Below are 144,179 nucleotides of genomic sequence, written 5' to 3'. Positions count from 1 at the left end.
AAACCAAGAAATAACTTATACCATGAATTCATTACGCCATGAAATGACTTATACATCTATTCATTTCTCGGATACACAGGGTAACACTAGGCTTACTCACTGGGCCAACAAGAGAGGCAATAATTGTTCTCGATTTTCTTACATAGATTTCATATGAATCCAGTTTCTATATACAAAATTGAAATCAATGAATCTCCGTTATTGCTTAGTACGTAGTTTACAATTTATGACTTAACTTGTATATTAGTTTGTAACTAATTTCCAACACATTTTTACGGTTCCGAAATTAAAAGACAGAAGATCCATTAATATTGATTTTCTAGATCTTGGTAACCAGGGTATGATCTAAGAGTACTTTCAGGGAGTTGCATTTCTGTCCCATATTAAGCAACAGGTCCAGCTGGTAGTAACTGGATTTAGACCCCTAGCTCAGGGTACAAGCATCTGTTGCTTCGTAGGTTGACACCTCTTCAGATACATGCAAAATTCACAGATGAAAACTGTGACCTCGGGCAGGATGAGAACCAGAAATCATTGGCAGGTGGATGGCGCATGGGGTTCAGGAGTTGAATGCTTTGTTTCCTCATCTTCAACTCTGGATGCCTGGCGGATGACCTTGGTTAAATCCAATAGGCAAAGGCCAGTGTAATTGGCCTTGTGGTGAGGTTGTCTTTTAGTGTATTTGGCCAATGAATCCTTCAAGGATTCTGCCACTTTTATGAGGAGGACAAGGAAAACAAGAAATCGAAACTTAAGAACCCCAAATCAAGTTGGAAATATGCAGAAAAGGCAATCAAGGTATATGGACTGGACATTTAGTGGTTTGTGAGTCACGGTGCAAAATAATAGGAAAACATAGATTGGATGGGGGTAACTGTATCTATTTGGGAACTGGTAAGGAAGTAGTCATGATCTTAATCAAATGCAGAATAGGTACTGACTGACTGGAAAGCAGTAAGTAGTAAATTACTGCTAGCAGGACTGAAATCGAAACAGTGTAGTATTAGTGTTATAATGTGCTTGTGAGGTCAAAGAAGAGAGAACTGGGTACTGATTGATTTATTACCTGGGCAAAGGTATACATAGCAGCATGCTGACGGAAACGAGATGCCCGACCCCCGGTCACCATGACCTGCACGCTGAGTGAGAGCAATTTTTGTTTGTTAACAGTCAATCAAATAAAAATAACAAGAGACATAATGTACATACAGTGATAAAATATATATTGGCAAAAAGGCCAGGAAATTCTACATACAAATATAGACTGCTGACTCGTCTGGCAGTTTTGCCGGGTGGATGACATCCTTAGCGCAGCCCTGGGACATCCTCGACTTCATTTCAGGATGCCGATCACTTCATCCGCGGTCTTGTTTTGTGGAGGGATTCTGGGACATCTGCCGGTTTCCTCCCGGGTTCCGCTGTCCATTAGGAAGGCTGGCTTTAACCTGTCGACAGATATCCAGTCTTCCCGCCCATGGATGTTGACAAGGTAGGCCTTGGATGTTCTACTGACGACTCAGTATGGTCCTCTGTATGGTCTGGTCAAGGGTGGGTGGTGGGCATCACTCCTCATGAAGACACGTGTACAATTTCTCTTAGCCTTGGAAGGGGCGTATCTGGGTCATCCGGCTCTGTGGGGAAGAATTCTCCAGGTACGGCCAGTGCTTTGCCGTAGACTTTCTCTGTGGGAGATTCCTCGCCGTTTACCCTTGGTGCAGTGCGGAGACCCAGCAGGACCCAGGGCAGCTGAGCCTTCCAATTTTCGTCAGTACAACGTGCCATCAGAGGTGCTTTCAATGAATGGTGGGTTCATTCCACCATACCGTTGACTGCAGGGTTGTATGCTGTCGTACTGTGGAGCGTTGTCCCCATCAGGCGTGCCAAGGAGACCCAGAGTTCCGATAAGAATGCCGGGCCCCTGTCAGTAGTTATATCGTCCGGTACACCAATATGACTCATCCAACTTGATAGTAGGGCTTCCACACAGGTGCTTGTTGATGCTTCTACCACTGGGGTTGCTTCCGGCCATCTTGTAAAACAGTCTATGATTGTCAGGAGGTATCTGGCACGCCCTGCTTGCAGCAGAGGTCCTACGACGTCTACATGTATGTGCCCGAAATGCTGACGTGGTTGAGGGAAATCTCCGATGCCTGATTCCGTGTGCTGGGTGATCTTACTTGTCTGGCATGGTATGCAGTTCTTTGCCCATTCTCGTACGTCCTCCCTGATCCCATGCCACACGAATTTCTCTGCCATCAGGCGTGCTGTTGTTCATCCTGATGGATGGGACAGCCCATGGATGATGTCGAACGCCTGCGGGTATCAGGGGGCGTGGGTGGCCTGTGCTGGTGTTGCAGAGAAGTGTTGATCCAGATTCACCCATTGGCACGTCTTCCCACTTCATTGCGGTAAGTGCTGTGCGGTAAACTGCCGTTTCTGGGTCTGCAGCCTGTTTCTTCACCAGGTGTATGCCCAGGTGGACTGAATTTATTTCAATTCTTGATAAGGTGTCAGCTACTGGGTTCTTCTTGCCGGAGACGTAACTGATGGTGCATCCGAATTCGGAGATAGCAGCCAGGTGCCATTGCTGTCTTGCCGACCATGTGTCTCCCGCCTTCGTGAACGCATGTACCAACGGCTTGTGGTCTGTCAGGATGGTGAAAGGGCTGCCGTCCAAGAGGTACTTGAAGTGCCGCACAGCTTGGTAGATTGCCAGCAGTTCCCTGTCGAATGCACTGTAGTGGGTCTCCAGTGGCTTTAACTTGTGGCTAACAAAAAGCAAGTGGGTGGGGGGGAACCATCTACTATCTGCTCCAGCACGGCTCCGCAAGCGATGTTGCTGGCATCGGTGGTGAGTCTCAGGGGAGCAGCGGGGTCTTGATACGTTAAGGTGGTGGCTTTGACGAGGGCTCCCTTCGTCTGTTCGAACGCCTTTTGCTGTGGGGCTTCCCAAGTCAGTGCTTTCGGCTTTCCCTTCAGCACTCTGATTAGGGGATACATGATGCAGGTGATGTCCGGCACGAACCGTCAGTAGTAGTTGACCATGCCGGGGAACTCCTGCAGGGACTTGATCATTTTTGGTGCTGGAAAATCCTTCACTGCATCCACCTTGGAGGCCATGGGGCAGACACCTATCAGAGAGACCTAGTGTCCAAGGAAGTCTACTTTCTCCACTCCAAAGGTGCATTTGTCGAATTTGACGACCAATCCATTCTCCTGAAGGCGTTTCAGCACAGCCCGGACGTGACCCAGGTGCTCCTCTGGGGACCTGGAGAAGATCAGGATGTCGTCCACATAGCAGACGCAGAAAGGTAGGTCCCCCAAGATGCTGTCCATAAGGCGCTGGAATGTGGCCCCAGCGTTCCCGAGGCCGAAGGTGGAGTAGGAGAAGGTATATGTCCCAAACGGTGTGATGTTGGCTGTCTTCAGAACGTCGTCAGGATGTACTGGTACCTGAAAATAGTACTTGAGCAAATCCATTTTTGTGAATATCTTGGCCCCGTGCAGGGCTCCTGTTAGATCCTGCATGTTTGGCAGGGGATAGTGGTCCGGTGTTGTCACTAGGTTCAGCCGACGATAGTCCCCACAGAAGGGACGCCCATGGACTCGATGCCTTTTTGCAGATACCCATCCTTTCCATCTTGGCGAACACTCGTTGAGCATCCTGGAGTTTCTTGGATGGCAGGCGGTGGAACTTGGCACGTGTCAGTGGGCCTGTGGTGGTGATGTGGTGATGGATGCCGTGCTTGGCCTGGGTACCTGGCATCTGATGCAGTTCTGGCTTGAAGACATCTGGGAATTCGTGCAGGAGGGCACTGTATTTGTTTGATGAGATGGGGCATACAGCGGGCATTCCCGGTCCGGTGGAGAGCGGTCGAGAGCAGCAGGTTCTGGTATCCAGCAGGTGTTTTCAGCCGATGTCTACCAGCAATCCGTGATGTGTGAGGAAATCGGCACCCAGTAAGGGAAACTTGACATCCATGATGATGAAGGGCCATTCATATTTATGGCCCAGGATGGATATTCTGCGGGTCCGAGTTCCGTAGCAGCAGATGGGGCTCCAATTTGTGGCCACTAGTGCAGCTGCGGCGCTGGACGTGCGGTCGCGGTCCTCCCTCGACGGCGGAAATACCGACTGCATAGCCCCTGTGTCTATCAGCATCCGTCGTCCCGATATGGCGTCATGGATGAAGAATCCTACTGGCTGGGGTTCTCTAAGGTTTGCGGCCACTGCTGTTATGGATGGTCACCTTTCTAGCTATTTGTGAAAGAACAGGGGGCTCTAGAGTTCTTGGCGTCCTTTCTGAACCTCTGATGGAAGTAACACCAGGCTGGATTTGTTCTCGTCTTCTGCTGCTGCGATGGCGCCTTCTTCCTGTATACCATGTTCGTGTCCCCCTCTTCGGCTTCTTCTGCTACCAGGCTGCAGGCCTTGGTGGCCTCGTGGAGTTTGAGTGCAACGCTCACCAATTCGTCCATTGAGAGCCCTAACCTCCTGCAGAAGGCACTGCAGGAAAATTTCCCATAACAAGTTGATCTCCTTCCTCCTCTGTCCATCTGAGTCAAAGCCCGGCAGAATCAGGAGACCTCGTAGTTCGTCCCAGGCGTCCCTGGGTGTTGCATCTCCCAGGGGCTGGTTCATCAGGTCAAGGGTGTGTTGGGCTCTCTCTGGGACAGGCATGGAGTATGTGTCAATGAGTTTCTTTCGTAGGTCCTCGTACTTGACTTTGCCTGGCTGCGAGTCCAACCATGGGGTGATTTTGTTGAAGACCTCCTCCGGCAGCGTTGTTATGGTGACGTCTGCTTTGGTTTCCTTGTCCGTGATTGTAGCTACCCGGAAATGGACGTCTGCCCGCAGGAACCAGGATGCTGTATTTTGCCACGAGAATGGTGGCAGTTTCATCGCCTAGCTTATTGCTGCCTTCGAAGGTGAGAGGGGGATGCAGAGGATGTGTTTCCTTGGAACGACTTTCTACCTCAGTGTCTGACATTTTGCCTCACACCAAAACGTGAAATAAGCACCGTGTTTAGTCCGTTAAAAGTGTTTGGGGCTCATCAGACGTCAAAACTATACACCATGTGGTTGCGTTAATGGCTTCTGAATATGGTCAACGTGAATCGTAAATGGCAGGGGGCCAAACCGTTCGAGAACGCCAGAACGTACCTGGAGAAAGTATGCCGTAATTAGTCGGTTAGTGGCGTGGGTGTTCTCTGAGGAAGGAGCTTTCAGAGGTCTAGACTTTGTCGCCGTATGGTTCCGTTAAAGGCTCTCTGAAGGTAAAGTGGTCGTAGTGAGTCCGTTAATGGCGAAGCCAAAACCGCTGTGTTTACCGTCACTCCTCAGGTCACCAGTTGTGAGGTCAAAGAAGACAGAATTGGGTACTGATTGATTTATTACCTGGGCAAATGTATACATAGCAGCGTGCGGACGGAAACGAGGTGCCCGACCCCCGGTCGCTGTGACCCGCACGCTGAGTGAGAGCAATTTGTGTTTGTTAACAGTCAATTAAATAACAATAACAAGAGACATAATGTACATACAGTGATAAAATATATAGTGGCGAAAAGGCCAGGAAATTCTACGTACAAATATATACATGAGATTCTCGCTGCGATGATAGATGCAATACATGATCATAATTAATGGGTAAAGAAGACGTCTTTACATGCTATTCACCAGTGAATAATTAACTTTACAATGAATGGTAGAATGTTACAGAATAGAAATGTCAGAAAGAAATGTGAGAATTTTTGTTAATATGAACGCAAAAGTTGGTGCTGCAATTAATCTTGCGATTAGAAAACAACACTGAAGAATGTTAGGAGCCACAGAGGAGCAGATGGCAGCAGTGATCACCATCTTGTTATCACCATTTCTATGGCAAAAATAAAAGCACCAACAAAAAAATAAGTACTAGGATATGGGGTTAACAAAAGAGAAACCTTGGATATTAGATGAGATCAGGTTTATAATTCAAACAGACCAAAGCAAAAGGCACATGTAGACATATTTCTGGGAGGAGATGAAAACCACAAAGTGGCCTGTGTTAACAGTGCTAATACTCAAAGTCTTGGTGATGATAAAGCCATTTACTCAGGTAGTGTCATGGTCAATAATAATGCCAGAAGAAGAAAAAAGACAATATTGTGAGGGACTTTTTAACGAAATCATGAACAAGAGGTATGGGGGGGGGTTATATTTAGACTTATATACCAGCAGCAGCGTGAATTTATGGGTTTTGAAGTGGAATCACCACTTAAGAAAAGTACCATGCTGTGGTGAATTCACTGCAGAGATAGTATTTGATGAAAATGAAACTATTCACGAACACTTGACAGGCAGTTTTGCAATTACAGTGGACCATCTGGAGAAGGCTTTCTGGTGAGGCAGTTTTCTTGCTCATAACTGGCACAAACTGATTGTCCTCCAGTTTCCACCCCTAAGCATGTCACTTTCGTTTCCAGTCCACACCATGATCTGGTATTATGCTCTAAAGCTATGATATTTTTTTAAGGATTTGGTGGGTGAGAGGCATTCTGGAGTAACAAATGGCTTGACAGAGACAATTTATTTCATCAAAACATTGTAACGCAAAGATGAAAGTGAATCAGTACTCTTGCCAGTTATGAGTAAGAAAACTGCTGCACCAGAAAGCCTCCTTCAGATGGTTCACTGTAATGGCAAAACTGCCTGTCAAACGCGTTGCAGTTGCAAAGGCTATGAACTACATGTACACCTGCTTGTGGACCATGTCAAGTTGAGAACTGTGTGAAGCCACACAATCAAGCTTTACAGGAAGAAGAAAGCAACATTGAATATTTGTAATCCTGGCTTTTCAGAAATTTACAATATAGGAATTATGATAACATTTTACCAGCAATCACTAAACTAAGCTTGGTGGTCTTATTGGTCCCCCCTTCTTAGATGTTGAAAAATCTAATTACTTCAATGTACTGTTATTCAGATAAGGTGGTTGGATTTCCAGATTCCCAAAAAGGGATTTAGACACCAAATTTACGTGAGTAAAGTAAATTGAAATGAATAATGGGGATTTTCATAATCTGGCAGCTATTTTCCTCCTCCATCATTGATTTTGTGTTTATACATATAATCACTTCAGTTTACTGTAAGTCAGATAGGCTAATTGGATTGTGATATCCCCAAAACACAGGTTTAGACAAGTTTACTTCTGTAATATGAGTTGAAATGAATAATGGTGATTTTTTGTAGTTTGGCAGCCATATTGATCTTCCATCTTAGATTTTATAAATATGTAATCATTGTAATATACTATGATTTACATCAATTTACTGGTTTCCTGGATTCCCAAAGCAGGGGTTTAGGCAGTAAATTTACCTGTGTAAAATGAGTTAAAATAAGTAATTATCTTTTTTTGTTTGGCAGCATACTGATCCTCCATATTAAATTTTGTATATATGTAATTAAACCTACTTCAATATACTGTAATTCAGATATGCTCTTTGGATTCCAAAATCACCAGAACAGGTGTTTAGACACTAAATTTACTTGTATAAAATAAATTAGAATGAATAATGGAGATTTTCAAAGTATGGCGGCCATATTGGTCCGCCATCTTGGATTTTGTGAGTATATAATCACTTCAATATAATGCAGATATGCTAATTGGGCTTCCAGATCCCCAAAATAAGATGTTTGGCACCAGCATTGCTTATCTAGTTTCAAAAATTATGAGTAACAGGTATTTTAAGGAATTAGGGGCTATTTAAGACGCCATCTTGGAAATCAGACCTTTTGCATGGTCAGACTGTGGTAGACTTTTGATATGGTATTAAGCAAATCTGGTACTACGATAAACACTTGAGAAACCTTTGGTAGCAATTTTTGGGGGGTAAGGTGCTTTTTTTTCATAAATGCAGCCGACTACATGAATTTCTGAGGTAACCTCTTAAAATCAATAGCTGAACGTTTGACAAGAGTCAGGAATCATGAATGATCACTGTCAGTCGTTTTCAGTAAAGGAGAGCACCCGTCAGCATGTCCCTGATTGGTCCCAGTTCCTTGTTGATCAGTAGGTAAAAGATTAGGGTCCATTGCAAAATGCTCAACACCTCAGGATCACGAATAGCTACTGTTAGTCATTTTCAATGGTGGGTACACAACACCAGCTGCACTAACATGTCCCATCCCCAAAATGATCGTTATGAATCCATGCCATAACCAAAATTGCAAAAATTTCAATATGACATCAAGATTCATGAACAAAATCCAATAATGCTTAGGAAGTTTGTTTAAGTTGCACTGAGAAAATTTGTAATAAGCAAGCTCTGTAATAAAATTAAACCCATTGCCTCTCTTCAAAAAAATATACCGCATAATAAAGAATTATTTACATTGATTAAAGTCTCAGTGAGACTTTATTTGTTCTTTTTTATATATGTGTTACAAATAAATACTAAAACTATGATAGTTCTTCATTAATTTCAAACATTTCTATTCTATTTTCCATCTCTATTTCCCATGTTTCTTTTTTATTAGTCTTTCATAATTTCACGCCTTAAAGAGACTATTCTGGAAGTGCATTAAACTAAATTTCATTAACGAATGGACAAAATTTGTAATAACCCTAACTGTCTGAGGCGAGATTTTACGAAAAGAATTTTTAGAAGCTTTTTTTGACATATTGATAAATCGCTGTTGTGGAAGAGGGACTTCACATTCATAATTACTCAGAAAATTATCATATGAGTGAAGTATGCTGACACTTTGTGTTTTCTTACCTTAGCAGATAGGCAAACAAGTAAGTTATAGCGCGGCGAATAGTACAGCAAATGTCGTTTTGTGTAACCTTGGCTGAATCCAGGACTCTTGTATTTTTGACAGACCTGTTGAACTCTTTCTAATCTCTTAGCAAATCGACCTTCTATTGCTTTATAGCTCTCAATATCCTGGGTTATCTGTGTGCTAGATATCTCGTCTTTCGGCTTTCCGTAAACGATTTGCGATTGTTCCTTCGCTGGCGTCACAAATGAAACTCCGGAATCTTTTCCGACATCTTCATAATCGGAGATTAAATTATTTAAATCATCGTCACCAGGAATTTCATCAGTGATATAGTCACTATGTTCATCCCATTCTTCATTGTCGTAAGAATTACCGATGAGGCTAAGACGAGGCTCATCCTTGAGCTCGATCTCAACATCGACAGACTCAAGATGACTGATGTTCCCTTCTACAGATGGATCAGGGAAACGAGAGGAGGAAAAATTCAGGTCATTTTCTGGATCTAAACTGTCCCTCAAATTCTGACTGAAGGGAATTTCATAAGGCTTTAGGGAAAAAAGCTCAAAGTAGTGATCCCATGTGATATCCAATATATCAAAGTAAATTAAAAAAAGAAAAGCGAATACAAAAATGAGGATCTGTCGTTTTCTTGTTCGTAGAATCATTTCGACGCTATTTTCGTAATTATTTCGCACGTGATGATCGCTGGTTTAAGCTTGTTCCTGGAATTTGTTTCTCAGAACTGATATTTATGCTTGCACTTACAGTAACTTCAAGGGAGACTGAAAGTACTGAACACATTATACTGCCTCAAGACTTCTCAGAACAGCCTCGGCGCCGTCCACAACTCCCATACAATCAACGTCACAATGAAGCTCTCAAACTCGAATGAACTGCAAAGATGGTTATAAGCTAACTGAGGATAGTTGGGTTGGTGGAACAGTTTACCAGGATTGGTTAATATGCTAATTCCACCATAATTACCAACAGATGTTGATTACCACTTGTACAGTTGTACTCGCTTAAAAGTGATAAGCACATGTGACATTAGAAACTTAAATATGGTCTCGCTCAAAATTTCAAATCAAATGCAATATGCTCACACATCAGAAACATGCCTACACACAAACATTCATGCTCGCGCGCACACACACATACATTATATATACACATACATACATACATACCGTGTATATATATATATATATCACACATTACCACAGGTGAAAAATAAGAAACGGGGTGTAGGTCCTGACCGGTTTCGACTTTATTTCAAGCCATTGACGAGGGACTGATACAGGGTGTGAGAAGTCACAAATATATATACTACAAGAACAGTACTAACGAACATACACAACCGTTAGAGGCTCCATATCCCCACTCTGGCCGGTGTCGAGGTAGGAGTGGCCTTTAAAACTCATTTGGCTAAAAATCACAATAGACTCTCAGGGGACTTTGCTGATAAAACAGACCATACCCACCTCAGATCCACACCTGACAGGTGTCATGGAGGCGGAGTTTGGAAACTCATTAACCTTACTACCCTCGTACTGTGTTTACAAATATGATAATCCTATTTTCATATATCTCTACTGCCTACCTTAAAGTTTAAACAATTTACAAATTTCTTTTGATATTAAAGGATCAAAGTTTATACATCCCTTGACTGATATTCATATTATGGTTGTAACTTTCTTTTATGAAGCTAGATTCAATGATGTTCCTTTCCAGTGCATTATTAGAATATACAATCCTTTTTGCCCTTCCCCAGTTGATAGCATGATTGTTCTCACTAACATGTACAAATATACCACTGTTCCCTTGTGCATATCTCACACATTTCTTATGTTGTTCAATTCTTTTTCCAGTGCTTTCCCAGTTTGGCCAATATAAAAAGTTGTCACAAGACTTATTGAAATTTTATATACACCCTTTTAATATTGTCTGGGGAGTTCTTGATAAGTACATTTTTCATTGTTGTATTGTTCTTAAATGCGACATTAACACCAAAATTCTTAAGTAGATGAGGATATCTTTCATACTATTATTATAAGGCAGAACAAGCAAATTTTTGTGTTGTAAGGTTCTTTCTGGTTTTGATACAAAGTCTTTTTGCCACTTCATATGCACTGTTTAATACACTATCAGGATATTTCAATTTTTTGCCTGGTTCCTAATCTTATCTATTTCATCATCAATATATTCAGGGCTGATATACCCTAATGCTCTTAAAAACATAGATGAAAACAGGCTTGACTTTTTGATTGTTTGTCCAGAATATTCACAAAGGAAGAAGATGATCTGATGGGTTTTTATCTGAATTGTTAAAGAACACTATTTCTTCTGGACATCCATTTTCTAAAAGTATTTTCCATTGAACTGATTAAATTATGTGTAAAATTGATTGTAAATTTGAAAAAAGTTTTTAATCTTGGTTCCTTTACATATACAAAAATTATGTCGGCAACAAACCTAATCCAGTGTTAAGTAACTTATTATGGAATTTTTGAAAAGAAGATATTAAAAACATAATCCCAATGTAATGTAACATGGTTTAGGTTTCCCATTGACGACAAAATTTTGTGTAAAATTTACCATTAAATTCAACCAAGATGTAAAAACTTAATTTTTAAAAGTTAAATCAAATTAGTACCATCAATTAAATTCACGATAAAATGGAAAATGATGGGTGGCTTACCTTTGTTTCTGATGTCCTCATACGAAGAAATAGTAGTGGGTTTAAATCTCTAAGTGTGTATTAAAACCCACAACATTTCTTCCTATGTGCATTTCTATTCTGGACAAAGCAATAAGGTTAAAAAGTCAGTGTTTTTGATCTATGTTTTTAAGAGCACATACGGTATGTAGCCCTGAATATATTGATGATGAAATAGATAAGATTAGGAATGCAGGCAAAAATTTGAAATATCCTGATAGTGTATTAAACAGTGCATATGAAGGGCAAAAAGACTTTGTATCAAAACCAGAAAGAACCTACAACACAAAAAATTTGCTTGTTCTGCCTTATAATAATAGTATGAAAGATATCCCTCATCTACTTAAGAATTTTGGTGTTAATGTCGCATTTAAGAACAATACAACAATGAAAAAATGTACTTATCAAGAACTCCCAGACAATATTAAAGGGTGTGTATATAAAATTCCGTGTAAGTCTTGTGACAACTTTTATATTGGCCAAACCGGGAAAGCACTGGAAAAAAAAAGAATTGAACAACATAAGAAATGTGTGAGATATGCACAAGGAACAGTGGTATATTTGTACACATGTTAGTGAGAACAATCATGCTATCAACTGGGAAGGGGCAAAAGGGATTGTATATTCTAATAATGCACTGGAAAGGAACATCATTGAATCTAGCTTCATAAAAGAAAGTTACAACCATAATATGAATATCAGTCAAGGGATGTATAAACTTGATCCTTTAATATCAAAAGAAATTTGTAAATTGTTTAAACTTTAAGGTAGGCAGTAGAGATATATGAAAATAGGATTATCATATTTGTAAACACAGTACGAGGGTAGTAAGGTTAATGAGTTTCCAAACCTCCCCGATATAAAGTCCATGACACCTGTCAGGTGTGGATCTGAGGTGGGTATGGTCTGTTTATCAGCAAAGTCCCCTGAGAGTCTATTGTGATTTTTAGCCAAATGAGTTTTAAAGGCCACTCCTACCTCGACACACGGCCAGAGTGGGGATATGGAGCCTCTAACGGTTGTGTATGTTCGTTAGTACTGTTCTTTGTAGTATATATATTTGTGACTTCTCACACCCTGTATCAGTCCTTCGTCAATGGCTTGAAATAAAGTCGAAACCGGTCAGACCTACACCCTGTTTCTTATTTTTCACCTGTGGTAATGTGATTATATATATATATATATATATATATAATATATATATATATATATATATATATATATATATATATATATATACAGTATATACTTGAGGTGCTTAGGGGCAGAAAAAATGTGGTGGCTACTAACTTAATGACAGAGGAATTGAAAAAGAGTGGATCTTCGTGAGCACAATAGAAGTAAAGACAACTGAACGTATTCTCATTTATATAGGCAAGAGTTCGTATAAATCCAAGAAGTCGCAGGTTGGGGCTGTACATATTTATCTTCCAAATTATGGTGTTTCGTCAGAGAAATTACGATGAACATGTAGTTGTATATACAGTATTTAATAAACGTGTTTAAGCTGTTCATATGTTCTGCTTTTAACAGTATGCAATCATAACAAAACTTGATTATGCATTTTTTTTATACCTGTAAGTATTTTCAGAAATAATGGCAAACTTTGTTTCTGTATTCTTGTTCTATATTGGAGTGAGTGTAGGAGCATCAACTTGATAGGAAATGCAGTGGCCTCTAGACACACCGCTGGGGATATACTGTTTCTCATAAATGTTTCCTATTAGGTTAAAAATGGTTTTGCCTATTTTCAAAGATCGTAAAATGTTCTGGGTCTCATTCTCATGTAATTTCCAAAGTTTGAGTCTTACCCATCTTGCTGTTCACGTAAAACTGTTACATGGCTTCTTGCACTTCTAAGTAACCATTCCTTGTAGGCTACCATTCCCGTGTTTGCACTTCCTTGTTCTGGCAAAGTGTAGCAATATAATGCCACAGAGTGCTATTTCTTTACTTTCACTTTAATTTTGCTGTGTGCCATGGTAGTGAATTCGTACTGGACTCTGGAAGCAACGAACTTACTCCTGACGCCATATTTCGATTGAGTCAAGCGCCCGTGTACACAAGAGGTCAACTTTGCCCACCAGTGTTTGCCCGGTGAACGAGTACAAAAACTATGGGGCTGAGTTAGATCTGGTAGCACTGTTTGTTGCCAGATCCATGCACGTGGTTTTTGGGCTTCTGACATCATCGACGCTCATTCCCACTCCCAAGCATGATCTGGTAGCAACGTTTGCCAGACAGGCACTATCTGATCATATGGGTGCACCTGATAGGCAAAAGATAGGCAGCTCAGGATTCATTTGCTTTGATACTTGCCTTTGTATAATCATTTAAGTAAGTGCGTTTTATTATTTGGGCTGAATCTGCCAACAGTTTGTCAGAAATAGTCTTTGTGCACTGCAACAAGACTAAAATATACACTGTAAAATAAAAAAATACTGGTTGGCTGCATCAATGACATTCTTATACCCAGGAGCCCAGAACCAGTAGGTTTTTACGTCTGCGACACCATCTCCGGCAGGATGATGCTGATCGTCACTGGGGCCGTACGATCAGTGTTCCCGCCATCCAGAGAGGACCGCAAGCGCCCGTCGGACCCGACTCCCTCCCTGACGGCCACCAACGGGTCCCCCATCCTCTCCTACGGCACCAAGCCCTTGTCGGTCTCCATCCTTGGCCGGAGGTACAACTGGAATTTCATAGTCGTGGACGTGAGGACCCCACTCCGGGGCGCGGACTTCCTTGTCCACTTCGGCTTGGCAGTCGACGTTGGTCGCAAGCGCCTGATGGATACCGACTCCTGCCAGTCCCTCCCTCTGGCAACGGGGCCCAGCGCGCCCGCCATCTGCTCCGTCGCCCCACACCAGTACGCCCAGCTGCTGAAGGAGTTCCCCGACGTCTTCAAGCCCAAACTGCATCAGGTGCCCGGGGCCCCTGCCAAAGCATGGAATCTACCACCACATTAAATCAAAGGGCCCCCCAACGCACGCAAAGTATCAGAGGCTCCCCCCTCGGCGACTTCAGTAGGCCAAGGACGCTTTCGGCGCATATGGGTATATGCAAGAAGGCCTCCAGCCCATGGACCTCCCCCTCCACATGGTGCAGAAACCGGACGACTCCTGGAGACCCTGCGGCGACTACAGGCAGCTCAACCTCGCAACGGAACCAGATCACTACCCCCTTCCAAACATGCAAGATCTCATGGCCTCTTTTCACAGGGCCAAAATATTTTCTAAACTAGATCTATTGAAGTCCTACTTTCAGGTACCAGTAGCTCCAGAGGACATCCCCAAAACCGCCATCATCATGCCCTTCGGATCCTACATCTTCGCCTTCTCCAGCTTCGGCCTGAGAAACACAGGGGCAACCTTCCAAAGACTGATGGACAGCATTCTGGGGGACCTGAACTTCTGCGTCTGTTATGTAGATGACAATTTTGATATTTTCCAGATCCCACAAAGAACACCTGCGACACATCTGAAGGTCCTGCAGCGCCTGCAGGAGAATGGCCTAGTCATCAGGTTCGATAAATGCACCTTCGGCGTTGAAAGAGTCGACTTCCTGGGCCACAAGATATCCTTGGGAGGCGTCCATCCACTCGCATAAAAGGTCGCAGCCGTTGCCAGGTTCCTCACCCCTACCTCTGTCAAGGCCATACAGGAATTCCTCGGGATGGTCAACTACTACAGGAGGTTCATCCCTGGGGTTGTGCACACAATGGCTCCCCTGACAGAGATCCTGAAGGGCCACCTGAAAACCTTAGCGTGGGGCCCCGACCAACAGCGGGCCTTCTCCCTGATGAAGGCTGCCCTCGCCGAAGCAACTGCCTTGGCCCACCAGGACCCCAACACCCCCCTCAAGCTGACGACGGACGCCAGCAAAGTCATCTGTGGGGCCGTCCTGGAGCAGGTCGTCACTGGAGCCCCCCAGCCTATCGCCTTCTTCAGCAGGAAGTTCAGCCCCACAGAATCCCGCTACAGCACCTTCGACAGGGAACTCTGCGCAGTGTATCAGGCGGTACATCACTTCCAGTTCCTCCTGGACGGACCACCAGCCGCTGGTCCATGCCTTCACAAAGCAGGGGGATGCATGGTCTTCCAGGCAGCAGCGGCATCTCGTGGCCATCGCTGAGTTCACCTGCACAATCAAGTACCTCCCCGGCAGGAAGAACCCTGTAACAGACGCCCTCTTGAGGATTGAGCTCAATGCGGTGCAGCTCGTGATCGACTACTAGGACCTTGCCCGGAAGCAGACCACCAACCCAGAGGTTCCAGCCTACTGCACCGCCATCACGTCGCTCAGGTGGAAGGACGTGCCCCTCGCCCCTGGGGGCCAACACTGCTGAGCGACATAAGCACTGGCCACCCCCCCCACTGGTACCCGCCTCCCGCCGCTGTCTGGTGTTCGACGTCATCCACGGGTTGTCCCACTCCTCCGGCAGGATGACGGCCAAGCTGCTGGCAGAAAAGTTCGTCTGGCATGGTATGCGGAAGGACGCGACGGCCTGGGCAAGGCAGTGCATCCGGTACCAGACCAGCAAAGTAGGGCGACCCACCGAGTCGGGGGAAGGCGAGTTTCCCCGGCTGGGGAGGAGATTCGGACACATCCATGTCGACGTGGTAGGCCCCCTCCCCCCATCAGGTGGGGCCAGGTATCTCCTAACGATCGTCGGCCGCTCTACCAGGTGGCCCGAAGCGACGCCCATGCAAGAAGCCACCGCCAGCGCGTGTGCCGAGGCCCTCCTCTCCAGCTGGATCAGTCGGTTCAGTGTCCAGGACCACGTAACAACCGACAGGGGTCCAGCCTTCCTGTCCAAGCTGTGGACTGCCCTGGCACACCTGCTGGGAACCTCTCACCACAGCACCACTGCCTACAACCCTGCGGCCAACGGACTGGCGGAAAGATTCCACAGGTCCCTGAAGGCGTCCCTCATGGCCCGCTGCACTGCCGAGGATTGGATGTACCAGCTGCAGTGGGTCCTCCTCGGGCTGAGGACCACCCCCAGAGCCAACGGCGACCCGTCCACAGCAGAAAAACTCTACGGGGAGCCCCTCATAGTCCGAGGTGGGCTCATCATGGGGGATCACCACAACCTGACAGCCCTGAGGCTTTGTGACACGGTCGGAAAGTTCGCCCCCTGCCAGCGGACGTATACCGGCAGGACATCGCCTTTCACGCCTCCCGGCCTGTCCTCCACCACCCACTTCTTCGTCAGGAACGATGCCATCCTCCCTCCCTTAACCAGGCCCTACAGGGGGCCCTTCCGCGTGCTGGAGAGGAACAGTAAAGCATTCCGGTTGGCAATCCATGAAAAGGACGACTGGGTGTCTATAGACCGCCTCAAGCCCGCCCTGTTGGAGGAGGGCGTCGACGATACCACACAGCTCCCTCCGCTGGAACCATCGCCCCCGCAGCCAGCCCAGCCCAAAAGAAAGTCACGCGGCTGCCCCTGGACCCGGACAGCGCCACAGCTAGCCGCTCCCGCTCACACCGCACCCCCCAGCTAACATCGTGGAGCTGCGGCACTCTCCAGCCCCAGCAGATACTTACTTTAATCAGACCTTACCTACGTCTTGGGGGGGGAATTGTAAAGTCGCCGCTCAACGGGTTTTCTATAGTGAACCTCCCGTTTTCTACAGTGCCTTTCCCAATGAACTTAGGTCATGCTAAATAGCCATATTTTATCTATGTACAATTGTATTTGTTACTTATTCATTTGTGCCTGTTTACGTTGTACATGTGTCAGAACATTATTGTGTCCATTCTTGTAATTTTATTTTTACATGTTATTTGTATTTACCTGTCCTGTTTCACATTAAGAACAACTGACCTCGGGTCACCTGTATCCTATTGTATGACGTCTGCACGCCGCTTTATAAGCAGTCTGCTCTCTCAATAAAGAGCCCGTGCTGGCACAAGACCAGCTAAATCTAAAGCAACAAGATCAATAAAGTAGCAGTACATGTGTAAGAGCCCGACGCTGCCTCTTCCAAACACGTGTGTGTTCGTGTGCTTGTCAATCGTCATCATCGAAGTGGACAGGACAAAACAGGAGCGTCTCATTTTCTTTCTCTACAGGAACGCGATTTCAACCATACAATATTTCCGTCTGTTTCTCCCTAAGCATTGTTGTCTTAATGTATGTACAATCACCACTACTTGCATTGCCATGCAAGCATTCTAATCAGGTACTCATAATGTTCCAACGAATCTTCTGTATCAAACTGTATGTGTGTTTCTGTTTGTGAAGACGCCAAATGTCTCTCCATTTCACATATATTGTGCTACTGCATTGTATCCATTAATCTGTCTTGAATCTCAAGCAATTGGCCATAAGTAGAATTTCCTGGCCTTTCCTCTGATGTATGTTTCATCACTGTATGTTAATCATGTCTCTTGATATCGCCATCTGTTTGTCTGCCGACAAACACAGATGTCTGAACCTGTTTTACCTGTCTGTGTGTAGACGCTACATTACCGCCCATACCCAGCGTCAATAACATCTTCAAAGATTCTGTACATTTATCTCAGTAAGGAACAACCAATAAACCAGTTAACACCCAGCCAGTATGTCACTCATACCCCAGTCCTTACATTTCTGACCCCGGAGTGACCCGAAGGACCTGGCCGACCCAAGATGACGACCCACGCGCCCACAGACACTTCGCCGCCTCGCTGCTTCCTGCCGTTCCTGAGTTCTCAGTAGAAGTCCGACCCTCCGAGATGACCTACCCCACCACCGGAGCCCTGGACGCCTCCTCCAGGAAACCTGAAGCCGCCCCGCACTCGTACTGGACGAGCTGACCAACGAAGGACCAGCCACGTCATCCTTCAGCCTGCTGCCCCTCTCGAGCTGGCTACCAAGGATCAGCCACCATCATCCTTCAGCCCTCGAGCCGGCCACCGAAGGATCATCCGACATCACCCTTCAACCCGCTCCCGTCCTCCTCGAGCTCCTGCTTGCCGGTGCCACCCTTCAGCCTCCTACCCGCCCCTAGCCCAGGCCCTTCGAGCCAACTACAATTGTCTGCAAGACAATTTCCGCATCGATGCCTCGTTTGTGGGGGGAACATGCTCACCAGTGTAAGGACTGGGGTATGAGTGACATACTGGCTGGGTGTTAACTGGTTTATTGGTTGTTCCTTACTGAGATAAATGTACATGTTGTTGTTGTTTTAGATTTAGCTGGCCTTGTGCCAGCATAGGCTCTTGCTCCTAGAGCAGCCCATAATAAATGTACAGAATCTTCGAAGATGTTATTGACGCGTGCGAGCGGTAATGTAGCGTCTACACACAGACAGGTAAAACAGGTTCAGACATCTGTGTTTGTCGGCAGACAAACAGATGGCCATATCAAGAGACATGATTAACATACAGTGACGAAACATACATCAGTGGAAAGGCCAGGAAATTCTACTTATGGCCAATTGCTTGAGATTCAAGACAGATTAATGGATACAATGCAGTATCATAATATATGTGAAATGGAGAGACATTTGGCGTCTTCACATATAGAAACACACATACAGTTTGATACAGAAGATTCGTTGGAACATTATGAGTACATGATTAGAATGCTTGCATGGCAATGCAAGTAGTGGTGATTGTACATACATTAAGACAACAATGCTTAGGAGAAACAGATTGAAATATTGTATGGTTGAAATCACGTTCCTGTAGAGAAAGAAAACGAGACGCTCCTGTTTTGTCCTGTCCACTTCGATGATGATGATTGACGAACACACACGTGTTTGGAAGAGGCAGCATCGGGCTCTTACAAGTACTCTCCCAAAGACGTGTGTAACATCTGATTGTTTGGAAGAGATGGCGTCGGGGCTGACGGGCTCTTACACATGTCCACCTGCTCTCTTTTTTGGCACCTCTCACAATCTCAGCGCCTCCCGCCTAGCCATCTGGCCATCGTTAGAAGCATCTGTATAGGATATGGATTGGGTGGATGGTGCAAGCAAAGTGATGGCGTAAAAAAAAAGAAAATAATAATGTTAACAGCAAATAATAGTGAAATTGATAGATTAAAACCAAAAAGAAAAAAACAAAAGAAATCTGAATGACCTCAGATTACCCTAGACTTCCCACATTTTTTCTTTACCCCAAGAGAGGTCTCATTACTCTTGTAAAGTCACCACATCGACGTCAGCGGAATGCTTCACAGGCGTCATTAATTAAGTCTCCGCTGAGAAAGTTTTCTTTGGTGACTTCACATTTTCTTCACACAATTAGTCACGCCTAAGCGTAACAGGTCACGCATTTTCTACCATTTCAACTTCATACGTATTTGTACAACTGTCATAAATTATGTATCGCATGTTTCTTTATTCGCAGGCATCAAGACTGTATCCATATTGTCACGATATCAAGTACCTGGTTATTACACAACTAATCTCAAGATTCAAAAATATACCTCACTTCAGCCAGATACCTGAACTCTCATAACATTAATTGTTACAACTGAGTACTCTAAAGGTAACAGTGATCCCTTAAGAAAAACTTATTTATCAATCACTTGAAAAATCAAACTAAGTCATCAGAATATGTGTGAGGTATCAAAAATTAAACTAGAAATATTCTAGAGTAGAAGGGCATCACTCCATCAAAAAACTCTAACTGTCTCCCTGGTCTTAATTCACTTTAGCAAAACTAAAAGAACAAAACATGTTTATCACTTTGCCTTATGCACACACAATCAATCCTATTCACTGATGGTCAATAAATGAAACACTGTTTTTCTAACAATGTTAAATACAAAAATTTATTTTCAGATTCAAAGTTTATAATTAAAATTCACAATTATTTAGAATTCACAATCTGAAAAATTTACTATTAGTTGAAAATAACACAAAACTCAATGAATTCTTGAATTAAATTATGAAACAAAACTAATTCACAAAAACTTTATCAGGAATTTAAATTAATCAAGCAAAATTTAAACTATCAAGAATTACTCAAGATTTAAAAAGAAAATCTCAATAAATGAAATCAAGTATGCAATGTTAAATTAAGTAAATGCAATATTAAATTACCAAGAAATATTTACAATGCTATGTAAATAAATGTTACATCACAAACATAAAAAATGTGAAAATATAAAGAAATTGTAAATAGAAAAACACACAAAAATACACATAAGATTTATCAATAATGATTTCACTTGTTCAAAATTTCCTAACTTATCATACCATGGTATCAATAAGTAAAATTTCACGTTACCTTACACAACTTGTGAAAACCTCTGTAAATCACTTGCTGCAGCTGCGTTACTCAAAACACACTTTTTTACCAGGCGCCGTTACGAACTAAATAACTTTGCTAAATTCAGATCTCAAAAGTTAATGTTAAAAGTGACCACAAAAAATTACGTTAAAAGTAATCTCTTCCTAATTAGGAATGAGAGAGAGAGAGAGAGAGGTAACCAAATCGACTGGTCTCAGAAATCAGAATGAAACAAATTTTAGGATTCCAGTAATACGTGAAACAATTACATGATGTCATTAAAGTATTTTGGGTACGAGATACAAAAGTTCTAGAAGCAGGAGGTGACGTCACTAAAGCGTTTTAAAAGTGCGAGACAATGGAGAAGCTTCTAGAAGAAAGTTACGTCATCCCAGCAAAACGTTTTGAACGCATCTTACAAAACATGACGTAATTGATCAGGACACGTATTCTTTCTCTCAAAGTGGCGTACGTGACTCAAACAATGCATGTAACAACAACATGAAATCACTCGTCTTGAGCCCGTATGGGACGAATCGGCGTTTGTTTTCGCAAATCTGTCATCACTAACCCCAAAACAAAGCGCCGCTCTTATCTGAACTGATGACAATTGAAATGAAACAAGTCCTGGTGGACACACACACGTGTTCACTTACTACGCTTTTACCAAGAAAGATATTCGTTCTAAATTACGTTACTATTAAAATTGTATTAACAATTCTAAATTACGCTAACAAGTTATCATTAGTACTTTTGAGATCTGATGCAAAACTAAATATGATACTTCAACAATCATTATCATTGAACAAATCATTATCATTGAACATAACACATGAAAAAAGTAAATATGTCAAAATTATAGGAGGATATACGTATTACAAGGCAACATCATGAAATTCCTCCCGAGAAGATTACTTATCCCGGTTTGAATCCAACGATTCACAACGGGATAAATAATCTGCTATGACATTATCTTTTCCTGAAATGTGTTTAACACTTACATTATACGGTTGCAGGCATAAAGACCACCTGGTCAGTCTCATATTATTATTTTTCATCTTATTGATGAATGAGATTGGGTTGTGATCCGACAACACTAAAATTTCTTCATTCCTAGGTCGGTTCACATACACTTCAAACTTTTTCAATGCTGTGATTAATGCTAATGTTTCTTTTTCAATTGTTGAGTAAGTTTTCTGGTGCTTTTTCAACTTTGAAGACATGAAACATACTGGATGGAAGATTTTGTTGTCATCTTCTTGAAGTAGAACAGCTCCAATTCCACAGTCGGATGCATCAACTTGTATCACAAACGTTTATTGAAGTCTGGAGCTTGAAGCACTGGTCTTGAAGTTAATATGGCTTTAACCTTCTCAAATGATTCTTGACATTCTGGAGTCCAATCAAACTTTCTTTTAGGACTGGTTAAGTCAGTTAAGGGAGCTACTACGGCTGAGAAATTTGGACAGAATCGGCGATAAAATCCAGCCATGCCCAAAAATCTTTGTAGCTGTTTCCTCAGTAGCAGGAGGGGTAGCCTTACGGATACCTTCTACATTAGCATCAATAGGAGCGAGAAGGCCTTTTCCAACTTCAAATCCTAGATACTGTACAGTTGCCTTTCCAAACTCACTTTTTTTGTAAGTTGATTGTTAGTCCTGCTTCCCGAAGTTTCTTGAACACTTTCCTTAATATCTTCAGATGTTCTTCCCATGTATTAGAATAAATCACAATGTCATCAAGGTATACACCTACTCCTTCTATTGATCCTAGTAGTTGATCCATCACTCGCTGGAATGTTGCAGGTGCATTCATCAGACCAAACGGCAAAACAGTGTATTGATACAGTCCAAAAGGAGTAATGAAAGCTGATAGCAACTTAGCATTCTCATCTAAGGGAATTTGATAATATCCTTTCAACAAATTTGGCTTGCCCAATGTTATCAAGTAATTGATCAATAAGAGGCAAGGGATAATTGTCAGCCACACTGATGGAATTCAGTTTCCTATAATCAGTACACATCCTAAATGAGCCATCTGGTTTCTTCACTAACACACAAGGAGAACTATAATGACTTGAACTGGGTTCTGCTAATCCATGCTGCAACAAATATTCAACTTCTTTCTTCAAAACATCTCGATGAAAAGGTGATAAGCGATAAGCTCTCATTTTAAAAGGTTTTCCATCTTCTCTGATCTTTATCTCATGCTTTGTCAGATTGGTACGCCTAGGTACATCTGCAAAAATTTCAGGGAAACTTTGAATCACTTCATTTAATTCACTACTTTGCTCAACACTCAGATGTTTTAGTTTATCTTCCAAATTTTCTAATATTGAAGAATTGTTTATCTTGTTTTCAGCTCCCAATTCGTAGCCGTCATCGTCTTCTGTAGATGAAGTTGTCTGTGTTATTGACACTGTTTCAGTTTTAGTCTCTGAGAAGTAAGGTTTCAAAAGATTCACATGTATCTTCCTCTGTCGTTTTCTTCTTCCTGGTGTTTCAATCACATAAGTTCGATCACTTAACTTCTCTATTATTGTATAAGGACCTTGAAACTTATTGGTAAGGGGAAATCTTTTCACTGGTAAGAACACTAGAACTTGCTGTCCAATACTAAAATTTCTTAGCTTAGTCTTAGCATCATATTTTCTTTTCATTTTCTCTTGACTTATATTCAAATTTTCTAAAGAGAACTTTCTAATTTCTCTTAACCTTTTCCTCAAGTTCTTCACATATTCTCCTTGGATTTCCTCGATTTTCTTCCCAATTCTCTGCAAGAATCTTCAATGGACCTCTAATGTCTCGACCAAAAATAATTTCATTTGGTGAACATCCCATGCTTTCTTGATAAGCATTCCTAACTTCAAATAACATTAAAGGTAAACCAGCATCCCATTCTCTTCCTGATTCATTACAATACTTAGTTAACATACTTTTCAATGTCTGGTGGAACCTTTCCAAGGCTCCTTGAGTCTCTGGATGATAAGCAGTTGATAACTGTTGTTTTACTCCTAACAAGTTCATCGCATCCTGGAATAATTTTGAAGTAAAGTTCGTTCCTCTATCACTTTGCACAATTTCTGGTATTCCAAACTTGAAGAAAACTCCACCAACTTCTCAGAAATTACCTTTGCACTTATACTTCTTACAGGAATCGCCTCAGGATACCTAGTCACTGGACACATTAATGTTAATAGATATTCATTTCCTTTGTTTTCGGAAGTGGCCCAACCACATCTGTAATTACCTTGCTAAAGGGTTCTCCTCTAACTTCTATGGGATGTAGGGGTGCTTTCTGAATGGTTTCATTCAGTTTTCCAGCTATCTGGCATGTGTGACACACTCTGCAAAATTTGCTAACGTCCTTGTGAAGTCCAGAAAAAAAATATTTCATAATCTTCTCAACAGTCTTCCCGATTCCCATATGTCCAGACTCATGCGCTACTGCTACAACTTGTTTCCTCAATGGATATGGAATCAAAATTTGATGATATTCACCCCATTCTGCATTTCCTGGTATATCTGCAGGTCGATGCTTTCTCATTAGCAATCCTTCCTTTAGATAATAACAGGTAGAGGTTTGTTGCATCTCTTCTTGATCAACAACTCTGAAGAACAGATCAGCCAACGTTGTATCCCTCTTCTGCAGTTTCATTAGCTTCTCTCTTGTCACTTGACCAACTTCAAGGGCTGAACTCTACATATCTGCTAACTCTGCCTCTGTAGTTTCACTACTATCTTCAGGAACACTTTGACTACTCGGAGTCTCTTCATTAATAACAACAGGATCCTCTTCTTCTTGGGAAATCTCTTCATTACTAACACTAGGGGAAACTTCACTTTCCTGGAACAGTTCTTCTAATCTTAAAGATCCGTCACTTGATTCTTCTGGTGCAGGTAAATCCTCAGTATCTTCACTTGCAAACATAGTTCTCTTCATACTCCTGGTAGTTACACAACTTGGAAACAGGTGGGGGTTTTTCTTCTCTAAATCAACCGTAGGACTAATCCTTAACGGTTTGTCTGTCACTATAGGACAAGGAACAAATGGTACACCACCAACTTCATTACCCAGTAAAACATGTACACCTTCAACAGCTAGTGAGTCCTTTACAGCAAAATCAACATTTCCTGTCACCAATTCACAGGACAAATGCAAGCGGCATATAGGAGTTACCTCTTCTCCTCCTATACCCTTCAAAATAACTGAATCTCCAGTGAGATTCTTCTCCAACTGTGGGTGAGCACCACGAACTACCACACTATGGTTACTCCCCGTATCACGTAATACCTTGACTGGTACCTGCACACTTCCTCCTTGAGTTGTCAGCGTACCTTCATAGATATATGGCTTAAAAGCCTCCAAGCTGCTCAGCCACTCACTGCTTGAAGTTACATTTCCACTGGTTGCTAAACACTCTGCTTGTTTAGTCTCAGTCTTCCCCACATTGCTCTTCGTAGTTTGCTTCACCTGGTTACCTTTAACCACTTGACCAACTGGTTTGGTCTGCTGTTGTGTCTGATAACAATCTCGACTGTAGTGTCCTACTCTTCCACACTTGTAGCAGACAACATTAGTCTTCTGTATCTGTCTTGAGAACAGACTGGATAATGAGGATTTAACATTCAATTGCTGAGGGTTGTTACCTGACTTTGTATTGGCATAGCCACTAGAAGGATTTCCAGTTGTAAAGTTCCTGAAATTTGGATGAGATCTGAAACCTGTGCGTTGTTGGCTCTGGTACTTGACATTATAATTTCTTTTGCTAGAAATTATATTAAAATCTTCGCTCAGTGTAGCAGCTTTGTCAAGTTTCTTAACCTCTCTCTCTCTCTTAAATAGGCTCTTATGTGTTCAGGAATTCCTCTAAGATATTGTTCTAGGACTACTAACTCCTCAAGTTCGTCCATAGATTTAACTTTAGCAGCCTCCAACCATCGTTTAAAACATCTTCTTACTTTGTAAGCATAATCCAAGAAAGTTATCTTGTCATCCTTTCTCAAAGATCTGAATCTTTCATTATAATATTTAGGGGTCATCTGGTAAACTTGTAGCACATTATGTTTAAGTACCTTGTACTCTTTACACTGATCAGCTGATAAGGCTAAATAGGCACTTCTTCCTTTACCAATGAGAACACTCTGTAACAAGACCGACCATTTATCTTCTGGCCATCCCATACCTGAAGCCACTTTTTCAAAGTGATCAAAAAACTCATCTGGAGCTTCTTCTGTAAATTTTGGAATTAATTTCTGCACTCTTACTACATCAAATACAGGGTCTGAATTACCTTGAGTAGGGTTAGACGGTGTTACAGGTAACTTGGAGCGAGCTTCTATCAATTTCATCTCTCTTTCATCATCTTGTTTCTTTGCTCTTTCTCTCTTCTTCTCTTGCTCTTTCTCTTTCCTCTTTTTGCTCTTTCTCTTTCTTCTTCTCTTTCTTTTTTCTTCTTTTTCTTTTTTCTCTTTTTCTCTATCTTCTCTTTCTCTTTCTGCTTGCATTTTCTCTCTTTCAGCCTGTATCCTTAGCTTAATCAAATTTTCTTCTGCTTCTATACGTCTAAGCTCTGCTTCTGCATCACTTTTCTCTTTCTTTTGCTCATGTTTATCTGTAAATTCTGCCTCAGCTGCATTCAACAATTCTTGCGCCTCACCTAACTCTTCATCTACTTTACCAGAGTCCATCAATGCTTGGATTGCAATATATTTGATTTGTGCCTTAATCATACCATTAGACACATTACCCCCACATGCTACTGCTAAAGCAATCCACTGTGCCTTAGTCAGGTTGGATTCAGATAACTCTTGGATGGAAGGAGCTGCTAAAAACCTCTGAACATTGAACAGAGCCATTTTCTCTAAGTTACTCAACTAAATAATTCACAATACAAAGCAAAAAATTACTATGTGGTCACTCTCCTATCAAAATATATCCCTAACACCACCAGTATAAACCATAAACCAGAGTGATATTTTGTTTTGTTTCATGGGTCTCTGGGCACCAAATCATATTGTCACGATGCGTATCAAGTACCTGGTTATTACACAACTAATCTCAAGATTCAAAAATATACCTCACTTCAGCCAGATACCTGAACTCTCATAACATTAATTGTTACGACTGAGTACTCTAAAGGTAACAGTGATCCCTTAAGAAAAACTTATTTATCAATCACTTGAAAAATCAAACTAAGTTCATCAGAATATGTGTGAGGTATCAAAAATTAAACTAGAAATATTCTAGAGTAGAAGGGCATCACTCCATCAAAAAACTCTAACTGTCTCCTGGTCTTAATTCACTTTAGCAAAACTAAAAGAACAAAACATGTTTATCACTTTGCCTTATGCACACACAATCAATCCTATTCACTGATGGTCAATAAATGAAACACTGTTTTTCTAACAATGTTAAATACAAAAATTTATTTTCAGATTCAAAGTTTATAATTAAAATTCACAATTATTTAGAATTCACAATCTGAAAAATTTACTATTAGTTGAAAATAAGACAAAACTCAATGAATTCTTGAATTAAATTATGAAACAAAACTAATTCACAAAAACTTTATCAGGAGTTTAAATTAATCAAGCAAAATTTAAACTATCAAGAATTACTCAAGATTTAAAAAGAAAATCTCAATAAATGAAATCAAGTATGCAATGTTAAATTAAGTATGCAATATTAAATTACCAAGAAATATTTACAATGCTATGTAAATAAATGTTACATCACAAACATAAAAAAATGTGAAAATATAAAGAAATTGTAAATAGAAAAACACACAAAAATACACATAAGATTTATCAATAATGATTTCACTTGTTCAAAATTTCCTAACTTATCATACCATGGTATCAATAAGTAAAATTTCACGTTACCTTACACAACTTGTGAAAACCTCTGTAAATCACTTGCTGCAGCTGCGTTACTCAAAACACACTTTTTACCAGGCGCCGTTACGAACTAAATAACTTTGCTAAACTCAGATCTCAAAAGTTAATGTTAAAAGTGACCACGAAAAATTACGTTAAAAGTAATCTCTTCCTAATTAGGAATGAGAGAGAGAGAGAGAGATGGAACCAAATCGACTGGTCTCAGAAATCAGAATGAAACAAATTTTAGGATTCCAGTAATACGAAACAATTACATGATGTCATTAAAGCATTTTGGGTACGAGATACAAAAGTTCTAGAAGCAGGGAGGTGACGTCACTAAAGCGTTTTGGGTGCGAGATACAATGGAGAAGCTTCTAGAAGAAAGTTACGTCATCCCAGCAAAACGTTTTGAACGCATCTTACAAAACATGACGTAATTGATCAGGACACGTATTCTTTCTCTCAAAGTGGCGTACGTGACTCAAACAACGCATGTAACAACATGAAATCACTCGTCTTGAGCCCGTATGGGACGAATCGGCGTTTGTTTTCGCAAGCTGTCATCACTAACCCCAAAACAAAGCGCTCGCTCTTATCTGAACTGATGACAATTGAAATGAAACAATCCCTGGTGGACACACACACGTGTTCACTTACTACGCTTTTACCAAGAAAGATATTCGTTCCAAATTACGTTACTATTAAAATTGTATTAACAATTCTAAATTACGCTAACAAGTTATCACTAGTACTTTTGAGATCTGATGCGAAACTAAATATGATACTTCAACAATCATTATCATTGAACATAACACATGAAAAAAGTAAATATGTCAAAATTATAGGAGGATATACGTATTACAAGGCAATATCATGAAAATATTGAAGGTCTGTATGTTTTTATATTGTAAATTGTACTTGTTCGCCGCATATTATTGTTAACTGTTTTGACCTCAGGTCACGCTCAATGTCATTGTCTTCCGCGGTTCGACGCCAGTCGGCCGCTATATAAACTGCCTGGATCTGTAATAAAGTAGCAGTAACTTTTACCTGCTCGTTTCTTTTACACCTCTTACACTCTAAATTAGGGTATTTTACCTAAGGAGGTCTTATTACCCTAAATTAGGGTATTTTACCTTAAAGTGGAAGCACTACCCAACGCATGCGCATTATTGGTAAACAAACAATGAAGCATCAGTCTTTGCCTTTTCATTCATGGAAAAAATACCTTCAAAGCTAGAACTTCAGCTTACTAAACTCAGCCGTCAAATGTGAAGATGCTAATTTTGTCTGTGGAAAAAATACTGTAAACCTGGACCAAGACAGCTTACTCAAGCATACTAACAAAGATCTGGTGTAAGGGATGAAGAGTTAAAAAAAAATACATTACAATCCGAACACTGGTATCTTGGTCACGAAAATAGGCAAACACTGAATGCGCGTGCCGATAACCTGTGTACACACACAGGCACTTGACTTAATCGATATATGGCGTCAGGAGTAAGTTGGTTGCTTCCAGGGTCCAGTCCGAATTCATTACCATGTCACACAGCAAAACTGCAATGAAAATGGCTTTTTCAATGTCTGAACCCTGATTATGACTGCGGGCAGCAACGAAGTAGTAAACAAACACAGTCTTAGCAACGCCACTGCCTCAGTTGAAAAAAAAATGAAAGGGGAAGGTTAAAAGTAGAAATTTATTGACAATATATTGGTAATAACTACAGTAGTTTAGAAACATCTTTAACTTTTTGGGGTTCTTGTTGCAGAAAAAGGTAATGGTCATGGATTAAACTAAGCAGTCTGATGTACTATTAAATAAAGTAAAGCTAAAGATATTTATAATTGTAAAAAACAAGGGAATTCAGTATTATTGTAAATAATGTAATTTATAATATGAAAGAGAAAGGGTATAAAGAACTATATCAAGTTAAAAAGCTCTGCGAAATTAGCGTAGTGTGCTCGCAACTGTGTTTATCACCACGGCAACAAAGTCTATACATTGCATCGTGTCGTGTCATCGTGATTCGTGTGACGGCACCCGGCAGCTTAACACGTCCCCGAAAACATCCAGGTTGTCAAACGCTCTCGGTACGTTTATTCTGTTGTTGGAAGTTTACATGCCACAAAACTTGTGCCCCTTCAGAGTTGTTTGTATTTTCATTTTACCTATGGCACCAGTACCCGATATGGATTGCATGGCAAAATAAAAGTGTTGGTTTAGCTTAGCCCTACTTGAAGAGTGTAAAGAAATCCATCTTGTTAATGTCATTCCGTCATTTGACACGTAGCCTATGCAAACTATAACAAAATTCAATTTAGTGCGGTACTGAATATCGAATTGTAGCCTACTTCTTTTTTCTTCTTTTGTTTTTAGATGGTATTAGGCAAGGTTAGATGTAGTTGTTAGGTAATTGGCCGGAATTTAGCCTAGTTTAGTTTGTTTGAAAGGAAATTTTCCCCAAGGATATTTAAGGGAATTTCGACGCATTTTCAGATAAAATCAGACTGGCAATCCAATCCAAATTGCACCTAGCAGTGTTGGGTTGATGGTAATGAAGACAAAAATAAAAAGGTAAATAACCAAACCTGGGAAGCAAAGCTAAATAACCCCTTTCCATTCATGGAATGCGCGAGACAACAGTCATGTACAATTGAAGATGGAAGGTCTTTACTGTTATGATACTTCACACCAGAGGATTACTTAAAATAAAAATGAGGTAGAACTAACTAAAAATGATACATAAATAAAATAATGAAAATGAAAATAAAAATCAGTTTCTAAAAAATTTTTGGCTTAATAAATAAAAATAAATTTTTGAAGTAAATAAATAAATAATTAACTTAAATTTACCTTTGAACTCTACCCCACGGTAAAAAAAAATGGGAACTGGGGTTTCCAAAAAAAACTGAGCACCGGGCATAAATAAAAATAAGTAAATAAATAAAACTTGTTAACGAAATAAAAAGTAATAAACACGAATAAATCCATTCAACAAAAAATGCACAAAATGTCAAAGCCCTAAAAGTAGAAAACCAGTTTCAAGGTACTGCACTTGCCGGACGGGATATGAACAAACAGACGAATAAATGAAGATAGCGTAAGGAACCCCTTGTTGGAAATGGACTTTACTTAAAGGTTAATTAAGCCGACCGCCAAAAATAACGCTGAAATTGTAAATAAGCAACCAAAATAAATAAAGAAACTGCCATTTCATCGTTAATTACCCGCAAATATGTATTACTTAAAATAAAAATTTGATTTTAGAATGTCGTCAATAAAAGAATACAAAATCTGTCTTCATTCACCCTTACCTTTATTAACACCTAATAAAGCCTAGGATATGATAAATATTTTGAAAATTGTTCCCATAATGAGTTAATTCTCTGGTCTAAATTGGCTAATGGCATTTGATGGCAGGATTGGGTTAAAGAGCATACCAAGAAATTATTATCTTATACCAGGCCTGCTCACATGAATGGTGTTTTTAATATTAGTCCCACAGATATGAATAGTGAAACAAACAGAAGAGAGTAAATATCTTGGCAACAATAGCTTTATGATAGATTTTATTTTGCTTACCATACTGAGTGGGCTATATGAAAGAGTCAAGAACCAAAAAAATACCCATATTGAGAAATGGAATTAAAGTGAAAAAATACCTCTCCCTAAATTTTTACTTCAAACCAAAATCATATTCTGGATTTGGAAATATAATTTACGTATGTTTTAGTGTGCATTTTGAATGTTTCTGCCATTAATTTTTGTAGCAAATTACAGTAGTATTTTTAGAGATACTGGATATCTTCATATATGACTGTTATTGGGGACCACTGTGGGAAATGGGTTATTTGGATGGAAAAATATCAAGAGTGAAACTGGTGTATTCTAACCCTAGGCATATCTGATTAGGGAAACGTTAGCCTCCCTGGAGGCCCCCCTTCCCCAATTAACCCAAGGTAAAATAAAAGACATCGCAGGGTTGTGACCTGCCTCAGCCACACTTAACCTCATCTACCCTACCCTACCCTACCCTACAATGTCATGTCCTTAGCTGACCAGTTGTGTTTTGCCTCCCTGGACTCCCTACTCCACATCATAACATAACCTAGATCACCAGTTTCTTTCTTACTTAATGTGTGGTGTTGCTTTAATTTTACCCAATCAAAATCCAGGTTTCCTACATTGGTCCCCATTATTGTAGGCTATAAGTGGTTCCAGTATCTTTAAAAATACAAATTATTTGCTATCAAAATTGTTAGAAATGTTCAAAACATACAATAAAAAAAATTTTGTGAAATTTTGCAGTGCAGCCAAAATAATCAAAGGAACAAGTTATACAAATCTGTACCAAAGGAGTCGTGACTGAATGCCCATCAAAATATAAGCAAAGAACTTAGAAAAAGTCTGAGTGGGTAAAACATTCGCTAGTAAATATCCCGGTAACAATAAGCTTCCAATAAATTTTAGTATGATTTTCATATTAAGCATATTAAAGAGACAAGAACAAAACAAAAAACTCCAATTTGTTCTACCACAAATGCAGATTTAGCTTGCAAATGCAAGCGGGAATGACTTCTGAAACTTTAATGAAAAACGTTACTGACAAGGTAGTTAACTATCAACCTTGGATGTCTCTCCTGACTTTGCTGTTTGAGCTTTCAAAACATAAATGAAAATATCATAAAATATCAATTTTAACAATCACAAGTGCAACAACTCCAACCAAAACAAGCTGTATCAAGTTCTCCAATGCCAGCAAATGAGTTTGTGCATTTGTATATATGCTGGGCACATGATTGTGATTATCTTTTGGGTTGTAAAAATAAAAAATTAGAAAATACAGTAAAAATATCAATGAGAATATCGTAAAACATAAATACTGTAATAAAATCATAAGCAGAACAACACAAACCAAAACAAGCTGTAGCAAGTTCTCCGGTGCCAAAAATGAGTTTGATGAATTGTAAATACCTAACATAAATGAAAATATCTTTTGGATTGTAAAAATAAAAAAAAAGAAAATACAGTAAAATTATAAATGAGAACAAAGTAAAATATAAATTAAAAACTTATAAGTGTAACAACACCAACCAAAAGAAGCTGGTGCAAGTTCTCCAGCGCCATTGGATGAGTTCGTATGCTCAAATAAAAGCCAGGCAAATAATTAAATTTATCTTTTGGGTTGTAAAATAACAAATAAAAATGCACTAAAGTTTCTTCAGTGCAGTCGAGTTTTCTGTACATTGTATAATCAAGGCCACCGAAAATAGATTTAGCTTTAGGTGGTCTCAGTATATTGCTGTAAATGAGCTAAATAAAAATACATGAAACTTTAACCACGGGCCGGTGGTGGCCTGGCCTAAATAAATAAAAATACATGATTATGGCTAACTTTAACCTTAAATAAATAAAAACTAAATGAGGCTAGAGGGCTGGAAATGTGGTAAAAAATGATGATTGGAGGGTGGATTATCAACATACCAAAATAAATAAATACAGTAGTTTTTAAGATCAGAGGGTGGACAGAAAAAAGTGTAGACAGACAGACAAAGCCAGCACAATAGTTTTCTTTTACAGAAAACTAAAAATGATAAAATACAGTAAAAATATTAATAAAAATAGTGTAAAATATAAATTAAAAGTCATAAGCATAACAACATGAACCCAAACAAGCTGTAGCAAGTTCTCCAATGCCAGCGAATGAGTTTGTGCATTCGTATGTACCCTACGCGTACAACTGTGTTTATCTTTTGGGTTGTAAAAATAACAAGTAAAAAATGCTCCAAAGTTTCTTTTGCGCAATCAAGTTTTCTGTACATCGCATAATCAAGGCCACCAAAAATATCTATCTTGAGGTGGTCTCAGTATAATGCTATATGAGCTGCGGGCCATGAAACTCTCAGCTGACTGTGGTAGCCTGTGTTGTTGCGTTGCCAGAAGCACAATTATGGCTAACATTAACCTTAAATAATATAAAAACTACTTAGGCTAGAGGGCTGCAATTTGGTATGTTTAATGATTGGAGGGTAGAAGACCAACATACCAGTTTGCAGCCCTCTAGTGTCAGTAGTTTTTAAGATCTGAGGGCGGACAGATATAAGTGTGGACAGACAGACAAAGCCGCCACAATAATTTTCCTTCAGAAAATAAAAAATGGTAAAAGGCAGTAAAAGTATAGATGAGAATGGCATAAAATATAAATTTTTAAAAATCATAAGCTTGACACAAACCAAAACAAGCTGTAGCAAATTCTCCAATGCCTACGATTAAGTTTGTGTATTCTTACGTACCCTACGCACATGATTGTGGTTATCTTTTGAGTTGTAAAAGTAAAAAATGAAAAAAATACAGTAAAAATATAAATGAGAATAGCATAAAATTTATAAAAAAAAAAATCTAAGATGAAGAAAATGGGAATCCTGACAGCCCTTCATCTAACATGTAAATGTGCTCAGTTGCAAATTCCAGCTTATCACCTTGGCAGCAACAGTGATGAACTTTCTTGTGCAAGTCAACAGAATTACCTGGACCATTTATTTTGACTGTTCTTCATTAAAATTTCATTTGATTTTTATTTAATTTTTCTTTCTTCCTCATTAACCAACTTGCACTGATTTACAGGGTATTTTAAATGTAGGATGAGGTGGTTAACAGTTGGGTTAAGTGTATTCTAACCTAACCAGTCTGTAATCCATGAAAATCCCTAATCTGGCACCCTGCCGGTCCCAATAACCCCGGATCAGTGATGGTTGACCTGTATTGTACCTAGCAAAAATAATTTTCATCAGATAGTTATGGCCAGCTTGTAAAATAATACTGTAATGAATCAGCTGCTGGTTAAGGTCCTGGTCTTGGTGGTCTAGGCTAGGCACCTAGTTATGAAAAACTAGGAACTTATCACTGTCACAACTAACTTAGGATTATTTCTAACCTGTTATTGGTAATTGTTTTAACTTTTATGGCTAGTCCATTTAATTAAATTAGTATATAGGTCACTTAAAAAGGTCAAAGCATATAAACTGTTTCCTGTGGGTATTCACAGCTAGTCCAAAAAACTGAATTCAACACTGAAATATAATTTTTATGGTCTTCATTGTGATTGAACAGGTTTGATTATGTGAAAATCTATGTTGACTCATCTCCTTTACATCTAACAATCAGGGGGACCTTACTTGGAAAATGAGAATTGACTTGAGTGAATTATGGAAAGGATTATTACAGGGGTATATCATAAAAATAAAAAATTAAATGAAAATAAGAATGAAAAATAAATAAACTAGAGGTTAATAAATTGAAATGAAAATTAAAATAAAGGATTATTACAGGGGTATATCATACCTCAATACAAGGTGCTTGGTCCTGCCTTTGACTGGGGCCTCCCAATCTAACCTGAACAAGAGGACTGCAAATCACAGTGTGAAATTCTGTGATTCATCCTAACCAAACCTAGGGTACTGGATTCTATCTGGATCCTACTCACCAAACCTGTAGTGTACATGTGGTTCTTACATTCTGTATTGTCATTTAACTGTTGTATTTTTTTTTTTTTGTACTTATACGCAACATTCATTATATTGTACATATGCATATATCTGCTACCTATAGGTTACTTGTTTGAGATGATAGTTACTTAAGAATTGGAATTGGGTAGGCTAGCTTGCTAAAGGGTTTTACTTTCGGGCATTTGTAGTTTATTTTGCACTTATTGTATACGCCATCAATATATACAGTACAGTACCACTAATTTCTTTGGATTCTGTATGCTATTTAAGTTAGTGTACATTTGCTTGGACTAGCCAGCTAATCTAGGGTTAGGCTAGGCTATTCACTGTTCCCTTTAGTGGTGTTAAACAAGGGCTTATTCTACAGGCATTTTGCTTTGGAGCCATACTTTGGTCTAAGCGTGGGCCACTGTGTATGCTCATTTTGATTTAATTTTGTTCCTTGCAGTGAACCATGCCTTGCTTGGAGATTTCAACAAACATTCCAAAGGAAAAAGTTACTTCTGACATCATTTTGTCCCTCAGCAAAGAAATTGCTGCATGCCTTGGAAAACCTGAGCAGGTATGGTACCACTCCTTGTAGTTCTTTTTAAGCTAAATGTGAAATTTTTTCGACATACATTTTTACTGAAAAATGTCAAATTACTCTTTTCTACACAATTACAAACCTAATATTTTACCCATGCTGTATCTGGTTACCTTCATCCATTGTCAAACCATTCTTGCATTTTAACTACTTGTACTATTCCTGCTTAGTTGACCTTACACAAAGGATATCCTCATGCACAAGTGTTAACTATTCTTGTGGCATTAGAGGTTTCCATTAAAGTATTTACCAATTTGAATTCTGTTTTATAATGGTCTACACTTTTTCTGCACCGTGCTTTCTCATCAGGGATAAGCAGCCTTATTTTTTTTGTTTGTTTACGTGAAAAGATCGTTTAAATTACAAAGCAGTTTAATATTTGAACTTTTGGCCCTTACAGTACATTTACACAAATTTTGTCCACTCTGATGCCCTTTCATATCATATTTCTATAAATAGGAAAAAAGTGAATTTTTTTTGTATTGGAATAAGTAAATTGCTGTACACTTTATTTGTTCAACTTACTCTTAAGTGACAGTACTCATTTTTGTTCATATCCTAAGCCCTGTTTATACAGGCATACATAGTCTGCAGACACAAGAGATGCTGTCTGCTGTTAGTAGTGTATGCAGCTTCCACTCACAAATGTGATCAAGATTGATATGATAAGAGCTTACGCATTATTTGCTCCTATACAAATACAAACCTTTATTCTTTACATAGGGATTTAGCTTAGAGCGCGAGGTGGAAATGGCCATTACAGTAGTTAACTATCAATAGGTAGGGGGAAGCCCTGCCCACCTGTCAGACTGCTCTCCACTTGGCTACCAGCTACTATTGAGGGCAGATGTCTCGCCCAATTCTTTGTTCCCAATGTTTGCCGTTTTCACTTACAAATAAAATTGTTTACTGGAGTATTCCTTTCCTGTTTTCTTTGCATTTGTTGATTTGTCTGAGATATTAGCATGAGCCAAACCCACAAATCGCTTGAGCCTTCCTCTTCCATCCCGGTGAAGCCTCTTAATTTATGGTGCTGCCCTGATCATACAGGACTTGCAGTAGGTTTCTCTTCTCAGTGGAGGTGGACCCTCACACCTTGTGCGCTTCTTTCAGAAAACATTTCTGCATTAGAGACAGCCTTTGTTCTGGGTGCTTTGAGTGACTGTCAGAACAATATGTTAAGTTTGCAGCGAAGAAGAGGTTCTCCCTGGTGTTATCAGAGGGTAACACTCCAGTGACACCTAAGGAGGTCCTCAGTATGTTTCTTCCTCCTGCCTAATATCACATATAATTACTACAATCACTTGTTGATTGACTCCCACTGATCGTTCAGTGGAAAGTCACCTGGGGGGAAAGGAGGACCATTGGAGGCCCCTTTTCACTCAGGGGGATTTTTCCTCCAGCAGACACTCTCTTTTGAGCGAAAGAAGTGACACCACCTAACCTGACCTCTCTTTCAGTTGTGATGGAGGCCAAGAGATTAAGAGTTGTGGCCTTCCCTGAGTCTCTTTGCTTTGCTTGGCAACCTTCCTTATGGTGAGTTGGTACCTTGTGACTGCTTCTGGTGACTGTAACAACTTCCACATTCAAGGTATCAACTGGCTCTTTGACCTCCTCCACCTTCATGGTATCCCAGCATTCACTTGCTGTAGCGTGTCCAGAAGAATTATCTTCCTCCTCCTTGGGGGTCGTTCTCTTCCATATGCTCTCTAGGTGGTGACCTCGACTGTGCTTGACGAGAAATTGAAGTGTAGGATTGGTTGATTTATACATTTTAGTCATACATGCCAAGCACTGGGGCAACTAAGACCATTCAGCACTTAGAATCTAACATTAATGTAGCTAAAATTCATTAAAACTATAAATTAAGATAAAAATTTAAAAAATTCTATAGTCTTTAATAAAAATTAAATAAACAAATCTGTAAAATCTGTAAAATCTGATAAGTTAAATTCTAAAATAAAATTTAATTTTCTTTAAAAACATTAGTTTACCGATATCACAGTTATCATCCAGTACCTCACTCATGGACCTGCCTTGTAGTGAGGCACCTCTCTCTTGGGTAAAAACTGGGCAATCAATTAATAAATGCTTAACTGTTAAAACTTCTTGACAGGAACTGTAGATTGGGGCCTGCCCCCCTTCCCCACTTTGCATTAAGTGTCTATGCATAGCATGCGTATGCCCTATACACAACCTTGTTGAAATAATGCTATAGTAACCCTGTCTGGATGAACTGATGAATGCCATCCACCCATCTCTCAACTGAAGGTCGAATGCCCTCAACTTCATATTACCAATTATGTTATTCCAACTAATTTGCAACTTCCTGCTTATATAAATATGAATAATTTTCTTAAAATCAGAGTATGGGAGGTTTATGAGTGCCTGATTATGTAATCTTAACGATTCTTTAGCTGCCTTATTGGCTCTCATTCCCATCTACTGTATACTCATGAGCAGGTACCCAACAAATGCTCACTCTGATACGCTTATGGAAGTAAAGGAGGGCCAGCCATTCCTGTACTGTTTTAATGAGGATAAAAGACTAGAGTCAGAATAGAAAACTCTCATCAATCTTCCTTTATTATTTACAGCTTCAAGAACGGCATATAATTAAGCTGTGAATATCGAGCAGGAAGTTGGTAATTTCTTCTTGATTATATAATTTCCTACTACTACTACACTGGCAACCCCATCCTCCAACTCTGTATTGGAGGGAATGCTGAAGAAATTCCCTTCTAATTTCTTCATTGGAATATTTTTCTTCCCTTCTTCAATTGGGCATATTTCAATAGGTGATTTACACCAAGGTGGAAATTTAGGGTATGCTTACTGTCTTATTGGTGTTGTCAGTATGCCAACATCTCTACTTTCTCCTTCAAGTCTTACGTCCAGAGATTTGGGCAGTCTAGGTCTATTTGCTGCCCAATATACTGAGGCTTTCACATACAATTTGGATTGCTGTTAGAGATTAAGGATTTGGATGTGTACCTTAAGCTTAGTGATTCCCTGTAGATTGAAAGAGGGGCTAAGCCTGAGTCTACATATACAGTATACTAGCTACAGGGGAAGTGTTGTATGACCTTGTTAATATCCATAGTACCAAGTTATGTACTACATCTGGTTTTTCTAAGTTAGTTTTACAGGAAGATCCATAAATTTGACAGGCATAATCCATCTTGCTTAAATATATAGAGCAGGTCCTCGACTTATGGCGGGGGAGCTGTTCCAGCGCTGTGCTGTAAGTTGACTTCTCCTATAAGTTGATGCTTCGCCGTTCTTAACAACTACATCCACAGTGGTCCAAGCAGTAGTTATACCAAAATGTTATATCCATTGCAGGACATTTTACAAAGCACCTCGTCTTGTATGCAAAATACACACTAATTTTGTGGAAAAAGAATGAATAGTGAAAATAGTAGTCAATTCTTGAAACGAGATTAATATCACGAAACATTGAACTCACTTGGAAATGCAATGAACACACTCAGAGATGCACAAGTAATGACAATTAAGTACTCAAGACTCAGGGATCTGCCCACTCATGCAAACATTATTCAATGAGACTGGATGTAATCAGATTTTTTAAAAACTCCTCATACTAAACTTTTCTTAAGTGTGAGGTGTACTTATCTCTTAAACAATTTTTTCTTGAAATGTAATTATACTAACTTTGCTTTCTGTTTGCAGTATGTGGCAGTTCGTATACTCCCAGATCAGTTAATGTCCTTTGGAGGCACACTTGAGCCTTGTGGAACAGCTCAGCTTTTAAGTATTGGGAAGCTTGGTGTAGCAGAAAACAAGGTAATCAGTGCCAAGATTTTTGCTCTGGTGGAGAAGACCTTGGGTATTCCTAATGACAGGTAAATTATAACAATTTGAGAATGTCTTTGTATATATACTGTAGTTTTTAAATAAATCCCTTCTCTTCCTACCAAGTAGTTATGCTGTTTAGGTAGAAAAGGCAGTGATCATTAAAAATAATAATTAGTTAATTTTTGGTTGATGTGAAAGTGTTATTGGTGAAGGTAGACATTGTAATTGTGTAGCAATCATGAAAACTTGTATTTCTTTTATTTTTAGTTGATTAATTTGACAATTTTTTTTTTTTTAGGAGTGAAATGCATTTTAGTTTTGTTTAATTGCATAACTGTTCAGTTAAGTGTTTTGATGTGTTACTTTATTTTCTTAGTTGGAGCATGAATTTCTCAAATGTAATTTTTAGTTTCCTTAATCAGCTTTATAATAGAAAGCACTGTACTGTGAATGTGCTGCTGCATTAGCCAATATATTTGTATGAAACTGTATTTTTGTTTTCCAGAATGTGCATTTAATAATGTATGATGATGAACCTTTTGCAGTTACTGGATGCAATGGAATAACCTTGAGAATTTGGCTGTTAATTCATGTATTAATTGGCCTTGAGTACATCTCTTCAAAAGGGAGAAACAGCACTTTTTTTTTTGCAGCACTGTATACATTTGTTTGTTTTCTTGTTAACTCCTCCCTGGAGGTTTAGCATTATTTTGCTGTAAATCTTCCAAGAGAGTGTAATTAACTGCTTTTGAGGTATTTCTTAAGTTAAACCAAAAATTAAAGGAGTTTAGGTCCCCATGTAGGGGTTTTCTTTATTATTTGTATTCATGTATGTACCATTGCATCTGTATTAAAGTATCAAAGGATGATAGGGTTATAAGGAACCCATTATTTTCTTTGTAAAATTGCACAAGATTACCATCCTGCATTATGGATGTCTTTTCCCATTACAGTTGACCCCTGACCATTCACGGTTCATTCATGGATTCACCTATTCGCGAAGTTTTCTGAAATTTAGCCATTTTATCATGAAAAAGCAGGTTATGAGACAAAAGTAAATGCACCACACTAAACAGGAATACTCTGCAAGTCTACAAATGCAGACTGGAACTATTCCAGTTGGCACATAAGCTAAAACAAAGAAACTGGTTTTGCTATGAAATTAAAAACATATAATTTTTATAAAAAAGTGATTTACTAATATTCAAATAATGATATTAATGCAAACAGCAAAACATCATTAAAATGTACAGCCCCCATTTTTATGCGTTTCATTTTTTGTAGATTTTTGTGGAACACATCATTCATTTGTCTGTGGAGAAAATTTCACTAACTTTTTTTTTGTAGAGCAACATTGTGTATTCAATAATTACTGTATTGAGAGAGAGAGAGAGAGAGAGAGAGAGAGAGAGAGAGAGAGAGAGAGAGAGAGAGAGAGAGAGAGAGAGAGAGAGAGAGAGAGAGAGAGAGAGAGAGAGAGAGAGAGAGAGAGAGAGAGAGAGAGAGAGAGAGAGAGAGAGAGAGAGAGAGAGAGAGAGAGTTTATTATATTTATGGGAGGAGGTGGTTAGGACTAACCACGTTTGTATGATAAATGATTTACCTAATATTAAGTACTAATTTTCAAATATTTATGAGATTTTAAATAATAATAATATACTGTAATTAAAAAAGTTATGGATTTCTCTAGTAAATTATGTGAAATTTTAAACAAATACATATTCCAAAACTTTTCCAAAGCTCCGAAGTGAGGGGGTGGGGAGGCTGAACCTGTCATGTATGTCAAATATCTGACCATGAATGGCCGTGGTCAGATATTTGACATATATGACAGGCCCAACCTCTCCCCCTCACTTCAGAGCTTTGGAAAATATTGGGAATATGTATTTGTTTGTTTAAAATTTCACATAATTTACTATAGAAATGCATAAATTTTTAATCACAGTATATTATTATTACTATTATTGTTATTATTATTATGTTGCCCATTTGGTGGTTAAGTAAAATAGCTACGAATAATACTGAAAAATATCCCTCTCTCTCTCCTTCTCTCTTACATATATATTTTTAAGGATAAAATGTTTAAGGTGACTTTGAAATGATATTAATGACATTTCAATGATTAATAACAACTTACTGTAGTATATAATTTTTTTTATCATACATCTATTTGTCTGTAGTCACAAAAATACTATCATTACGTAATTAACAAACAGCAAACCTAGCATTCTGTTTGGAGGTATGTACGTCCTGTTGATCTGAACTACCCACGTATTTTAGATATGCTCTATACAGTAGTACTATCCTAAAATACCTGCCTGTACAGTAAATATAATTTCAAAATCATCTTACAACACAGGAAAATATACAACACAGGAAAATATACGCCCAATGCGTTACATACAGTATGGGCAGAACAATGCGCAAAGTGACGTAGGCCAAAGAAAACATGGGTGTGATTGATAAGGGATACTTAAAGAGTAACAGTTGTAGGCTTGAACTTAATATTGCAACATGACTTTGAAATGATGTTAGGGTGTTCTGGGATGATAGTCTGAGGTATATTTTTGTTTGAACTATCAAGTTTGGCAATGAACTGTTAAAATAGGCAGTTATAAGCATTTTAGGGGTGTATATAGTCTATTTAAAGAGTAACAGTAGTAGGAGAGTACTGTAATGTATGGTTACTTTGGGTATTTTGGTGTGATGATTTGGGGTGTAGTTTTGTTATAAAATATTAAATTGTTTTAGTATGATAATTTGAGGTATATTTTTGTTTGAACTATCAAATTAAGCAGTGGAATATTATAATAGGCAGTTGTAAGTGTTTTAGTTTAAGGGGTATAAGGTATTTGGCAGTTATAAGCATTTTTAGAGGGGATTTTTGCACTTCCGCTGTAGGTTCTGGAACCTATTCCCGCATAAAAAATGGGGGAGCACTGTATTTTTTTTTCTTAAAAAAAGTTCGCCAAACGATGTACTAATGTCACACCTATCTACGTTAAAAGAAAATGGTAAGGCTTGAATACTGTATGCAAGAAAATGTGAATGTCTGAATATAGGGTTAACTTCATTAGTTTTTGCCCTGGTAAGAATAACAGTTGTAGGAGTGTTCACTAGTAGCTGTAAGCCATATATTTTAAGGGTAATGCTGTCAGATGACTTTAATATTTAAGGATTTTAGGATGATAGTTTAAGGTATATTTGGTGATTGAACTATTAAAATAGGCAGTTTTAAATGTTTTTAGAGGGGGTTCTCAAGTATTCGGGAATTTTAGCTATTCGCGGGTGTTTGAGGTCTCTAACCCTCGCGAATACCAGTGGTCTACTGCATTGCATTACTGATAAATGAAGCTTGAAAAAATCAGGAACCAAAGGATGTGGTATATAGATTGTATGCCTTAGAATGTTTTCATGCATGCATTTATTTTTATTAATATATCTAGTTTTATATAGTAATTATGAATTATACTTTCTGAAAGTTTCCTGAAATAAAGGTACTATAAGAAATGCAAAACCATTGGCATGGCAGATGTATCTGATAAGCATATCCACTTAGCATTTTGTGAGAGTATCAACAGTCAAGTTCAAAACCATGCTCTTTAAATGAGAAAATCTAAAACACTACTGAAATGTGCACAGCTACTGGAAATACATTAAGGTTAGTACAATGGGGAACGCAATAGTGATTCATACTCTACTTTTAGCTATAACTACAACTGCTGTTGCTTTACAACAACTGATCTAATATGGTAACCAAGTTCTCAGACCCTGGACTGTGCTATAGCTATAGTAACTCAAACTGTTTTCTTGCTTCAAGAGAACACTCGTTTACATAAATCCTTTCCTTGCTTGTAACCATGTGTTTTTGTAGCAGCTAGTTAAGTCAGTTGTGAGCCTTTTGTATCTGTTTTTTTTTTTATCGTTTTGTAGAAGCTTGCTTGCTTGCTTGCTAAATTTACGGCTTTTTATTCATTACATAACAATATATGCTTGTATGTAGCACTGTTATTAAATGAAAGTAATCTAAAGAAAATGCTGCATTGTTGCTGCTGACATGTATTATTCAAGTATCCAAAGTTATGAATGTGTGTTTTAGTTATGAATGTGTGTTTTAATTCTAATATATACTGTTTTGCTTCGTAGGCTTGGTAATTGTGTGCCCTATCCTGAATATGGGTATTTTTGAGAACTACTTTGTTCACATAAGTTTCTAAATGCATATACCTTAAGCACTTTAGTGTATTTTTTAACTATTTGCTCATTGGTAGAGATGAACCAAGTTCAAGTGTGGATAGTTTGTTAATTGCTATATTCTGTTTTAGCTGTAAAGCACTTGCAATATTTAAGCTCTTTTATGTTATCTTTATAGAACTACCTAATACAGTATAGTTCCTGATATGTGAAACTATTGGTATGAAAGCAAATCTCAGATTATAAAAGATGTCTGAATATGCCAAAGGTGTTCAATAGTATGCAAACCTATCTTTGAAAGTAAGGCAAAGCTGAATATGTAAGCCTCTCCTAGAACAGCAACCTGTCATTACACAGTGGCACCACTAATTGACAGTCCAGCAACTCATATTGCACTAAGAACCCCATTGAAGTCTGCAATCTTGTATATTAAATTGTAATTATAATTTCAGTACATAATAACATAACATAGCTTGCTAAAACAATGGTACTGTGCTTTAGTAATGACAGTCTGTAAAAACAGTGAGCAAATCAGAAGTGGAATTAGCCAAGTGAACTGGGGAAATTATTTTATGATTGTAAAAAAAGTGAGATTTTAATTATTTAATGATAAACGTTATGTAATTTTGTATTAGCATCTAACATCTCATCCAAATTCATGTTTTAACACTTCATACTGAAAGAAATAAATACTGGAATAAAGCTGAAGAAAATGAAAGTTGGCAATCCCATGAACAATTCTGGGGGAAACACTAGTTAGGCAGCTAACACACAAAAATAACCAAGCTTACTTTTGAAAATATTTGGGAAATTTTCCTTTTCTGCAAAACTGTGAGAACATTACAAGACCAACTTTCTGTACAAAAGAATGATTCAGGAATCTGCTAGCTTTGATAAACCAATTCCTGACCAAATGATTTAGCAAACCCACCCACCACACAGCCTCTGTACATCCTCCATATACACAGAAACTAATGTTACATAAGAGGGCATCATTTGACTTCATTACAACATCAGCAAATTAATAATCATCTATAACCACAGCAAATTAGTTCTTCCTACCATATAGAAATTTTGTTCTTTCACTTTCTTACACATTTACTAAAGTTCTAAACTGAAGCAACAGATAAATTATAGCTTTCCCTTACTATGTAATTTTGTTGCATTCAAATACCAATCTTCATATACAAAACCTTTTATGTACAATTTAATTTCTTTTACAGGATGTACATCACATTTGTGGATGCAGCTTCTTCCAATATTGGCTACAAAGGAACAACATTCCATCAGATCTTGGGGCGCTGATATGTTTGATGGTTAGCCTTAAAATTCTCTAAAGTATTAAAATTCTTATTTACAAATTTAGTTTCCATTGGGAGTTTTGATTGCTTTTACTATTATGTTTAAATATTAGTCAGAATGGAAAAAATCAAGTTTATGTTCCTGAAAGGTATTGTTACAGATATATGAAAGTAATAAATTTTTAATTTGTATCACTTTCATTTACTCTTCGTTTTACATAATTCTTGGGTAATTTATGTAATTTTGTTTGTTTTATACATGTAACTAAAGTCAGAGCAACTCATGGTCGAATATAATTTTCATAAAAAAGCTCAATAAAAACCTAAATACACCCTCTCACCAGAATCATGTAAATCCAGTATCATAACTACTACAAAAAGAACAAAACATGTACATACTTTTTATATATTTTAAAAAACCAATGGATTTAAAGGCTACTTCATTACCATAAGAATATAACAAATTATTAAAGTAATTTGTACTTTTCTTATGTATATAAAGCAAAGTCTTTTATTATATGAGTACTCCTCAGTATGAGCTGAAACAGGTGTTGATCTTACAATGTCATTAACTAGTAGTAATGAGGGATGAGTGAGGGAATACTCCTTAAACACCAAATAACACTCATCACTTTTTCCTTTGGCCACAGGAATCATGTTATATAAGACAGGTTTGTATACACAGGAAAAATAGGAGTAACTTAACTATGGAAATACAAACCAATACCTTTTAAGGAGACAATCCTTGGGTAGAAGGGTGTCTCAGACAACTGATTGGAGTTCACCACCACCTGGAATTGTTATGCTCGAGGTTGCATAGAGAAGACAATGTGATGACTCCTGAGACCCCTTACCTGGTCTTGCATTCCAGATGACTGAGCGGTAGAGTCCTGGGCATGAGTGAGACTGCTTGAGAGAAGATCTCTAAGTAAGGGAAACACTGAACCATGAGATATCCCATAAGGGAATTAAAGTCAGAGGGCAACTAATTCTGGCTATTACCAAGTGATGGGTTCAGAATGTAGTGCTCCTTGTGCCCTTCCCCCATCAAAAAGGAAAATGGAGGAAGACACCTCTTAACAACTAAGCTAAGATTGGGTGCCTGAAGTGTAGTTACCTGTAGCTAGCCTGACCTAGCTCATACTTTGGCCTACATGTGGTTTTCCAAAAGGAGGAAGGGAAGAAAGAGTCCATTCACTGCATTTATACTCCCAAGATTTATACTAAGAGAAAGATACTTGTAGATTTATACTAAGAGAGAAAGATACTTGTAGATTTATACTAAGAAAAAGATACTTGTGTGTACAACTTGTAGAGCAGCCACAGCAGGTCCCAATGCGAAGGTATACAGGTATACAGGAACCTACAGGTGTAATTCCTATGGTAGAAAGAGGCAAGGGATGTGTGCCAACAATAGACACCTGCCCTCATTACCTAGAAAAACAGTTCCTCTAAAAAGGTATGGACAGTCCCAGGCCCTGACTTCTGATCTCACACACAAGTAAGGGGAGTGATGTCTTAACAAAACTGCAAGATTGCAATAAAAAAAATTAAATTTTGTACCTACTGGAGAAATCTAAGTAATCTAGGGTTGTCAGTCAGTGAAGTGAGCACGCCCAAGCAGACAACCTCTCATCCTTAGAGAATAACCACCTTAGTACTTTAAAGTATTAGAATGCAGAGAAACTACAGATCTGTGAGAGAGGATGGTTAACAAATGCATGTAATCAATGCTTTCTTTATTGCCTGTAGGGGTGGACAGTGAACAAATATTCATGACAGACACTTCCTGTTCATGAGAGTAGGACCTTTGTTACCATGGTAACTTAGTATGTCCCACTGTTTGCATACTTCAGTTGTTTATTGAGCATCAGTTATCTGCCCCATAAAGAACCTGTGCCCTATTATCAACAAATTTTGTGTTTTGTTTTTGCAAGGAAAATGTGTGCAGTTATTTTGCCTTGTGTGTTGACAGTTCTTGCTAAATTGAACAACATAAATTTTGAATATGAATTTGTACTTCTCCTGGGTATACAAACCAGAGCCTTTTATATAGGAGTATCTTTCAGCACGCGCTGGAAACAGGTTGAAATTTGGTAACAAGGTAGTTTACCAGGCGGTTAACAGGTGGAATGGAATAGAATGGAATGTAGGATAAAGGTTTGAAAGGTGTAACGAGAAAAACCTCGCAGTCACACTATGAATCAATTGTTAGGAGAGGGCAGAAAGGAAGATAGAAGAGAGAGAATATGAATGGAGGTACAGTGAAAGGAATGAAGGGTTGCAGCTAAGGGCTGAAGGGACACTGCAAAGACCCTTAAGTGCATGAGGTGCACTGATGGCACTAACCCCCCCCTACAGGGGGTTAACAGGTGGAAATAGGGGTGAGGAGGGGAGTATCCCTCACCAACCGTTGCCTTCACTTTTTCTACAGCCAGAGGGACTGAGCAGTGTGACTGATGTGGGATTAAATATTAGAAGCCCTGGTTTATATACCTAGAGAAAATACAAAATGTTATTCAAAATTTGTTATCTGTTCCTACAAGAAAACAAACCATTGCCTTTTATATAAGACTTGCTTCTTGGGAGAGAGGTCAATCCCTTACAACTGACTGGATTACCTTGTAAGCAGGGGGAAGCATGACTCCTATAACCACCTACTGGTTTGGCAAAAAAAAAAGTTGGCTGGAGCAGGTGGGCCCTGAGCCTGAGTGCCCTTTCTAAAGCAAGAAGGGGTTAATTGAGTTGGAATGCGCTCAGAGAACCATGATGTCTCCCATTAAGACACCACGTCAGAAGGCAGTTTAGTTCTTGCTGTTACAAGTAAAGGGTTCAGGGCTAAACTACCATGCCCTCTTATCCCCTTGTTGTTGAACAAGAGGACAAGGGGATGTTTCCCTCTCCCAGGTAGAATCGATACCCAAAGTGTACCTGTAACTCGTTTGACTCCAGCACATACTTTGGCCAGGACGCTGCTCCAGATAGAATAAGGTGAAGTGAACCTAGTCATTCATCTTGCACACCTTTCAGACTTACACTGTACCTTAGACACAAGAGATGAGATACTGACCCTGTCTAATCTAGAGCTCAGGTGACTACATGACTTGTTGGGCAACCACCCCAAATCCCAATGAGAACATGTAAGGACTTGCAAGAGACATCCCTCAGGCAGAATGAGGTAAAGGTGGTCTGACAACATCAGACACCTGCCCTCATTAACTGGACAATCAAAAAGCTCTTCCAAAATGCAAAGAACAGACCCGCAAACAAATTCACGAGCACTCACAAGGGAAGGGAGGCCAACCTCCTTGATGGAGGTGGTTTTGGCCCATCTGATTACTTCATGAAGCCAGAAAGAAAGGTGTTCCTAGACACTCCCTTCTTGCATTTACCTGTACTAATGAAAAGGTTCCCACAATCCAGCCCCTGGGAGTGGGATTTATTCAAAAAGTACTTGACAACAAGGACCAGGCAGAGCATCAGAAGGAGGAGATCATGAATCTCTTGGACCACTTGTACGGGACAGACGGGTCCTAGTTTTTGGCCACAAACTCAGGTACTAGGAGGATGAGAGAGATCCCTACCCTTCTAAACTCTGGACAAGATAGGACAGGCTATGCAACCCTGCTACCCTTTTTGTCAGAGCCAGAGCTAAGAGGAACAGCCCTCAGCTCCTTCAGTTTGAAAACCTGCAACAGGTTAGTGATAGCTCTTAAGTGCAGTTACTGAGAGGAACCTGTTTCAGTGAACGTAGTTGAGAGTGTTGCAACCTGCTGAACAGACGCTCCACCCAGAGAGATACCCCTTCTATGGCACAAATCACAGGGGATGGCCCACTTTCCCTGGTACATGACTGTAGAGGAATATCTAAGATACCCAGACATCTCCCTTGCAGCCCTGCCAGAAAAGCCTCTCTCACAGGAAGAGATGCTGGATAACCTATATGTGTGAAGGTGCTGTGTACCTCCTGGCAGTGCTGACGAACACTTTGCTGACAGAGGGGTGAGCCAAGGGGGCAGCTCTCTTGGTGCCTTGACAAGAAGAGACAGTAGATAGGGGTATCACTCGGCATGTGGCCAATACCCTCAAGAGTCAACCCCACAAAATGTACCGTACACACTCACTACCCACATCAATTGCAATATCATTTCTCAAAAAAGTCCACTCCAATCAAAAAACAAAAAGCCATTTGCTCATCACTCACAACCATGAACTCACCTTTAACCTCCTCTAACTCGTCTATACTTACAACCAAAACTGCTGCTTCCCATGTGCTCGGACGGGATGCCGAATGCGCTTTTGCCGAAGGACAGGAAGTCGAACCCATGATGCTGAATGGACACAAAGCCGAACGGACATAAAACTGAATGGCAAAAAAAAAAAAAAAAAAAACACAAAGTTTAATGACCAATTTACGAATCTTGCACTTATTAACCAATTTACGAATCTTGCACTTAAGATTTAATGAGAGAGTTCCTGAAAAACATTTTACCATACAGTTTGAACATGGAATTCATAAAAACAGTGCATGGTGGCAAAAAAGCTCCTTAATGGACACTCATACATTGTTGATAAAAAAGTTAAGGAAACCACATACAGGAGGTGTGGGAAACGAAGTGTGTAATGCAAGAATCAGAACTATGTATGCTACTGAACAAGGCAGTGCTTCAAATCATTCACATCCTCTGGATGGTGCTCAGAATAAGAGTTTTAAAAGCTTTGGATATTATGAAAACTAGAGCCAAACTGACAGGAAAGGCGACAAGGAGTGTAATTAACAATGTCTTGGAAGAATTGCCTCTAAGCACTGCTGGTTCCCTGCCTAAGAGAGAAACACTTGGACGAATGCTAAGGCAAGCAAGAAATGGTACCGAGAGTGAAGACTTGAACATAACAGCATGTGGAGAAAACTTTCGGCTCTATGAAATACTGCTGTTACCATTTTTTCAAGAGAAGAATTTGAAATTACTATCTAGTAAACAGACATGGTTTGGCGATGGCACATTTGACTCTGCTCCTCTTGGCAAACAGCTGTACACTCCATACTATTATTTCAGAGAGCAAAACCTTGCCTAGTGTACTACACTGCAAGTAACAAAGAAGAGAAAACTTATGACGAAATGTTCACATTTTTCAAAAACAAAGGCGTTCAGGATCCAGATTCAGTAACAACAGACTTTGAACGAGCAACAATAAATGGCATCAAAAAACACTTTCCTAATACATCAGTAAGAGGTTGTTTCTTTCACTTTGGCCAATGTTTATGGCAAAATATCCAGTCTTGTGGACCGCAACAACAGTATGTTGAACCCGGCAATGCCCTTTTTATTAAGCAGTTACAAGCACCTGCTTTTATCCCACCCACAGATGTGCATGAGTTATCTGACCAGATAGTGAATTCCATAACTGCTGAAACTGATGACCTATTAAGTGATTTTCTGGTACATTTTGAAATTACGTGGGTGGGAATAAGCCAAAGAGGGCGTCAAAGGAGACCAATTTTTTATGTTGACTTATGGTCTGTCCACACTCGAGTTAATGATAACTTGCCGAGAATTAATAATTCTCTCGAAGGCTGGCATCAGGGTTTTAAAAAGAGACTCGATGTAACTCATCCTACAGTCACCAAGCTACCAAAAGTTATTAGAAATGAGCAGGCATCCAATGAAATTTTAATGAAGCAGGCATCTATAGGGATTGACATATCACGGCCTAACAAGAAATAAGATACCATTAACGATAGAATAAAAACCGTTTGCAATTCTTAAAATAAAGAAGGATTAACGTTTCTGCGAACTTTAGCTCACAATTTTTAAATAAACTTCTAATAACTTTACTGTAAACCGTTCGGCATAGTAAACTTTAAGCTACATGTCCACTCAACATTATGGATTTTGACCACTTGTCCATTCGGCATCATGGGTTCGACTTCCTGTCCTTTGGCAAAAGTGCATTCGGCATCCTGTTCATGTACCGCTTCCCATGCAACAACTCGTCCTTTACGTAGCTCAAGCAAATAACATCTACACTCAACATTCCACGTACACTTTTCCATCTCCTTAACCTTTCTGATGATTTCATCATCTAGATTACATCCACCCTCTTCATGTTGGACTTCACAAATTTGTCTAGTATCCCTCCATCAGAAAATACCAACTGAAAGCTGATTGGTCGAGAAAATGGGATGCTAAACTCAGTTAAATGTTGACAAATAGATGTGACTCACACTCTTTGCTCCCATCTTTTGCAGGTCATGGATGAGATATTAGGTGTGTCATGTCTCTAATTTTTGCATTCCAAACACAATTTTAACTCGTGACCCTGTCTGTTCGTATCTCTGAATGCTCATAACTTGAATGTTAGTAAGTAGGGTGGTAGCTGTGGTAATAATAACAATATAATAATAATAATAATAAAAATAATGGAGCATGGTAAGCCCAACGATGCCCTTGTCTCTCTCTTGGGACCACAAGGGCCTCGAGACCAGAAGGATAATTTGAACTGGTAGCTACAGTCCCTTCAGGTAGTTCGTTGTATCCATGAATGAGTTTCACTACTTCTGCATACGTTGTCAACAGTTCTTGGTTATCTGCACTGAGAGGGAGAGGGCCTTCTGCTTCCAGGGCACGAGATTCTCGATCCAGTCTGTCAAGCAAAGTAGTGAGATCACTTGCATCTTTGTTGATTACTGGAGCATAGGAATGATCGGGGCCCAGGACTTTCTTGGGGATACATCATTCAACCGAAGAAGCAGGGACCCTGTCTTGATCAAGGTCCTGTCCATGAGAACAAGAAAGTGGACTATTAGATGACAGCCGTGGTTGAGTCCACAACCGTAAGGGACTCTCATTACATGGAGAATAGTTATGGCCGAACGAGCAAGACCGTGGGTTACGTGAAGAGTAGTCACAGCTGTGCAAGTGAGACCAAGGGCTTTTTGTCTTAAAAGAGGAATGGTCCCGATCAGGAGAACATTCCTTCGAGTCTCTCCAGCAAGGCTTGAACAAAGGAGTTGGAAGGAGCAGACGTATAAGGTCCAGGCGCACGACAAGACCGAAGAGGCACAGCTGATGAAGGAATGGTGTAGGGGCCCCACCAAAAACAAAATGGAAAAAGCTGTGATGCTGTGCTAAAAACTGGAAGGTACTTAACCCTTAAACGCCTACTGGACGTATCATACGTCGACTAAAATTGTCTGTTGGGTGCCAAGTGGACGTACCGTACGTTGACTACAAAAAATTTCAACCTTCGGTCAACTCTGACTCGACCGAAATGGTCGAAAAACGCAATTGTAAGCTAAAACTCTTACATTCTAGTAATATTCAATCATGTACCTTCATTTTACAACAAATTGGAAGTCTCTAGCACAATATTTCGATTTATGGTGAATTTTTGAAAAAACTTTTTCTTACGCCAGCTGCTGTAACTTCGGCCGAAAATTTCAGAAATTCTTTCGTCATTTTGTCATAATTTTTGCACTGTTCTATATTAGCCGTTACATAAAGTTTTATATATGAAAATGTGCGCAATTTCATGTAAAATACAGCAAAATACAACCCATGGTTGTAGCTTTTATCAGTTTGGAAATATTTTCATATAAACCACGATAACTGCCAAAATTTCAACCTTCGGTCAACTTTGACTCGACCGAAATGGTAAAAAAACGCAATTGTAAGCTAAAAATCTTACATTCTAGTAATATTCAATCATTTACCTTCATTTTGCAACCAATTGGAAGTCTCTAGCACAATATTTCGATTTATGGTGAATTTTTGAAAAAAACTTTTTCCTTACGTCCGCGGCAGAAATTCTTTCGTCACGTTGTCGTAATGTTTGCTTCATTTTATATTAGTCGTTACATAAAATTTTATATATGGAAATGTGCACAATTTCATGTAGAATACAACAGAAAATAACTCATGGTTGTAGCTTTTTATCAGTTTTGAAATATTTTCATATAAATCACGATAACTGCCAAAATTTCAACCTTCGGTCAACTTTAACTCGACCGAAATGGTAAAAAAAACGCAATTATAAGCTAAAACTCTTACATTCTAGTAATATTCAATCATGTACCTTCATTTTGCAACAAACTGGAAGTCTCTAGCACAATATTTCGATTTATGATGAATTTCTGGAAAAAAAAAAAACTTTTTCCTTTCGTCTGCGTTGTCGCGCATTAGTCGTTACAAACTATATGAAAATGCGGCATGAACATATGATTTATAAAATATTTCTCAGAATTTCTTTGTATTCTAAAATGAAATCACGTTGTCGACAACGTAATGTTTGCATCGTTTTACATTAAAAAAATGTCGTTATCTAAACTTTTATATGAATGAAAAAAAAAAAAAAACTTTCCTTACGCCTGCTCGCCGAACATCTCAAAATTTCATTTTCGTAGAATACAAAACGGAAAATAGCTCATTTAGAATACAACAGAAAATGCTAGCTTTTATCAGTTTTGAAATATTTTCACATAAATCATGATAACTGCCAAAATTTCAACCTTCGGTCAACTTTAACTCGACCGAAATGGTAAAAAAACGCAATTGTAAGCTAAAACTCTTACATTCTAGTAATATTCAATCATTTCCCTTCATTTTGCAATACTGTAAATTGGAAGTCTCTAGCACAATATTTCGATTTATGGTGAATTTTTAAAAAAACATTTTCCTTATATCTGCGCGGTAACTCGGCCGAACATCTCAGAAATTCTTTCGTCACGTTGTCGTAATATTTTCACTGTTTTATATTAGTCGTTACATAAGGTTTTATATATGAAAATGTGTGCAATTTCATGTACAATACAACAGAAAATAACTCATGGTTGTAGCTTTTATCAGTTTTGAAATATTTTCATATAAATCATGATAAATAGAAAAATTCGACTTTCGGTCAACTTTAACTCGACCGAAATGGTCAAAACTGCAATTGTAAGCTAAAACACTTACAGTCTAGTGATATTCAATCAATTAACTTCATTTTTCAACAAACGGGAAGTCTCTAGCACAATATTTCGATTTATGGTGAATTTTTGAAAAAACATTTTTTATGTCAGCACGTTACTTAATTCATGCATCATTTTGTGATAATATTTTCTCTGTGTTGCTTTGATCGTTTTACAATTTGTTATATACCAAAATCATCGCAATTTAGTGTACAATATAAAGAAAAACAAAATAATCCGTTAGCTTTAACCGTTTTGCTCACAGCGCGAAAATTATATATGAAAAATTTTTTTTGCGCTGTCATATATTTCAATATTTATATATGATAATGATATTTTTTTTCATTTCTGATGGTTGCATACTAAACTTCAGGCAATGACAAAAAAAGGAGCCAAAAATGAACTCTTAATCTTAAAAACTAAGCGTGCTGTGATTTTTTGAGAAAAACTTTTTTTCCGCTTCGGCGCTAACTCACCGAACGCCGCCGGCATACGGGAGACGTTTTTGTAAATAGAGGCTCGGCGTTTAAGGGTTAATTTACCAAACAGTGGTGGTATGTGTAAGGTATATCATTAAAAGGTTAACACTGTATAAACTACAAAGAAAAGCACCATTATAAATAACAGAAAATATTTTTAGATATATGACTCACCTTGTATTCACTGTATCATTGGCAATAATAAGTTGCCAGGTACTGCTAAAGTATGCTTGTTTGGCAAAGAATATTTTCTTTGGTAAGAACTACATTCGGGATTTTAAAAATGCCTCTTTCATTATGAACTTTTAATTTTCTGCAGATCCTTTTTAGACAGAGACAGTACCCCATCTTTGAAACGACCAACTTGAGAAGAGTACGCCCTTGGCTTCTTTTTCTTCCCTTTAGGGTTTGGCTTGGCTTTCTTCTTGTTCTGTAAGGGAAATAGCTCATTAAATTATCTACTCTAGTATTTTAATACAGTTTCAAATCATAGCTAACAAGACACAGAACAATAACCAAACAAAACATGTTAATGAAACATAAATTTATAAATTTTTTTAACTGCTTTGTGTTAGCCCTTATTTCTTTTTTAAATTCTGCCTTAAATATACTGTATCCAGACAGACATGAAACTAATTGTTATGTGGTGTAAACAAATTTCCTGAGTAAGACAAGCACTCAGCACTTGTGAAAACTGAGTCTGAAGAGGTAAGAGGGATTTTGTTAAAAAAGGCAATTAAAAGCTATAGCATATATTTTTTCACATACAACAATTTCCATGACGGATTAGAAAAACAAAGAATTAACCCTTCATTCACAGCAAGCATGGGAACCTTTTGGCAATTGGGGCACATTATAATTCTTTCAAATGACCTCAAGCCACATGACATTTTAGTAATATTTGTATGTAACAAGTATTGTTCATAAAAAATTTACTTAGATTGTAATCATATCTCTAACAAAATTTTATAATAACACAAGAACTAGAGTGAAAATTTCATAGCAACATCTTTAACAGTTTTATAGTTATAACAATACGCAAATAAAATAAACAAATGCTCCAGAAAAAACTACCCTTCTTACTTCTAGGCCAATGTATATTAGTACTTTCAACACATAAATTGAATAAAAACATTATAAGGCAGAAACGTTTATAATTACAATTTTCCACAAAAATGCCAACTCATGACTTGAATAATTTTAATATTTTTAACTTAGTATTTTAGGTTAATATGAAGTAAAATAAGGGAAAGATTTAACATTTTTGCCTCAGAAAAAATTAAAATAATATGGAGTTAAAATGGAAAATTTAATGTTTTTCATTTATTGTATGCTTAAAGAGCTCTCTAAAAAAATTGTCATTTTACAGTAAGAAATCAGAAGTTAGAAAATAACATACAAATATGTAAATTTCCTAACTCTTGTATGCAAAAATAAAAATATAATTTTTAAAAAAGAAGCCTCTTTAACCTCAGTATAAACTGATTCTCAACTCAACTCTGGTGTTATTCACCTATTGGTAAATTTTCTCAAACCTTATGCTTTGCAATTTAACTCAAATATCTGCTGTTGTAGCCCAGAATAGTTGGTCCAGAGAGAGAGAGAGAGAGAGAGAGAGAGAGAGAGAGAGAGAGAGAGAGAGAGAGAGAGAGAGAGAGAGAGAGAGAGAGAGAGAGCATGGATTTTCTTTGTCCCTATTTTGTAGTTTAGTGCATGATTGTTACTTTGTTACTTGCACATAACATTCATTATGAATACACATACAGTATATACATAAAAATGCTGCATGGACTGCATGTGTATGTGATGATACAGTTGTCCATCACACATGCTAGTTCGGGTAGAAAGGTCCTGTGCTGAAATGTATATTTTGGGGTGTTTTGTGTTTAATACATAGTTGCTTTAAAAAATTACAAATTTTAAATCCATTTGTATTTTCATAACTAACAAACCTGCAGTCTTAGTGAAAGGGAAAAATTCTCTACCCCTAGGCTGGGCTATTGACTATTCTGATAATTGCCTTTTGGATGTACCCACAACTCCCTTGAACCTGTTAGTGAAGTTAAACGAAGAGTTACTGTAATTCTTTTACTCCTGAGACAATGGAGTACAAGCATCCTAAAAACTCCTCATATTGGGCATAACAAAAGTGGCAGGCCATTTTAAACAAAGGCAATAACCTACTACCCTCTTATAGTTCTTAGCCATCCTTCTGAATGCCGTTATTGATATTGTTCTCCCTCCCGGCTTCTTAATTACACTTGCTAACCAAACAAACACGAATGAGATCAACGTCCAAGAAAAACATCAAAATTCCTTGGGTATTTCCCTTGTGATTCATATGGCATGGATTCAAAGGCTTGCAAGATCTTTCAAAATTACTGACCTAATATTCAAAAAAATTTTTAAAAAATAATGGAAATTAAAAAGTATACAAAAGCTATAAATGTACCATTTAATTCACTACTCGTCATTTCAAGATGAAAGCCAAAACTTTTAAGACCAAAAGACCCTTCTATTAATTCCCAGTGAAATATATATTGTATAAAGTATTCCCTAAAATTCTTGCAGAATTTACCAAATGTTAAAAAACCTACCTTCTGATATTTGTATAAAATGCCCCTATAAATCATTTTAACTTGGAAAATATAAAATAATTTTGCACATCATAACCCCTAAAGGGCATAAAATAACTACATTATGGTAACCAACCTGAAATTACATAAAATCAAAAGAAAAGTACTGTACAAGATAGTTGAGTACAAGACAAGACAAGTGTTGAACAGCTCAAAACAAGAAGCATAACATTTAAATATCGTGTAAGGGGTAAAAACAAAATGAAATCTCTCCTATCCAGCAACTGGCACAAGAACACTCACTGCCACTCAGAAGTGAATGTTTACACTATTAAAAAGATATTTTTCAACATATACATTAACTAATCACTAATCATAAGAAACTTTTGTCAAGTAAGGGTTTCTATATAGGGACAAACATTACCATAAGGGTATTTAAAATTTACAATTACTAGAATCCCAACTAGTTTTAAAACATATTTACAACTTACCTGTATCCCCATTTCTCTGTCCATTTCACGCTCCTCTTTCTCTTGAAACTTTTCTCTCTTTTTTGTAACAAGTAGATCCTTATAGCTTACATGCTGGCAATTAGAAAAAAAAGTTTATATTAAATTAGTATTTCAAGACACTAGAGCAATTAGCTCTAAAAAGTTCAGTAGTTCAAGACACTATAGCAATTAGCTCTAAAAAGTTCAGTAGTTCAAGACACTAGAGCAATTAGCTCTAAAAAGTTCAGTAGTTCAAGACACTATAGCAATTAGCTCTAAAAGTTCAGTAGTTCAAGACACTATAGCAATTAGCTCTAAAAAGTTCAGTAGTTCAAGACACTAGAGCAATTAGCTCTAAAAAGTTCAGTAGTTCAAGACACTATAGCAATTAGCTCTAAAAAGTTCAGTAGTTCAAGACACTAGAGCAATTAGCTCTAAAAAGTTCAGTAGTTCAAGACACTAGAGCAATTAGCTCTAAAAAGTTCAGTAGTTCAAGACACTATAGCAATTAGCTCTAAAAAGATCAGGAATCTCCATACCTATAATCCTAGTAATACAATTTCAGAAAATTGCTGACTGAAATTAGGAAAATATAGTTTAAGGGGATCGAATGCTTAATATATAGGGGTTTGTTAAAGGATATTGTGTGGAACTTCTGGGGAAAAAATTTTGTTCAGTGACCTTAGGTTTTGTGGACGCCCAGAGCATTTTTCGGCCAAAATGGCCATTTTCAAAATGCATCTCCTCCTTTGCTTTTTGGTTTTAAGGGATGAGATTTGAACCACGTATAAAACACATATGGACCTTCGATACAAAGCCGGGATTTTGATTTTTCAATTATTGTTCGAGATATGAATTTTTTTTTTTTTTTATGAAATTTTCCTGGAAAAATTACAGAAAAAAAATTGCAGAATATTAAAAATCCCCGGCTTTGTTTTAATCTACCATGTTTCCCATGTTATATTTAAAATTTCATTTAGATTGGTCCAATACTAAGGAGGAGATGCATTTTAAAGGCGAAAAACTTATGTTTTGAGAAACGGGCCTTCAAAGTTTTAGTTACATAAAAAAGTAAAAGGGACTTCAAAGACTGTGTTACAATTAATTCTATGGTTTTAATTTTTATTTTTGGGTATTAATTAATGCAAAATGATTATAAATAAGAATATTAAATGATTATTTATGTGCCTAAGCCACATTCTTATAAATTTTAGGTTCCTGGTCCCCTGTCTGATCTTGCTGCAAGGTATTACTCTAGGGTATCATAGTTGCCTACACTTTTTTTAGTGTCTCGAATCCATCCCTTTGGATCCTGGGAATTACTTTTTACATTCACAATTAGGGATTCGTGATTCAATTAATTCATCAAGTCTTGCTTCACTTATTATGATCATTTTATTTTCAGGATCGTCTATAATATCAGCCTCCGAGCTACTGCTTTCTTTTCTAAAATATCTTTGCCCTTTGGTAGTGACGAACAAATAAAAAAAGGCGTTTAGGGGTGGATGTGGTTGGTCTCTGGTCAGCAGAGATCGCTGCCTGCGCCGTTTGATGGGCGACAGCTCTCTCTCTCTCCGTCGCTCCATTCCCCTCTATGGCACTAATTTCTTGAACTCTTTCTTCTACTTCTCGCTTGGACTTTTCCACTTGGCTTTTCCGCATTCTAGAAGCATGAAGTGAACTCTTGGACCTTTTAGGCACGGTGAAAAAACAAAAACACCGCAGAAAATACAGAGTTCAGTCAAGGCTAGCGAGCATGAAAAACGTGTCCTTCTAGCTTGGAAGTTTATAGGCAACTCTCGGTTACAGTCGGCGTCATGGTATGACGCATGTGCGTTGTCATGGCTAGGAATAACTAAAAAGTGCGAGTTTATTATTGACATTATACATTTCATTTCAAAGGAAGTTTTCAGTAATATATATCCAAAAACTATACCAGACTAAATCATTTGCGCTACTGGTGTTTTATGGGTATATAGTTATTGTTACATTTTAGGCCATAACTAGAAAATACGGCAAATTTTAGCATAATCTTTCGTGGACACATTCTTGAACACTATAAAAGCCATAGAATTTTTTTCAGCAAATCGAATTTTTTAAAGATTATTGGGTTTTTTTAGGCGGCCGATCCCCTTAAATAAATCAGAATTCACACAGAACCTAAGAGACCACATTTTTCAAACACACACTTTCAAAACTTTAATAAACACTAGAGCAAACCTCTTATTTTACTTATTCTCATCACTTACTGCATGGCAAGTTAGCCAAGTTATTTTTGCACTCTGGTGCTGGGGGAATTCCCTATACTAAAAATAATTAAAGGAAAAACTTCCTAGTTTCCTGTATTCATACAAGGTCAAGCCTCTTATTTTATCAAATTCACTGTTTAGGTGGGAGCAATATTGTATGTATTAAGTCTCTCAGAGAGGATTCAAATTGGACAGTGTTCTAGAAGTCCCAAAAATTTTCCCTTAACAGATCTGGGGTATCCTCTATAGTTAACTGGCTAGAAGATGCTAGATGCTCTCTCAACTTTGTAAAAACACAGATGAATTCAGGATTAGATAATACATGAACTGGACTAGATAACAAAGTGGTTAATTGCAGTAAAGCAGCACTTTTTCCTTTGGCATCAGGGACTATGTGGGGTGGTTGAGGTAGGATTATGATAAAAGGCTCTGGTTAGTATACACAGAAAATATATATTAGTTACAAGTTTGTTATATTCCTACACAAATACAAACTAAACTAAAGCTTTTTATGTAGGAGACTCTCCTTAGGTGGAAAGATAGTCTCACCTGACTAGCAAAGTTGAATCTCCAACTAGAAATGCTATGCACTTGATCATGTTTATGAACAGGGGACCAATGATTTCTGTAAACTTCTATACAAACTGGCACAAGGATGCAAGATTGATAAAGCCCTGAACCAGAGTGAGATGTGTCTGAACTCTCTAGGAAAACTTTGGGATACCAAACGCTGGTCTAAAGATAGTAGCACAAGCTGGAAGGCAGCTGGTATATTATCTGGGTCATTCATAAATTGATGAGTTTAGATGAGAGCTTGACCACCCTGTTTCCCTTGTTAAAAGGGAGAACAGAGAGAGTTACATCTTATGAGCCAAAGTTCTAAGGTAGGATGCATGACTGTGAAGTCTACCAGCATCATGGTCTATCCAGCATGTAATAAGCCTGACTGCTGCCTTGCAGAAGGTAGAAGAGAGAGACAGAGCCAGTCACTCACCCATTCAACCTCCAGTAATACACCATCTGAATACCTTTGGGGAGATGCTTTTTTATTTGAAAGGGGCTTGGAGACTACACAACTTTTAAGCAGCCACCACAGTTCTAAGGAGAAGGTGACCAAGGACTTGTGGGTGGCATCTCTGAAGTAAAATGAGGTATAGGTACTCTGGCACCATCAGACACCAGTCCTCATCACCTGTGAAACCAAAACATTTCTCAGAACAGACAGAGACAGATGGTCCACTCCTTGGTACACACTGGTTGAAGCTACTTCAAAATGGGTGGCTAACAGAAGACTGATCAAAGTGGGGATATCTCAGTGCCTCAATCAGATGAACAAACAGATCAAACTACCACTTAGCATGTGGCCAAGGAGGAGTAACAGGGTTATCTGAGACCTCCAGTGACAAAAACCTGGTGAATAAGACTGACAGGAAAAATGTGGAAGATATCAAGATTGTCCCATGGGCTGCTGGAAGGCATTTTCTAAAGCAGCCAGGGGGGTCTGAAATGGGAAAGAAAAACATTAGGATCTTCCTATATGACCATGTGGTGAACAAGTTGATAACTGGAGTTTCCTGTAGCTTAAAAACCTTTCACCCCACAAAACAGTAGGGGCCAGTCTGTCCCAACAAACTGCCCCCTGACAGTTAAGCTTGGCTCAATGGCACAAGCTGTGAGGGAGGGTTACTTGAGGCTGATCACTACTATTTCAGTTGTCACTCAAGTGAGTGTCGGTGGAGGTGCTAGCTTTTTCAAGGGCAAGTGACCAAGGATGCCCTCCCAAAGCTAAGCTGATTGTTCCTGTCAAAACTTTCACTCCTACTGTGTTTATCAGCATACCCTGTACTTGACAGCTGCTTAAGGGGCTGTTGCCAGTTCATAACATAGGTTTTTGAACTGGAAGACAGTCCCATCTCAGACAAAACACAGGTTACTGAGGGGTTTGTATAATATATATAACAACAGACAATAATTACACAAAAATAATGATTTTTTTTTTTATAAAATCGATTTTTTAGGTACTTACCCTCTATCATTTGCTTTATCTGCTGCTACTTGGCACAGGTTCGACAATTGTTAAAATTGAAACAATCATTAATGAATGCTCCCAATAATTACCCCTATTCTCTTAATCTCTCAAGAGGGGAGGAGGGAGGGATCTCAATGATAGAAGGGGGTCTCAATGATAGAAGATAAGTACCTAAAAAATTGATTTTATAAAAAAAAATAATTATTTTTGAGGTGAAACTTACCCTCTATCATTTTCTGGCTCCAACACTGAGTGCTGAAGGAGGGCAAGAGATTCCCTATGCCCAAATTATCAGATATTAGACATATCCTTATCACTGCTTACCGGATGCATACAATCCCATGGCAAGCACTTGTCAGATGAGGATCTTCATCAGGTGAGGTCCATAACTGCAAAGGAGGTGAAACATGGACCCTGAATATAGCCATTGGCTGAGATTGTGCAATGCAAAATGGCAAGTTTGACCTCAGTACCTCAAGCCAGCAGAGCAGATGGGAGCTAAAACCACAACTAAACATGATCCCTAAAGATTAACCAACTACCTAACCGAGTTGCTGTGACACCTCACACCCAAAACAACACCACCAATTTTGCCTGAAAAGGTGGTTATTAATCAGCTCAGGGCAGCTTTCTCCAATAAGGAGCAATGGCTCTGCAACATAAATACAACATTATTTACCCTAATGAACTTTGTTTGCCCTACCTAAGAGAAACAAACAAAATAAACCTAAGCATAATACCACAATCAAAAGAAAAACAGAGTATGATATTACCATGTATGAACGCCAATACATAAGGTTCCTCACTTACCCAGGATGGGGTTGATAGTGAAAACTACCTGTTTGTAACACATTGGGGGAAGGCTAGGAAAAATCTTCCCTGCTGAAACTATAGGTGCTAGTGTATGGCAGTCTTCCTACTGGATCTACTTGGCCCTGAAGTAGTTAGAAGTGAACACAGAGTTACACCTCCACTTGCTGCCAAGATTTAACAGTCTAGTGAGACATGCTGATGAAAACTAATAGATGTAGCTGCTGCTCTCACATCATGCAGTTTCACCTACAAAATGGGACAATCCTCTGGAGACATTGCATGGTGTGCTTCCAGGCTTAAGGATTAATAAAGAAAGCCATGGCAATCTATGACCTAAGAACCTAAGGATTCTTGACAATGCAAAATGGGTTCCCACACTGCTTTCTTTATGGTTAAGATGGGATGTATAAATCCCTACAGCCTTAACAGGGCATCAAAGAAGCTCTTCTCTTTGGGAGTCAAGAGTTCCTAAAGAGGGGTTAGAGAAAACTCTTGGAAGAGGTTTGGTTTTGACATCACTCCTAGCACGAAAAGATGCAAAAAAAGACAGTTCTGCTTTGGTATATGAAGACCCTACTGATGATTAAATCACATGTAACCCACTTATTCTTTTGGCTGAAGCCACAGCCACCAGAGTGTTCTAAGAAAGAGCCTTGAGAGAAGCCTCTCTCTTGGGGCTGGAAAGGAGGGCCCATATGGTGTTGATTAAACCAACGGCTAGGTTTCATAAAAGTGGCTTTAGCAGAACCCTCAGTAATCCAGATAAAAAGAGTGAGCAATTTCTCTGAAATACCAATCCAGAATGCTTCAATACATAGGCATGGATGAAACAGACAAACCTTTGGCATCTCTCAAGAAGTGCAGCCACTTATATATACTGTTAATATTGGTGCAAAGACTGGAAATGCACCTGGTCTTGCATCATAATCTATAAAACTCCCACAATACTCAACAAGAAATTAACCCTTAAACGCCTACTGGATGTATCATACATCGACTAAAATTGTCTGTTGGGTGCCAAGTGGACGTACCGTACGTCGACTACAAAAAATTTCAACCTTCGGTCAACTTTGACTCGACCAAATGGTTGAAAAACGCAATTGTAAGCTAAAACTCTTACATTCTAGTAATATTCAATCATGTACCTTCATTTTGCAACAAATTGGAAGTCTCTAGCACAATATTTCGATTTATGGTGAATTTTTGAAAAACTTTTTCTTACGCCCGTGCAGTAACTCGGCGAAAAAATTTCAAAATTCTTTAATCATTTTGTCGTAATTTTTGCACTGTTCTATATTAGCCGTTACATAAAGTTTTATATATGAAAATGTGCGCAATTTCATGTAAAATACAGCAAAATACAACCCATGGTTGTAGCTTTATCAGTTTGGAAATATTTTCATATAAACCACAATAACTGCCAAAATTTCAACCTTTGGTCAACTTTGACTCGACTGAAATGGTAAAAAAACGCAATTGTAAGCTAAAACTCTTACATTCTAGTAATATTCAATCATTTACCTTCATTTTGCAACCAATTTGAAGTCTCTAGCACAATATTTCGATTTATGGTGAATTTTTGAAAAAACTTTTCCTTACGTCCGTGCCAGAAATTCTTTCACACGTTGTCGTAATGTTTGCACCATTTTATATTAGTTGTTACATAAACTTTTATATATGGAAATGTGTGCAATTTCATGTAGAATACAACAGAAAATAACTCATGGTTGTAGCTTTTATCAGTTTTGAAATATTTTCATATAAATCACGATAACTGCCAAAATTTCAACCTTCGGTCAACTTTAACTCAACCGAAATGGTAAAAAAATGCAATTATAAGCTAAAACTCTTACATTCTAGTAATATTCAATCATGTACCTTCATTTTGCAACAAACTGGAAGTCTCTAGCACAATATTTCGATTTATGGTGAATTTCTGAAAAAAAAAAAAAAAACTTTTCCCTTACGTCTGCGCTGCGTGGTAACTCGGCCAAACATCTCAGAAATTCTTTCACACGTTGTCATAATGTTTGCATCGTTTTACATTAGTCGTTACATAAACTTTTATAAATGAAAATGTGCGCAATTTCATGTAGAATACAACAGAAAATAGCTCATGGTTGTAGCTTTTATCAGTTTTGAAATATTTTCACATAAATCATGATAACTGCCAAAATTTCAACCTTGGTCAACTTTAACTCGACCGAAATGGTAAAAAACGCAATTGTAAGCTAAAACTCTTACATTCTAGTAATATTCAATCGTTTACCTTCATTTTGCAATAAATTGGAAGTCTCTAGCACAATATTTCGATTTATGGTGAATTTTAAAAAAACATTTTCCTTACGTCTGCGGGGTAACTCGGCCGAACATCTCAGAAATTCTTTTCGTCACGTTGTCGTAATATTTGCACAGTTTTATATTAGTCGTTACATAAAGTTTTATATATGAAAATGTGCAAATTTCATGTACAATACAACAGAAAATAACTCATGGTTGTAGCTTTTATCAGTTTTGAAATATTTTCATATAAATCACGATAAATAGAAAAATTCGACTTTCGGTCAACTTTAACTCGACCGAAATGGTCGAAAACTGCAATTGTAAGCTAAAACACTTACAGTCTAGTAATATTCAATCAATTAGCTTCATTTTTCAACAAACGGAAGTCTCTAGCACAATATTTCGATTTATGGTGAATTTTTGAAAAAACATTTTTTACGCTCTGCGCATTACTTAATTCATGCATCATTTTGTGATAATATTTTCTCTGTGTTGCTTTGATCGTTTTACAATTTTTTATATACCAAAATCATCGCAATTTAATGAACAAAATAAACCATTAGCTTTAACCGTTTTGCTCACAGCACGATTTGTATAAAATTATATATGAAAAATCTTTTTTGCGCTGTCATATATTTCAATATTTATATATGATAATGATATTTTTTTTCCATTTCTGATGGTTGCATACTAAACTTAAGGCAATGACAAAAAAATGAGCCAAAAATTAACTCTTAATCTTAAAAACTAAGCGTGCTGTGATTTTTTGAAAAAAACTTTTTTTCCGCTTCGGCGCTAACTCACCGAACGCTGCTGGCATATGGGAGACGTTTTTGTAAATAGAGGCTCGGCGTTTAAGGGTTAATGGACTTTCCTTTTGTCATTAGGAAACAGTCTCTAGATGGCTTATAAAAGTCTCTAGAGCTGAGGAGCTAGATGACAGTCTCCATGTGGTTATATGATGCATTTCAATATTTTTGGAGCTTCCCTGTTCCTACCTGACAAAGCAGTTTTGTCTATGGAGATAATACCTAGGAATTTCTACTGATATGTGGAAGGACTGGGAACCAATTCCTCCTTGGCTACCAAAGTGCAATCAGAAACACGGTGATGTTCCTGGTAGTCCTTAACTGTAGCGTATCCCCTTGTAACAGTGGAAACATAGGGAAGGCATACACGAATAGGTTTGTCCAATCTTGAACCATAACGTCTACTGCCTAGGCTTGAGGGCCAGGAACTGGGGAGACATACAGCTGGAGACAATGATTCAGCTTTGTTGCAAAGAGATTGAGCCGAACACTCCAAATCGCCTCACAAACTACAGGGTAGAGAATAATCGCAGGAGAGCACCTGTCCTGGACAACTTAACATATCCACCAAACGTACAGTCACCCAGGAACCAACTGGGCCATATAGACAACATTCCTTCCCTTCCACTGCTCAGAGGCTCAAGTCCTAATGATGGTTACCAAGGTTTCCAAATTCATGCCCCTTGCTTTCTTATATGAGCTAGAAAAGATATTTCCAAGAAGACAGAAATTACTTAAATCCCTTCTGGATAGCCAACAACTCCTTGCAGTTAATGTGAAGACTCACTTCTACTGGCAACCACAGCCCTTAAATGACTTGGTTCTTGATAACCACATCCCCATCCTTGTTCAAGGCAACTGAACACAGTGAAAGGTCTGGGCTCAGGGACTCTCGGGACTTCTCTGCAAGAAGCAATACTGTGGACATTGATCAATGAAGGGAAAGGACCTGTTCTTGCTTCCATGGCTACAACTCATGGTCTGGCTGAGTCTCTCTCCATGCCAGTGCCTCTTAAGTGCAACTGAAGAGGTATAATCCAAAGTCAAGTACTCGGAACTAACTTCTCCAGAGAAGGCATGTGGCCTAAGTGATACAACCAGCATTAGCAGGCATACTCCCTGAGGAGGAGAATTCTCTCGTGATTAATAACAGATTGTCTAATCGAGCTGGCATTGGAAAACCTGAAAAGAACAGAATCAATCACCATGCCCAGGTAGGTCACGCTTTGTGTAGGTTCCAGAGATGACTTGTGAAATTTCTTAGTAAGCCTAGGGTTTTTGTCATGCCCGTACAGGCTCTCTTGCCCTCAGGCCATCCCCCTAAACTTCATGGACTTCACAAAGATAATCCAGTCGTCCATGTACAGAAGCTTCTTTACTCCTGATAAGTGAAATATTCACAAAAGGAGATAGCACCCTAGTGAAAACTTGGGGCATGGAACTCAGCCCAAAACAAAGAATTCGACACTGACATGTCTTCCCCCAAAGACAAAATGTCGGCACTTCCTGAAAGTTGGTGAATGGGGACATGAAAGTACACATCGTTTATGTCCACCATAAACACCCATGTACCGTTCTCCATGGTGGTTCACTCCATGGAAAAAAGGGGAACAGCTGGACACAAAGGTTGACCCTGTACATGTCTAGGACTTTCCTACAACGCCCCACTGCCTGGCACTAGGAATATCCTGTTGTAAAAAGCCAAGCAAAGTAGCTAGTACTTCCTCTAATGCTTAGCAAAGTAGCTAGCACTTCCTCTAATGCTTAGCAAAGTAGCTAGTACTTCCTCTGATGCTTAGCAAAGTAGCTAGTACTTCCTCTAAAGCTGTCTTCCTAATGGAGAAAAGACTTCCTGACACAAGACCTGCCTCTTCTCTAGGTTGCTTTGTATGACTGAATGGTTAAGAGCTGGTTGAAGAGGCAATGAATTCCTGAAAGGAATGCAATAACCTTCCAAAAGAACCTCCTTTACCAGGGAGTCTACAACTATACCCTTTGACAGAACAAAAGCTGGATTCTTGCTGCCAAAAGGACACTTCTTCCCTCCTGAGCCCAAAAGAGAAGAGGAAGAGAAGGAGACTTACCTTTGGTGGCTTGGGAAATGGTGGAGAAAAGCACTATTTCAGTACAGTCCAACCTCTTAAAATAGGACCCTTGGGACCAGGCCACAGCTGGACCACAGAAAATCCCGGATATTAGAAATTACCCATAAAAAACCCTCTATGTAAACAATCTTGCCCACTCATTTCACATACAGTATATACATAGTGCTGTGTTGCTAAAGTAGAATAAAGCTCATGAATAATCACTGTCATTTGTTAGATTTAGTTCCTTAGCAAAATTCTGGCCTGCCCCATAAACATCTCTCCGAAAATGCTCACACCTTTGCTACGTTGGAGCTTAAATCTCTTCATAAATGCACTGTCAAATTCTAATCTCCTCGCACCCTTCATTGTTTTTTGGCAATTCAAACTTTTATGGTTTTTGTTTTCAGCAAAAATCTTAAATCTGCTTTTATTCCTGTGCACCTACATGTGTGTGTGTGTGTGTATGTGTATGAGAGAGAGAGAGAGAGAGAGAGAGAGAGAGAGAGAGAGAGACTATTGACCCGATTAGGTTGTTACACCGACAGATATCCATTTGCACAAGTCAAATAATAAAGTTGTATTAAGAATAATGATAACTTTAATAAAACTTGTTTTATGTACTGTATGCAATTATACTTCATGCATTATTGCCTTATTATTATCGTATTATAATTTATGAACATAGGAAACATGCACCATTTGCATTCTGCTAATGTTTACATTCTTAAAATCATCAGCTGATTGCATTTTACCAATATCATCACAGCAATTAATTGCTAAATAAAATACATTTCAGAGAATCGTTTTATATGTAAATTATCAACGCAGTTTAAAAATGCAACTTACTTTATTTTTAAATTAATAAAGGTGTGATTTCTCCAGTATCGGACTTTATTTCTAAATGAAGTAAAGGTGTGATTTTGCCAGTATTGAATGTTGCTTTTGCCTCTTTCAAAAAGTTTTGTGATGTGTATATTATCAGTTTCTTCTGCCACAGCTACAACCGTAAATTCAGTGGCATACTTTAACACTTTCCTCTCCACTGAGTGAAGTATGAATAAAGATTTATTTTATTTTCATTATGAAAGTCACCATTGAAAATTCGCAAATTTTTAACAAGTTGACAACTGTTACACACAACACTAAATAGACGTGTGTTAGTTATAGTAACTTACATTGGCTAATGGCTGTTTCTCAATTCGATTGTTTCAGTACTTGTGTTGTTTAAGCCGGTGTCTTGCACACAGTAGTAAGTGGTTGTTAATTATAAGAAAGAGTGATGAATTTTTAGGCAAGTCACAACCCTGATAAGTCTGATTTATTGTTATGAAGATTGGCATTTAACCTAATGAACTTTTGCTTCTAGGCCTATTTATTAGTTAAAAGCTAACTCTGATTTAATATGCATTATCAATAGTATCTACCAAAACCAAGACAGGCATAGATAGCCTAGCCTAGTGTAATCTACTGTTAATACACCTCGCACTATATTGTACACAACGTATATGATGAAATCATGTTTCTGGAACGAAATTTCAATGATCGCATGATAACCGAGATCAGAAGATACATGAGTACGGTATACTGTATATGCAAATTACGGTATCCTGTATATTTTTGAGTTTCACAGTGTGTTTTCGTTCGATATGAATTGCGCTTGTGTATTTACAGAGCAAGCTTCAATTCCAAAACCAGAAAAAATACAAAAACTGAAACGTTTGGCGCTGCCCTTGTAGCTACTCAAGAACTAATGGTGGCTGATTCAAAAATGTCCCGGCATGTGGGAGTTCCCGGACCATGGAATTCCAGATTTTGGAGGTTGAACTGTATTTTCTGTCTCTGCAGCTATAGAAATGGATAGCTTGTTGTCTATTTCTTCCAAAAAAGGATGAGCCTGTCTATTTCTTCCAAAAAAGGATGAGCCTGAAACCAATGACTGTCTGCAGGGGGAGTCTGAAGGAACCAGCTGACAGCATAGCTACTCTCCCGTGAGAACTTGAGGTTACTAGCGACAGTTCACCTACCACATCCAAAAAATGCATTGCTAAGGAGGAAAAAACCCTTAGGGCTTATCAAAGGATCCCTGGCCCAAGGAGGAGGAAGTCCACCAAACTCCTGCCAACACAGTTAACAGCATTCAGCAAAATTAACTAAAGGGTATAGCTTCAATGGCATTAGCCAAGTTTAATACATATTAACGGCCTCTTGAATCAAGAAATGTGGCTTAGCAGAGACAATTGCATTGCTCTTGGCTGGAAAAACATGGACTATAACAGCTGGATCAGGAGAAAAGGGGAAAAAATCCCCTGCTCAATACACCATACCCTTCCTAGCAGACAGCAAGGGAGACAAGAGAGAGGACTTTCAAAAAGAACACTCTCTTTGGCCAAACATTTGCCATTGAGTCAAGTTTCCTAAGTACAGAAACTGACAGCTTAAAGGAAGGACTGCAGATATCTGCACAAGCACAACTGAACCAATTCCTTAAAACTGAAGAGATAGACTAAATGCTCCTCTTTCTGAATAGGAGGTGAAGGAGAATGCTGTAAGGAAGAGCCAGGTCTATAAGGGTCCTTTTCATAAAGGACAGAAGTATCCCCAGAACCAGATGGTCTCACAAGACCAAGCGCTGAAGTTCTCATAATCCATCTGGCAGAAATTTGAAAGTCAAAAGCTCTCTCATAATCGATGCAAAAGACTCAAAGTGTTAAACAAAATTCAATTCTAGATTTAACTGAGTCCATATCTGATTGTATTAAATCTAACCTACTACCCTGAGCTGACATTCTGGGTTTAGAAGGATTTATATCCACAAGAAAAGAAAGTACAGACTTATCTCTATCTTCTTGACCAAGTGTTAATTCTAAAGAACACCTAAATTCAAGAGACCAAGTGTTAATTCTAAAGAACACCTAAATTCAAGACTAATTATTCTGTTTACTCTCTCCTAAGTCTATCATTCTCTTCTAATTCGACAATTTATCATCTGCTCTATGTGTTCTAAAGACCAATCCTTCTAATGATCACAACGGTTTCCTGAATCACAATTCACCTCTCGATGATCATTGCATATTTTGTGCATACTTACGTGAATTAACCCAATCTGGTCTTGCAACCACTTACCTTACAAAATCTAACAGATTTCAATAAGGAAGATTGAGAAGAAGAATCCATATTGCCAAATACAAACCACAATCCAGATGATCCAATTCGTTAATCAAGGAAAACAAACCCAAAATTCAGAGCACTTGTCTAAATGGCCAGCTGTATTCACCGAATAGCGAAGAATGACAACCAAAGCATTTGCTGTCTTACCTCCTCCCTCCAAAGAGTAAGAGTAACTATTGGGGGCATTCGTTAACCCTTAATGGACAGGAATCCTCATATGAGTATTAATATTACGTGCCATTTGGTGTGGATGAACTTAGCAAGAAAAATGTTCATAGCACTCTGATGGGTCATAAATGACTTATGGCAACTATTTAGCTCAGCTTGGGGGAGACATCGATCAGTATGCCTTGGGATTTCAGAGGGGAATGTACTGCTTCCCTGCTGCTCAAGGATGTCTTTTTATTTATTTGCTCATATATATACCAGGGATTGCTGTTGGTTTTAGTTCTTATCTTTTGTGATAGTATGTCAGTTTTAACTGTAATTTTGCCACAAAAGTGCAAAGAAATATTAGAAAAAACATGCATATGTCACAAAAAGTTACTGCATCTCCCCATCTCAGTAAGTCTCGTGGATATTTTACAACAATTTGTTACTGATTTTAGTTCTTATGATACTGTGTGAACTGTAATTATAATTTTACAAAATAAAATTATTAGAAAAAATATGCATAACTTGGTAAAATTAATATATTTTTATGAGTGTCTTGTAAAAGAGATCCCACAGGAGGTTGTAAATAGTCAATCAACTTCCAGTTTAAGGTAGGGAAAAATTTTTAGAATTTTTTTTTCTTACACCACGTGCATTTGCATATCTACCTCTTTCCATTGATGTGTTTTTTCTTAAACTGGCCAACCTTAAAGTTTGCCTGGTCTGGGGGTGTGCTTGATATATATTTAGCCCATCCATTATGGGTTAAAGACTGTTTCAATTTTAACACTTGTCGAATCCGCACCAAGTGAGCGCAGATAAAAGCAAATGATAGAGATTATGTTTCACCTCAAAAATACATTTCAAACCACAGCAGCCGAAAGCAAAGTGGAGTGCAGACCGATGAGTGGGCTGAGCTGCCTTCCTACTGTCGATAGTTAACGACCTTACCTGAAAATTAAACAACCGTTCCAGCTTGTGCTGCAAGCTAAATCCCTATGTAGAGACCAAAGGTTTGTATTTGTGTAGGAACAAATGGTCTGTTGATGGATACCAGGGAACACTTATGCGTGAATCATAGCCACTGAGGATATGGGGTATTAAATGTTTCCAGAATCAGGATACACTAATGTTTTGTTGTTGTTTTGAACATCACTTATAGCTATTATCTTTGTTTCATTACTGAAGTTGGAATCATGGCTTGCTGGAGGCAATAAACCTGGTGTTGATTACAATAGCTAATGCACTGTACTGTTTGGATGGTCATTTTGATTCCTCCCTCAAGACTGACTTCACTATCAACAGTGGGAACATCAACTGTCATTACAACTGTCCCCTTCCAATCAAAAAGTGATGAAGGAGAAAGCAGAAAATTACTGGTTTTACAATCACTGGCCACAATTAATCACAGATGGGATGAAAACGCAAGCTCTAACTTTACTATTCATAGCTGTATGTCTTGAGTAACAGCTTATCCCACATGCTCAACACACAAAAAAAATAGTATGTAGGCAAGAAAAAATTATGGATATACTTTTCAGCGGCTCTCTTTAATGTGTGTGGGTCACACACATTAAGCTAAGCAAATCTAAGGGGTTATTTTGCTAACCTAAAAACCATTAAGTATTCATGGTTCAGTACCAAAAGTTTAAGTATATGCTGTATTGGAAACAACCTGTTCTAATGCTTAAATAGTCATTGTTTTTGTAATGACATTCACAATCACACCTAAGTAATACTTTTTTAATTATACATAATGAAGTCTTTTCAGATACCATTTAACACCCTAAAAAGTTTAACTTAACTCTGCCCTGGTAATAAATATTACCTGTTTCTTCGGTGGTTTAGCTCCCAGTTTGATGGCCAAGGCAACTCTGGTTTCTTTCTTCTTTTCTTTATCAAAACCTCCCATTCCAAGTTTGAAGACCTCAAATCGCATCTTTTTCAATTTTCTTTCAAGCTCCTCCTTCTGGGAATAAAAAAAAAAATCAGTTAAAATTCTTTGAATTAAGATCGACCATAAATTTGAAACCAGTGACATAATAAATATAAGCTGAGACCATAAACTAAAGGATATAAGATCACATTTATTTATTAACCAATGGTTCTGTAGCTAACTTTATGACAATACACAAGGATCCAAATTATGAAGGTTTATAGTTTCTTGAAAATAGCATACAGTATGTCTCCTGTAATTACGGGGATCAGGGACCACAACCACCTGTGTTAAGTGAAAATCCACGTTAAGTTGGTATCCCCCTCTAACAATGCTTTTTACTAGCTATGTTAATACTTCAGACACAAATGGCCACCACCCCTCTTAAAATGCTTATAACTGCCTATTTTAATAGTTCAGACACCAAATATACCTTAAACTATCATCCTAAAATCCTTTAATATAATTTCAAAGTCATTTTACAACATTACCCTTAAGAATATATGGCTTACAGCAACGTGTGAAAACTACACTCAAGTTCCCCCTACATTCAAGCACAGCCATTTTTTCTCATATATTACTGAAGCTGTGCCGTTTTCTTTTTTCCGATACAGGAAACATTGGGAATTCACAATTAGAGTTAAGTACTGTATTTATATATGCATTGAAAAAAATACCAAATTATATGTGCAATCAACAGTGATAAAATATTCTCTTATGTATGTATGTTACAATGAGTTACTAATTTTCAAATATTAACATTAATGTAAACACAGCAAAATATTGATAAAATCTTATTTCACCTACAGAATCCATTTATACTGTATTATATTGATCTGTTATCATCGTAATATGTATAAAAAACCAACTGTCCCTACATTTGTAATATTTATGTTCTGAGAATCAGCTGAGTAAGCCTACTACTGAAAAATTAAGTAAATAAATTTTTAGTTGCTAAAAGAAACGAAAGTATTAATGGAATTACAATATTATTTTTAATTTTGTACATAAAAGTTTACGATACAGTCATATTTCACTACGAGAGAGAGCGAGAGAGAAATGATGTTTACAACTGAAGTCTCAGCACTGTAGCTGGGGGCGAGACTTGACGACAGGCTGGGGAGGAGAGTATAAACTTGTGTTGCTTACATATGATATTAGGATTTTAAATATTTTTACAGTGATTACAGATGAAACATCAACAATGATAAAATATTCTCTTGTGTACTGTTATAATATGTGTGATAATCATAGAGTCAACTAAACTTGTAATGAAGTACAGTTCAGTAAATCAGTGAAAGAAAAAAATATGGCAACACATCCCTACATTAAAAACAATTACAAATACTGGGACAATTTTTTTTAAACATATTACAATAATAATAGATCAATATAATGGAGTATAAACGGATTTTGTAAGTGAAATATTTTACTGATATTTTGCTCTTTTTTCATGGACTTGAAATTCGAGCTTCCAAAGAATATGGTATTCATGAGAAAGAAGAAATACAGACAGGTGAGATACCACTCATTAAAAAAGAAAAATAAATTCATAAATAGAGCATATCTAAAATATTCGCTAATTATTTTCATTTTATTTTTGTGACTAAAAACTTTAAATTTTTTATGATAAAAAAGTGATTTACTCATTTTCAAATATCAATGTTAATGTAACAGCAAAATATCAATGTATTTTTTTTTCTTAAAAAACATTCTCCAAACACTGTACCAATGTCACCCCTATCTACACTAAAAGAAAACAGTAAGGCTTGATTATTGTATGAAAGAAAATGTGCATGCCTGAATACATATAGAGATAACTTGATTATTTTTGCCTTGGTAAAAGTACAGCAACAGTTGTAGGAGCATTCACGTGTAGCTGTAAGCCATATATTTTTAAGGGTACAGTAATGTACAGTAATGTAAGATGACTTTGAAATATTAAAGTATTTTAGGATGATAGTTTAAGGTATATCTAGTGTTTTGAACCGTTAACCCTTAAACGCTTACTGGACGTATCATACGTCGACTAAAATTGTCTGTTGGGTGCCAAGTGGACGTACCCGTGCGTTGACTACAAAAATTTCAATCATCGGTCAACTTTGACTTGACCCGAAATGGTCGAAAAACGCAATTGTAAGCTAAAACTCTTACATTCTAGTAATATTCAATCATTTACCTTCATTTTGCAACAAATTGGAAGTCTCTAGCACAATATTTTGATTTATGGTGAATTTTTTATTTTTTTTTTATTTTTTCTTACGTCTGCGCAGTAACTCTGCCGAAAATTTCAGAAATTCTTTTGTCATTTTGTTGTAATTTTTGCAGTTTTATATTAGCCGTTACATAAAGTTTTATATATGAAAATGTGCGCAATTTCATGTAAAATACAACAAAATACAACCCATGGTTGTAGCTTTTATCAGTTTGGAAATATTTTCACATAAATCACGATAACTGCCAAAATTTCAACCTTCGGTCAACTTTGACTCGACCGAAATGGTCAAAAAACGCAATTGTAAGCTATAACTCTTACATTCTAGTAATATTCAATCATTTTCCTTCATTTTGCAACAAATTGGAAGTCTCTAGCACAATATTTTGATTTATAATGAATTTTTGAAAAAAACTTTTTCCTTACGTCCATGCCAGAAATTCTTTCGTCACGTTGTCGTAATGTTTGCACCGTTTTATATTAGTCGTTACATAAACTTTTATATATGAAAATGTGCGCAATTTCATGTAGAATACAACAGAAAATAACTCATGGTTGTAGCTTTTATCAGTTTTGAAATATTTTCATATAAATCACGATAACTGCAAAAATTTCAACCTTCGGTCAACTTTAACTCGACCAAAATGGTAAAAAAACGCAATTATAAGCTAAAACTCTTACATTCTAGTAATGTAAGATGACTTTGAAATATTAAAGTATTTTAGGATGATAGTTTAAGGTATATCTAGTGTTTTGAACCGTTAACCCTGTCTGTTGGGTGCCAAACCGTGCGTCGACTACAAAAATTTCAATCATCGGTCAACTTTGACTCGACCGAAATGGTCGAAAAACGCAATTGTAAAACTCTTACATTCTAGTAATATTCAATCATTTACCTTCATTTTGCAACAAATTGGAAGTCTCTAGCACAATATTTCGATTTATGGTGAATTTTTTAAAAAAACTTTTTCCTTACGTCTGCGCAGTAACTCTGCCGAAAATTTCAGAAATTCTTTTGTCAATTTGTTGTAATTTTTGCAGTTTTATATTAGCCGTTACATAAAGTTTTATATATGAAAATGTGCGCAATTTCATGTAAAAAACAAAATACAACCCATTTGTAGCTTTTATCAGTTTGGAAATATTTTCACATAAATCACGATAACTGCCAAAATTTCAACCTTCGTCAACTTTTAACTCGACCAAATGGTAAAAAAACGCAATTATAAGCTATAACTCTTACATTCTAGTAATATTCAATCATTTTCCTTCATTTTGCAACAAATTGGAAGTCTCTAGCACAATATTTTGATTTATAATGAATTTTTGAAAAAACTTTTTCCTTACGTCCATGCCAGAAATTCTTTAAATCACGTTGTCGTAATGTTTGCACCGTTTATATTAGTCGTTACATAAACTTTTATATATGAAAATGTGCGCAATTTCATGTAAATACAACAGAAAATAACTCATGGTTGTAGCTTTTATCAGTTTTGAAATATTTTCATATAAATCACGATAACTGCAAAATTTCAACCTTCGTCAACTTTAACTCGACCAAAATGGTAAAAGAACACAATTATAAGCTAAAACTCTTACATTCTAGTAATATTCAATCATGTACCTTCATTTTGCAACAAACTGGAAGTCTCTAGCACAATATTTCGATTTATGGTGAATTTCTGAAAAAAACTTTTTTCCTTTACGCTTAGTAACTCGGCCGAACATCTCAGAAATTTTTTAGCCACGTTGTCGTAATGTTTGCATCGTTTATATTAGTCGTTACAAAACTTTTATATATGAAAATGTGTGCAATTTCATGTAGAATACAACAGAAAATAATTCATGGTTGTAGCTTTTATCAGTTTTGAAATATTTTCACATAAATCACGATAACTGCCAAAATTTCAACCTTCGTCAACTTTAACTCGACCGAAATGGTAGAAAAACGCAATTGTAAGCTAAAACTCTTACATTCTAGTAATATTCAATCATTTACCTTTATTTTGCAATAAATTGGAAGTCTCTAGCACAATATTTTGATTTATGGTGAATTTTTGAAAAAAAAAATTTTCTTACGTCCGCGCGGTAACGCAGCCGAACATCTCAGAAATTCTTTCGTCACGTTGTTGTAATGTTTGCACCATTTTATATTAGTCGTTATATAAACTTTTATATATGAAAATGTGTGCAATTTCATGTAGAATACAACAGAAAATAACTCATGGTTGTAGCTTTTATCAGTTTTGAAATATTTTCATATAAATTACGATAAATAGAAAAAATTCGACCTTCAGTCAACTTTAACTTGACCAAAACAGTCAAAAACTGCAATTGTAAGCTAAAACACTTACAGTCTAGTAATATTCAATTAATTAGCTTCATTTTTCAACAAACGGGAAGTCTCTAGCACAATATTTCGATTTATGGATTCATGCATCATATTGTGATAATATTTTCTCTGTGTTGCTTTGATCGTTTTAAAATTTGTTATATAACAAAATCATCGCAATTTAGTGTAAAATACAAAGAAAAAAAAAATCCGTTAGCTTTAACTGTTTTGCTCACAGCGCGATTTGTATAAACTTATATATGAAAAATTTTTTTTGCACTGTCATATATTTCAATATTTATATATGATAATGACTTTTTTTTCATTTCTGATAGTTGCATACTAAACTTCAGGCAATGACAAAAAAAGGAGCCAAAAATTAACTCTTAATCTTAAAAACTAAGCGTGCTGTGATTTTTGAAAAAACTTTTTCCGCTTCGGCGCTAACTCCCAACGCCGCTGGCATGCAGGAGACGTTTTTGTAAATAGAGGCTCGGCATTTAAGGGTTAAAATAGGCAGTTATACGCAGTTTTAGAGGGGGTCTCAAGTATTCGTGAATTTTAGCTATTCGCAGGCAGTTGTGGTCCCTAACTCCTGCGAATATTGGGGGTCTACTGTAGTAGATCACTACCTAACTGGGTTGCTGTGGCACCTCACACCCAAAACAATCACCAATTTTGGCCCAGGTAGGAGAATGAGGGGTGGTAAGAGGTGGGCCCTTAATGTAAAGACCCCAGGTTTGTATGTTAGGAAAAATACAAATTACTTAAAAAATCTGTCATTTCTTCCTACAAGGATACAAACCCTCAGTCTTTACATATGGGAGACTTACTTTTGGACGGAGGTCTTTGAGTAAATCTCTGAACTCACTGGTAGTTTGGCTCACCTTGGTACTCTCTTCCTGGCCATGAAAGAGCAAAGGAAGGAGACCACACCTCTGATCTATTGAACAAGATGTTCAATCGTCAGACTTCTGGGCATTTCGAATTAAAGGAATATAATATTCTTGATACGAAAAGGTTTGGATGAACCCACACTGTCGGAGACTATAAAGCTAAGAATAACCAACCGGTTTGCTCAAAGTCAGTCCCTCTCCCCTTGCTAGAGAGAAGAAAGGATTTGCATCTACTAATCCAAATAGTTAGATTATACAGTAGACAGGATACTCAGTCATCTAGATCACCTGCATGCACGCCAGTCCAGCATGTGATGGTTTGTTCACTGATCCACTGTCAACTGGAAGAGGAAGGAAGACAGGAAAAAGGGAGGAGGCCAGTCCCACACACACACATTCTCCTAGCAGCCGCACACCTTAGGCGAGATGCAACCTGTCCCTCAAGAGCTGGGTGAACTAAATGACTTGTTGAGCATCCACCACAGGACCCAAGGAAAAGGAGTCCGAGGACCTATGGGCAATGTCCCAAGGTAAGAGGAGAAGAATGTGATCTGTAAGATTATATTCCATCCTAGTATTTGACTGACAGGTTCTTACTGAATGCGATGAACAGACCGACTCCCCAGGCCTCGACAGATCTGGTCCAAAACATACTGATGTCCACCAAGAAGCTGCGGGGTACGCTCATTTGATTATCTCACTAGTAAGAGAAATGACAATTTGGACACCTTTTCTCAGCCAGCTTGAAGGTTAACGAATGAGGCAACGCAGACATAATACTGTCATTGGCAACACAGGACCAAGGAAGTGGAATGATCCATCTCACTGAACAATTTCGAAACCTGTAGAATGACAAAAGGCGTAAGCTTCCAGATGTAAATGGGTACCAAAGATGTCTTACTTTATTCAAAGGTGCAAGGAGACAGAAGAGAACAGTGCCAACTTCAGTAAGTCGAGAAAGAAGGACTATGATCAAGCTTCTTCAGCAGCTGAACGAATCTGGAAGTCAAGGTGCCAAGATCAACTGTCCTTAGCTCCTGACTTCAGTGAATAAACGTTGTAAAGACATCCATCTTGCTTGGGATATATGTTCTTCTGTCTGCTTGTGTACTTGCACTGCAATAGAGCAAATGAAAGGACACTAGGACCTTTTGTTGACCATGGCACTACCGTGGTGTCGTTGCTGTCACACCGAGGAGTGTCTATCTTGGATCTTCAGACTCTTGAAAATCTAAAAAGAACTGTGCTTAAGTCCCAAGAAAAGAAGTCTACGAGACTGCTGTCCTGGTCAATGTTCCTAGGAATGAAAAGTCTCTGGAGGATGATAGTGTAACCATGGCACTAACTTGGTGTCATTGTTATCAAAGGAGTGCCTATTTGGACACTGAGACTCCTGAAACTGTCTTAAGATCCATATAATGCTCTCCTCGGGTTGTGGATCAACTGGTAATTACAGAAGCAGCAGCTACTGCTTACATCTCCCACTCCTCACAAGAGGAGTGTAACTACATCAAGTCAAAAGAAATGGCGCTCCTAGACACTGCTTCTTGACTGAGTAGGAACCAAACACAAGTTGTCTGAACTTAGTTTGGGGTTATTGTTGATCTCCTGGCGAGTCAGGCAAAACGACAGCAAGTTGTAAGCACAAGACTTGAATCATGGATGTGAAACTGAACCTGTCTGTCATACACCCATCATCCTGCAGTGTGTCTGGTTGATCGCTGTGCTGAGTGTGCTATTGCAAACCCATGCACCCGCACCATCAATTGAGGAGATGATAGGACACAGCCAACACCTCTTGTTGACTAAGGAACTACCATGGTACTGTTCCTTAACAATACTGCAGAACACCTATCCTTGGGTCCTGAGGCTTGGAGATCTAAGAAGATCCAGGTTATTGAGGTGCAGATTAGGTCAAGCTAAGCTAGGCTAGGCTAGGTTGGGTTAGGTACCTAACCTAACCAAACCCAGACCCTTGGAGAACGGGTAACTACTTTCTGGTTGATGCCATTAAACAAGGAGTCCCAAGATACTGAAGTGCAGGATTGGTAAGGTTAACCTAGAACTAGTTAGGCTAGGCTACATACCCAACCAAACCTAACCCACCCTAGTCCCTTGTAGAACAGGAGATTACATCGTGGTTGATGCTATCTGACAAGTAGCTCCAGGATACTGAAATGCAGGTCTGTTAAGGTTAGACTAGAACTAGTAAGGCTAGGGTAAGTTAGGTTAAGTACCCAAGGTACCTAACCCAACCTCTTCAAGTGCATGTGAATGCCCTTTGGTTGATGCTTGATGCATAAATTATCTCTGAAGGTAGTGTGTGGAGGAAGTGCGTACAACACCCAAAGGGGAAGGCAGTCATCTTACCATTAAGCTAGGTCCTCTCACCTCTCCGAGAGAGGATGGGAAGGAATGGGGAGTAGTCGTCTCACCATTAGGCTAAGTCCTCTCACCTCTCTGAGCAAGGATGGGAAGGAATGGGAAGGCTAAGTTAGGTTAAGTACCCAACTTTATCCAAACCCAACCTAACCCCTTGAAGTGTAAGTGAATGCCCTCTGGTTGATGCTTTGAGGCACGGAGTATCTCTGAAAGGGAAGTGTGTACAACACCCCAAAGGGATAGTTGTCGCCTCATCATTAGGTTAATTTCTTTCACCTCTCTGAGAGAGGAAGGGTAGGAATGGGGAGACCTTGTTGAAGACCAGGACCCCTCTTTCCACATTCAAGAATTAGTCTTCATCCTTGCTAAGAAGAGTATTGCTGAAGAGAACACTGAGGTTGTTGCACCTAGGAGAAGGCCTGATCCATAGACCGACAGTTAGAAAATAATTCTGATCGCACCAAGAAAAACCCTTGCACAATCAGAATTGATTGACTACTGTTTTGGAAGTGCAGGGCAGTATGGTTCTACAGAACTTCACTGTAAACAAGACCAACATGTAGTCTAAAATGAATCAGCAATCCAAAGAAATTCATGCTGACGAACCGTAACTATCTTGGTTCAGGGACCAATATGGCACCTGAATTACACTCTATCAAGGAAGATAAGTCCATGCCATTCAGCTGGATGACCTGGCTCAAGGCAGAGTGATAGCACTTCACCACAAGGACCAAGAGGAGCTTGTCACAACTACAAAAGACAAGGAAGTCTGGCAATCTGCAGAAGATAATCTGCAACCAGAGAGAACCTGTCTAGGACTCCAATCACAGAAGATGGCACACTTTCCCTGGCACCCAGGCATCTCCTATACATCCTGCGAGAAAAGCCTTTCTCCCACAAGAGCTGTTGGATAACCTCCAACAGTGAAGGCTGAGGGTCTGTACCAACTGGTGGTACCTCAGGATGTGTGGCTCACAAGGATGAGTAAGCCATGGAGGAATCTCTCTGGGTGCCTTGACCAGAAAAGCTAGCAGATCACAATACGTACTACAGTGCATCCTCGACTTACGGCAGGGGATCCGTTCCAGCGCCACGCACTAAGTTGATTTCCACTGTAAATCAATTTTTCTCCGTTATTGGTGCTTCAACGGCGCTTATGGCACCGTAACTTGATGTTGCATCAAATTACAGCGCTGTAAGCGCCATTAACTTGATGCCTATTCTTTGCTGTTAACGCCGTCAACAGCGCTTAAGGTGTCGTAACTTGATGTTGTGTATCAAGTTATGGCGCTGTAAAACACCGTTAACGGCACTGAAAAAGCACCATAAGATCAAATCGCTGTAAGTCGGTAGCACCATACGTTGAGGACGCACTGTACTTGGCTTGGGGCCAGCAATGAGCCACTAGGGTCCTTCTGAGGCCTTGAGTGACCAACACTTGGCTGATCATTCAGGAAATTATGCCGAGTGGCAGAAAGGCGTCACACATTCAGGTGGTCCCAGGGGTGCTAGAAGGCATACTTCAGAGCAGCCCAGGGGTTTGATACATGAGAGCACACCACCCAGAACTTCCTACTTAGCTGTGCGGTGAACAGGTGAATATCCAGTGTTTTCTAATGTTAGAACCATTCCATCCCCAACACCTGCCCCTGGCACCTAGGGTGATCTGCCAAAACATGCATCCTGCCTAGAACATACCTGGCTGACAGCTTAATGACTTGATGAACTGCCCATTCATGTGTTTCTGTGAGTATATGACACTATGTGACAATGTAGTGTTTTGTGGCATTCAGTGCATAGGTGAATGCCCAATCATTTGCGGACTCACCACGGGGTGCCTGAACAAATGTCGCCTTAGATACAACTGTGTCAGAGGCATGTGAGCGGAAGTGCTCATCAGCATTTTGTCTCAAATGTTCTGGAAGCTATCCAGTTAGAACCTGAATATGGGTGTCGTGAAGAAGGGGTTTGTGTTTTGTGTGTAATGAGGATTGGTTTTTGGGGTAAGTGCTTGGGGCTTCTGCAGAATGCCACATTCATTTTGGAGCACAAAAGTGAGAGGACTCTGGGGCCAAGTTCCCTGCTGTACAGTTGAGTGTTAAGATGAACAGTAAATTCACATTTTGGTGGCTTATCATTTTGTTATTTATTTTATGGTGTTGTGGAGTGTTACAGACTAAGTTGGTTTTAGCACTAATGGGAGATGTTTCTCTCCACAGATGTTTCATGCATAGACATGCGTAGATACATCTACAAGTGAACATGGCCACTTTAGTGAACTGGTGACATAAAGACAAAAAATTAGAATGGATAATAACTAGTGACTGAAATGGGGATGGGAATTAGTCCCGCACTTTGTTATTATATTATACTGTTTGATTTGTTTGGGGAGTCGTTCAGTAACTTTCTATTATCGTGCATATTTTTCACTTAACCTGTAATATGTTAGATTTACAGAATAAACTATTTCTTTTATAAAATAGTTTAATTTATACACACTAGATGTAAGAGAGTATTCATGAGAGAGAGAGAGAGAGAGAGAGCAATTGTCTGTTATTGTTGTAACAGATGCATCTGCTTTGCCCACTGCAACTGTTCTCCTAATTGTTAACATAACCACCATGGCAGTTGCCATTTACCAACACTATGGAGAGACCCACTACACGATCACTTCATCCTTCATCTGGGAGATACCACCCAGGTGTGCACCCCACCCCTCCTCTGATGTGTCTGTGAGCAGAAGCAGCCATGGAGATGGAGAGTTCAAGGGAACTCTCACTAAGAGGTTCTTGTTATCTAGCCACCATGCAAGGTCCTTCCTCACTTCCTAGCTCATGGGTATGCAGCACAAGCTTCTCCAAGAACAGGTGACCAGAACACACTGGCAAAACCAAGCTGGTTGTTCCTGTTGCAACATGAACTACACTGTTACCTTCCTGAGCTTCCTGACACAAAAACCTGACAAGAGGACTCACTGCTGCCTCATCCTTCAACATACCCAGATACTTTGCCTGTTGCTTAGGCATCAGATCTAACTTCTCCAAATTTATTGAAATTCCCAAGTCACAATGCAAGGAGATGGTTTGTTCTGGAGCAATTGCACCTCTAAAGATGCCAGAACTAGCCAATCATCTAGAAGCTGAAGCCAGCATATCCCTTATGAATAGGCCCCAAGCTGATAACAAGGTGAGTACTCACATGAAACCTGGGGGCTTATGTCAGTCTGATGTACAGAGGCTTGAACTCAAAGAAGTCTCTTCACAGACAAAGCAAAGGCACTTCCTGGAGACCTGATGAAAGAATACCTGAAAAGTACACATTCACCAGATCCACCAAAACAAAAAGTTGCTCTCCAAAGAAATCCAAAATGGAACAAGTTGTTTCTATATTGAACCGAATATGTGGCAAAAATTCTTTTGGGAAGAGAGATCATTAGTTGGTCAAGCTCCCAATCAACTTCTCCACCAGATAAACATGACTGCAAAAGCCTGAAGAGTAGTTGTCTATGACTATCAGTGCACTTTTTTCCAGCATTGCCCTCCCCCTTGCCAACTGGGCCTGAGCTTTTGGAGATCCTATAGAGTAGGCAAGAAGCAAGGTTAGTAACTGAGAGAGGGGAGGACATCAGTCATTGAAAGGTAAGTCTATGACCATCCCCAAGGAAACAGAATATCCAGGCCTCTGCCTCCTATCTCAGCCACATTGCTCAATGACAGGCATTCTCCTAATCGGGCCATCATTATCTCTTATGCTGCTCCATGTCTCCTTTCTTGGCAGAGCTGAGGGGTGGCTGAAGGGCTGGAAAGGCTCTTGGACCTTTCCAAAGAAAGACAAAGCTTGGTTCCTTGTCTCAGTTTTGAAGAAGGAAGAACCTTTCTGACACCACACATAGTTGGAGTGGGTAACCCTCAAGGATTGGCAGCAGTTCCATTAAAAAACCTGGGGGACTTGAAGGAGACTGCACAGTAGATTAAAGAGTCCTGACTGTCAGAACATCTCCACCTTTGCTTTTACTTTACTTTTTGGAAAGAGGAGAGAATCCAAGAATCAATCTATCCTGTGAAGAAAGACTGCTGTCAGTCAAAACCTGTCGGGAGAAGAGTGTACCCAGCCTGTTACATCTCAGAGTCATCCAAAGGCTGGCACTCTAATGTGAGAGGGTAGTCAGTGTCCTTCCCCCCGACATTAACCATCTGAGGTTGAGCCACGATGTTGCCTGGAAGGAGGCCATGCCTCCTGACTCTAAAGACAGGGAAATACCTTCTTGAAGTCTCTTCAGGGGGAGATCCTTTGTCAGTTCATACTCTAGTGAGTCTATGTGTCTGGCATGTCAATGACAGAGGAAGAAGCTTTCACAATCTGACAAATGGATAGCAGCCTTCTAATCCAAAGATCAAACCATTCACCATACTCTTCTTCACCTGACACATGCACCTGGCTCGTCATAAGATGGAAGCATGTGATGGTTGACCACCTCACATGGACCCTGTTGGACTGAAGAAGAGGTGAATGAGAAGGGATAAGGATGGCTAAAGAGATTCAGCAATGTCTAGGACAGAGTATTTCCCCTCCCCAATGACACCAGCAAATGCTTTTTGCCAAAGCTCTTCCATTACAATAATGACCAGCCCTAATAATAAAAACACAGGGAGAGTAAAGACTGCAGGACCTATCCCTAGAGAAAGAACAAAACTGGAGGGATCCACACACTTGCTCACACCCTTCAAACCTCCACTGTTCACTTTTTAAGATATATCGATGATGTGAACATACAGTAAGAAAATCCAAGGAAAGTTTCAACTTAGCAATCAACAAGAATGTGGCAACAGTCCTCATTCAACAACTCCTGGAAATGGAGTGCTTGCTCCTGGCAGGTGTGTGGAGGGGTTACCCCAGATCAACCATCTACCTTTAATAGACCAACTTGTTTAACAAGTTTCAACAACCAAATCCTGCTCATGCTGAGGAACACTCCACCATAAAAGGCAACAGTCTGTACTCCCACAGGAACAAAGTTTAGTTTATGCTACAATTGCACCAAAAACTAAGATCCAGTGGGTTACAGAAATGAGAAAATTTTCCTTCTACAACTTAACACTGGAACATTTTGCTACAACAATTCTCAGCCTAAGAATTCACAGCCAGTTGCTGATCATGATTACCATTTCTACTTACTATACAAAAATTACTTAACACTTACTGTATTTGGTACAGAAAAATCCTTTGATGCTGACCGATCTTCAGTAGCAGAACTGTTGGAGCTTCGTTTTTCTGTGTAGTCATAAACAGTAACATCAACAGGAGGTCCTCTTTTGGCTGCTAAGGTAATGTTATTGTGAAATCCATTATTCTTTTTCTTTTTCTTCCTCCTCCTGGAATTTCTGACACTAGACACCATTTTCTTGACATCTTTATTTTCTTTAATCCCAGGCTCTTTCTCCCTCAGAATGTTTTCACCTAGACCTGAACAAGAAATTACTTGCAAATAAATCATCATCATAACAAGTCCAAACTTGCATAAGAAAATGACAATTTTCATGATAAAATTAATTACAGTATTTGGATACTTACCTACTGTTAAAGTCAGCTTATTATAAAATTAATTATTTGGATACTTACCTACTGTTAAAAGTCAGCTTATTATCTTAGCACCAATAAGTGCGATAGCCATACAAAAAAAAAAAAAAAGCTTGGACAACATGCTAGGACTGTCTCTGTAATCACCTGTTTCCCACTAGGTGGTGCTGGAATATTTACATTCTTGTCAGAATTCTTCATGATCACCCACTAAGATGTGGGGAGGCTGGGTGGATTTCCACTTTAACAATAGGTAAGTATCCAAATAATTAATTTTATCATGAAAAATTATATTTTCATAATAAAATTATGTTTCATATATACTTACCAAGTAATCACATAGCTACACTTTCCACTCGTGCAGCAGCTTAAATTTTAAAATCCGCAGTAGCACTCCAGTTGTTTAGAGTATGTGATCAGTCTCACCCATTAACAGGAATACTAGGAACAACTTAACAGACAACCTCATTCTGTTTCTGCCTTATGTCCATCTGGGGGGAGGAGGGTGGGCTCTGATTCTGTAATCACTTGATAAGTATAAACAAAACTTAATTTTATTATGAAAATATAGTTTCCATATAAGTAACTTACCAAGTAACTACATAGCTGAATCCCACATTGATAGGAGGTGGGATAAATAGACATATTCCATTCCAAAACATTAAGTTATATACTGAATTTGAAACAGAAAAAGCTGCTGGCATTGGAAAACAATGCTTGTTGTTCCTTATCAGTTAAGAGAGCTACTGCAAGAGAATACTGCCACTGGTTAGTGCCCATCTTAACTTGTAGTGGCGCAGCAGTATAGCTGAGGATCACCTCTACTTAAGTGGGAGCTTTGCGGCAGAGGAGTATTCCGTTGGGTGGCAGAGAATCATTAAGTGCCCTTGCCCTGGACACAGTACCAAAAAATAAAAACAACCTAACAATTTTGTCACCTACCCTCAAAATAAACAAGTACTCATCCACTGGAGTGGTGGGTGCTCCAGGTATATTGTAACTCGCCCTCCCCCCAAAATTTGGCACCTTACTACATGTTGAAGAGACAGAAGGAGAAAATCCTCTGCTTCCTCCCTCAGGACCAAGCCATTTACTCATAATTGTCCTAGGGTACTGCAAATTTTTTTTAAACACTGTTTTGACTTCAAGAAAAAATTTAGAAGTGAAGAACTACGTATTACACTTCCAGTGGGCCGATTGCCAAACGGAAATGAATGACTTAATGAGCCTGGAAGTTAATGAGGTAAAGGATATTCTGACATCTTAGCTTACCCCTAACAGGTAGGCAAATCGTTCTTCTGAATCTGGGTGTGTGTGTCTCAAAAATAAAGTTTATTGGAGATGAAAGACAATGCATTCATAGACAGAGGGTGAGACAGGATCTTGTCAGGGAGCCCTAAGTATGAAAAAGTTAAGTATATCTTAGTTTAACCAGACCACTGAGCTGATTAACAGCTCTCCTAGGGCTGGCCCGAAGGATTAGACTTATTTTACGTGGCTAAGAACCAACTGGTTACCTAGCAACGGGACCTACAGCTTATTGTGGAATCCGAACCACATTATAGCGAGAAATGAATTTCTATCACCAGAAATAAATTCCTCTTATTCTTCATTGACCGGTCGGAGATTCGAACTCGCGACCAACAGAGTGGTAGCTGAGAACGGAACCCGCTTACCCAACGAGGAACACCCTATGTATGGATGGCCCTCTGATTATAAGGCTTGCTCAGGTAAAACATGAAAGCTCAAACTAAAGACTTGCTCAGCCTCTCAGAGCCAGGGATATCCGTCAATTACTTACGGGAGAAAGCACGGATCCTGTTTCTTTCTTAGCCAGGAAAATGTAGCATTAAAGTATAGACTGTCTCCCTGAGCAGAATCTGCGCACTTGTCTATAGTCTGAAGCTCACTAACTCGTTTGGCATTTTGCTAGGGTTACAAGGAACACAGTTTTCTAGTTAAGTTGAGAGACGTGGAAAGGAAAGCCTTGAAAGAAGGGCCCATCAACCACTTGAGAGCTATGTCCGAATTCCAAGATATGAAGTCAACTCTTCTCTGCCTTGGAAGTCTCAAAAGACTTAATAGGTTGCTAAGATCTTGGTAGAAGATAAAACTAGACCTTTGTGTTTAAATATTAAGCCTAGCATTGCCTTATGCCCCACAGGTTTAGGAGTTCCGCTATCTGAGCTAAAGATGAATTCACAGACAAGATGTTATCACAGACAAGATGTTATAACCGTTACACCACCATCAAAAGACTGCCCACTAAGATTGGAGTACTTGGCAAGAAGACTGATGCCTGAATCTTGCAAGTCTCTGCAGTCAGTCTTGAAAAATTCACTTCTTCCAGGCAAGCTTCCGGACAGTCTATAAATCTGTCCGAGAAAAGAGTGGCCCACCCTTAGTGCTATCTTTTGAAGTGCGGATTTCTGAGTTGATATGGATTGTGGAAAAAGTCATGGAGAGTCCACCAACAACCACATCTGGTTTGGGAACCAGTATTCATGGTTCAGAAAGAGGCTAAGAGGATCAACGTCACGTTGCACTGAGCCTCAAAACTTGTTCAGCTCTTCCTTAACCGAGTTGGAATGTGGAAGGGTGTAAAGGTCCAGGTTGGACCTAACTTGCAGTATGGAAAAGTTGCCTGTGCAAGAGGGTCTAGGATTGGAGAACGCAAAGAGGAAGGCAAAGGTTCCTTGAGGCACAAACCGGGCCAAATTTGGCCTGTCCCCTAGATTCTCCAGATTCCACCAGACCAGGGGATCCAAGGTCCACTCGGTGGGAAGGACATGCTTCTGACAGTTCAGTGCGTCCGCCGGAACTAATTAGTTTGCCCTGAAAAAGTCAAATGACTGGAAAACTCAATTTGATATGCTCATCGTAGGAGTTCTCTGCTGACTGGAGAGAGAGAGAGAGAGAGAGAGAGAGAGAGAGAGAGAGAGAGAGAGAGAGAGAGAGAGAGAGAGAGAGAGAAAGAGAGAGAGAGAGAGAGAGAGCGCCTCCTTGCTTCCTACTTCTCCATGTGGTTAAGGAATGTGGTCTTGAAACAAGATTACCACAGTCTAGGTGTGAAATAAGGTCGAGAAGCATTGAAGCCGTAAGTAAAAAGCTTTCAGCTATCTGTCAAAGATGAGAGTATACTTAGGTCTGTGGTCTTGTAACAAGATTACCACAGTCTAGATGTGAAGTAGGGTCAATAAGCGCTAAAGCTGTAAGTGAAAAGCTTTCAGCTATCTGACAGAGATGAGAATATACGTAGGACTGTGATCTTGTAACAAGATTACTACAGTCTAGGAGTTAAATAGGGTTGATAAGCGCTGAAACCGTAAATGAAAAGCTTTCAGCTATCTGACAGAGATGAGAATATTATATTCTTCCAAGGGCCATGTCCTGGAAACTACCCAGTTCCCCAAGCAGGCTCCCCAACCCATATTCTAGGCGTTTGAATGGAAAACTAGTTCTGGGCTCGTGGCATGAAGGAACTTCCCTTCCAAAGGTTTATGTTCGGACAGCCATTACTGTAGGTCAGACCTAATTCGGGGCTAAGGAGATAAACAAAAGTGTCCAGCTGCACTTCCCTGTCCCAAATGTTAAAAATCTCTGCACACTTTCCCTCAAAAGTAATCAAAGAAGTCCGTCGTCCAGGTAAAGACTGATGCTCCAGAACACGAAGTCAAATGCTAAAGGAATGAGGACTTGAGAGAAGGCTTGCTGTAGAGAGGGTGAAACGCAGATCCTCGCACTTGAGGACCCTGTCCCGCCAAACGGACTTGAGATACTCCCAGAGTCAGGCAGGGACATGGAAGGATACCTCCTGCATAACCAAGGTCTTCATCCAAATGCCCTTGGAGACAGGGTGACAGGATTGTCTGGTTCATCTCTATACTGAATTTCGTCTTCTACTCCAAGAGGAAAAAGGGGTGTTGCAGGCTTTGCAGTCTCACTGATGACTATACAGACTCACAGACTACAGGGGGAACTTGCAGATCCTCGCCTGGACTTGCAGATAACCATGAAGACTAGCTGCCCCCAATGTGGACTCTTTGACAGTCAGCGGACACTTGGACATTTGAGTGGACTCTATTATAACGGACTCGCTCATACAGGCCGAAGAACTATGTGGAAAACACAGACATCTAGGCACAGGCATAACTGTGGGTTTGTCAAATTGAGACAGATCCTTCTGCAAAGCGGACACAATTCTCTCAACTGTGTCCCGAGGGAAGAGGTGCTGCAGGCCTGGAGGCAAAAATAACAGGGCTGAATGAGATTGTGACCCCCTCAGCAGTAAAAGAGCACCCAAGTTTTCTCTTTTTGAGATTTCAAAGTAACTAGCTGAAATCTCTTAAAAACATCTCAATCTTCCTTACCCACACAGGACAGAACTCAGAGCCAAAACTGAGGCAATGTCTCTTGATGAAAAACTGGAATTCTTCTATCTTCTTAGCCAGTGCTCGTGCTACCTAAGAGGAGGGAGCTTTCTTCACAAAGCTCAAAAACACTGAACATAAATGTCTGCAAAGGACATGACTCCTGGACAATAACTGTCATGGAGGTTGTGCCCCAGTACTGAAAGGGAGACCTCTCTATACTGTATGCAGACAAATGCTCTCTGTATGGCACTCAGATGAGGGAAACTGATACTGAAGAACTGATGCGAGGTTATCAGAGACTGGAGCCGGTCACCTGAAAAAACTGGAGCCAGGCACTCAATCGGGAACTGGGGCTCAAGAAAGAACCACAGTGCGTTCTAAAAAATGGTAATCGTCGAGCACTTGGGAATTAGTGCTGAGTGCTCGAGAATTGGCGCTGGGTGCACAGGGACTGGTTCCAGGCACTGGAAGGCTGGCATTGGGCGCTTGGCAGCTGGTGCCCAACTCTTGGCAACAGGCACCAAGCGTACATAGCCAGTCCGTGGGCACTCGGAGACTGTGACTGACATATGTCGCTTGGGTGAGCACGCTGGGCACTCTCGTGGGCACCTAAATGATGATGAGGAGCGTTTCTTGTTTGATGGGTGCCTGGACGGCAAATACTGGCGCTCTGGTGAAAAGTAATCCGGGCTGCGCCAAGCACTGCAACCTGGTTGAGGACTGAGAGAGAGATCTCTCATCTGTTTTGACGGAATAGGAGACGGCTCATTGCCGCTACGTCTTTTCAGGGGATGAGACACACTGAGAAGATGCTAGAACGCCTCGTGTCAGGGCTCTCTGAGTCCGAAGACAACTGATGGACACTTAACAGAGATGCTCATCCAACAGCAGTCTGAGGGTCTTCCACTACACGAACTGTGAGCACCAGTCTCTACCAAGGGGGTGACTGCCCATGGGCAAACCCCACCAGCCTCCTTTGGACCTTCGGTAAATCTTCTCCCTTCCATCTAGGAGCATTGGGGGTGCTCTAGAACCACTAGACGCTCGGAAGTTGCTGGGAACTTGGGTGCTGGGGGCTTTTGAGCGCTGGAAGAGTGTTTTGGTGCCAATTACTGGCACTCTACAAGTGGAAGTTCAGCTGACAAGCTCCGTGGACTTCCAAACCGGAATCTGTATCACCAGAGGAGAACTAAAGCATATTCTTTTGGACAACTTTCCATGGTTGTCCGCCGAGGTCTGGGATCGGACAACGGGCTTGACAGAGGGGGCAACTACCCAGGGGCAAACCTCCTCAGACTCCCTTGGACTGCCAGTATGTCTACTCCGAGGTTCAGGGGAGCATGACAGGGATTTTAGGTCTAAGAGATCCAACGGGCTGGATAGCCACCTTCTCCCCTACAACTCCAGCAAGACGCCATTTCAGTGGCTGTCTGTTGCTACCTGGGAATGTACAATGGGCTCGACTGAGGGGGCAACTACCCGGGGGACTTCCCATCAGCCTCCATTGGACTTTCAGTATGTCTCCTCCCAGGTTCAGGGAGTATGATAGTGACTTAGGTCTAGGAAAACCGACAGGCTGGATAGTCAACTCCTCCACTGCACAACACTTCACTATCACAAGGTTAACTTCTGTTAACCCAGACACAAGACTGGTAAAAGCATGGGAAGGAAGCGAGGGAGAAGATAACGAGGGCTAGTAGCAGGAGAAAAAAATAATGAGGGGAGAGTTGGTGCCAGGCGCTTAGTGCTCCCAGGTTGTAGCTGGCACCAGGCAAGCTAGTAGCTCTGAGCTAGTGAGTGCTCCTGGGCACTCGGCGCCGATTCTTGGCTGTCAAGGGTCTATTTATCCAAAAGCCTAGCACCACCAAAGTAAGTAATTTCTCTCCTTACTACATTCTGCCCTTACACTTTTTCAGTTCTCTGCAAAGGAAAATGTAATAAGTTGTTCTAATCAATTCTTTACCAACAACTGTTTTGAAGTATGCAAAGTACCATTGCACAAAACATATCTCAGTTCTTATCAAACATTATTTGAGATTTGCCGATGTGTATTCACCACCGAAAACATCGGTTCTCTAGCAAACATGATATTTATGTTATAATCAATTGCAAAATCACTGTGACAAACTTGAATCAGATCTTGATAACAAAACAATAAAATACTGATCCTGAAAGCTATAGGCATGAAGGCTACTCGAAATCAACAATATTTCACCGAAATCCAGCTGCTGCAAACACCTGATGTTTACAACAAGCGCGGCAGAAAGAGAATGAGGTAGTCTACTAAGTTGTTCCTAGTATTCTCGTTAGTGGGTGGGACTGGTCACCTACACTAAACAATCAGAGTGCTAACGCAAATTTTAAAATTTATGCTGCCGCACAAGTGGAAAGTATAGCTATGTAATTACTTGGTAAGTTACTTACATGAAATTATCATTATTTGGAATGAATCTTACCAACTGTTAAAGTTAGCTGACTACCACATTGAATGAGGATGGTGGGTTAATGCAGCCATGGAAACAATGTTCAGCCAAGCAAACTAAAAGCTTTTTAATGAGGGGAAAAAAGCCTCTCAACAGTCCTGCTTGTTGTGTGATCCTTACTTTCAAGTACAGTCGCCAGTGGTTGGAACAACAGGGTGTAAGGCCCTTGTAGAAAGACTTGTCCGGGGTCCTTACAAGGGAAAAAGGACTCTATCTTGTAGAGTACTAGTGACTCCTGTGCCTGAGTCGAAAGCCCATACGCAACAGTCCAAAACTAAAGACAACTACCACCTTCATATATGAAGGTGCGCTCCTATACACCAATGTGTACAGTACCTTCATGCTCCCAAAATTCAACAGTGGGATTTCCTAACAACTAATGATAAGACAGAAAGCAAGGTTACTATCATGCTTGGTTCAGGAGAAAGCATCCCCACCACAACAATAGCACTAAAGGCTTTTCACCTCATGCTAAATTTGGGCATTTCGTAAATAATATGATTCAACAACAATTACATCTCCCCTGAGCTGCATGACAACCTTCCCTAGCAAAAGGTTTTAAAGGAAATAAAGACCTGCTTATGGTACGGAAGCACCGAGGATTTTTTTTTTTCAAATAGTCAAAGCTCCGGAATCAACTCTGTGTATAGACTTGAGCATTCTTGGACATAAGTGTGTTTGGTCTCCTAACACCACAGATAAATACTTAACTCCTCCTCTTAAAGGTTTATGTCTGTCCAGGTAAACACTTAAGAGTTCTAAATGGACATAAGACAGCTACTTCTTCCCTGCCTACCAAAGCAGTTAAATTAAGCAACTGTCACAAATTGGGAAGGGGTTTCACTTCTAATCTTTCTCTATGCAATGAAAGAAAAGGGAGAGGTTGCCACTAGAACAAAGCCCACATACAAGAAATGGCTTGAAGCTCACAAATATAAACCCTTAAGAGTTCTAACTGGACAAAAGACAGCCACTTCTTCCTTGCCTAACAAAGCAGTTAAATTAGGCACTGTTACAAATCTGAGAAGGGCTTTCACTTACATATCTTTTCTCTAAGCAATGAAAGAAAAGAGAGAGATTACCACTAGCACAGAGCCCACATACAAGAAAGGGCTTGAAGCACTAACACACTTTGCCACAGCAAGAGCTAAAAGAGAGGTGTCTTCAAAGTTCTTAAATGATGCCTTATCAAAAGGCTAAAACTGAGGTTATCTTAAAATCTGCAGTAAATGTGCCTTGCTGTCGAACTTCTCAGTTCCAGAGGTCCTTTATTCCTCTCACCGTTGGACTGTGGAACAGCCTCCCGGTGGATGTCGTGCAGTTGGAACTACAGAAGTTCACTAATACTATTGTTCTTGCAATTTAGTACATTTTTATCTATTTATTAATTTATATATTTTTTCTTTTTCAGTAGGTGGTATCTCTTCTTTCTGTAATTCTCTTTACTTCTTCTTCCTTCTTCCTAATGAGCACCATATTCTTTGGAAGCTTGAATTCCAAGTTAATGACCCCTGTGGGCTTGTTCCATGTGAACAGGTTTCATCTACTGAATAATAATAATAATAATAATAATAATAATAATAATAATAATAATAATGCAATAATGGTATTATTTCACTTATGGACATTAATTGCTTTCAACATAAAATATAGGTTTTTCTGTTGTATTATGATGTGATTTGAATGATTTTGAGGTTTATTTCCATCGCATGATGAATACTTATCCTTCCTGAAAATAATATACTGTATACCAAAATTAATAAAACAATTCCGACTTGTCAGAATACATGCCCCCTCTCCATAGTTAATAAAGCAAAACTGTGTTTACTGATTGCAGTTTTGCCAATTAGCAAACAGAGAAGGGGTGCAGTATTCTGACAAGTCGTAACCAATTTTGTATACAATATATCATTGCCCATGCCTAAGGATAAGATGGATTTGCGATAAATAAACCTCAAAATCATGTAAATCACATCATAATACAACAGAAAAACCTGTTGAAAGCCCATAAGTAAACCTAATAAGATAATAATAATAATAATAATAATAATATGTAAAGACCAAAGGTTTGTGTTTGTGGAGGAACAAAGCACCATTAGCAAAGGATGCTGTGACCAAAGCCAACTGCATACAGAAAGGACCAAGATGGACTTACCTGCCATCCTGAATGATGGTCAGAGATCTTTCAGCAATTCCTAAGAGTCCAACAGAAGGTTTGAAGCATCTTGAAAAGCAAAGGACAGTGTGTCACCGAGTCTTCTCAACAAGCCAGCATGAAACACTCACCATCAGTGCACTGGGACATAGCAAAATGAGAGTAAAGGACATCCCACTAATTCCGACCCCTAGACACAATGTCCAGGAAAGGAGGCCAATGAAACACAGACTCAGTGGACAGTCACAGCATCAGCATGGATGGAGGCTGATGTACTCTTTAGAGTAAAAGGTGTATTGCTTCCTGGCAAAACCAAAGACACCTCCTTGCTCCTCTTGCACTTGTAGCAAAGTGCAAAATTCATGAAGGTCAGTATCATGGGGGACATGAATTCTGGTACATAAAAGCACAAACTTGGATACCTCAGCATCAAGAGTGTTCAAAGACAATCATGTAATTTAGAACAAACGTTCTTCAAAACATGCAAGCACACACAAAAAAGAAAATATCACCTCCTCTATTGTAGCTCAGTACTGCAGAGTTGCATCAGTGAACTAAATACTAAGTCAGGATTTATCCTGCTGAGTGACTGGAACTCCATCCCCTCCTCACTACATACACACACACACACAAACACACAAACCTGTAATTACCTTGTTGACAAGTTTCAATTCCCAAACCAAGTTTGTGCATGTAGGTATTCCTACACAGGACGAAGGTTTGTATACAGTACTATGTCGGAACAAATATAAAATCAAATAAAATAAGGATGTGTGAAGTATTCTTCTCATGATTTATATCAGCTTTTAGCTTACTCTATATGGTCTTACTTATTATCATAGGGAAGACTAAATTTTTAAGTACAGCAGTTATCCCTACACACTTTCTACAGTTGTTTAATTTTTCATGTTAAGTTCCTCAACTATGTTACTATACTAAAGAAAATATAATGCTTATATTCATGATTTTTAGGCAAAAATTGTGGATTTAAAATGCTTGGCTAAAAGACAAGAACTGTTCTTACCAAATTCATCAATCATTTCCAGCATATGTTTGTTAAGGGACTTGGCTTCCCCAAGTTCCTTTCTGCGCAGTATCATGTCTTCTCCAGTATTATCACAATCTCCATCATCAGTGAAAGCATCACTAACATCGCTATCATCTGGAGGGATATCAGATACAATCTTGAAACCATCTTCAGTGGTTTTCTCTTTTCCACTAACTCCAAGGGGAACTTTTGAAAAATTCTTCCAAGGTGAGCCATCCTCTTCTTCTCCAAGATCAGATTCAAATGCATCTGATACATCTGAGTCGTCTTCAGGTATTGATGAAACAATTTTGAAACCATCTTTAGTTACCCGAGGAGGATTATGAAGTTTGTCCAATACTTTATCAGGTGCATCAGTAGATGATTTGTTGTCATTAGAGATATCTTGGGATGAGCAATGATTCTCCTTCAGTTCACTTCCAGTACTATCATGTTCATTAAAATCACATGTTTCATTAACATTTTTTTTCTTTGAATTATTTTTCTTTGTAAAACTTCTATTTGCCAGTTCATTGACAGTGGTTCTTGATTCAGCCAGTTCTTTCAATTCTGACTTCCTCTTAGTTTTCTTTATCTTATTAGCCTCTGGATCTCTTTTTTCACCAAGAAGGTTGTCACCTGAAAGAAAAAATATACAGTAAATCTTTCTAATATTTATTTTTCTAGTACTTATCTCTCATTATACAGTAATCCCTTGATTATCTGGATCTTCATTATTCAACAGCAACGGACCCGGGAACAATAATTTATACAGTATAATATAAATTTCAAAATGTCTGAAAAAACTGCTCTCCGATGGTTGGCAATGCTGTGCAGCCTAATGAAGATGTTGGAAACATTAGTGAACTGTTTATGATGGAAATGTAGTATTTTATTGTTAGGACTTTTCATTTACTTAAGTCCGTATAACTATGTACAGTATACTACTTGGTAACACTCATATGTACACATTACATGTGTAAATATGAGTGTTACCACTTTGGCAAAAATGCAAGAAAGTTGAGTATGACAATTTATCTTGAACTGGTACAAGAGTCTATCTATGCCATGATGTCAAAATACAGGACTGAAATAAAGGTCTTAAATCCAAAATTATTACTTACACACCATTATATTTGACAAAACTTAACACTGTGCATGTGATATATATATTACACTGTATGTAATATATATTAATAAATAAAAAAAAAAAGATAGGAAAACGTGACAAACAGCTACATCGTAATGTGTTCACAGCAAAAGTGTTGAAATTTGTCTCAGGAATCTGGTTTGCTCCAACAACAAATATTTTCAAATGAATTATAATAAACACATAATACATTTAATCAATTTATAACCTTATTCTGGTGTTTAGCTACCTAGTTATTTAAATATTATCTAGCGCTCTGGCATCCCGAAAATTCGCTAGAGTTCCCTGTCCAATCCCAAAGGCGCCAGCGTTTACCACTGATGTCATGTAAACGGTATCAGCATCTATGGGTACAAATATTTTGCAGATTTAGCACAGGAAATGGGCAGTTTATTTACACAAGTGACTCGGAAAATATCGAGATGGCGTCACTCGTCCACTTTTAAAGCTTTTTAAGTAAAAGTTTCGAGAGCATCATGGCCAGTAAGTTAGCACTTCGCACAGCGCAATATCTGTTTAGTCAGAAATATGCCATTATTTCATAATTTAGGAGAAGACTGTTACTCTAATAGGAACGTAGAGGTCTCAGCGTGTTGTGTAGAGGGGGCACAAGTCTCACTGATGCTAATGGGGGCGCATTCGAATGCATTTTCTGGAAGTGTCCAAACAGTGGAGGAATGTTCCAGTGTCTCACGTCCCGAGTGTTTACCCTACTCATCTCAGACTGTAAATGATCCATAGCATTATTATCACTAACTCAACAAACATTACCAGATAGAATTGAAGCAATGTTCCTACCAGGCTGTTCTGATGCCGTAAAGTTAAAAGATGGGAAGACCACGAGTGGGTAATTTCTAAGTATTAGCTCTGTGCCTGTTTTTACCTTGGAAACTGGTTTTTTTCTACACTTTTAGGACTTCTGATACTGGCGGTGCATTTGTTTGTTGTCAGCCAAATGGAGTGTCCCTTCGCCGTGTTTAGTACTGGCCCCATACGTTAACAAGTTATTGCACTTGCCGGACGGGATATGCACCCTTCCAAACAGACATACCCGTGCTCTGTCTTGCGAAGATCGCGTATGGAAACCCCCTGTTGGATGGACTTCAGGGGTTTATTACAGGTTAATTAAATTTGTGTGACAAAAATTAAGGGTAAATCCATAATTAGCAACCAAAAAACTGTAGAAAAAGTCAAGGTAGAAGGAAATTGCTGCCGCGGAGCTACTAATATTTAATCTACCCATAAGTGACATTTTTCTCAGCCAGCCATTTCCAAAGGTGCCAGCTAGCCATTTTTGCATGAAAAACCATTTTGGATTTTCTGCACAAAAATGGCCTTAAGGTAGTAAAAGAACAAAAAATACCAACCTAACGTAAACTAGGGATGTTTACTGGTTACAATTTTGCATTAGTTATGGAGGGGGGGCTGGTATTGTCTTACCTAAAGTCCTTATTTTTCTCTGCTATTAGGCATTTGCTGAAGGTTATGTATTGAGAAGAAATTTTATGTTTTGATGTGATTTACCCAAGAAAATATAAATTATAAAGCGGAGGTGGCTGGAGTCTAACGAAAAATAACCTAAGTGACTACATATCTTTATTCTCTCTGCACAATCCTTCAAGGAACAAAGTTTGAATGGGGGTTAGGTTGGTTGCATTCCCCCACCTAAAAACCCTGGTTTTTCGTTTCCCTAAAGCTGCCAGAGGGGTCAGGTGAGAACGAAGGGCACAGATTTCCCAAAATGCCATGTCCTGACCTAGGAAGCGAGAATTCTTCCTAACCTGACTTAGCCAAGTAACTGGACTATGAAAGTACTGATGTGATATTTTCTGAGCAACCTAAGCTAACATTAGCCTATATGGCTCTCTGATGTTCTAAACACCTGCAACAATAGTGCAAATGCAGCCTGAATACCCAAGGATAAGCTTAGCTTAGCCTAACTAGGATAATTCCTACATTCTAAAACTAGAATAACATTTCTTCGTGCAAAACAGCGGGTTTTGATACTTACAATATTCACTAAGCTTAGCAATAAGTAACTGGTCCATTGCGTTTTGCGAAAATTGTCAACAGGACATTAGTTCAGTTCATGGCGTAGGATTAGTTGTCGCTGATGTGAGAAATGTCGTGGTTCGGCATTCGGTTCCCTCCAGTCCTCTCACGGGGTGCAGTAACACTTGTAGTAGTAACATGAGGAATGAATATCTACAGCGGCTCTCGATTTTTAATTTACTTGTGTTTATTCAATTTCCACTTTTGCTTTCCTACAATTCGAAATTTTGTTTCGCTGTGTATTTCCTAGCGTTAATTTTTACCCGCTAAGTTCTGTAAAAATAAAGCTATTAGCCTAGTATGGCTGGTGAACAATTTTTACCTCTTTATTTCACTGTATGCTGAACAATACAACAACAGGATGTGCTTTAAATCAGTTTCTTCTTTATATGATAATAAATTGTCTTCTTCTACGCTGCAGTTTTCACTTATCACTGATGTTAAGAAATTTGCTTCCCATGTCTTGCTTTCAGGAAGCACTTCTTAAAATGTTTTAGAAAACAGGTCTTTAAATGTAGTTACTCCCAAGTATGTCCCTTCCTCCACTATCTTAGTACCATTACTTTAGGATCTTCTGTGTTACCTGTATTATATCTCTCATTAGATATTATTATACATTTTGTCTTTATTTATATTGATTCCATGTATATAGGCTGTTTCAGTAAAATATATTATAATAATCCTCTTTGTGTTGTCAAGAGATTGGGATAATACCAAATCATCGTCAACATAAAAGAAAGCTGGTTTAAAAAAAATCCTACTTTTTTCTAGCCTCTCTGTCGCGAATTTGTCCCCAGGACTGGGAGGGTTCTAAGTCCCGGATGGTATGGGACTGGGATGATCAGGTCTGACGGCCACTAACAGCAAAACATCGAAGCGAAGGTCCATCAAGACCAGGTACAGTAGGTGTTACAATTTTAGTTAAAAAGAGACTTTTAAATTTAACATACATTAACGCACAAGGACCACACGGTCAGGTACAACACAACTCTGAAAAAGTTACACAAATCTCAAAAAATATGGCTTCTGGAAATTACAATTTTATACAAAACTTACTTCGAAATAATCAGGCTACACTTTAACCAAATATTAACCATATCAAGCCTCGGATGGCAAAAATGTACAGGGGATTAGCTTTGCAAACTAAATGAACCGGCTCTTGACTATAAAATGAACAATTTGGCTGGGGAAGTGACGACATGGAGAGTGCTTAGCTTACCTCACTGATATGCCCTCGAGAAAGACGCACATCGCCAGATATCGCCCCTCTGCATGTCTCGTCGTCACCTCGGTTCCCTTTCAAAATTTCTTCATATGTTATTTTACCAAAGAATGTACTTGAATTATTTAAAAAAAAAAAAAGAGCCTCTCCGATATTCCTCTGACAATACAGGCAACTGGCCGGACACACACACATATTTACAGAAAAACGGGAACCACGAACTCTGCCGCTTGCTTACCCACTCCTCCTCGCTTACCTGAACGTTGTGAAGGATTGTCGAGAAAAACGGATCCAATTTTTTCACGACACTCTATGGTATCTGCAAGAAAACATTGTATCCTTGCCTGATGCCATTATTTACACTAAATTCGTCTTTTGTTATACTGTTTAAACATAAGAGGGTATTATCATTTGCCTTATTATATCTGCCTCTATTTTGTATTTCATTTTACCCTCTATTTATTTCCTTAGTCTACAGTGTCGTAAGCTTAATGAGAGTACCGGTACTGTATTATTTATAACAGTGTTTTTCTTCTACAGCGTTTCCCATGCTGTGGGTTGGTAATTGTATGCCTTGCCATAATGTGTTTTTATGTGTAAATATTATTATTCCCGTAAAAATTTTGTAGGATTTTATTTAAGGCCTCAGGTCTTTTGCCGGTCTTGATGGAGTGAAAAGTGAAAACCTACAGAAAGTAAACTGGATCTGCGATGTGTGTTCATTGGACAGTGCCGCGATATCATTTGAAACATGAGATAGAAAACTTTAAAAGCCAAGCTAGGGCTGACACTAGGGCATATAACTGATTATATTTCTGTAAAGGTGGATGAAGTGGAAGATGAGGTCACCGATAAGACTGAGAGGTAGCCAGCTCTGACGCATCGAATTCTTCTTATGCTGGTGCTGTCAAGAAGAGGAATAAAGATTGCTCAGAAGAACCCTCTGACCGTTGAGTCTCCAGATAATAAGCAGAATGACAAAGAAAAAGAAAGACAAAGAGTCTTTAAGAGGAATTCAAGCTGCTGACAGTACAGTTACTGGGAAGAAAACAGTTATGGAACTGAATAGGAGAGAGATGACGCTATAAGATTTTTTAAGCTTTCACTCAGAATAATGATACGCGATGTATCGAGTGAAGAATCGAAGGGAAAACTCATAAGCCCCCTGTCTTCAAGAAATGAATTACTGCATAATGTCGAGAATACTGGGAACGAGATTTCCATTATCTCTGATAACCCAGCTGCCGGTTTATCAAAATGTGATCCAAATGTGAGAGACTTGATTTATGAAAATCATGATAAGATGAAGTTGGGTGGGGTAGTATAACTATGACGCATATATCATATCGCCATGTGTCTCTGTTGTCAAAGGGGAGGTCTTATAGAACAGAAATGCCCTGCTCAAGAGGAAGATGAACCTTTGTTGTGGCAAATGTGCAACAAATCGTGGAACAGAGGACTGTAACTCATTGATTTCTTTTATGCTAAACTCATCATTTTTTAACAGAAGGTTTCTAATGAGGAATAGGAATCTGGTAGAATTCTATGGATATCTGTCCCTGTTCATTACAAACTGTGAGAAAAAACACAGCATAACCTTTATCAATATTGCTGAACTTTAAATATATTTTCTGGCTTAAAACTAGTCACAAAGTACTGGACATGTCCATTACGGGAGCTCTATAATGAATATGATAAGTAAACAATGAGTAATTGGTGAAAAAATGCGTATATTGCAAAAATAGAGCCAATAAACTTTGAATTCCTATATACTAAAGCAGCTTTGTAGGGCATGGATTTTTAATCAAAAGGAATGTCTCATTGATATGAGTGCTGGGAATAGGTTAAAAGTTATGAATAAAAGCGTCATTTCAACCCAGAAACTGACTCCAAAAAGTGCGTGGATGAAAGCAAATATATGTATGGAGCAAACCTGGAAGTGTTTTAGCTGGTAACCTATTTCTTATTTTAGTTTTCATCTTATTTGTGGTAAAAAAATCTTTTAATTGCAGCACATGGGTGGGGCAAACATAAATTGCATAAAGCTGGATAAATTTGGAACAATGTATCGTCAATTTGCCTAATTGATGCCACTTTGCTACAAAATAATTCTGGCTTCATAAAAGGGTTGACATCAAGTCTTTCAAGGGAGTTACTAAGCAACCTTTCAGTACTCTGAATATCAGGCTTTACTGCATAGCTAAAAGAAGATACAAGGTGAATTAAGGATGGTAATTCTACATCTTGAACAACTTCTGGACTTACTGCCTTCAATGAACCAATGCATGCATCAAAAGGAAGTTTAACTTTTATAGGCAGCCTCCATAAAAAAAAAAAAAAACTCGAAATAGTTTGGCCCAAAATATTTTAATTCTGGTATATTATTTAGCTCAGTCCCTACTTTGATACCAAGATACATTTCTTCATAAGGCTCTGAGTTTCTAGGTTCTCCTGTCTTTATTTCCCTTAGTGGTGTTCCGTCAACTTAAGTCTTTATGAGATGGTATTCCAAAATTGCTTTAGGAGCTGAAGCAAAAGACGTTTGTAAAATATGTATCTGAGGTAGGAAAAATCTAGAAATGACAGATATAATTTGGTACACGGTTGCTTAGCCTGCGAAACTAGATTCCATTTTCGTATATTCTATTTCAGTCCTTACAACACTGAACCATAAAGAGTAAAATTGCCTTTTACTTCCCTTAGGTGATTTTTTCATCTGTTTAATATAGTTATTAGAAGAGTTCGAGAAAGCAGCCCAACATGATTTCGAGCTATAAGTCAGACTGGAGATGAGTGGATAGTTGTGGAAGACAAAAAAAAAAACACACTAGGTTAGATCTGTGTTTTCCTGCTCTTCGGTTACCTTCGGAGACCAGCTTAAGATAACACCCACCATTCTTAAGAAGAGTGTATATGATGCAGTACAGGTGAGTAACTTAGGGAAAATTACTGAAAACATGTGAGAAATTTACCGTCTTTTGTTTTCTCTTTACGTTTTATGTTTCTGGCACTAAATATGACGTCCCGCGGGGCTTTACGTAAAAAATAAGCAAAAGACGGTAAACTTCCCACATCATTTGGGTAAATGGTTCAAGTTGTCACACCTGTATTGCATCATATACATCTTTTTCTGTATTGTTCAGTCAAAATATTTCTATAATAAACAATATCTCCGAGCGGAGCTGATCTTTTCAATCATTTCTAACTAGAATACTGTTCTCCGATATGGATGTCTGCTTCTGCCAGAGATATATCTCATTTAGATAGAGTGGTTCGTAGTGACAGGGTTTCTGTTTCCAAATCGTAGCAGTTACGACCTGGACCATCGACGGATGGGCTCTTGTTGGTCACTTTTTCGTAAGTTGTATTTCAACAGAGATCTTTCATATTCGCAATGGATCCTTGATCCCCTTTGTCAACCAGATTCGCTGAACAGCAGCACCAGCAAAAAAAAACATCTCGGTTCCAGAGGTCCTTTATTCCTCCCACTGTTGGACTGTGGAACAGCCTCCCTGAGGATGTCGTGCGATTGGAACTTCTGAAGTTCAAAAGAAGATGCAATGCATTACTACCCTAATACTATTCTCCTTGCATTATAAAACATTTTGTATCTATTTATTTACTAATTTATTTTTTCTTTTTTAATAAATGGGATCCCTTTATGTATTTCCCTTTACCTCCTCTCGCTTCTTCCTAATGAACACCATATTCTTTGGAAGGTTGAATTTCAAGTCAATGGCCCCTGTGGGCTTGTTCCATATGAATAGGTTTCATGTTCTGAATAATGATAATACCATTATATTATATTTTATACTGTATATACATCAGTTTTGTATTTATCAAAAAAGTTTTATATTTCTGGAACACCATAGACATAAAACCATAGATCATATAAGACGAAAGCATTCACATTACGGATTTATACAGATGGGTAAAACAACATCGAGTAGGATATTGCTATATCCCAGAACAAGTCATATCAGTTATCTTTGCAATAATGCCTCAGTCTTCAAGATGCAATGCATTACTAAAGCAAGTAACATTCAATAATTTTGTTATTTTTAGCGACTCCTCAAGCACTACTCAAAAATAATATTGTTTAAATATGAACTCCACTTGTATAATAATGGAAAAAATTTAAATTTGGATCCCTGCCCATCAAAGGAAATTTAAAGCAGCTAAAGAAGCAGTTTTTATAAAAATCCCAATTTTTAAGAATATAAAAACAACCATTACAAATAAATGGCAAAACATATGGAACGAGGAACCTATAAATAATAAGTTGAAACAGATAAAATCCAGCGTTGGAAAATGGAGCTCATCAAGTCAGAGAGACAAACACAAGTAATTCTGACGCTTCTTCCTACATGGACACTTGATGAACACCATATTCCTCCTTGCCCAGAATGCAAAGTTGATATTTCAAACATGTCAATGGACTGTCCAAAATATAATCAACAGTGGGCAGAATCTTATACATTTTCAGTCATCCCAATTTTATCTTTCATTAAAAAGGAACTAGACAAAATATAAATCCAAGTAAAAAATGAAAATATAGAAGCCTGTATTTAAAAAAAATTGTAATTCTGAATTTTAATTTTTGATTTTTATGAAATTTATTTTATTCTTTTTTAATCTTTAATTTTTTTTTGTATGCATGAAACGAGCAAATGTATTTATTGTATACATGCGTTTCAGGATATTTGTTATACAGTTTTTCTTTTAAACTTCATTTTCATTTATTCATCATCATAATGACCTAAGACCTGGCATTTCATCCTAATCCTTCATATAAGAGCTGATTAGTCAGCTCAGTGGTCTGGTTAAACTATTTTAATAATAATAATAATAATAGTTCACGCAGTTCCTCATTGGGAGGTTGGGTACCGTTCTCAGCTAGCACTCTGCTGGCCCCGCTTTCGTTCTCCGACCGGCCAATGAAGAATTAGGGGAATTTATTTCCGGTGATAGAAATTCATTTCTCGCTATAATGTGGTTCGGATTCCACAATAAGCTGTAGGTCCCGTTGCTGGGTAACCAATTGGTTCTTAGCCACGTAAAATAAATCTAATCCTTCGGGCCAGCCCTAGGAGAGCTGCTAATCAGCTCAGTGGTCTGGTTAAACTAAGGTATACTTAACTTTTCCCCTTGATGCAAAGGGCTTCTAGGAAATTCTACAGCATTTCTGTGCTATATCTTCCTCAAGTCTCCTTCATTCTCCAGCCTCCCTTATCATACAGCAATTCGCATCCAAGCAGGTCTGTGTTTTCCAACTCTGTTATATATATATATATATATATATATATATATATATATATATATATATATATATATATATATATATATATATATATATATATATAATATATATATATATATATATATATATATATATATATATATATATATATATGTATGTATGTATATATATATATATGTATATATATATATATATATATATATATATATATATATATATATATATATATATATATATATATATATATATATACACACACACATATATACAGACACATTACCTTGATAGTCGAATAGTAAAATCAATCAATAATTACAATATCCAAACAAGACCAGGTTCGAGTCCTAGCCAGGGTTGATGATCATCAGTTACAATATCCGTTCTTTAACAGTTAATCCTGGGGTATAGTGAATTTGATACTGAGTGATATTTATGGATTAGCATTGAGTAAAAGGTTACATGTGTATATTTGACTTAACTTCATAATTAACCAAGTGTTACAAGCTTACTAAATAGCACCTCCCATTGTGGAGTGGGTTGATATTGAATTTAAGTTCATAATTTGAATTTGAAAGGAATATGTAAAGCAGATTCGATATTAACATATCTCTTAATAGCTGAATAGTCAAATCAACCTACAACAGTTGTTGTCTAAATAAGTTCGAATCCTGGCCCGGGGCTGATGCCATAGAGGGTAAATATCTGGAGATGCTATCTGTATACCAGTACTATGTAGTTCAGTGGTCTTCCACCGGGGTGGTGCTGCAGAGCCTTGCAGCCATTTTGAAAGGTCTGGTAACTGCGCAAATTGAGCCGGGTCTTAGTGTGATTGTGAATTTTTTTTTATCATGAATGTTTAATGAGTAAGTGTTTAGGGTTTAGTGAATGTTTAGTGTGAAAGTGTTTGGGTTTTAGTGAATGTTTAATGTGTGTTTAGGGTTTAGTGAATGTTTAGTGAGTGATTAATGAATGTTCAGTGACTGTTTAGTGTTTAATGAGTGTTTAGGGTTTAATGGTTTTTGGTTTTAGTGAGTGTTTAGAGAGCGCTTAGTGAATGTTTAGTGCATAGTGAGTACCTAGTGAATGATTAGTGCATAGTGAGTACCTAGTGAATGTTTAGTGTATAGTGAGTGCTTAGTGAATGTTGAGTGTTTAATGAATGTTTAGGATTGAGTGTATAGTTAGTGCTTAGTGAATGTTTAGTGAGCGTTTAAGGTATAGTGAGTATTTAGTGAATGTTTATTGAGCGTTTAGTGTTTTGTGAGCGTTTAGTGAGCATTTAGTGTATAGTGAGTGTTTAGTGTATAGTGAGTGCTTAATGTTTAGTGTATAGTGAGTACTTAGTGAATGTTTAATGTATAGTGAGTGCTTAGTGAATGTTGAGTGTTTAATGAATGTTTAGGATTGAGTGTATAGTTAGTGCTTAGTGAATGTTTAAGGTATAGTACAGTAAGTATTTAGTGAATGTTTATTTGAGTGTTTAGTGAGCATTTAGTGTATAGTGAGTGTTCGGTATAGTGAGTGTTTAGTGTATAGTAAGTGCTTAATGTTTAGTGTATAGTGAGTACTTAGTGAATGTTTAATGTATAGTGAGTGCTTAGTGAATGTTGAGTGTTTAATGAATGTTTAGGATTGAGTGTATAGTTAGTGCTTAGTGAATGTTTAGTGAGCGTTTAAGGTATAGTGAGTATTTAGTGAATGTTTATTGAGCGTTTAGTGAGCATTTAGTGTATAGTGAGTGCTTAATGTTGAGTGAGCATTTAGTGTGTAGTGAGTGCTTAATGTTTAGTGTATAGTGAGTACTTAGTGAATGTTAATGTATAGTGAGTGCTTAGTGAATGTTGAGTGTTTAATGAATGTTTAGGATTGAGTGTATAGTTAGTGCTTAGTGAATGTTTAAGGTATAGTAAGTATTTAGTGAATGTTTATTGAGTGTTTAGTGTTTTATGAGTGTTTAGTGTATAATGAGTGTTCAGTATAGTGAGTGTTTAATGTATAGTGATTGCTTAATGTTTAGTGTATAGTGAGTACTTAGTGAATGTTTAATGTATAGTGAGTGCTTAGTGAATGTTGAGTGTTTAATGAATGTTTAGGATTGAGTGCATAGTTAGTGCTTAGTGAATATTTAGTGAATGTTTAGGGTATAGTGAGTATATAGTGAATGTTTAATGAGTGTTTAGTGTTTTAATGAGTGTTTAGTGAGCGTTTAGTGTATAGTGAGTGCCAAGTGAGTGTTGAGTATTCAGTGAGTAGTGTTACTGAGTGTGTATAGTAAGTCTGAGTGTTTAGTGAGTGTGAGTGTACAGTAAGTGTGAATGTAAATGTACAGTGAGTGTTTGTGTTTAATGATTGTATATTACTGTTTAGTTAGTGTTTAGTAACTGTATGCAAAGAAAGTCCTGTAATTTACAGGAACCATTTATGTTAGACATTGATTAGATCAAAGAGCAGATGCTTAGGACTTGACCACAATGGTTGGAGTGCTTAAGTCAACCTGTTTTTGTAAGGTATTTTTTCTCTGTGAAATTGGGTCAAGTAATAATAATAATAATAATAATAATAATAATAATAATAATAATAATAATAAAATATTTGAGATTATACTGTATGGTTTAGAATGCAAAATTCTATACTTCACTACAATAAACCTCAGAATAGCAATATTTCGAAATATAATTCACAGTCATGGTTAATTTACCTACAAAAAATAACATTTTCTTATGATGATTAAACAAGAGGAAAAAAAAAGCAAAGTTGCCGAGACCTCTCAATATGGCTGCCTGAGGTCACACGCTCCATGTTTTTGACGCTCTATGGGCTGATGCACTTACCAGTTGCAAGTCGCCTATGATGTAAGTCTTGTTTGATTCGACATTTCTGTTACCAACTTTACATTTTTATTAGTGGAGAAACAGAAAGCATTTACTGGCTTTTTTGCATTGCACCGGAGGACGGACTTGGCTCAGTGGGCTGTTTAAAATGGTATAGTGTGCAAAACTTGGTTGTCTGCCGGTGAAAATGAAGTCTTCAACGCACTGGCTGCATTTTAAAACTTCAACTTCCCCAGTGGCGCTTTCTCTTTTGTTCTAAATTTCGAAAAATCACAATAACAATGCAATTACATTTTAAAAATAGAATTAAACCGATTTAAAATTAATTTTGCCACTATATGGTTATTTTTTAAATAAAGTTTTGATAAAGTAGAACCAATGTACCAGCTCTCTTTCCGCGCCAAGCTACGGGAAAAGTTACAAGACAGACTCTCAAAGGGAGGAGGGAAGTCGATGAAGTAACCACTGATGAGGTACCGCTTCTGGAAGTTCGGTATGTTCCTTGCCATGGTATTACATTATTTAGTGTGGCAACATACAGTTAAGTTATCAGGATTTGCCATTCAAAAGTGTAACTAGTGTCTTTCGAAGAAATTAAGCAGGTATGCCTTAATCAGTTGAGAAATGGCTTCCTGTCAACTTGAGTGTTGGGTCAGCGATCGCCGATCAGTCTTCGCGACATGGGTACTAGCCTATATGAATAAATTTCAATCTTTTAATAGTTGCAAATGGCAAATATGTCTACATTATGAATGCTACGTGAATATTAAGCCATTTTATGAATCCTAAGACCGCCTTGAAAGGCAATTTGGGCAAGCCTACATCTATAGGTCTAGGTTTGTAGACACTTTCAACAGGGATGCAACAGGGTGTTAGTGCCGTCAGTGCACCTCACGTGGGGCACTGTAGGCATTAATTAAGGTCTTTGTAGCATGTCTTCGGCCCCTAGCTCAAATATTTCAAAGTGCAACTGCGAGGTTTTCCTTTAACACCTTTCAAAACACACTACTGTGTGCTTTCCTTTCAGCGCTGAATGGCCTCATAGGTCCCAGCGCTTGGCCTTTGGCCTAAATTCTATATTCCACTCCATTTCCATTCCATCTTGACTATCGCCCCCTTCCTCCTTAGGTGGCTAATGCCGTGAGTGCACCCCATGCGATGCACAATAGGCATTGCTTCAGGTTCTCTGCAGCATCCTTTCGGCCCCTAGCTGCAACCCTTTTCATTCCTTTTACTGGACCTGCTTTCATATCTTTCTTCCGTCTTCCTTTCCAACCTCTCTAAACAATTAATTCTTAGTATAACTGCGAGTTTTTAACCTGTTACACTTTTCAAACATTTTTACTGTCAATTTCCATTTCAGCGTTGAATGACCTCATAGGTCCCGGCGCTTTGCCTTTGGCCTTAATCCTATAATCTGTTCTTGACCACCCCTTAACCGAGAGGATGCAGTGTCCTGACCAGGCTGGGGGCTTCCCTCTCGTAGACCACACCCCACAACTTGAGATCTTGCATAGTATAGCGACGTATGGGTGCAGCTGTTTTATAGTATTATCTTCAGTTTTTCAAAGTACTGCACTTGTACAGATCGCTGAGTTGCTAGACGCAGAAATAATAGAAAGCAGGTTTACTAAGTGTGTCAAAGTTATACTTAGGCCTAGACACGCAACTAGGCCCAACAACCCCTCCAGTCTGTCGGCAATAGCATTCTGTCCTGGTCGTTTCGGCCGTAAGTCACTTAGGCCGTAACATCCAAAACAATGTAAGACGTTATGTTTATGGTATTTACCGTTTTGTTTATGGTATTTACCGTTATTATTTTATGTTTTACGTACATCCCCAAGGGGCTGGTACTAAACACGGCGCCCATTTTGCACGTAAACGTGCTTACGGCCTAAATGACTTACGGCCGAAACGACCCGAACTCATAGCATTTGCCTGAAGATGGTGCCATTTTATAATACTGCATTTCATTTGAGTGTTTTATATGTCCAAATAGCGTGAAAAAAGCTCCTATGTGAATGTAGTCGACGGTTCACTTTATAATCGGAAGATATTAGATATGCGATTGATTGACATTTATCGTTCTCATTTATCGCTCAGATGATTAACTCTCTCTCTCTCTCTCTCTCTCTCTCTCTCTCTCTCTCTCTCTCTCTCTCTCTCTCTCTCATAATATTAATAATTTCTTAGAGTTGTTGCTTTTGTCGTAATGGCTGAATTACTAGCACTATGAGTTTGTTTCTAGTTATGTGAAATAGTAATTGAATGGAAAGTCTAGAACACTAACAGCAAAGAGCAAAATTTTTTATGGTGGTCGAAATGCTAAATAGTACTACAAGCCTTCACTCTGTTAGAAGTTTAATTATGTATTTGACATTTCAGTGCCCTTCGTACATGAACACTTGTAACTCCGAGGTAGTCAAGTATAGCTGGTAATTTCCCGGAGATTTCGTCTTCAATTTCCCCGCAGTTATTAAGGAAAATCCTGGCAGGGCAGGCTAATCACACTTCCAGTTTGTATGTTGATTCAGCTTGTCACTCCGTCCCCAGTCATAGCTGATGGTATATCGGCGAAACTGTGCGACGTCGCTTGTAAATGCTTATATTAGGTAATTGACGTCCAGTTTGACTCGGTTAAAACTAACTAGAAATTAGTGCGACACTGCCTTTTTAAACCCAGTACGTTCCCTAGGCTTAGCTTAATTTGGAACTCGTTCTAAAAAAACTACTAAAGTGGGAAATTTTGTCCTAGGATAGTGTTATACACTGCAGCACGGCTTGGACAGTCATGAAACGCGTAAGCACAGTCTAATCTTTATGCCCTTCTGTATCAACGTTGCCCCAGTTTTCCTTTTAGCTGGCTCCCCCCACCCCACAAAGTAAAAAATGCGCCGAACAGTCTTCGGCGCAATCGAGTTTTCTGTACAGCATATAATGCGGTGCCAGACGTACGATCCATGGCTAACGTTAAATAAAATAAAAGCTACTGAGACTAGAGGGCTGCTATTTGGTATGCTTGATGATTAGAGGGTGGATGATCAACATACCAGTTTGCAGCCCTCTAGCCTCAGTGGTTTTTGAAATCTGAGCGCGGACAGAAAAAGTGCGGACGGACAGACAGAGCCATCTCAAGAGTTTTCTTTTACAGGAAACTAAAACCCAACTAATTACCTTTTAGCAGTTCTGCGAAAATACTGCAAAATGAGCAGAAATTGCAGAACAGGGTTCTTGCGATTCCGTTTTTATTAATTTCTGCGTAAATATCGTTAGTTAAGAAGTAAAGCCAAAATAAAGTGATTTTGGACACTGATGACCCAAAGTTGTTCTTCAGGTCGCATGGTATATACAGTATATGAATAGGGCTGTACGGCGGAGACGATAAACAAAGTTATAGCTATTGCTGGAAACCAATCTGCTTTCTTACGTGGTAATGAACTAGGAAGTTCCAACCCAAAGTCGTTCATCATTCCCATTAAGCTTATGCACGACGTTGGCATCTTGTACAGTACATAGAGAAAGATAGGGAGCTCGCAAGTCGGGCATGCTGGTTCTTACGGCTTATATTCGTGTGTCCACCAGCGTAGTCAAAGCACGGAGATTTAACGAATTACGCGAGATACGAGCCTAGTAAAAGAATGCAGAGCTGAGACGTCTCCGCACTCCGTAAGTATGAAGAGTTGAAGTCCGCAGATTGTTTTTCAAATTTTCCAATAGTATTCTTCAAATATAAACACACTAAGATTACATTTTCCATTAATCACACACTTTAACTATTTCTGAAAACGAATGATTCGCTCATTTTCTGTACAATAAGTCTTAGAAATATAAATATCAAATGTCAAGCCTACAGGTTGAACCCTGCTTGTTTACCTCGTTGGTTAATGAAATTTCTTATAATAAAAATTGCCTGGGAAAGGATTGTAATTCCGGGTCACAGAGCATAAAAAACGCAACCTGATTTCGAACATTTACTCTGTGGGTGGATACATACCGGGTTAATAACTGAGGTGACCGAGAAGCCTTTTGATGTAGAGGGCAGGTCGGACTCTGCTATATCTGCTCGGACTCGTTGAAAAATCGCATGTGATTATCTGGGTTTCTTTCCATGACATTTTTTTTGAGGGAAAGATCCCATCCTCTTTTTAGGGGCAGGAGTAATTTCTGAAGCGGTGGATTTTATGACTTTTTAACTGCCTTCAAACTTAGGTAATTGTTCCCAGCTTCCTATCCCTATTTCTTAGAACTTTTGAGGAGTATTTGGTAGTTAGACGGTATATGCATATTCTTTTCTCCTTACCCTTGTGCTAGGAGGGTAAGATGCCTCTCCCAGGTCTTCATATTGAGAAGTTGATGTCCCTCCTTCGGTCGATAACCTTATCCTTAAGCTGGTTGCTTGTAGTATGATTGTAATTCGCCTCACGAAACTGTTCCTTTTATTTCACACATTACATTTTTTCTGCAAATACCTACGGATGGGCAACTTGGTTCCTTTCTTTAGCCCAAGCCCAAAGTAAAAGTGTACCGGAAGTGAAGAAAGGAAAGTAAAAAAAGTGGGTGTTTTATCCCGAGGGAGGAAACGCTGTGAGAATTTTATACTCGTACAAAGGTACAGTTTAACCTAGTATGTTTATGAATGTTTATTCTCAGAGATCTTTAGAGTGAACCAACTTTCACTAATTTACAGGGTCTTGCTAATAGGATTTAAATACTTTGTGGGTGTAGTACTGCAGTTGAATATCGTCAACGGAAACCTTTCCTGGAAATGTTTTGACGTCCACGCCAGTTTTAGATTGGGTACTTGGAGATTGCTAAAACCTGCTGAAAATTTACTGCAAAGCGTAAACCCTGATATAAAGTTACTAAGGTTATCAATGAAAATGCCGATATGACAAGTTATAGTAAAACTAAATGCGGACATTATTGTATATTTTTTTTAATCAAGGCAAACTATTTTTTTAAACATCGCAAACAATGGTTTTTAGTTTTCTGAAAAGAAAACTAGTGTTCCGGCTTTGTCTGTCCGTCCGCACTTTTTTCAGTCCGCCCTCAGGTCTTAAAAACTACCAAGGCTAGAGAGCTGCAAATTGGTATGTTGATCATCCACCCTCCAGTCATCAAACCTACCAAATTGCAGCCCACTAGCCTCAGTAGTTTTTACTTAATTTAGGGATAAAGTTAGCCAAATCGTGCGTCTGGCAACGATATAGGCCAGGCCACCACCGGGCCGTGGTTCCAGTTTCATGGGCCGCTGCTCATACATCATTATACCGAGACCACTGAAAGATAGATCTGTTTTCGGTTGCCTTGATTAGACGATGTACAGAAAACTCAATTACGCCGAGGAAACTTCGGCGCATTTCTTAAGTTGCAAAACGGAAAATATGTTAATACTTTTGTTTATTTTGTATGATTTAAATTACTGTTTATCATGTTCGTGATGTAGGATGTAGTTTATATTATTAATTTTACCAATGAGAGTTCATCCATGGAGTGTTTTTGTACACCTTGGATTTGTCCATGAGAATCGGGTAACTTTGCCATGTGTGTAAGCAAAATGCACTGTAATAGTTACATATCTTTTTCAAATGGGATTAGCTTAGCTCAGTTAATGCTCTCAAGCCTGGGCTATCAAGATTGATTGAGAACATTTGCTTGTTAGTTTGAAGAACCTCCGTGTCACTCCTCGACTTGAAATCTTGAGTATTGTCAATTTGCGTAATTCACAAGATTACTGAAATCCTCAAGTACCATTTTTTTTTTCTGCAGAACGTCAGACGTTGAAGTGTTGTGAGAATAAGTTTGTTCCACCTCAAACCCATAACTTTTCTGTCCTATATGCATCAATGCTTAACCTCAAGACATTCATGTTCATGAAAGACACTCATATTCATGAAAGACAGATGATCCCAGTGCTCATGTTGCATGACTGTCAAATAAATATTTTTCAGATCCCCATTGTCAGCTTATTGTGTGTCTGCCAACTTGCTCTAGCTGGCTGTGATTCCCAGTCATTAGGATTATTTTTGGATCGTCTATTTTGATCTCATGTACGTTGTTTATTTGCCATTTTTTAAAATTTCATGTAAAGCGCTTTTTAAGATTTCCCGATTTTCAGTGAAATCTCTAAAGGGGTGTGCATCCTCTTATTTTCTGGTTCAGTGATAGTTAACAGTAAAAATGCTAAAAATCGGGCAGTGACTGCCCCAGTTTTCAGCATTTTTGCAGCTTTTTTTTTTTTTTAGCTAAGTTGTTTTGGTTATGGTTTAATTATTGACTTACTTTGTGCACTTGTTCTAGTGTTGGGTTTCTCATCTCAGGCGTTTGAAATTTCAGTCCTTTGTTAGTCTCCACCCAGTCTGAGGTCCACGTTTGCTGGCCAGCACTCTCCTTTCACTTGCACATCTCATTCTTTTGCACCATTGATGCGTCTGATACTAGTGCTTCTCCTGCTGCTACATTTAGTCTCAGCCAAAGAGGATCGTCTATCTGCTGCTGCCAATAGTATAACTACCCCAGCTGTTGGTTGTGCGTGCTTCCTCAGACCACTATACCTGCACAACCAACAGCAGGGGGCTGTTATGCAACTGGCGGCAGTGGAGAGATGCTGCCAGTTGCATAACTACTCCAGCTGTTGATTGTACATGCTTCTTCAGACCACTGTTCGTGCAAGCTCTTGGCCAGTGCTGGCACCAGCTGTGCACCTGCCTCTCCCTTGCAGTTTTCCTCGTGCATGGCTACTGGAGAACCTTTTGCTTCAAGGTGTTGCTCTACCTCCAGCCATGCTAATGTCGCTGTCACTCCAGGTTAATGGAACTTTGTACTTTAGGTGCTGACTGCTCATCTACTTCTGGCTGTGCCACCTGTTCAGCTCTCAAGAATTTGTCACCTTATGCAGGACTCGTCAGAACCCCAGGGGACCCAAAACTCCTGTCAGATGCCCCTTTACCACTAATGTTTTCTGGCCTTCCTTGTCTTGAGGCTGTTGGTTGTCCTTTCAGTTAGGGAGAGGGTAAAATGAAATGACAAATCTCCATTAGGATCTCATCACAGGTGGTGAGAATTGTTCCCACTTTAGTTTAATCTGATGCCTGCTGAACTTTTTTTTTTTTTTTTTTTTTTACTGAAATGTTGGAAGACATGACAGTACATTGGTTCAGAAGTGGGAAACTAAAACTCATGAAGAATGATTATCACCTGCCATTTCTGGAAACAAGCCTCTCACTGTCTGCTCAGCCCCTCTTTGGTCTCGGCAAAAGTGGTTCCTGGTCCTTCAGGCTCTCTTGATAGATGAGTCCTGGGGTCTACGTAGATGGGAGAAGTTTCTATGCCAACTCAACTCCAGGAGTTTTCATAAAAACCTCAAGGTACAAAATCTTCATGTTTGGAGAATATGAAGCAAGATATCACTTGGAAAAAACTTTTCAGTAGAGGCAGCTGAATTATAGAAGGGTCCTACTAAGAATCAGCCTCATGCCCATACCAGTCCAGATTCAGCGATTGGTTTACTGGAAGTGGCCTGGATTCTGAAGTCTCTGTTGCCATCTTAGTTGAAATATTTTTCTCTCTTGATTGGGAAAGATGTCTATTTTGTCTATCAAAGGTAATAGGTCCATTTGTCAGAAGATTTTGAATTTCAGGGTCTGAATTTGGGTTCCTTTCCTCAAGGAAAATAATACTGACTTCAGAGTCATATCTTCCAAGGATGCTAGAGATGCTAGATCCAAGGGCACATGAGAACTTGTCAAACTTTTCAAAACCAATGAGGCTTGACTGACCTTGGGGGCAATTTGTTTTTCAAAATAATGATAAGTGTGCCATTATTTTGAAAAAGAAATGACTTTCAATGTAAGTCTAGCCTCTTTGAAAACGAAATTACCCCCAAGGTCAGTCCCATGAGTTGAAATTTTTCACTGGGTTTGATGTTTGACAAGACCTCGTGTGCCCTTGGATCTAGCATCCTTGGAGGATCTGACTTCGAAGTCAGTATTTTTTTCCTCTAGGAAAGTCAGTAAACTTGTGAGAGAAGTGCAAAATAATGAGCAGGAAGACAAGTACTGCTGGTTTATTGATGAAAGCGAGCTGCTTATAAAGCGGGATGCGGACGTCTGCGTAATTCGCAGAGACCGCTGGTACAAGATTTACAGGTGACCTGAGGTCAAACTAATTTCTTACAAAACAGAACAGGTTCATACAGAAAACAGTGATCAATAATGTCTGACACATAACATAAATAACTCGTTACTTGTACATAAAGCATGATTTTTTAGAAAGACAAAATATATACAATTTACAATTATGATGATAAATATATATTCCGATTGACCTTAGGTCGAAGTGAAGGCACCGCAGAAAATGGGATGTTCTCTACAGAGAATGCGTTGAGCAGGGACTTTACAATACTCCCCCCAAATACAGAGGCAACGTCTGATTAAACCAGGTATCTGCTGGGGAGATGAAGGGGGCCTCGCTTTCTCGATGTCAACTGGAGAAGGTGGTCTCCTTCCCCGGTGTCCTCTGCAGTGGTTTGTTGGAGTGCCTTTCTGTCCGATTTCTGGGTTTTTCAGGGATGCCCACGCCTCCTTCCTGTGATTGGGGTTGTCTTAGGGGCTGCCGCATCCTGCGGAAGGTCTTGGGGTCCGCCTCCGTTGCCCTCCTCCAGGAATACGGGTTTGAGATGATCTATTGACACCCAGTCTTTCCGCCCATGAATGGATATTCGGAATGCCTTCTTGTTCCTTTCCAGTATAAGGAAAGGTCCTCTGTAGGGTCTAGTCAAGGGTAGGCATATGGCGTCGTCCCTGATGAAGACGTGGGTGGTGGAGCCTCTGCGTCCCTATGTCGCCCCTGTCCTCTGCGACGAGTTCCCCTAGGACTACCAGAGTTTCCCTGTAGACTTTTTCTGCTGAGGAAGGGTCGCCGTTGGCTCTGGGGGTGGTCCTCAACCCGAGGAGGATCCAGGGCAGCTGGTACATACAGTTTTCGGAGGAGCAATGAGCCATGAGGGACGCCTTCAGAGACCTGTGGAACCTTTCCACCATTCCGTTGGCTGCAGGGTTCTAGGCGGTGGTGAGTGGTCCCCATTAGGCATGCCAGGGCAGTCTACAGCTCGGACAGGAAAGCAGGTCCCCTGTCTGTTATGTCATCTGGGACACTGAACTGGCTGATCCAGCTGGAGAGGAGGGCTTCCGCGCATGCACTGGAGGTGGCTTCTTCCATGGGCGTAACTTCAGACCACCTGGTGGAGTGGTCGAAGACTGTCAGAAGGTATCTGGCCTCTCCTGATGGGGGAAGAGGACCTACTACGTCGACGTGGATGTGCCCAAAGTGTCTCTTTGGCTTGGGGAATTCGCCCACTCCTGATTCGGTGTGCTGCCACACTTTGCTTGCCTGACACTGCATACAATGCCTTGCCCAGGCTGTTGCGTCTTTCCGTATGCTGTGCCAGACGAACTTCTCCATCAGCAGTCTGGCTGTTGTCCTTCTGGAGGGGTGGGATAGGCCGTGGATGATGTTGCAGACCAGCTGACGTCTTGAGGCGGGTACCAGGGGGTGGGGGCGTCTGGTACTGACATTGCTCAGTAATGTTGACCCTCCTGAGCTAAAGGGCATGTCCTTCCACTTCAGTGACGTGACGGCTGTATGGTAGGCTGGTGTCTTAGGGTCAGCAGCTTGTTCGTGGGTGAGGTCCTTGTAGTCGATCCCGAGCTGTACGGAATCGATCTCGATCCTCGAGAGGGCGTCAGCTACCAGGTTCTTCCTGCCGGGAAGGTATTTGATGGTGCAGGTGAACTCTGCGATGGCTGTGAGGTGCCACTGCTGCCTAGAGGGCCATGCATCCCCCAACTTCGTGAAGGCGTGGACCAGCCGCTGGTGGTCGGTCCAAATTGTGAAGGGCATCCCCTCCAGGAGGAACTTGAGTGCTGTACCGCCTGGTACACTGCAAAGAGTTCTCGGTCGAAGGTGCTGTAGCGGGTCTCGGTAGGGTTTAACCTCCTCCTGAAGAAGGCGATGGGCTGAGGGGTCCCTCTGATGACCTGCTCCATGACTGCTCCACAGGCGACATTGCTGGCATCCGTCATCAGCTGGAGGGGAGCGCTGGGGTCCTGGTGGGCCAAAGATGTTGCTTTGGCGAGGGCGGCCTTTGTCAGGAGGAAAGCCTTCTGCTGGTCAGGACCCCACACTAAGGTCTTTGGACGTCCCTTCAGGACCTCCATCAGGGGGGTCATGGTGTGAGCAATCCCCGGGATGAATCTTCTGTAGTAGTTGACCATCCCGAGGAATTCTTGTATGGCCCTGATGGAGGCAGGGGTGGGGAACTTCTTGACGGCTTCGATGACATTTGGCGGACGCCTTCTGGTGATACCTCGTGGCCCAGGAATTCCACCTTCTGGACACCGAAGGTGCATTTGTCAAACCTGACGACAAGGCCACTTGCCTGCAGGCGCTGTAAGACCTTCTGGATGTGTCGCAGGTGTTTCTCCTGGGATCTGGAAAAGATTAGGATATCGTCGATGTGGCAGATGCAGAAGTCCAGGTCCCCCAGGATGCTGTCCGTCAATCTCTGGAAGGTCGCACCCACGTTCCTCCGGCCGAAGGTAGAGAAGGCAAAGATGTAGGACCCGAAGGGCGTGATGATGGCGGTTTTGGGGATGTCCTCTGACGTTACTGGTACCTGAGAATAAGACTAGTAGGTCCATTTTGGAGAATATCTTGGCCCTGTGGAAAGAGGCCGTCAGGTTCTGCATGTTTGGCAGGGGGTAGTGGTCCAGCTCTTTTGCCAGGTTCAGCTGCCTGTAGTCGCCGCAGGGCCTCCAGGTGCCGTCCACTTTCTGCACCCATGTGAAGAGGGGAGGCCTATGGGCTGGGAGCCTTTTTGCTTATGCCCATCCTTTCCATCTCTGCGAAGGCCTTTTTGCCCCCCTGGAAGTGCTGCGGGGGAAGCCGCCAGAACTTCGCGTGCGTCGGGGGCCCCTTCGTCTTGATTTAGTGGTATGTCCTGGGCATCTGGCGGAGCTCGGGTTTGAAGACCGGGAACTCCTTCAGGAGGGAACCGTACTGGTGGAGTGCGATGGAACAGATGGTGGGCTCCCTGGGGCCTGGCTGACAAGGGCAGGGATTGGCAGGACTGGATGTCCAGCAGGCATTTGCAGCCGACGTCGACTGCTAGACTGAAGTGGGCGAGGAAATCTGCCTTCAGGAGTGGAGTCCTGACGTCCACGATGATGAACTCCCAGCTGTACCTCCAGCCAAGGATGGAGATCGACAGGAGCTTGGTGCCAGAGAGGGTGGGGGACCCGTTTGCAGCCGTAAGGCAGGCAGTCGGGTCTGGCGGGCATCTGCGGTCCTTTCGTGAAGGCAGAAACACTGAACGCATGGCTCCAGTGTTGACCAACATCATCCTGCTGGAGATCGCGTCGCGGACATAGAACCCTAATGGTAGGGGGCCCCTGGGTGTTTTTGTTGCTGCTGCCACGGCGCCTGTGGGGTTGGCTGCCACCTCCGTTCTTTGAAGGGAAGAAAGGGCAGGGGGCTTTGCACCTCCGGGTAGCTCTCTCGAACCTCTGGTGGAAGTAGCACAGCCCTGGCCCCTCCCTCTTCTGCTGGTGGGGCAGCCTTTTCTGCTCGATGGAGTTGACGGGCTCCGAGGTGGGGTTCTCTGGCAGAAGGCCGTGGCGGAGTGTGCGGGCATGGTCGCCCGCTTGGCCGCCTTCACGGAGTCCGTCAGCTGCTGCACCAACCTGATTAGGTCCTCGACTGGCAGGGTGTATACGTGTGTGATCTGCCCATGGACCTCCAGCAGTAGCTGCTGCAGGAAGATCTCCCTCGACAGGCAGATTTCTTTGCGCCTGCCGCTGCTGTCAGTCTCGGAGGAGGAGGAGGTCCTGGAGGACGTGCCACACTTCCAAGAGGTTTCCTTCCTGCCGGGGGTTGAGGGCGAGGTCGAGGGTGCGGGCAGCTCTCTCGGAGACCGGCAGGGAGCAGGTCTTGACGAAAGTGAATTTTAGTTCTTGGAAGGTGGCGGGGCCCGACGTCGTCATCAACCAAGGGGCGATCTTCTTATATATCTCCTCCGGGGGGGGGCGTTAATGGCAATGTCTGCCTTCAACACCTCATCCGTCAGGCCTGCTATTCTGAATTGCCCCTCGACCCTGTAGAACCAAGGTGCTGCGTTCTCCCTGGTGAATGGCGGCAGCCTTATGTTAAGGGCCGTCTTTGGTTGGTCCGTCGGGGGGGGGGGCCTCATCACGTGGAGCGTAGATACCGGTGCACGCTGGGGGAGTGTGCCATGTGGGTCCGCTAATGACCCTGGTGATCTGCCGACGAGGGTCGGTTAACGCCCGAACGCTTTGTTATAGTGCCGTAGTTAGTCCGTCAGGGGCGTGGATTAGGTTCATTGGGCCAAGACTTAGTTGCCGTTTGGGTCCGTTAATGGCTTCCGGGAACCACTCCGGGGGTCACCATTGTGAGAGAGGTGCGAAATAATGAGCAGGAAGACAGGTACTGCTGGTTTATTGATGAAAGCGAGCTGCTTATAAAGTGGGATGCAGGCGTCCGCATAATTCTCAGAGACCGCTGACACAAAGATTTACAGGTGACCTGAGGTCAAACTAATTTCTTACAAAACAGGACAGGTTCATACAGAAAACATAGTGATCAATAATGTCTCTTAAATAACATAAATAACTCGTTACTTGTACATAAAGCATGATTGTTTAGAAAGACAATGTATATACAATTTACAATTATGATAAATATATATTCCGATTGACCTTAGGTCGATGTGAAGGCACCGCAGAAAACGGGATGTTCTCTACAGAGAACGCGTCGAGTGGGGACTTTACAAACTCTTGGAATTGTGATGATGTTTCTTTCCCTCTGGATTTCATTGCCAAGTTGTATACCACAAGTTTCCAGGACCTTTGTTTGGTGAGGACTAAGGAGGTTTATTGATAACTTTTTAATCACCAAAGAATAAAAGACTGGTATCCAAGAATTCATTTTCTCATTGGTTAAGGAAACTTATCTTAGAGCATATAAAGACATTTGGGAAGATCAAGAATCCCAAGCATCATAAGATTATGGCACTCACAACCTCCCTACTTTTTAATAAGAATCTGGACATAACCACTTTAACTAGAGGTATTGGTACCGGATTCAGGGGTTTTTATTATTCAGGGTCTGTGGTAGTGGCAGATCATGTTTTATTAGCTTAACTTGAGGACATAGGTGTAGGACACTCATCTTCCTCATCTTCGTAGCCTGTTTCATTCTTGCAATGTTTGAATAAGTGTGTTTTTGCATTAAAACCTTTAAATTGAAACATCCTATTGTATTATCAGGGTTGTTGTCCTTCTCTTGACTCCCTGTTAATTCTTAGAGCCATGGGATCAATGCATTCCATACTCAGAATCTCTTCTTTGCCCCATAGGGTCCCCTCATTTTAATCACATGCCTAACAACGGGCAGCTACCTCCCTCACCAAGTGACCATGCAGTCCAAGTGAAAACAGTGGGTCTTGTGAACTTTTTAACTAGACGAAAATGACCAGTCAGTTCTGTTGCAAATGGTTTGGACAACAAGATAAGTGATCCATTTTGCTACCAGTGATCTTGGATTGGGTTGTCTACGGTTTTGCTCTGATAAACTGAAGGTCTAGTAAATATAATGGGTTTGCACTAACATTGACGGTGTCTGTAAATTCTTATAACAGGAAAAAATCTAATGCAGTTTGTTTGAAAAATACCTTGACATTTTTGTCGTTTTCAGATTACTGTTCCTACATATATCCTTAGATATGAAGATGTCTAATTTCAGCCATAACTTCTCGCTTTGATGCACCGCTTCTCATTATGCTTTCTGTTCAATGATAATTCACTCTAATTTGTAATTTTTTTCTGTTTATTGCAGGTTACACTTCCCTGACAGGTAAGGATGTTATACCGATGAGCTACGAGCCAATTAGGATGAATTATGAAATTGTTTTTCCTACCCTGTGAGAGGTTAGCTTAATTAATCTTGCATTTTCATTTTTTGCGGGTTAAATTATACTGGAAATTCTTTGAACTTTTGACACCATGTCAGTCCACTTCCCACTTGGGAGCTTTGACACGCATAGAGACATTTTGAAGGTTTGGAGGTTTATTGATTTTGGCACCATGTCAGTCTGCCTTCTAAGGGGAACTTTTACCCCCAGATTTATTTCCTTAGGTCTGGAAGCTCATTTATTTTGGCACTATGTGAGTCACCTTCATAGTGGAATAATTTGTATATATATTTTTTTAAGGTTCGGAATTTCGCCGCTTTTGGCAGCCTTCTAATGAGAAGCATTTGGTTGTGAAAATTCGTCCATGATTTAGACTTTTTAAAATTTAATTTTGGAGTGTAAACATAATTTTTACTTGCTGTTAAAGAACTTGATACCTACAAGTGTATTATGTAAACTGCATTGTTAAATCGCAAATACTGCTAATTTGCTCTAAGCGTATGTGCATAATTAAATGGCTTCGATGCATAAGATGTGCTGCTGCCTGGCGTAAGAAAAGAGCAATTACTTTTGCCTTGGATCTCAGTATGAATTGCAGCTTGGCGTAACGTAGATTTTCTTACGTGTGATGTTAAGCTCCAATGAGCGATATAGTAACATTTGCTTTAAATCTTAGTTGCAGCTTGGCGTAATGTAGCTTTTCTGTGCGCAGATATAGTTAAACTTCATAAAGTTGAAAACGCTTTTGTAACTTTAGCTAGTTTAGGCATTGGAAATTTGGTTGTAGAGTAAAACTGATTTTGACGTTTCGTGGGCGAATTTTCGTTGCTTGCTTGCTTACCTATAAACAGTAATAAACATAATGGCTTTTGGCGTAAATTGTAAAATTTAAGGCGTAAATTTGTTAATTGGCTTACGATATAAACGATTATATAGGTTTGGATAAAATCAGCTTTTGGGATGCTTTTAATCGTAAACCGGGTCGTTTACTGGCTGTAAACAGAAAGTACATTATTTGCTGACTTGTAATAAATTAGGCTGCTGATTTGTTTTAAGCGCAAACTGGGCTGTTAAGTGGCGTTAGGCGTAAAATTGGGTCGCCAAATGGTTGTAAGGGGATCTGGTTGTTGATTACTCTTGGTGTTCCAGTATGTTTAATTTTATGAGTATGTTTAACCATAGATTTTTATTTTCTTGTAGTAAATTAATTACCTGGCGCTTCTTTTTTGAAAGGCCTTGTTATCATGTGCATGATGTTGAATGTGTAAATTCCTTACGTTGTGTAGACTGATTTTTGCCAAATTTTACGTTTATATTGACGTATTTTTTATTGTATAAATACCCCACATAATGCTACAGTATGGATGCTTACGATATTCTGTGCTTTATTTTATGACATCGTTTTTGCGTGATGTGTTATAATATTTGATTGCTTTACCATTTTTGTGATGTTATTATAATATTTGATTGCTTTATCATTTTTATGTGATGCATTATTATACAATTTGATTGCTTTACCATTTTTGTGGTGTTATTATAATATTTGATTGCTTTATCATTTTTATGTGATGCATTATTATACAATTTGATTGCTTTACCATTTTTATGTGATGTGTTATTATAATATTAGATTGGTTTACCATAATTATGTGATGTGTTTTAACATTTGATTGCTTGTAACTTTGCGTTTGGCTCAGTAGTACTCGGTATAACAAGTGGTTATCCAGAATGAGTGGTTATCTTTAATTAATTTTGCTTTGAAACTGTAAAGCACATATTTTTATTTAAACAGGAAAAGAAAAACAAAAGATTTTACTCTTAGATGACACGAGATGTAGGTTTGCGTATCAAACAAATTCTGTTCATGACCAGAAAAGTAAAAAAAAAAAAAAAAAAATTCTTATATTTCATAATTCTGGATAGCCTATATATTTCTCTTCAGCATCGATAAAGGCTCGCAAAGGTATGTGGAAGTGTGACTTTGTTCTCTTCTTACAGGTTTCGCACTTTTTGGCGATTTTTCGTTTCAGATCTTGCGGCAAATCTAGTCGGGTAGAATTGATCGATTCCCCTTTACTTATTAAATTTTCTGTTATTTTTGCCAATTTTAAAAACTTTAGGGTTTGTTTTGGAAATTCAGATTAATTTTCATTAACGCGAATACTGTTTCCATTTTGCGCTTCATTAACGGACTGCGCTGTTTCCCCACCCCCTATTTAGCTTGTACTTTGATGTAAACAAAAATTTAAAATGTACCGAATGCATTCTTATGTTAGGTTAGTTTAGATCGTAACCGTCGTTCAACAATTTTAAGATTATTTTTCTGTTATGAAGAGCCTGGAGAGATGGCGACTTCTGAGATTAGAAGGTGAGCAAATAAAATTGATTTATTACAATTTGTGTTTAATATTCAGATTAATGAATGAATTTTAAAGAAAAATTATCACGGAATATATCCTAATGGTCATTTAAGCTTATGAGTTTTTGAATATTAATACTTTAGATAAAGATACTACAGTTTTTTTATAATGTATTAATGGTAACTAAACTATAAAAAATTGTAAGCAGTTTGTTATTAGTTTTGTAATAATTGTTCTTTTAACTCATCTAATAGTGTATCTTTTAAACTGTTTTCAGCCATAGTGGTTTTCCATCAGTTAGAAATCTGCACTGGTGATAGATGACCGAGATAGTTATAAGCTTGGTGAGTAAATTTTTCATCTAATCTTAATTGAAGGTATATAGGCTGTCTGAACTTTGTTAAATTACTTGCCCTCAAGACTTCTTATTTCTTTGTCGAGCTCTTTCATATCGTATTTTCTTTTATATCTCGAAACCTTTCCCTTCTGTCAACATTTAAAGGCCTTCATATAATTTTGGACTTGTTTGATAGAGAGCACTTCGAATCCTGCTTCTAAATATATGTCAGGTATGATGTTGAAAGTTTGATTCTCCTTATTACCGTAATGTTTCAGTTATTTTGTGTTGTCCACAGTTAGTTAATGGAGGTCAGTTGTTCATTTATTGCTAGTATTGGCCATCGCTGTTCTCTCCCTTTATTGCATTTTTTCAAGACCAGTTATCTGTTATCTTCCTTGAGGTGAAGTTTCGCTTCCTTAGACGGCAGGAATAGTATACACTTGCATTTCCTGTTTCCGTCGGGATTGACCAGGCAAGAGCATTTGTTTGTCTGTCACTTGCAGTACAACTTTCCAAAACCAGGAAATTTTTTTGTTGGTATTTAACCTACAAGGATTTCACTAAAAAGTGATAGACATTGTGATTATGATTATCTCTTAAAACTGTAATTTTTGAGAAGCGAAGCAGTATTATTATGGTATTTATAGTTATATATATATGTATATATACATAAACATATTTACACATATATATTATATTTCATTTCTTTTTCTAATCAGTTTTATCTTGGGAATAAAATTGATTAATTCAGTCGTTCAGTTACTGGATATGAAATTTACTGGAGCTTACCATTTTACTGCATCATTTTGGTATCAAGGAGGTTCATTTAACTTGAATTATTTGTGTCACCTGTCTGTACCTACAATTCGTTATTTACTTAAATACTTCATGTCACCATATGCATATATGGGATATGACAGCAGTCTATATTTTAGACTGAATACTCAAGAATAATGCAGTTTACCATCTTAGTTCACTTATATGTATGTGTGCCTATTTCATATCATAAATATACATACATACATATATATATATATATATATATATATATATATATATATATATATATATATATATATATATATATATATAAAGATGTGTAGGCAAAAAGCCCAAGGTAGATATCATTGAGGTTCGACCAGTAATACGACGAGATTATCATTTTCACACTTTATATCAACGTTTCGTAAATCATATTTACATCTGGAAATTTCTACCAAAACAGGAAAAAAATATGTAGAGTAAAAATTGACAAAACAGAATGAAAATGCATTAAAAGCCACAGTAAATAAAAAACAAAACACTAAACTGAAATAAAATTTACAAAGGATTCACTAAAATAACATTAAAAAAAAACAATAAAAATTATATACATAAAAGCACTATTTGCCATCGAAAACGAACTAACCTGCTAATGCAAAGTATAGAACAGAACTGGAAACAACACCAAAGTAACGGGAAAGGAAGATAAAAACAGAGTAGAGGAGCACTGTCTATTTAATTCAGTAACAAGCAGTTTGAGTTTTTCCATTGTAAGTAAATCGGTTTGATTATTACCTTGGCCAATAATAGAAATGTATGGGTTTTATTTGTCTTTATTTATTGTGGCTTTTAATGAAGTTTCATTTTATTTTATGTAATTTTTAATATATATATTTTTATTATGGTAGAAATTCCCATACAATGTAAATATGCTTTATGAAACGGAATAAATTTTGAAAATTATCATCTCGTATTCCAGGTCGGACCCTCAACGATATATATATATATATATATATATATATATATATATATATATATATATATATATATATATATATATATATATAGATGTAGATATAGATAGTGCCTTCTTTAATTCTCGAATTCGTCACATATCTTGAATAAACTTGTCAAAACAAAGCTTGAGATCGAAATGCAAGAATATGAAGTAATTCTGACGTTTGTAGTAGGATTCGAACCCGCATTTAGAGTATCACAAAGAGGTGATGTCACGTTGATACAGACAGAAGATTATAAAATAATTCTGACATCTGTAGCAGGTTTCCAACCTGAATTCAGAATATCAGAAAGAGGTCACGTTACCGATCTGGTCGGTAAAGTGACCTTTTTCTGTTATTCCGGATGCGGGTTCGAATCCTGCTACGTACGTCAGAAATGGTTCATATCTTGCATTTGGATCTCAGCTTTGTTGTGAAAAGCTTATCCTAAAATTTTGAAGAATTCGAGATGTTAAAGGGTTTTTATATATATATATATATATATATATATATATATATATATATATATATATATATATATATATATATATATATATATATATATATATATATATATACACATTAATTTCTTTCTGAAATTGAGTTCTTCGTAGGTTTATAATACATTAATTCAGGCGTCCGACTACCAGAAATTAAATATACCTAGGCTAATACTGAATCTTTTTGGCTCTAGCAGATTCGTGTGGCTATCGTTGTTTGAATTACCTGTACTTATAAATATTTACTAACCCAAGTATTGAAAGTACATAAACCGTAAGTCACTATTTCTTGGATCTAACAGCAAATTCTGTTTCAGGTTAAATATTCAAGAATGTCTTAGTATTGAGATTAGCACCTTCATCAGTTAACCAGACTAGGATTATAGAAATGGATCTCAGATGACAGTTTTTTGAAGGTAAGAGCTAAGTGTTCAGTGTGGGTGGCAAGTGGGAGATTATTTTCACACTTCTGTTTTTCCTATAATTTCTTCATTGCATTTAAACTGTAAATTGTTTACCGAACTGAATGTATTAATAACTATCAGTTATACATGCTTGATGTTTAAAATCAAATAAAATGGCATTTTTGGTTTCTGTAAAAGGAAACTCTTGAGATGGCTATTTGTCTGTCCGTCCGCACTTTCTCTATCCGTCCTCAGATCTTAAAAACTACTGAGCCTAGAGGGCTGCAAATTGGTATGTTGATCATCCATCCTCCAATCATCAAACATACCAAATTGCAGCCCTCTAGCCTCGGTAATTTTTATTTTATTTGGGGTTAAAGTTAGCCATGATCGTGCGTCTGGCACCGCTATAGGTGCCAACAACACAGGTCACCACCGGGCCGTGGCTGAAAGTTTCATGGGCTGCGGCTGAGAGTTTCATTGATAGTGGCTGAGAGTTTCTTATCGTATGCGCTGTACAGAAAACTCGATTGCACCGAAGAAACTTCGGCGCATATAATTTTTTTTTTCCAACCAAGAGATTTCCTCCAGACCAACTGCTTTGCTCCTTTAGCCTTCCGAAGTTCCGACAGGTGGGAATGGTTTTATCAGATTATATATAGTAATTAGTGTGCGTTAACACATGGCATTTAAAATGAAGTATTACTATAGCAGTCTTTTACCTTGAGGTATTGTTAAACGGTATTAGCACAGAGCAAAAGGGACGTTTTTATGTAAAACTCATCACACAGGATGTGTCTTCGGCTGAAGATTCAGGACAGCTGAATTTCAGCTGTGAACTCGAATGCATGTTGAAAACCATGTGCTCGTTGATGTATTTTCCATATTCGCTTGTAGGCTCCATGATCCCTTCGAGTGGCAAGTAATGTGCAACTAAATGCTGGAAAAGTCATGGAATAAAGTTGCACTGTAATCTGTAGCATGAATGGCATGGTCGGTAAAAAGAATTGGAGAGGCGATGGGAATAAACAGTATCGTGAGGAAGCAAGTAAAGTATAAAAGGAAAACACGTATTTAAGTGCAAATGATTGATCTATAAAGATTATAAAAGCAATTTTGATTTTCAGTTTTATTAAAATTTTTACAAATACTTATATATATTCGTTGGTTTCATATAATAGTAATAAGATATGAATTTTTAAGAGCTTTGTAAACCGACATCACAGTTGATTATTGATGTAAGCTTGTATATATTTAGCATTTAGCAAGAAAGTTTTGAAATTTAAGGCTTTATGCACGCATTTTAACAGCTTTTTATTTTCTTTTATTTAATTCAGTTCAAATGACAAAAGTGAACTTCATTCTTAGGTAAATTACCAGCTGACTCCAAGCACACACGAGCAAAATCTCGCTTGCAAAGTTGTTATTAAGCGCTTAGAAATATCGTTAATATTGATCAAAATAAAAAATAAATGAACAGAAGTGATGAAATGAATAGACAGGTCGTCGAAAATTACTATTCACGACTCCATACCTCCGCCACTTCATCACTGCCGCAACCATGTCCCAGTCATTTATTTTGCATTGATATATCTGACACTTCACAGAGTCTGAGTAGTGCAAGAGAGCTTTCAACTTTCTTCTTCTTCTCAGTGTTTCTTTGGAGTTCCATTGTCATCCGTTATTATGAGGTGGACTTTCTAACCGTGTTTTTTTTCGCATTGATATACAGTAGGTATAAGTTGAATCACATTTTGCCCTATTCAGGACACCGCATTTGTCAGTGTGATAGTCAGTGTATCTTAGAGATCATTCTCAAGCAGCGGCTTTGGAAGCTGTTAAGTCTTTTGAGCTGGCATGCAGAAAGGAAACTGAATAAGGAGCAAGCAGTGTAAACATTGACTTTTTTTGGCTTTGTGAACATTCTATTGAAGCAACCTCCTCGAGAAGTCAAAATCTACTACTTTCTAGCCAATTCGTGTGGGTGTTATTCATCCAAACTGAGGTTTGAGGTAAGAATAGGACCAAGGTAACAAAATATATGGACTTTTTTAATCTGCTCACCATCCGGGTAAAAATCCCTTTTCAGCTTCAGTTCCACTGTCAACTGCTTAGCATATTTTGCTCATCTGAACTTGAAGCTAGGAAACTTTTCTGATCATAGCTTCGCTCTCTACGTGTATGTATGTCAGCCTGTCTGGTATAAACTTTTCAGCTTCTGTAGAACCACTGAATCAATTTCAACCAAACTTAAGCACAGGCATCCTTGTGTGAAGGGAATTCTAGTTCGTTCAAATATGAGGGACATCGTCTCTTCCAATGGGAGATAAAAATCTCTGGGACTACTGGGTCAGAAGTGACAAACCTTCCGTGAAAGCTACCTTGTGTAGTCTTGATTCAGGTTTGTTGCAACCATGGCCTCTGGGATCACACTAGGGTCCCAGAATTTGACGTGGCAATACGTAGAACAAATCTTTAAAAACCCTCTCAAGATCAACAAGACCCACGCATCTCAAATTAATAAGCAATTGTCTCTATGTAACTTATATTAACAGTTGTTCAAGCCATGGCCCCAAAAGCCAGGTAGGTTGCCACCATATGGGTATAAAGTTGCCTGGGAATGTGTTGAAAATAATCAGATTTTGTAATTGCAGCAGTGTGGCTTAAGTGAGCTCTTTGGGCCAAGGTCTCTTGTTTGATTTAATCGAGGTATCTTTTTAATCTTTGCTGGTGACATAAAGATGTATGATAGTGAAAAGTTTTTATTAATGATTTAGTCAAATAAAATGCTGGAAATGCGTATATAGAATGAGGACAAGCGATGTTGTTAGAATTTCTTAGTTGTGAATATTGCGGAACTTCGTTGCTGATAGGATCAGTTTTAACTAAAAGCGTTCTTGTTTGTGCGTTGTACGTTTTCTATATTTAATCATGGGCACGTTCAGTTGAAATCCTGGTCACATAATTTTAGATCATAATAAGCTTGAAAAAGAAACTTGTTTTCTTAGAGGCTAAGGAACATAGCCATTTTTCGTGAAGAGTGTATAATGTAATTCATCCCGGAAGACGGTGTAGTCGTTACTTGTTAAGTACTTCTTTAAATCCATTTTCCAGTTGAGAGCGTAATTGCTTTTGACGTATAGCACCTGAAAATAAACAAAGACTGTACTTGGTGTTATTGAAAAAATTCTCTTCAGGTTCCATGCAATACATGATGGAATTTTCTAGAAATTCGTATCTATTAGTAAATAGTATCTACATATCTGTGAAAATTTAGTTGTTGCAAGGTATAAGTGGATCTTTTAAAATTACCATCTTCTTAAGCTTTGATAATTGTAAAGGCAAAAATACTTTGAATAATCGACGAATGACTTCGGTAATTACATTAACGATTATAGAATAATGCTTTGACGTTCATAGAGTACATACCACAATTAACACTAATATAGGAACCTGCCATAGGAAGCTGCAGTTGCCCTTTAATGGAATCCGTGAGTAAACAAATGTTTTAGCATGAGAGAGAATGGGGATGGTTGGGGGGGGGAGAGAAGCATATTTTACCTTTATATCTACTTTGGCCCATGGGATAGTTTTTAGAACTCTGATCTCGTCTCCTGCGACGTCTAGCCGAAAGAAATCGATGACCGTGGTGTTGAGAGCCAGTAGGATCGAGTACAGAGGGAAACATTGAACTTCGGGCAAAATTGGTTTAGTTGTGGTTTCCATCTGGGGTTTGTTGTTGGTCTGACCAATTGTTAAGTCTGGCTTTATGGTCACCTGAAAGATGATCAAGATTTTTGAGTTCATCATAGATTATTAGGTTTGGGTTTCATCCTTATTGCTCTGTCAGTGAGAGTTATTGGACGCTACTAAAGTGCTTGTTAAATCAGTTTCTGTATTGTTAAATTTTCAGTCATTTCGTAAAGACTGATTCCATGGTATCATGGCTGGTTATGTTAATGCCTTTGGCTAGTACATAATTCTGTTCTGAAACGCAAGCAAATCTTAGTATAATTGACAACAGTTCCGGTAAATATAATTTTGTTTTATATTATTCGAAGCTATAAAAATTGCCAATGGAATATGAATGAAATTCGTTTGCTTTATTTTGTCTTAATGAAAACGAAAAAGAGAGATCTAACCTTGATAGGATATTGGTTGACGCTTAGACATGCATTGACTGTCCATGCCTTCCTGTTCTTCAGCCTCAGGCTTTCCACGTACTTTGGATTCCCTTCAATGAGCACTCCTTTCCATCCAAGTTCTCTTTCAAGGGCTAGTGTGTGAGAGTCAATTTCTCCATCCAGGGCACTGCTTTCTATAAAGAACCCGTTCCTCTGAAAAGGAAAGGGAATGATCTCTAAAAATCAAGTATACCATTCAAGGATAGAACAACGCAATGATAGATGTAGGAAGAAATAAAGCTGCATTTCATTGGTTTTGCAATACATGCAAATTTGACACGACAGAATTTCGGTGTTCTCGTGGCGTATTTGATAAGCTTTTTTTTTTTTTTTTTTCTCCATTAAGAACTAAAGAGTGGCTGAGATTCGGCAGTTTGAAATTATATTAAAGTCAGTCTGGGTATTAGAATTTTGACAATTTTGTTTAGTACATGCTCGATTGAACTTTTATGCTTTTCAGAATACATCCATAAGAAATAATATAGAATTAGTAGTTATTTAAATATTTATACACAGCATCTGCCTCTGTAGCTCGATGTTGAAAAGGCTGGAATCCTTTGACGTAGCGGCCGCATACCTTGGAATGCAAGGGATATGATCCAAAATAAGAGAAATAAGATTATCAGATCTTAAGGTCAGCAACTGAACGCACGGCAGCCTGGGTTTTCCGTTTGCTATTTGCTATATTTTATTAGGCAGCGGTATATTTGTATGACATTTTGAGCTTCAACCTCTTGTAAAATAGTTTTCATGATTCTTATGCAAATAATAGGCAAACTGATGTATAAGACGATGATTTCATGGCCTTGTGAGGTGCTGTATTTTTGGAATATTGACTGAATTAACCTCATTGGAATGATTTGCATACTTGCGATCATTTTAATGAGATTTTTATTGCTTTCTGCTGGCAGGTTTGGGTAAAAAACTTTTCACCCGTTAGTTTTTGTTATTTGGCTGACATTATTAGATCTCATGGCTAGAAATGCAGCTGGTCTGTTTACATAGGTCCGAAAGGAAGTTGCGAAGACTGCTTGTGTGCTTATCAATCTTTAAAAAATTATCTTGGCTTTTATCTTAGCTCTATGCCTCGTGAATGAATGATCAGAAGCCCCCAGAACGAATTATTTGTTAAATAAATATGATTTTCAAGATTTTTCGCCTTTAACTTGATTTTCATTTTATAAAGATTAATTTAAATTCTTACCTTTTCTTTGAGAACGTTTCGAATCATCGCCATTTTCCCTTTGAATGGGTTCTCGGTGAAGCTCAAGTTGTATGGGTAGGTCGAAGGGGGATATAGAAAATGTGTTCTAATTCTCTGCAAATGATGAAAGTTTCTATTACTCATGTTATTATTTTGCCTATCTATTGCACAATGTCCTACTGAAGATTTTAGCATAATTATGCAAAAGTATAGATATTGCAGAGATAGAGCTTGGCCAGGTGTTTAAGTTTTAAGACTACGAGGAAAATTCAGATACCTTACAACACCCATTAAGTTTTTAAGTAACAGTATAACTGGGCTTCCTTTTTACTGAATATTAGTGGTGAGTGTCTGCTATACATTTGGTACATCCAACTGTGTGTGCATTTCAAACCTTAATCAGCCATGGGTTTGATGGTCTAACGGAGAGTGGAGACCTCAGTAAGTCTTCCACTGATAAGAGGATTTTTCTTCATCTGACTTCGCCATGTATGATGCTGATACCTTGTCTATCAGTTCCATCGTTGTCAGGGCTGGAATGAAAATGTTGGTTGATTGTCTTTGAAATTGAAATTTATAACTAGAATAAAGAGAACAAATATAGAGGACTGTTATGCTTTTGCATGCAGGCATTCCCATGCTTATATTCGGCAATCACAAGTTTATTTTTGCCATTCTTCTATCTTACGTCATACCCATTTATGAATCCTTCAGAAAACACTGGCACAAGGCATAGTCGACAATCAGACCTCCTCATTGTTGGTTCTCCAAACCTGTCATCCCAAATATTCCTCACTTCAATATCCTTTATTCTAATATGCTTACATTTAGTCATGTTTAGTCACTTAGTGATTTTTTAAAGGAAAGAGACACACAGGAACTCTGAATAAGACTGATTCATTCTCGGAAATTGATCTCTTGTTTGACCGAGCATTGTGGATGGAAAAAAAGCGATGGAAATCCCCGACTGTAGGGTAGCTTCGTGATTGGCTGCCAAAAAAAAATTTCCACCTTTTCCACCTTATTGACTGTTAGATTAAGTCTTTCGTCTGGGCCAGTATGGTGCTAAGGGCATGTTACACTGTGCAAATTATTATAGATTACAGTATAGTGCAAAGTATAAATTTTGAAGATGAACTTTATTTATAATAAAACATGCAAACTGATAACTGTTTGACGTTCATAAAAGGTAGTTGGCTATAAGGATGCTGAGAGGGTGTTGTTATAGACTTGGTTATTACAAAAATGAATAATTTAAAATTTTCATTTGCAGATACAAGATATGAAATATGAATGTAGCTGTATACAAGAAATGGCTTTGTTACAGCTTAAGTCTTAGGAGATTGGATTTGATCTCAAGACTTGGATAGAGTGACAGGGACTTTGCCGACTTCCTGGTAACTGGGTTTTATCCTGTTAGTGGAGACCCAGTCCTCTTGTTTATAGAGTTGGAACTTCAGTGCTTTTTTCTTGTATTTGAGGAAAAGATAGGGACCCCGCATAGGGCCATTAGGTGAGGCTTGTGGGCTGTGTTTTGTAGGAATACAAAGCAGCACATATGTAGGTTTCTTGATGTGCACTGCTTTTTCATGGTACTTTCTGACGACTAAGCAGTCTTGAGAGTTTAAGTTGCCTAGACCTGGAGCATTTTGCTGAGTACCGTTTCGGTAAGAAATTGATTACTTCCTTCAGAATGGTGCAGGGGCCGAGGATGGTCCAGGAGGGTTTTGACTTTCTGTGTGGGCTGATGCATTCTGGCTGTAAAGACGGCAGTTTGTAGACAGTGGTATCGTGTTTTCTTGACCCCATTAATTTGGCCAGAGTGGTCTGTGTTTTGGAGGTAAAGGCTGGTTCTCGACCAGAGGCTAAATCATAGGGTATGCTAAAGTTGCTAACTCAGCAATTGAGGATCGCCTTAGTCTAGGCGTGTGAGGTTACTTTCAATATTAGTGTTCCTTCTGGCCATCGTGTAAAGCATTCTGTAGCTGTGAAAATGCATCTTGAGCCATTAAATGGGAGTGGGGGCCTCTTTATATCTATGTGGAGGTGGCCAAAACGTTGTTGGGGTTGCGGGAATTAGCCAGTGCTGGATTCCATGTGGCCAGTTATTTTGCTCGTTTGGCACTTTAGGCATGGTTTGGCCCACGTTTTCACATCTCATTTGTCTCTGTACCAAATAATTTTAACAATTTGGCTGTTGTCATCCCAGAAAGGTGAGAGTCTGTGGATGAGATGGAATTCCTTCCTCCAAAGGGCAGCTGGCGCAACAGGGCAACGGCAGATCTTATTGTTGCCAGTGCATGGAACTTTCCTGCTGGGGATTTGCCATAAGGTAATCCCAAATTCGGTTATGACCCAGAGCTGGTCAGAATATGCATCTTGGATTTTGGCAATGCCATAGATGAGCAGTGTGTGGTCCATGAGGATGGTGAAAGGTGTGTCTCAGAGTAGGTGCCTTAAGTGTCAGGTGTTTAAGTATGTAGCGAGAGATTTCTTGTGGAAGGTGCTTTATTGCCCCTTGGCTGAGGGGATGGGGCTTCCTGTTGATTGTTCTATTATGTCACCTATGGCATTGTTGCTAGGGTCCATGATTCTTTTTAACAGCCCACTAAATTGTGGGACGGCTGGGCAGATACTGATTTAAAAGTAGGTATCAAAATAATCAATTTTATTATGGAAATTTGTATTATTTTGGATAAAACGCTCACTGAGATAAGCCTAGTGACTTAGTGTCGGTAGATAAGACTCCGCTTAGCCAAGTGAACTAAAGGACACAATGCATTCTAATGTGATCTGGGGTTACACTGCTGCCAGATATTGGATCCCTGTCGGGAAATAAGGCTGTCTGATATGAGACAAGTTAAGAGCAACCTTACAGAGAAAGCTGCCTCAGCATAAGGGGTGTTAATGGTATCCCTGTGTGTGTGTGTGTGGATCCAGCAATCCAATAAATGACAGCCAAAGATAAAAGAATACCAGTTGAAATAAAGGTGTGTTCCAATACAATTAATATACCTTCAGGCTCCCCAGCGCTCAAGACCTGGCTTTAAAATTAAGGAAAGACTGTACTTGCTACAGCTATCAGGCTAAGGTAATATTCTGCAAAACACACTCAGAATTTGCTCATTCTTCCACAGGTGCTAGGGCTACCAAGAGTGTGTTTATATAGTTAAGTGCTTAAAGTGGCTGTTTCTAAAGACTTAAATGACACCGCAGACAAAATTATAACCACATCCAGGCTCCAAAATGAGTGATATGGAGTTCCAGGTGCCTTGATTTCAAAAGACCCAAAGATCTCTTAGGACTAGCTGAGCATGTGTAAAACGAAAAATCATTGAACTATATCTTCTTATAGCTGGGATCAGCAGTTTTCATAGGTAACTAAGAAAAATAAAGAATTGATTAAATTGTCTGTTGAAATATGGATGCAGTATCTACCTCGAGACCAACTCCAGGATTGATAAACTGACCATTGGTTCAGAAATTATTAGTATTTGAGGCTCTAGTAACTTGAGGATAACCTCTCGAGCCACCAAAAACCTCACTCTCACACGAGATGTTGATAGTGTCAACGCAATGATTGGGTGTATGCAGAAGTTTTGAAAACTCCATGACAGTTGTTTTAGAAGATCTTTCGTGAAAGGAAGTTTCAGGGGATATTCTGCCAGAGGAAATAGATCTGAAATCAACTCCTCTACAGCCCCTACAAAGCTTCTAGGAACATTTTGGAATCCTAAGATTCTCTTAACATGTCAAGTACCCCTCTAACTATCGCAAGAAAAAGTATCCAAAACTGACTAATTCTGCAGAAAAAGCCTACTGCACCAGTCAGAGGATCTTGGAAGGGGAAGCTGTAGGCAGGTAATCTCCTGTCCTGAGTCGTTTTGAAGAGATCTACAATAGGAGTTTATTACAGTTTCTGTGGAAACTGACATACTTGATAATTCAGATATCATTCTGTCGAGAGTCAGATTCCCTCTGATTTGGTGATCTACTAAGACATTGTTTCTAACCGGAACTAGTTAAGAAATCAACACAATATTCTGTTTCTGTCTCAAGAAGAAAGGATTTGCTACTCTGAGTATTAAAGAACACACATTAATTATATCATTACTCAGTTGGTCTAAAGATATCTCCTTGATATATATATATATATATATATATATATATATATATATATATATATATATATATATATATATATATATATATATATATATATATATATATATATATATAATTATATATATATATACTGTATATATATATATATATATATATAAATTATATATATATATATATATACATATATATATATATATATATATATATATATATATATATATATATATATATATATATATATATATATATACACACACACACAATTATACCTACATATATGTATGTGCATATATATGAAAAGGGAAGATTCATTGTCCATGAACACTGCTACTTGCTTAACCAGATGTTTGCACTACTTTAAGTTTTTTCAGACTTCTAAGAATTTGAGGTTATAGATATGGAGCAACTTCTGTAATCCAGATCAAACTTCCTACTCTTCTAGATCCTCCTTAAGGATGCAGCAGACCTTCAACGAGGTGTCTAAAGGAACGAGAGGTCTGGGTTCTTACTTTCCATGAGAGACTAACTGAAGATTCAAATGGTCTGCTTGCCATTCTAGCATCTCTCGAAAACTCGTCTGCACTGTAACTGAAGTTGAATATGGTGAAGACTTCCCATGCCACGCATGTTCAGATAAACGGGGAGGGTTTTATTCTGATACTGAAAAGCTGAAAAACTCCACAAAAAGGTTGTATCACCTAGAATTGAAAGCCATTGCTCTATTAGGAACTTCTATAAGGGCTGAACAATACTTAGAAGCGAGGAGAAACTGTGTAATCATTTCTTCTCATGAAAATCTTAAAAACTGTGGGAATCTCTCTTCATCCCCAGTTAGACCAAAAAAATTGTCGGGCCCATCAATGGCTGTTGGTTGAAACAAATGTCCCATTCCTTATTGAAGATCATGTTCTCACAGAAAACTTCTGTTGTGTTTAGTCCGAAATCCCAGGTCCACAATAGTAACTTTCCTTGCAATCACCAAAGGTATTTGTAAGATGGAGGACATGAGACATTGAAAGAAATTTCCTGTATGATCAGAGAATCATGCTGTCATATGCTGAGAAACTGCCTGAAACTTGCTGGATGATTCCCTGGAACAGGGAAAAGACAAAATCTAGTGGGTTTTGAGACACGTAGCATTGGCCTCCAACATATGGACAGTTTCAAACTAAGAAACAGGCAGTTGGAAAAGCATGCTTAAGCTTCCAAAATTTCTCTATGGCTTCCTTACAAGAGAAATTCTGCTTCTATGGAGGATGAGAAACTTCTCCCGGGATGAGAGCAAGAAAGGAAAACTATCAGTGACGACAGAGGAGGGAGGAGTCGGAAGAGAAATGACATAACCCTCCCTGAACACTTTTACTACCTAAGAACAAAGTTCTGTCTCTGAGTTATCAGAAACTCCACATGGCCTGCTGATAAGATTATAAGATTATGGCCTTCATTATGTGGGGCAGATGAGTGTTGATGGCGCAGCGTTTCTCTTGGGAAGAGGGGGAGTTCGTCTATCTAGACACTGTTGTTTCGCCTTCTATGTATAGGAAGTGAGTGTTCATGTGAATATTTTCTGACAGGGTTTCATCCTACATTTGGTAGTTAAGGGAAGAATGTGGCAGTAACATCTTTTTTTTTTTTATAGAACCACCCTTTTTATAGGGTGGTTTATTAAAAAAAAGTGTAAGCAAGCGTACGTGTTTGCGTGAGGTAATTTGAAAGCACTTTTATTATTAAAATTTCATAGCATTTGTATATATCCTAATTACATACATACAGGAAGGAGAAAAAGCCTACTGTAGTACTTACGTCTCCACTCCACCAACGTTCCATTGCTCAGGTATTGGATAATGATTACCAGAAAGCAGCAGCCTAATAGTATTTTGAGAAGCCATCTGCTTCTTAATCCAAAAAACCTGAGAAAGATAATTCTGAGTTAATAATCTCTCTCTCTCTCTCTCTCTCTCTCTCTCTCTCTCTCTCTCTCTCTCTCTCTCTCACACACACACACGTTTACTAAGTCTAATATGCCTGAATATAACCTAAGTTACAAAAGAGGATCGATCGAAAGATTTAAGGAGCATGCTTCCTTTTAAAGCCAACGGACAAGGAGCAAGTCACACAATAAAGCAGTTAACTTTTTCGTATCAGAAAATTACACGGGAAAGTCTTGATTTACAAAAAAAAAAGAAAAAAAAAAAAACGAAGTGTTGGGGGTGATTGCATGTCGTTACGTACGCATGGCATATATTGTTTATAGTAACCGATGATGAACTAGCAACTGGAGAGAGAATGGTGCTAAGCAGTTATTGATCGTCGGGTGGACAAAAGCTTCAGTAGTTGCTGTCTTAAACCTACTCCTACTGTATATTGGTCACCAAGACCACGAGTATGGTCAGAAACACACACAAACGCCTGCATCACACTTGGAATTGTGCGCATTCCGCCGGAGTTCTAGGAAATCTAGTCAAACAACGTGTCTGCAAGTGATAAACGAAATATAATGCTTAGACGATTCCGGTTATTTCTAGTTTCTTCACAATAATTACATGGTAGAATTATTGCGCTTAATGAAGATCAAATTCAGATAAACAATAAACTAACCAATAAAGTTAGTCACACAGCTGATTAACCAAAATGGTTAGTGGTACGTGTCCAATCCTTGTTTTAATTTGTGTACGGTCCAAACCTTTAGGAACTGGGTGAAAGCTATGAAAGCATACTGTTTCTTAACAACTGCAAAGATTTATATTTCTACATAATTTACTAGCATAATTAATAAAAACTAGGAATGTTATTGAAGGTATGTTACATTTAGTTGTCATGTGTAGATTCAAGGAATTTGACTGGTACTCCTTCTGATAAGCTTCGGAGAGAGAGGGAGAGAGATGTGTACATTTAAAACATGAAATTGACAAGAACGTCAGTGGTTAAATGACAATTGTTCGTACACACAAGAAGTTTTTCACTCATAATCTATTCAACAAATTTCAGAAAAAAACGGGAAAATGTTGGAACAATGCTTTGAACATATAGAAGAGCATGAATTTGCTCATTATTAGTCATTTTCAGGGGCCCTGTGACCGTGTTTAGGATACCAATTTTTCTCAGTGGATTTAACAAGGGCATATGATACTAAAAAAAATGAGCTCCCATATACCTTACCAAAACGTCAAGAAAGTTATTTTAGGCGTTTTTCAAAATGGCCGCCACTGCCATCTGAGAAAACTGGTAAAGTTCAATTTCTTGAAGTGGATGGCCAAAAAATGACAATTTAGGTGTCAATTCCCACTAATTTTGGTGTCAGAAACACAATGGGATGGTATATGTCATGATTCAGAGTCCCCTTGACCTCAAAATCGAGATGGCAGACTTCTGCAGTCTCCTAGTGTATTAAGATTCACTATCACTGCAGGACAAATATGATGCCGCTAAACTCACTGACAGACTTTGGTATCCTAAACATGGTCACAGATCCTCTGAAAATGACTTGACTATTATATTCGTTAGTTTGAGTTATAATTTGTTTCAACCTTGGTGTGCGTTGCCTTCGACTTTTCTACGAGGCTTTAGTCCACCATGCACTAGACAAATGTTTGGAAGGTTCCATTCTGTCTGAAGAGATCCAGGCATCTCTCAGTAAGTTATGCTGTCCAGTAGACCAACAAGAACTTAATGATGTACATGCTGAGTTAGAAAACAACGCTGATCTCAAGGTGCATGTTGATTTTCTATTTGAGAACTTAGATGGTCCTCCACAAGCAGAATTCTGGATTTCATTCTTGGAGATGGTAGAGATACTGACTCAAAGTATCCATACTATTAGGACAAGAGACTGGATGGAGTTCAAGTCCTCACTGAAGTTGATGCTGCCTTCGATGCATATCTATGATAACGATAAATATGGCCGCCATCATCCAGATATCATAGCAGTCCTGGAAAGTCTTCCCCATGTCCAAGCACAGTTCATGGAGAGGGGCATGTTTGCACAACCAATGACTGTTAAACCCTATTCATGTATTGTCCCTTGACATATGATAGAGTCAACCATGAATAAACGATCAAAGCTTAAGCCTGAATGGTTGGCTATTCTCAAGAATGAAAAGCGACTACTGTCAAACACGTGGAATGTTAATAATGTCATCCGGAGAAGAACCTGTGTCCATTGTCATGCAAATCACAAGAGGCAAGGTTCAAGAAAGCATGCAGATTGTGCCCCAATTAAGATGAAGATAGATAGATGAACAATCTGTGCAGGATATTACTGCATGTCTCGCTGAGTTCCATTGTGATCCAATTGACCACTAAGATCCCTACAATCTGGAATTCAAGCTTCTACAGTTTTTTTTTTGCTGATTTGAAGTCTGCAAAGGCCGATGGAGAAAGGAAAATGGAAGAATTTGTAAATGAAAGAGTCTATTACAAAACAAAGTCTCTCAATGCTCGAATACCTTGGAGCAAAAGAATCATTTTTGCCACTCAAGAAATCAAGAAGAAAATAAGTGAAAACCTGAAACAGACAAATGAAGAAATGCAGAGTAAGGCATTTGGCTTGGTAATCAAACTTGTTGAGGCAAGTGATGGCTTAAAGATGGAAGACTTAATGCAGCATTGCATAACAGATGAGTGTGTTTCAATATTTAATATAAATGGTACTATGCGCAAAACACTGAAGAGTAAGCTACAGGAAAAGCTGACATTGACATCCATGCTGTACCCTGATATTTACACATCAATAGTAGACATGGGATTAATCTGGTGTCTAACAACCCTTTCTACGGAAGATAGAGGAAAAAGCAGATGGAACCAAGTTCACTTGGGAGACTATGGTGAAAAACTTGTGTAGTTTGTTCTGAACAGACATACGAATGCAGAACGTATTATCTTGGTGAATGACTCATACAAACAAGACTTCTCAATTAAAGATAGTGAATGACAACATCGTAAAAAAAATCAGTCCATTCGCAATGTGTTTATGAAGTCAGGGGACAAATTTCCTTCTACTAGTGCTATGTATTTGCCTTAGATACTTGATTCTGGGCAGCAATGGATGAATGCAGGGAGTTCTTTACATTATCAAGAAATCTGCTGTATTTTATTAAAAACATCTGACTAAATATACAGATTAAGGCAACTCAATAGACGAATAAATCAAGGGAAAATCTGTGAGGAAAGATTACGTTAAACTCAAGGGTTCTCTTAATTATATTTACATAAAATAAACACAGATCAGAAGAATGGCAAATTTACTGGGCAGGTAATAATAGGGCCTGCTAAATGAATGAATCCTACATGGGAGAAATAATCTACTCTGGTGCCTTCATAACAGGAACATCGCAGAGGGGTAGATTAAGGGGTGGCATAAGGCCACTGCACATGGGATAGAGCCGAGTGGTTCCACAGCTGGGGCTGAAGATATGCAAGATGGTTACTTGCCAGAATAATAAGACGTTCAAAGGGAACTGAGGGAATGCACAGATAGTGCCAAATAACTCAGTGCAACACTAAATGCATAATTGTGTTAGCACTTGATGTTCCAGCACAAATTATTGAAGGTGATTGCACAATGGAAATAGAAAATAAATCAGACAGAGAAATAACAGGATCGTGACTGACTAAGAAACCAGAGAATAAAGTTTGCCTTCAAGCATTCACTGAGGCTGCTTTCAAAAGAAGGACATCTACAACCACTGCTCAGCTCATATATTGCGTTGTTGGCAAATCAGCAAGGAACCTCACCAAAGATGAAGTATTACAGAATCTCACATGTGCCCATGCAGAGGCAGAGACTACTCTGTTCACACACTGTGGTAAACTGTGGTCAGATGGGTATTCAGAAGCAGTTGTAATAGACACTAAGGGTACCGATAACTATGTACAGGCAGCCTATGTGGCTTGGCAAATATCAGGACTCTTGAGCTTGAAATGCAGATCTCAGCTGATAAGTGCTCAGTGTTTGTGTGATGAGGCAATGGCAGTCTTTGATTCCACTTCATGTTCTTACTGGATGTGGCCATAACTCAGGCTTTTATGGAGTAGGCAAGAAAACTATTGTTGACCGTGTAGAAAAATCATCAGAAGCTCACAGCCGCCTTAAGAGTTGTGGTACAATCCTCCCAGTCACACAAGAAATAATCAACAACCTACAGAAATTTGTTATCTGGTACATCTATCGTGACACTAAACACAAGACATTGGCAGAGCTGAGAGTAGCAAAGTGGTCAGCATTCAAGGAAACGAAGATCATCAGACTGGTACCTGACTGACAGTCTACGACCACACTTAGAGCCACCAATTACCTCTCATATTTGCCGAAGAACTTCCAGCTTTAGAATCATCCATC

At 38.8% G+C, this 144,179-nt stretch overlaps 3 protein-coding genes and 1 long non-coding RNA gene across 6 annotated transcripts in view; 2 read left to right on the top strand and 2 right to left on the bottom strand.

Annotated features, from left to right (window-relative positions):
- Positions 1 to 9,682, bottom strand: part of LOC136838609 (carbohydrate sulfotransferase 13-like) — a 22,707-nt gene extending 13,025 nt beyond the window's left edge. Inside the window, exon 1 of the mRNA XM_067103860.1 lies at positions 8,761 to 9,682. Coding sequence (XP_066959961.1) covers positions 8,761 to 9,429 — 669 coding nt within the window. The 5' untranslated portion in view covers positions 9,430 to 9,682. The remainder of the gene's footprint in view (positions 1 to 8,760) is intronic.
- A 19,510-nt stretch (positions 9,683 to 29,192) lies between these two features.
- On the top strand, positions 29,193 to 45,192 carry LOC136838608 (macrophage migration inhibitory factor homolog). Of its 3 annotated transcripts, none has more exons than XM_067103856.1 (4): positions 29,193 to 29,686; positions 35,550 to 35,663; positions 39,381 to 39,553; positions 44,923 to 45,192. In XM_067103856.1, the coding sequence occupies exons 2-4, from the start codon at positions 35,556 to 35,558 to the stop codon at positions 45,002 to 45,004; spliced, it is 363 nt and encodes a 120-aa protein (XP_066959957.1). In that variant the 5' UTR covers positions 29,193 to 29,686; positions 35,550 to 35,555; the 3' UTR covers positions 45,005 to 45,192. The 3 variants fall into 3 exon arrangements, with proteins under 3 accessions (XP_066959957.1, XP_066959959.1, XP_066959960.1); XM_067103858.1 differs by having other exon boundaries at positions 29,547 to 29,686; positions 39,381 to 39,494; XM_067103859.1 differs by lacking the exon at positions 44,923 to 45,192 and adding an exon at positions 40,012 to 40,375 and having other exon boundaries at positions 29,547 to 29,686.
- A 9,527-nt stretch (positions 45,193 to 54,719) lies between these two features.
- LOC136838607 (DNA ligase 1-like) lies at positions 54,720 to 99,848 on the bottom strand. Its single transcript, XM_067103855.1, has 6 exons — positions 99,625 to 99,848; positions 96,461 to 97,102; positions 86,049 to 86,311; positions 72,916 to 73,056; positions 57,497 to 57,589; positions 54,720 to 54,859 (listed from the first exon to the last, which is right to left on the bottom strand). Exons 1-6 carry the CDS (start codon positions 99,659 to 99,661, stop codon positions 54,725 to 54,727), a joined length of 1,311 nt encoding a protein of 436 aa, XP_066959956.1. The 5' UTR covers positions 99,662 to 99,848; the 3' UTR covers positions 54,720 to 54,724.
- A 25,709-nt stretch (positions 99,849 to 125,557) lies between these two features.
- LOC136838606 (uncharacterized) overlaps positions 125,558 to 144,179 on the top strand; it is a 39,848-nt gene continuing 21,226 nt past the window's right edge. Inside the window, exons 1-2 of the long non-coding RNA XR_010853053.1 lie at positions 125,558 to 125,669; positions 128,243 to 128,341. This is a non-coding gene — a long non-coding RNA (uncharacterized lncRNA). The remainder of the gene's footprint in view (positions 125,670 to 128,242; positions 128,342 to 144,179) is intronic.

This window comes from Macrobrachium rosenbergii, chromosome 5 (genome assembly GCF_040412425.1).
Source record: "Macrobrachium rosenbergii isolate ZJJX-2024 chromosome 5, ASM4041242v1, whole genome shotgun sequence".
Lineage (NCBI taxonomy): Eukaryota > Metazoa > Arthropoda > Malacostraca > Decapoda > Palaemonidae > Macrobrachium > Macrobrachium rosenbergii.
Note: the sequence above shows the minus strand (reverse complement) of the source record. Positions and strands in the feature narration are given on the sequence as shown.

Bases quoted from the DNA above. Each gene is read 5' to 3' on its own strand.
- LOC136838607 (XM_067103855.1), bottom strand. From the start codon at position 99,661: ATGGACCAGTTACTTATTGCTAAGCTTAGTGAATATT. The intron at 86,312-96,460 runs GTAAGAACAGTT...TTTCTTGTTCAG, and splicing joins GGAAATGATTGATGAATTTG to GTCTAGGTGAAAACATTCTG. The intron at 57,590-72,915 runs GTAATATTTATT...TCTAATTGCCAG, and splicing joins CTAAACCACCGAAGAAACAG to CATGTAAGCTATAAGGATCT.
- LOC136838608 (XM_067103856.1), top strand. From the start codon at position 35,556: ATGCCTTGCTTGGAGATTTCAACAAACATTCCAAAGGAAAAAGTTACT. The intron at 35,664-39,380 runs GTATGGTACCAC...TTCTGTTTGCAG, and splicing joins GCCTTGGAAAACCTGAGCAG to TATGTGGCAGTTCGTATACT. The intron at 39,554-44,922 runs GTAAATTATAAC...TTTCTTTTACAG, and splicing joins TTGGGTATTCCTAATGACAG to GATGTACATCACATTTGTGG.